The 125,574-nt window shown below is 63.2% G+C and overlaps 3 protein-coding genes across 5 annotated transcripts; 1 reads left to right on the top strand and 2 right to left on the bottom strand.

Moving 5' to 3' along the window:
- Positions 1-700: 700 nt before the first annotated feature.
- Positions 701-17,348, bottom strand: TOLLIP (toll interacting protein). Of its 2 annotated transcripts, XM_081153676.1 has the most exons (6): positions 17,145-17,348; positions 10,224-10,373; positions 8,237-8,419; positions 7,199-7,351; positions 5,792-5,882; positions 701-3,070 (listed from the first exon to the last, which is right to left on the bottom strand). In XM_081153676.1, exons 1-6 carry the CDS (start codon positions 17,175-17,177, stop codon positions 2,856-2,858), a joined length of 825 nt encoding a protein of 274 aa, XP_081009802.1. In that variant the 5' UTR covers positions 17,178-17,348; the 3' UTR covers positions 701-2,855. The 2 variants fall into 2 exon arrangements, with proteins under 2 accessions (XP_081009802.1, XP_081009803.1); XM_081153677.1 differs by lacking the exons at positions 5,792-5,882; positions 7,199-7,351; positions 8,237-8,419 and having other exon boundaries at positions 2,927-3,070; positions 17,145-17,316.
- A 16,427-nt stretch (positions 17,349-33,775) lies between these two features.
- Positions 33,776-85,238, top strand: BRSK2 (BR serine/threonine kinase 2; the record flags this gene model as incomplete). Its single annotated transcript, XM_081153674.1, has 21 exons — positions 33,776-33,869; positions 60,147-60,241; positions 61,006-61,091; positions 62,854-62,994; positions 64,558-64,674; positions 65,117-65,150; positions 65,278-65,346; positions 65,492-65,638; positions 67,079-67,110; positions 67,398-67,562; positions 67,684-67,781; positions 67,865-68,015; positions 70,687-70,752; positions 72,647-72,707; positions 73,062-73,638; positions 74,291-74,339; positions 77,834-77,957; positions 78,322-78,502; positions 79,076-79,165; positions 81,880-81,927; positions 83,154-85,238. 21 exons carry the CDS (start codon positions 33,776-33,778, stop codon positions 83,375-83,377), a joined length of 2,649 nt encoding a protein of 882 aa, XP_081009800.1. The 3' UTR covers positions 83,378-85,238.
- A 3,623-nt stretch (positions 85,239-88,861) lies between these two features.
- On the bottom strand, positions 88,862-114,583 carry MOB2 (MOB kinase activator 2). 2 transcript variants are annotated; one of them, XM_081153679.1, is made up of 5 exons: positions 114,495-114,583; positions 92,196-92,356; positions 91,456-91,549; positions 90,239-90,363; positions 88,862-89,855 (listed from the first exon to the last, which is right to left on the bottom strand). In XM_081153679.1, exons 1-5 carry the CDS (start codon positions 114,509-114,511, stop codon positions 89,548-89,550), a joined length of 705 nt encoding a protein of 234 aa, XP_081009805.1. In that variant the 5' UTR covers positions 114,512-114,583; the 3' UTR covers positions 88,862-89,547. The 2 variants fall into 2 exon arrangements, with proteins under 2 accessions (XP_081009805.1, XP_081009804.1); XM_081153678.1 differs by lacking the exon at positions 114,495-114,583 and adding an exon at positions 96,395-96,554.
- Between the last annotated feature and the right edge of the window lie 10,991 nt (positions 114,584-125,574).

Genomic DNA, 125,574 nt, shown 5'->3' with positions numbered 1-125,574 from the left:
GGCTGGGGCTGCACAGGGATGGGGGGAGCACGCTGCTCAGACCCCAAGGGAGCTGCTGCCTACGCCGTCCCCGCCCTGACCTATCCACACCTGCCTCCTGTGGCACCTTTTCTTCAGGGCACCAGTCCCACATCAACTCGTGTGTCAGTTTCCTTCTCTGGAAGCAGGGAGGGGTTCCTGTCTTTCCCTCCGGCCCCTTACCCAGAGCATGACCTGCACATGTGGGGGTGGCAGGCAGTGAAAGCACCATCAGGCCATGTGTGTGCCCAGGGTGCAGAGGGCGCCCTGGCTGTGGGCTTGACCTTGGCAGGAAGGACAAGAGATGACCTCCAAGTGGGCTGGACAGTTATGGGCGGCCACCACCTGGAGGCAAAGGCAGTGCTGGCGGGAGGGTCTTCCTGGGCCATCCCCATCTCCAACCCACCCAGACAGGACAGCAAAGGAGACTCACATTTAGAGGCAGGACTGCAAAGCAAACCTGACCCCAGGCCGTCCCCACCCAGTGCAGTGCTGGGGGCTCCTGCATAACTCATCTGAAAGCAAAAGCCCACGCTTGGAGAGAATATTTAGGGTCATGTTCTGAGCCACTGGGTCCGACCTGTCCAGAGGATCCCATAACTAGTTCACTACAGGGAGTCTGTTCAGATTCCTGCACCAGCCCGGCTGTGAGCTAAGTTAAAAAACACTCCGACACACATGGTAAACTTTCCCTGAAGGACTTTAATTCTCTATTTTTATATAGATCATTTGTTAAATTAGAAGGCTGGAAAGTAAAAATATATCTTACAGTCAAAGAAAAATTGACACTGGACCCCATGAGAAGAACCAGAAGCACAGGCTCTGAGACTCTGTGCCCACAGGGGGGAGGGGCCTTCGGGCGACGGGGGATGGCAGAGAAGGGGGAAGAACCCCACTGCCTGCTTCTCTTCCCCCAGAGCAGGGCCCCAAGGCTGCCATCTGCAGGAGGCGGGGGAACCTCCTCTGTGCAGCTGACTGAACCCTGCCGAGGGACCCACTTCCCTGTGGGGCGCAGGCCACACGAGCTCAGACCTGGGAACAGCATGAGGAGGATGGGACCTGCTGTAACTAAGGCTTGTGAAACGGGGCCTTTCATCAATTAAAAAAATAGTGCTTGTGAAAGAGGAACGCAGAGATGTGGCAAGTGCAGATCACCCTAAAAACTACCGTGCTCCACATTCTGGGGCTCCCACGTGCTGAGCCGGGAGTCTGCTCTGGGGGCTGGACCTAGGACTCCGCAGAGTCCCACGAGCGCCTCCCTGGCACCTCAGAGGATGGTGCAGGGGCCCCCTGGCACCTGTCTCGTCCTGTTCCTAGCTTGCTGTCACCCCTCAAACACCAGGGAGCTACAGCCTGCCTGACACTTCATCCGCTGAGACACTTCATCCTCACAGGCATGAGACCAGCTGCTGACATGTAACCACAGGGTCACAGAAGTCGGTGCTTATCGAGCTCCAGCAGGGGCGCCGAGCCCCTCAGCAGGGTCAGCCTGCGCTGAGAAACCCCTCACCACCAGCTGCCATACCCTCCAGGCTCAGAGAATGCAGGCCAGGAGCAGTGCACCTGACCAAACACAGCCCGAAGGTGGCAGAGAATAGCCCTCTGGTGCCAACAGCCTGCGCGTGTGGAGGAAGGAGCACGAACAAGCTGTAACGTCCTCCTGCTAACCCGCCAGACGTCCAGGCTGTCAGGACTGTCCCGACGCTGTATGGGGAATGTCTTGTGCCCAAGGCTGGGGCCACAACTCCTAAGAAAGGATGGTGACTGTGGCTTAATGCAAACTGAACCCACGACCACGAGGATGCAGAGAACTTGAATCAGCGCGTGGTATAAAGTGCGTCGCCTCTGAGAACAGCTTACATTTCACTAGGTGTCACCCAGCCTGTCCCCGTGCTGTGTCCTCGGCCAGAGCCGGGCCAGGGTGCCTAAGGTTCACGTGCACCTCCAGCCTCCCAGGGAGACTGCCACCTGTCTCCACCCTCCACGCTGAGCTGTTTCCTGGAATCAACATCAGCGGTGAGCCTCGCAGTCCCCACACCCTTTAACAAAATCCTACATCTATTACTTTTTATCTGGTGCAAGTCAGTCAAGGAGAAGAGAAGCCACCCCTCGGAATAACATCCCACAAAGCTGCATGAACAGCAGGAGAGACAAAAGGGACCCCCTGACCTAAGGACGGCCCTGCTCCAGCCACCCCAAGGACTGTGCCCGGCGCTGGATGGTGAGCTGTCCGCAGTCAGGCTGACACCTGTGGCTGAGGCCTGGCCAAGCCACATGGGCCCAGGACACCAGTGAGCAACCAGGTCCACAGAGCACATCAATGGAGGGACGTGAGTTCTCAGTTGGCAAGTTCTAAAACCACCCCAGAGCAGCTGTTGATGGAACAGGAACCTCAGTGAATAGGTCTAACCCCGTAAGCCACAGGACTACGTGCCAGTAACCAAACCAGAGGGCGCTCGGCCCTTCCCCAGCTCCTGGCCAAGGCGGCTGCTCCGACAAGAGCACTCTGGGGGCAGCGGGTGGGGGAGAAGCTCGTGGCACCTGATCACACACGTCCCCAGCCAGGGAAGGTGAGTGTGTACATGGGACACAGCGCCCGTGTCTGCTCACCTCCCTACAGAGGGAGGAGGGAAGCCCCCCTCCACCCCCCCGCTCAGAGTCCAGAACAGCTGCCGGGAACCAGCCCATAGGCATCCCAACAGGGTGGACGGGATGGCACAGACACGAGGAAGGGGGTAACGGGGCTCTTTCACAGGAATCTTGTTGGGCAGGGCCCTTGGGGAACCCTGGGCAGGCAGGTCGGAAGGGCTGGAGGCGATAGGCAGCGAGGGCGCAGTCTAGGACCCCTCACCCATCTGGAGCAGGGAGTTGACGGCCGCGTCCTTATTCCCCCTCTGGGCTTCCAGCACGGAGCGGATCACCTCCCGGTCCATGTTGGGGAACATGTCCTGGATGGCCCTCAGGTCCTCCTCGTTACAGCGGGGTGGGGCGCTCACGGCCGCCGGGGGCAGGGCCATGGGCACCATGCTGGGGCCGCACACAGCCGGCACTCCTGCAAGCACAAGACAGGTTAGGGAGGCAGGCATGTCAACAGGGCGCCAGGCTACCGCTGGCTGAAGAAAGCAACTGGGCAATCTGCTGGCTCCCTCAGGGCTGGCCCTCAGGTCTCCTAGGCACCGACCAGCAAGAGCACCCGGGCAACGTAACCCTGAACCCCCAGGACACACAGGAGAAGAGTGAAGGGGGCAGTCCTCGTGTGCAGCCCCTCCTCACCCACTCACCCTCGCACGACAGAACGCTAGGTCACTCTCCAAAACCAACCTCACATCAGCTTCTTTCACGAGGGGTGGAGGGGGGCACTCACACTTCCTGACCCCTAAGAGCTCTTAGACTTAAACCACAGGGCTCAATTTTCACTGCCCAAAGGTCACCAAACAAGTCCCTTCATCTGAGACCGCAAGAGCAAACAAAACCGTCCCGCTCGTCCACCCGGGTCTCCCACCTGAGTGATTTCCCCAGCCTGCCCCGTGTGGCACGCCGTGTACTGACAGGGCACGGCCCAGGTGCCCAGAGGGGCTGCACACTTGTGTTCGGAACTCACACCACACATGGCAATGACAGACAAATCACAGAGACCCGCGTGGTGACTCAGAGTGCAGGGCGGTGCCAGTGCTAAGCCCTGGTTCCCTCCGTGATGGCTGTGCGGACAGATAGGAAATGCAACCAAAGTGGGAGTGGGGCACTGGGCATCGAGTGGGCGACTAGGTCTCAAAAGGCTCATGCAAAACTTCTTTCCTCTCCTTTGTAGCTTTTCTGTTACTATATGATTGTTTCAAAATTTACAAAGGCTATCAAAGGAGAGTCTCCATTTATAAAGAAATCTACCCTTTCCTAGTCTTTTCTAAAATAAAGACTTTAGAACAAACTTTAAAGAGAACCAAGAATGAAAACCACAAAGACACTATAAACTTTCTGTCCTTCCTAGAAAGCTGACTGACTCCCATTAACCAAGCACACGCTGGTGTGGGAAACTGTGTGGGTGAAACTTTCCCAGACGTGTGGGGTTCTAACCTGGGTACCCATGAACTCACTGGGAAATGGGGTCTTTGCAGCTGTGACTGGGGAAGATGAACTCACCCTGGGGCAGGATGAGCTCTTACCCAACTACTGATGTCCTCACAGATCAGCAGATACAGACACTTGAAGGAGCCATATGGAAACGAAGCAGACATGGGGGATGCGGCCACCAGCCCAGCAATGCCTGGACCCCAGAAGCTGGCCGAGGCAGAAGTACCCTCCCCAAACAGTCCTACGACACCCTGACTTTGGACTCTGGCCTCCAGAATGGACAAAACTCCTGTTGTTTTAAGCCCTGGTCTGTGGGACTTTATTACAGCTGCCGCAAGACACTGACACCTTTCACGTCCCCTCCAGGCCAGCTATGCCTCCTCGGAACTCCAACTCAAGCCAGTCAAGGACAAATCTCATCAGATGCTGACCTGTGCTCTAGGGCGGGCATTGAGACCCAGCATGGAGGTCCTCGCCAACCTCTTCACAGTCAGAAACCCCCAAGGGTCCAACTCTGGCCGGCTGCCTCCTGGGGACAGCACCTCAGGGCAACCCACACAGGTCAGTGCTCCCCCAGCCCCTGTGCGTTTCAGGCCAACAACTCCTGCTTGACTCTCCAAGAGCACCCACTGCTCTTTGTCCCTAAGACATCCCCCTCCGTTTCCTGCAACATTACAGCTGTTCTCAAGGTTCTGGTTCTATGGACCGGCTTTGTCCTATGGCCACACTGTCCAGCTCCTTTGTGGGAAAGTGCTGGTCCTTGTTCCAGGGCAGTGGGATCCCAGCAGAATGCCCTGACCTGTGGGAACCTCTAGCAGCCTCCCAGCTCCATCTCCCTGCCTCTCCCTCGCCAGGGCTGGCTCAGGCTGGGTTAGGGTGAGGGTGATCCTAGCAGCCTAGCACCCATGCTGCCCCCAATCCTGAAGCAGCACCCCAAGCATGAGCAGCCTGGGGCGTTCAGCCTCACACATCTCCCTCCTCTCTAGCGCCCCCCGCCCCACAGATGCTGGCCACTGCCGTTGGCTGGACGCTGGCCTTGCCTCCTTGGAGCAGTAGGCTGGCCACGTTCTGCTTGGACCCCAGCTCCCTGCACTGTGGTAAAGACACTGGGGCTCACCCATTTCCCTTCTCTCAGGGTCCCTGTCTCGCACTACTTGCCTGGTACCTGAAAAGAGTGGCTGCCTCAACTAGTTTGCCATGTTTTATGGCTGTTTGTGGCGGAGTCTGGATGAGTCCAGGTACTGTCAGAGCCCGAAGTGAAAGCTAACCAACAGCTTTGAAAATTCAAAGACATAAAAGCTACAGTGCAACCTGACTTGGCTGTGCCGCCATGAACTGCTCCTTATAAAGATAACTTATAAAGATAAACAAATGACAAAATAGTCTCATTAGAGCACACGGTTCATTCCACCAACAGGAACATGGTCTTCTGTTGTGGAGACTCGGATACTAAAACGTTTAAAGGTTACATTTTTACATCTCCGTAAACTTCAACTTACCCTATTTGTGCCAATCCTTAGGGGAAAAGCAAATCCTATTTCCTACATATGCATAAAAAGTCCACATGTAACATCTGGCCCATTTCTGGGAGGCTCCTCATACCTCACTTGAGCAGGCTGAGCCTCTAGGCAGCGCTTCCAATCCCCATACGTCCCCCATGTTTTACCACCACCCCAGGAGCCACCCAGGGGGGAGTGGCACTCACCTGTGATGGGCACGTAGCCGACACCCTGCTGGTACACGGTGGGCATCAGGACCACAGGCTGAGGCGGCATCATCATGGTAGCTGGCAGTGACTGCAACACACCAGAGACGGTCACGGGGTCACAGAAGAACACAGCACACATGAAACTTGTCTACCTCCAGCCACTCCAAACATGTCCCGGGAGTGATGGCACAGGGCCTGGAGCCCGGTCTTGAAACCCAGGAGCACAGAGCATCCACCATCTTCCGATACCCACTCTCACCAGCACCCAACAGAGCTCCTCTGCTGAACATCAGGAGGTGAGTGATCTGTGCTAAAATTGTCACCAGACCTGCAGGACCATGGCCGACCGAGATGTCACCATGGGAGAGCACAGTTCCAGAGCAAATGTAGGTACAGACTGCTAGGTCAGCACCCATGGCCACTCACAAGGGTCTCTCTAGGATGTCTATTCTCTCAGTCAGTGTAGAGTGGTTTTGTGTTTCTGTACAGACGTCTGTTAAAGACACGTAAGGAGCCTGCCTGGTGCTCAGCAGTTGTGTGTCATCCATACACCAAAAGGTCACCAGCTCGATTCCTGGTCAGGGCACACGCCCAGGCTGTGGGCTTGATCCCTAGTGGGGGAGTGTACAGAAAGGAACCGAATGATGCTCTCCCACCACCCCAGCATGTCCTCGGGTGATGGGTAAAAAAAAAAAAAAAAAAAAGTGCAGAAGAAAACACCTGCGAGTGAGGTCACGCTGACATTGTTGCTGGCTTTAACAAAAGGGAGGGGCTGCAACAGGACTCGCACACGTGACCAATGCTGAGCCAGCTACCAGCCTACCCAGGACCTAGACCCTGCCCTCTATACTGCTCCGCATGTAGGAGAGTTTCTACGGAAAATGTTGGAATGATTATAATAAACCTCCCTGGTGACACAAAGGAGAAGGCAGGAACCCAGGGCCCTGGGCCCTCTAACCCTGCCTTGACCCATCAACTGCCTCTGTTGTCCCCAAGAATCCCAAGAGCGGCTGGGTGCTGAGGAGGAGCCGGGCCCTGAGGTGCTGGCCGGCACAGGCTCTGCTGTCCAGTCCAGAGGGCCAGGCCATCTCCCTTAGTCCCCGTGCAGCCCTGAGACACCGCACTACTGCACAGGAGGGCCCTCAAGGCCGTAAAGGAAGCCACGCCTCAGACGGGCCGTGACCCCATGACTGGGTCACCACACAACACTGCTCCCAACAGAACGCTGGGGAGGGACAGGGCAGGATGGCTCTTCCTGTGACCATGCCGGAGACGTGCAGGCTCCGGCTGAGGCTCAGCTCCTCCGGGATACAGGCTCTGCTGAACTAGAAGGTGATCTGCCAACGGCCATCTGGGGCTCGTGAGGAGCAAGCCCTGGCCCGACACCGTCGCGGGCGCGCTCACCGAGTAAGACATCACCAGGTTGATCATGCCTTCCTTGTCGTCGCCCTGCCGCCCACTCAGGCAGTACCACTTGTCCTCCACCTCGCCCTGCTTCAGGGCCTCGGAGATCGTGATGTGTGTCCAGGCGATGCGGTCATCCATGGAGAAAGCTCGCTGAGGGGACCACAGGGAAAACCAGCACTGAGAACTTGCAACCCCACCGAGTGCTATCCCCGCTCCTGCCCCTCAGACCCCCTCCTGAAGCTCCACCCCCATCGAAGAGCCCACTTCCCTGGGATCGGGCTCCTTTGCACATGGGGGTGTCCTCAGACCCCAGGCAGTATGTCAACAGATTCCAGCTGCCTGGAGATTCAAGGCCACTCCCTCAGCCTCATAGGCCCCCCAAGCTCAGGAGCCCGGGGGTCACAAATGCAGGAAAGGAAGTGCCTTCCTAGCTAACCACACTCTTCCAAAGGGAGCAGAGGGTGAGAGGGAGGTCGGGGCAGAGGGCATGGGGACTGAGGGGCCACCTCCCTGCCTTGCCACCCACCCTTACCCCTCTGAGCTCTCACCTGCTGAGGCACCCCCTAGCCCAGCCTCAGAGGGATAGGGTGCAACCAGACAGGTGACCAGAGGACCAGCCTGAGAAAGAGCCCATTGCACTCATCACTCCCCCGGGACACTCACTCAGGTGGACTACCTGCAACTCGCACCAACAAGAACCCTCGCCCCCCCAACCACAGGGATGACATTACATCCAACCTATTTGTCACAGCCAGGGCTCCAGGTGCCTGGTCCGGGAAGGGAGTACACACGAACACTCTGCTCTGTGTGTGAGTCCCTGGTGATGACGTTTCTGAATGTAGCTGTGAAAGACCCTGCACAGCACATACTTCCCACTGCTGCCTGGAACACTAGGACACTTGTCACAAAGCACTAAAATGCCCAAAGTCCCTGGAGCAGCCCCAACAGCCAGAACAACACAGGGTCCTCCTCTCCTGACTCAGCCGTGCTCGGCCTGACCCTGGTGTGGCTCCAGGAGAGAAGCTGCCCTCTCACCTCATCAAAGATCTCCAGGTAGAAGGAGTCCACACCCGGGGGCACTGTGCAGTGAATGACTTTATTCCAGCGCGGGTTCTTGGCGCCGTTGTGGGCTGTGGGTGTCTCATACACGGCATAGCCCAGGCGCAGCCGGCAGTATGGGTCCATGCGGGTCATGCCGTAATTCTTTGCCAACTTGGCCTGAAATAAAGCCAACATCAGAAAAATGAGGCAGACACTACCAGTGAGCGCTCAGGTGCACCCGAGTTGTCTGTTCCTTCAACACATCATTCCCCATGTTTTCCGGGTCTGCATCCAGCCATTTAAATCCTCGGAACATGGTTAGAAGCGTGCTCCTGGGCACCAGGGTGAGAAGAAGTCCCCACATTGAGTGCAACTATAAAACTCCTATTGTGACTTTGCTCTAGACACATAGTCCATGGAAGAAAAGACACTGCCCTGGACCTGCGACACTAAGGATGCTGCTCTCTGTAAGACTGAGGAGACTTGCCCCATGGGAGGAAGGAACTGTAGACACCACATGTCCAGTAAAAACGAATCCAGAATGGGATCCACAACTCCCAAATCTCAGCAACAAGAACACGACCCTGTGAAAAACTGGGCAAAGGTCTGCAGAGGACACCTGATGGCAGAAATGCATGTGGGGAGACGCTTCCACCATCAATCCCCAGAGAGGGCAGCAGACACCCCAGGAGAGACCCACCTGAGCAGAGCAGGTGCTGGCCAGCCTGGGTCACCTAGCAGGAAGCCCATAGAGCAGCCAAGGGAAGAACGGGAAACAAGACAGCAGTGAGACCCCCTGTGCCGCACTCTGGCCACCGAAGAGGCTGGTGGTGAGGTGGGCAGAGTACTTCAGACCTGGACCACAGAGGGTGGAGCCGTGAACCTTTAAGTGTGAGACACAGAACAGGGGAAGCCCAGGACTAGAGGTCTGAGGTCCTAGAAGGATGGTGCTGCCACTTCTGACGTGGGGAGCAGCAGGCTGTAGGGGCTAGAGGAAAGAGCTCCCCTACAGGCATGGCACATTTGAAAAGCCCACCAGACATCCAGGGAGGGCCTGGGCCAGGAGCTGCTCCCCTGGGACGTGTGAGCAGGAAGGAAAGGCGCTGGCTGGGACTGGACCCTGTGTTCCACCACCAGCCCTGGACCAGTGCATGGCCTCTGTGAGCCAGGGAAGGCGACTTATCAGAAGGAAGGAGAAAGCCATGGGGGACACTACCAAAAGGCCAAGTATTGAGCCGGAATGTTTCTGACCATAGGACCTGCCCTCAGAGGGCCTGGTGAGCTGAGGGTGAGTGGAAGGAGCAGAGAGGTTGCCATGTCCTGCAGTCCCCCTGGTGCCTGCAGGAGGCAGTGCTCTGCTCCAGCAGGGTGTGAACCTGTGCAACAGGAGGGTGCTGGGAGAGGAGGTACGGTGCTACTACAGAAGCTCATACCCGGGTGGGCGTGTGAGGTACAGCGTGGCTGCGCCCCCATCAGCACTGAGGAGTGCCGCATACCTGGTGCTGCTGGCACCTGAACTCCTTCACCCCCAAGTCTAGCAGAGACCTCCTCTGGGCCAGTCTACAAGCCGTGCAACTCGCAGTGACCCCTTCTTCATGCTTTACAGACAGTTTACCTCCTGCCTGTGAGTCTGGGTCTTACGGGCACACCTAGAGTGTCAGCGGGGGCTCCTGGCACACAGACTCCAGAGCTGCGCTCCCTGGCCCTCTGCCCCTGGTCCCTCATCTGGACAGCGCATGTCTCCACCTCCCCACTGCCCCGAGGTCAGGAGACACCTCTGCCTAAGCAGGTGCCAATGAACGCCTGTTACTGGTTCACGTATTTGGAGTAGGACTCTGGGCATCCATCGATACTTCTCACATACACCCTTTTTCATCAGGTATGTGTTCTAGGAAAAACCGGAATTACAAAAAGTTCCATTTGCTGACACAGAACCTAGGTTGCCTCCCCCCCCCCATCGCTGGGGCCCGCAGACACCCACCTGCACTACGGTGATGTTGAGGCGGTCCACCGTGCCCAGTGCCCCTCCATACTGCAGCTGCTGGGCCGTCTGCGCATCCAGCTGGACCTGTTGCTGCTGCTGCGTGGGCGCTATGCGGAGGAAGTCGTGAGGGAGCTCACCGATGTACACCTGCAGCCAGAGAAGACATGCTAGTAAGGAAGGGCCAGGCAAGACAGGACCGGACCCTGGCATTTCCAGGACCCAGACACTGCCCGAGCTGCCCTGGGCCGGTTTCTTCATCTGTACAATGAGAGGGGACCCTGACGACCACCTGTCCCTGACCACCAGGCCACCTGCCACTCTGGGGAGGGAGCCCTGTCACACAGCGGGCAATGGGACACACCAGCTCTATGAAGGTCATGTTGCTGACCCCAAAAAGAGGTGCAGGTCAAACGGGTTTGCTGGGTGGTGTCACGGGTCACTTTTGGGTATCACAAGCTCTCTGTCTACCTGTCCGGGACCCATTCTCGCTGGGCCATTCCGACTACAAGCAAGGCGTGGCAATGACAAGGCAGTGGTTCACATGGACGACGGACGACGGGATGGGATCTGAGCAGGAGAGGAGGTGACTGAGAAAACCACCTGCACTGACACACTCCCCACGCCTCATCTAACAGCTCAAACACAAAACTGCCCATGTGAGAGAGGAGGAAGTAGATTAACAAGAAGCCGCAATGATCTCGCCCTTGGCCTCTCACTGCAGCCTCTGTCCACCAGACTCCTGACTGGGGAGGAGGAAGGAGCCCGGAAGGGCCTGGCTCCCGGGCTGGGAGACACTTTCCAGGGGACATGCCATGGGGCATGAAGCCCAAGGGAGACCCAAAAGGCTCCCAGAGAAGAGTGTTCCAGAAGCAGTGGAGGAGACAAAGCAAGAGCCAGTGGAGACTCACGGCAGCCACCCTGGTGAAGGCACCAGGACAGCAGAGAGGAGCAAGGGACGGATGGCTGTGTGCCTGAGCCAGAATATCCAGAGTATAACTATTGTTTTTGTCATGTAATGTGTGTCCTCCCTACCTAAACTAGTTAAACCAGCAGCACTGGGAATTAGTCACATAATGGAAAGAACCAGCGAACCAGAGCTTTTCCATTAGTCACTAATGGAAAGAACCACGCCACTGAGGCCTCTCTTTCCACCACACAAGGCTGCCCACAGGTACCCCCCAGGGCACCCAGGCACCCACGAGGCTCGGCCCAGAACAGTTTCTCCCACAGTGAAGCCCCTCGCATTACTGTCCCTCCAAGAGGCCTCTGTAAACTATTTCTCCTCATCGCCCACCCACTGTGGAATTTTAACACTGCAGGCATGCTGTGTCTGTTCACGTCCCTCATCCACCTGCACTTTCTCCATGAAAAGAGCAAGGGGGACACTTAACTCTCTAATGCAGCGTTAGGAATAACTAATTAAAAATTTAAGTTGCAAATTAGATTAAAAACTGAAAAACTAACACTTAACTTTATTTGTTGAACAAACTTCAATGTAATTTAGTTACGTATATAGTATGGCAAATTACACACACATTAGCAATTTATATAAATAGCAGTGTAATAAAAAATTTAGAGACTCGTTCATTTCCAACAAAAGTAACATATCTGAAAAAGTTTCTTAAACATCTTTAGTGAGCTTAACTTTTAGCTTGTTTGCTATGAGAAAGTACTTTTTAACTGCTAGATGTCCTTTTCAGCAAGTGGTTAGTGATGGGCTGAATAACTCCTGTGAAATTAAAAAATAAAATGTAAATGTTTTTATTCAACTCTCCAAGTGCACACTGTACACATGGGCGTGAGGATCACACACAAGTGCGCTGGGCGGCAGCCCCAGTTGGCGGTGTCCACCTCTGACTTGTCTGCACCTGAGCTTCCATGCCTTGTCTGCACCTACCATGAACTCCATGGCAATGTGATGCCCAAGGAAACCTGCGGGAGCAAGGGCGCCCTAAGGAACAAGAGTCCAGCGGACCAGAGCTTAGGGACCACAGACCACTGTGGAACCTACATTTGCGCTGTCTCCTCCAAGAACCAATGTTCATTCTCTGGGACCAACATCACCCCCATGCTGAGAAAGCGCGTGCTCAGGGCTCTGGAGACCCCATAACCTGGTCCAAGGAGGCACCCCTGCGCCCTCACCACGTCCAAAGTTAATCACATGGCTCTAGGTCAACATGACCTTCACAGGTGGAACCACAGGAGGGAGAATTGGCCAGCTGAGGCCTAAAGGGACCGAGGGATACAACCAAACCAAACAAAAGCTCCCACAGGTAAGTAGCAGCCTGCAGGCCTCAAGGGGAAGTCAGCAGCTCCCTGGAGGGGAGGAACCCCAATACTAGCAACCACGCCTGCTGCGTCTGGAAGAAGCTGAACCCCTGGAGCCACTTTGCATCGGAGAAACCTGCCCTGTTTGAAGGCCCTATGAGGGGACACTGGCCGCTAGAATCACCCAGAACCAGAGCTCAGCATGTCCCAGAGTCTGGCCCAGAAGACGTGGCCTTGTACACCCAATGACCACACAAGGGGCTGGGAATGGACATGTAGACTCAGACTGAAAACAGTGAGTGGACCAGGACAGACATGTGAGACTTGGGGGCATTCCTCCCACCTACACCTCCTCCAACTTTTTTTAACCACTCAAGACAGGACAAGTGCTTCAAGGCCAAATGGCTTGGCTGTGCCAACTCTGCTCGAGTCCACAACACACACAAGAACCGTCAAGAGAATGGAGGCTGCAGTGTTCACATGGACAGGCAGGCGCTGAAGAGGGAGGAGAGGAGACATGAGAGTGACAATAACCACAGCTGCCCAAACAAGGATCAGCAGGTAAACATTGACAAGAACATGAGTGACTTTAAAAGGGGCCTCTGCCAGGAACCCCACAGCATGGCCTCTCATCCAAGTGCTGGGACCCTGAATGAGCCTGAGATGGAAGTCCCGCCCTCATTCGAATGAAACAAAACTGGGGACCAGAGGGCTGAGGGGTGCGCTCAGGCAGTAGGCACACAGGCTGCTAAGGCCTTTCCACCTGAGTGTGTAAAACGGTCAGAATGAAATGCTAGGGAAAATCACTGCTCTCCTGGTACCTGTACTTTAAGGAAAGAAGACAGTTGTACGCTGAGGGTCCTAAGTACTGTAGGTAAAACACAGCGAGGTGAAATGTGAGGCAAGCTGACGTTTAAAGAGGGCAGCAGAGGCAGGCCCTGGGCACAAGGTGCCACCTGAGCAAAGACCCAAGTGACGTGAGGGCATCAGTCATGCAGAACCTGGGGAAGGACAACTCAGGTACAGGAAATCCCTGTGCACAGGGCCTAACAGGAGCATGTCTGCCAGGTCGAGGGACAGCAGGGAGCTGGCTGAAACAGAGAAAGGGAGAGCAGGAGGCCAGAGGGGGAGGGTGTACAGCCACGAGTGGTGGCCCTCAAAGGCCACTGACGCTGAGACAGGTGAGCAGCCAGGGGCATGCCTGGCACCTGAGTGCAGGGTGTGACAGCAGGTGGACCAGCTATGCAAGTGTGGCACTGTGGGTGGTGCAGAGGCTGGAAGAGAATCAGAGTCCAGACTTGCTCTGGAGGCAAAGCAGCAGGACTTCCTGAGGGGTACAGAGAAGGCAAGGTCATCCCAAGGTTTTTGGCTTGAGAATGTAAAGGATGGAGCTGCCACCAAACTGGGGGGGGGCACACACACACAGTGGGGGGTCTGAGAGAAGGAGGGGCTGTTCTGCCTGAGGCACCTGGAACATTCCAGATGATGGCAGGCGCAGCAGAACACATGGAAGTGGAGTTCAGGAAGGAGCTGGGATGGGGAATGGGGGGGAGGGGGTGCTGAAGCTACGAGATCCTGAGAGTGAGGACAGAGACAAACAGCAGGAACTGTGGAAGGAAGCCAAGTGCAGACAGTGACTCAGAGCAAGGAAGCTGCTGTCCCCGTGCCCACAGGCAGTGCCTGTCTTGGCAGTGCCAAGAACTCAACCCAGGGAGTTCCTAAACACCTAAGACAAGCTGCTGCTGTGCCCCCTGCCTAGAGCACTGACCCGCCACCTCCAGTCACCTCCTCAGTCCCTCAAAGCACAGGTGGCTTCCAGGCCTCCAGAGGCCTGGTGGCCCCCAGTGGATGCAGCCCACAGTCCTGCACAGCCTACTACCCCAGCTCCCATTGTCCGGCTGGTGTGGAAACAAAAGGAAATGGTAGGAGGCATGGAGGATGGTGGACGGTGAGGCAGGATGGCCATGAAGAAAAGTCAAGTTTTCTGAGAAATAAAAAATAGTTCATAGGGACCCAGCAGCTGAGAGGCTCAGGTTCTCCCCACAGGCCGGGCCCCGGGCAAGCGCTGGTGTCTGTCGCCGAGGGAAAGGGGGACACAAGAGGACACAGGCATAGAGACGCTAAGCAACGGGTCCCCAGCCAGAGCTGACTGCCAGCAGCTAGTTCACACTGAACCCACATATGGTGTCACAGACACTAGCACAGCGGAGCAGTGGCGACGGGAAGAGGGTGTTCAGATGTGGCGGAGATGGGAGGTGGCCCAGAAGAGCAGAGTTAAGATCTTCAGGCACTGGGAGAAGACAACTGTAGACCCAGAATGCCAAACAGAAAAATGCCTTTCAGGAGCCTGTGCTGACAACTTCAAACAAAACAGAGTCTGCCTCCCAAGGAAATTCTAAAGGGTGAGCTGGAAGCAAGAGCACATGGTCCCACATGAGGACCACGTGAGGCAGGGGAGTCGGAAAGGGAGGCAGAAAGACAAGCATCCACTGGACAAGCACCCATGTAGGAGGGCTAATCACACACGACAGACCAGCAATGCCCTTGGGATGAGACCACCTGAGGCAGTGTACAGATCAGGAGGGAAACACAACAGTTACCCTAGATCCTGATACATCTGCATGTTAAATTTCTAGGGTAACCACGAAGACAACAGAAATACAATAATGTATTTTCCAAATTATACTTACTCAATTCAAAATACAACAAGGAGAGAAAAAAACCCCAAAAATAGGACAAATAAAAGTATATGTTTAAAATGTGTGTGTATATCTAACGATAGTTGACCCTGGGCCCCCCTCAGCCTGGACTGGATGGGAGGCTTGCCAGGAGCTGAAGCTGCCTTCGACTGAGCCTCGACAGCCGTCCCCTCAAGCTGACGGGCACCACTGTGGATTAAAGCAGCGTGGCCTGCACACCTCCCCCAAAGTCCTAGCAGGGAAGGCAGGGGCCTCCACAGTTTTACTCCCAGTAGGGGCTCATCGAGTGCTTTTTGACAGTTTGGGAACTAAACAGAAAAAGGGCTGTCATTACAAAAATACTAGCATTGTTAAAACTGGGGCAAGCAGCAGAGGGCTGGGGCACCCTCTGTGCTATTCAGAGGAAAAAGTCTTCAAGATACAAACAGCATGTCTCCTGAAATTTAAGGGAAAAGCCACATTAGCTCTGCTGCAGGGACAAAGCAGAACTGAAGGAGAGGTGCCAGGTTAGCTGCTCTGACACACACCCACCTCCTCCAGCCCCTCAGCACCCGAGAAACCACAAAGGAGACCCCGGACCTGCCCGCTCCCCCCTCCACACCCCCGGGACCCGCCTCACTCCTTCACTGCGGGAGCGGGAGGCAGCGGGGCTGCGCGGTGAGCCCCGAGGGAGCGTGAGTCCAGGCTCGGGGCCCGGGCCAGCTGAACCTCCTGTGGACAGGGGCGGGCCCTCGGGCACGGGGCTCACCGCGGGGCTGCTGCCCAGCCAGGACCTCGCATGAGCGCTCGCCAAGCCCCGCCTGGACCAGCCGGGCTGGGGTTGCAGCTTCTCTCTGCCGCTCGGACGGGCCAAGCACCCCGGCGACCCCTGCACCTCGCCTGCCGGCACCCGGCGCACAAGTCGCTGCCCCCTGGCTGCCGGAGGTCTCCGCGGGGCTCCGCTAACTGGCCAAGGTCCTTACGAGCACTGGTTAACCCAGAGGAGAGCGGAGCGGCTGAGAGAGGGGGAAAGGACAGGGGGGTGCCGGGAAAATGGTCAAGAAACGGACGCTGCGGTCGCCTGATAAAACTCCAGGGCCCCGTCCACTTGCCGCCCACCGGGAAGGCGCCCGCCACGCCCGCCGCTCCCCGGCAGGCTCCGGCCCCTCCCGCCCGCGGCCGGCCGCACCCCACTCGCCCAGCTGCTTCTGCTCACCCCGCGAGTGCCGGCTCCCCGGGGCGCGGCCCACCCAGCCCCCAGCCCCCAGCCCAGGGCAGGCGGCCCCTGGGCGCCCGCAGCCCGGCTCTGAGTCAGGACCCGGGACCCGCGCGACACGCCGGTGCCCGGCCTGAACACAGGGCCCGGCGGGTGTCGGCTGCGCCAGCTCGGTGGGGGGGGGACGGGACGGGGCCACCGCCGCTGCCGCAGGCACAGCCCGGGGGCCGCCGCGCGGGAGCCGAGGGTCGGGACACGGGAACCGGAAGGCGCGTCGGGGCCACGCAGCGCCCTCCGGCGGCGCCCGGGCCCTCGGGGCTCCGCTCCCGCTCGGAAACGCGCCCGCGGAAAGGGCCGCTCCCCGGTCGGGAGGGACCGGCGAGGGGTCCCCGCCGCCCAGTCGCCAGGCCCGGGGCCGCCCCCCGCGGCTGCGCACTCGGAGCCGCTCGCGCCCGCCGCCCCCGGGGCCACGCCGGCTCCCGCGGCCGCCTGCGCCCGGGCTGCGAGCCCGCTCGGCCCGGCAGGGAGGCGCCAGCCCGCTGGGGTCCTTCCCACCGGGGCCCAGACCCGGGGCCTCTCGCGTCCGGGGGGCCGACTCCGGCTTCCGGACGCCGCTCCGCCGGGGCCCCGCCGGGGCGCGGGGGCCTCCTCCAGCCGGACCACCCGGCCCCCCGGCCCCCCGCGTCCGCGGCCCGCTCGCCCGGAGCGCGCCCCGCCGCCCGCGCCTGAGGAGAGCCCGCCGCCCCCGAGCCTTACCGGCCCGCGCTGCGTGCTGACGGTGGTCGCCATGGTGTCCGCCGGCCGCGCCTCGCCCGCCGAGAACGGACACGCCGGCCGCCCGCCCTCCGGAGCCTGCGACGCCGCCAACGGTCGTCGCAGCGAGGCCGCCGCCGCCGCCGCCGCCACAGTCAGCTGACGGCCGCCCCGCCCCCGCGCCGCGCGCCGCGCACCGCGCAGGCGCCGCCCGGCCCCGCCCCTTCCGGCGCGCACGTCCGCGCGCTCCCGGCGGGCGCCTGCGCAGTCTCTCCCCGCCGCCGCCGCGCCGCCGCCCGCGGCTCCCCAGCCCGTGGCTCGCTGCTGGGGTCTCCCGGGCGGGTCCCCTGGGCGGGGGAGCCCCAGCCGCTCGGAAGGTGGGGCCCGCGGCGCCGCATCGCCCGGGCCTCCGCTGGAGCCCAGGCCGGGACGGCGTAGCCGCAGGACCGACGCGCGAGCCCTGTGCCGCTGGCAGACTGAGCTGCTCCTCCAGGAGCCTGCGCCCCGAGCCCGGCTGCGGGGCAGCGCGCAGGGCAGACCTGCTTCTTCTTTTTTAAAAATGTTTTTATTGGTCTCAGAGAGAGGAAGGGAGAGGGAGAGCGATGGCAGCCTCAGCGATGAGGGTCGTGCAGGCTGCCTCCCGCGCCCCCCGCGGGGCATCCAGCGGCGCCCCGGGTTGCGCCCCGGCCGGGTCGCACTGTCACTTCCTGGTCCTGGGTCCACGCTCAGCCGCTGAGCCAGCGGACGAGGGGCCTTTGACCTCCCGGTGCACCCAGGGCCAAAGTCCGCCCCATCCCTCCCAGCGAGCCAGAAGGCCGGACACGCGCGGGGGGAGGGGGGGCCTTGAACTCCGAAACCTCGTGGGGAGAGCGGGGTCCCCTGTCCGGGAGGGTCCACGGTAAATGGCCAAGGGCCAAGGCCCCCCTGTTAGGACGTGGCCGCCTGCCCCGAGCGCTAGATGGGGAGACGGACCTGACATCCTGTCTCCCGCCAGCCCGCTCAGCGTTAGATAAACAGCCCTTAAAAAAAAAAAAAAAAAAGCCCAAAATGCTTCTTTGCCCTTTGGGCAGCAAACCCTGTTAGGTAAGAACAGCCCTCAGACCGAGGGTGCCTCGCCCGGAAGCCCCCAGGAAGGGGGGCCCCCTGGCTGGGTCTGGGGCCAGGAACTGCCAGGCTGGGGACACTGGAGCCCCGGCCCCACCAAGGACCATTGGTCAGGGGACACGAGGCCACTAAGCTGGGCCGAGGGCAGCACCAGTGTCTGAGGAAGGAAACGCCCCACCTTGGAGCCGCCCACAGCAGAGCGAGGGTCCTGCTCCGGCCACGTCGCCCGTCAGCCTCCTGCAGGGGAGCCAGCTCCTGGAGGAGGGGGTGGCGTGGGGGGCGGGAGAACAAAACAGACAGCAGTAGGCAGATGTTTCCTCAGACCCTTGATTTGCCCCGAAATCATCTGGCAGGAGGAGCACTTACATTTAAATTTTTTAAACCGGGAGTCAAGCTAAAGGAGAGATGAGTGTGGGCTGGGGTCCAGGGGGGACGATGGGTGCTCCAGCGTAGCAGGAACAGCACCGTGCCCCGCCTCACCTCCACGGGTGACCTCCCCTAAGCCTACTGCCCCAGGCTTAGCAGCAGGAATGGAGGCATTGCCTGCCAACAGCCCCTCGTCGGGGGAAATCACCAACATGAACAGAAATTGTGGCTGCGACGTCTCCATGTCCGGATCTGCCCGTATCTGCGACGAGGCCCAAGTTGATCCTCACAGCTCTCTGCTTCCACGACTCGTCCCGAGTTCCCCTTAATCTCCGCCACGCACCTCAGCCGAGCCTGCCCCGGAGCTGCCCCGGGCGAGGGATTCCTCCCAGGTCTCCGTCAGAGGACCGGGAAAAAGCCTGCTCTCAGCCGGGCCTGCCGTTCTCCTGTTGAACGTAAGCAGTTTCACAGAACATCAAGATCGGACCAGGGCGCTCTGGCCACGGTGCCGCAGGACAGAACCACAACCACTCTGTCATCATGTGTGAACACAGGCGGAACGTGACACCATCCACGCCGAATGGCACACGTCTCCCTCCCTGGCCGGTGTGACTGCTGCTGCTTATCAATTTAATTACAGCTCGAGCCTGCCCCTAGTCTTCCCTCCTTCCAGATAAGAATTATTAAGAAGGCTAATCAGCCCTGGCCAGCAGCGACTCAGTGGTTAAAGCGTCGGCCTGTCCACTGGAGGGGCTCAGGTTGGATTCCCAGTCAAGGGTGCATTCCTGGGTTGCAGGTGTGATCCCCTCCCCAGGGCAGGGTGCAACCAATAGACGTGTCTCTCTCACACTGATGTTTCTCTCCCCTGCTCCCTTCCACACTCTCTAAAATCAATGGAAAAAAATATCCTCACTCCTCAGCTGAGGATTAAAAAAATAAAATAGAATTTATAAAGCCTAATCATAGATTTAGCCCTGCTTCTGACAACATCCAGTCCAGAGCAGGACCCCGCTTCCTTAAACCTACCCCATAATCACCGACAAAAGCCCCAATCCTATCAGGGGTCCTTTCTAACGCCCTATGACTAAATCACCCTGGGCTTCCCCACAGTGTGTCCTCAGAGCTGCAATGAGCAATAATCCCACCCTGCTGAGTTACGGGTCTGTTCCTGGCGTCTGTCGGGGAGGCCATGGACACACCCGAGGCTCGAATTGTCCTTTCCCTTCGTGTACGCTTTCCAGAGCCTTCCAAAGTAGACAACCCAGTGCATAACCTGTGTAATTGTCCTTTTGCCAAAGCAGCCGCGTGTCTCGGCCACTCAACCTTCCATCTCCCCGCCCTCCAAGTGCACCACACCCCGGGCCACCGCCGGAGATGGCACCGCATGACAGATCCGCAGGCTCGGCGTCCCCCCAGCAAGGATTTTACTCACGTGCTCATCAAGTGTAGAGCAACCCAATTCCAGACTCCCATTTGGAGAGTGTTTTCTGGGGACACTTCTGGCGGCAATTACTGTATCAGCCAGGGTCCCAGCAAGAAACAGATGGCAGGCTCAGGAAGATAACTGGGGGGATTTCAATACACAGACTATGTACAAAGGAAGGGCAGAGTTAGGTGATGGAACAAAGCACGGTGAAGCACAGGGGGAATTTTACCTTCAGGAAGCTGCTACCACTCCTTGAAAGGACAGAGAAGCAGCAGTTACCGGGGACCTGCGGCCCCTCCAGAGGCCTGAGGTTACTGCAAACACAGGCCTGTGGAGAGGGGCCTGGGGAAGTAACTAACCTTTCCCCTCCCACCCTTGACCTCCAACAGTGTCTCCACGAACCCAGCCAGGGGTGCAGTCTGTGGACGTCAGCGCCCTGGGGCACAGAGAAAGGTGGAGAGTAGAGCCAGAAGGGCAGACGGAGACTGTCCTACATGTGCGTCTAAATTTCAGCAAAAGCCCTGGCCGGCGGGGCTCGGTTGAAATCGTCCGTCCCCTACACCAAAAGGTCGCTGCTTTGATTCCCGGTCAGGGCACATCCCCAGGTTGTGGGTTCGATCCCCGGTTGGGGTGCGTACAGTAGGCAACCAATGAATGTTTCTCTCTCTCCCTCTCCCTTCCTCTCTCTCTCTCTCTCTCTAAAAATCAATAAAAACATATTGAGAGCTTGGTCTGTGCCGAGGACTGTTCTGCATGCTTTGTAGGGATCATCTCATTTTTTAAAATGTTTTTATTGATTTGAGAGAGAGAGAGAGGAAGGGAGAGGGAGAGGGAGAGAGAGAGAAACGTCAATGAGAAACATCAAAATCTACCGGCTGCCTCCTGCATGCCCCCTGGTGGGGACCGAGCGGTAACCCAGGCCTGTGCCCTGACCGGGGAATTGAACCAGCAGCCTCCTGGTACATGGGTTGACACTCAACCACTAAGCCACACCGGCTGGGCTGGATCATCTCATTGAATTCACAGCAATCTGATGGCCTGCACGCTTTTGCTGCTGCTTTAGAGATGAAGGTAACAGTAACAGGCAGGCGAAGGGAGAGATGTTTACAGTGTCTGACACCAAGTGGCTACAATGTATCAACACCTCCCGGAACTCCCAAGGAGAGGGGAAACCTGCTGGAGGAGTTAACAGATGTTGTAAACCGGGAGTCAAAGAGGGGCAGCCCAAAGCTCGGCAGGTACCTGAAGGGCACTCGAACTCGCCCGTAACAAGACAAGCAAAACGACAAGGAGACGCCGCTTTACATCAGCAGGGAGGGACCTGAGGGGGCAGGAGTTCTCTGCGGCAGGGGAGGCCCAGCCGGCTCCTGGGGAGCCCAGACGGTCCCCACCCACCCACAGGGGAGCGCACTTGGCTGCCGGCTGCCCAGTTGTTTGTGTAGCGGAGTTGGGAGCCCAATTATTCATCTGTGGAAGTGTAACTAACAAGACCCAATGGGTATACTCTGTAGGTGTTTACAGAACAGCTTGTATACAGTTTTAAACCCACTCAAAAAATGCGGACCAGCTGTTTTCACATTACCGAACATCAGGCACAAAGGCCAGCGGTCCCTGCCAGACGGGACGCGAGCGAGCCCGAGTGCTCCTCTGCCCACGCCTGGCAGTTCCCAGGCTGCGTGCAGGGAACATGACCCAGGCGGAGCGCAGAGGCCTCCAGGCTACTGAGGCAGGCGCCCCGGAGAGGACAGAGCTGGGCAGAAGAGCACTGGCTCCCCCTGGAGTCTCAGGTGAGTGCAGACCCGTGAGCACCTGGGTCTTGAAAGAACTCCAGAAACAAGTGGGCTACAGCCCCGGCAGCCAGGAGTGGTCCCCATTCCCAATGCCAGAGTGAAACCTCACATCACCGTCAGGACAGCAGGTACCCAGCATCATCTTAATACTGCCAGGGATAAAGGGGGGCATTTGAAAGTGATAAAGGGGATGGAAGGACCCTAGGAGTTTACATAGCAGGTGACCGAGGCTCAGAATACTTGGAGCAGAAGCTGATGGGGCCACAATTGTGGCTGGAGCTTCCAACTCCCTTCTCTCGACATCCGTGGGACAGACAGAAACCCCAGGGTGTAAAACGCTTGAACAGGACTCTACACAGCTCGGTCCAACTGACACTGGCAGAGAGCTCCATCCGGACAGGGGGACCTGGTGTTTGTGTGCACGCCGGACACTCACCAGGATGGACTGGATTCCAGGCTGGAAAACACGCCAGGCCTGCGTTTACTGTTTCATCGGTTGTGCAGACTTTAGAACTAGATAAATGTTAATAATGCAGATTAAACTTAAAATTGTGCCCTGACTGTGGCCATTGTTTTGAGGAAATGTCTTCATTTCCAGAAAGTTCCTTCCTCCAGTGGAGGAGAGACCCACCGAAGCGGGCAAGGTGGGGAACCAGTGTGCCACCCAGCAACACCTGGACCTCCCCACGGGCGGGCTCCAGGTAGACGGAGCGGTGGCACCACCTGCAGGCTGTGCGTGGGTGGCTCACTGGGACCTTCTGTCTTACTCTCAATAAGCGGGGGCTCCAGACCTCCGGGCCCAGGCAGGGTGGTGTTACCTGCATTATTGTTATTGTTAGGCCATCCCGAGCCGGGCTGGTGAGCACCAGCTCTCCTGCTCCGTGCTTTTGGAGGGGAAGCCAGCCTCCCAGGGCTGTGTTACCTGTCGGGCAGGTGTTGAGTTCCCTCAGCTGGGGCCCCCGCTGTGCTCTCTGCTCCTGTCATTTCAACTCTTTCCCGTTGTCAGGATGTTTCCTTTCGTCCCCAGCGACGGGACCCACTCCATTCCAATCATGTTTTTAATTCCATTTCACCCTCATTCTAGAAATGTTGTGTAAAAGAAAGGAAGGCGGGGTGGGGAGAGATTCCCAAATCCTGTCTCCCCTGCTCCTGGTCTTAACACGGGAGTCAAATTTCAAAACCTGGAAGGTGAGGAGCCCACTTGTCAGTCGGGTAAGTTTACTGGGCAGTCAGGGTTCCCCCCCCCCACCACAGCTGCCCCTCGATTGCGCTGTCCGGCTCCGGAAGGCTCCCCTCCACGGTCGCCTCCAGTGTCAGTCTCTTCTGTCTCTGCCTCTCTGTCTTTCTCTGTCCCCCAGTCTAGCTCTCTGTGTCTCTCCCCCCCCCCGGTTCTTTCTGGAGTTCGTGCCCACGTGCCTCTTCCCCCGCGTGCTGTGGTTGGTCTCCCTGTAGCTCTGTGTCCCGTGCCCGGGTCTCCCTCTCCCGAGCTTGCCCACAGCCGCAGGCTCTGCCCTGCGGCACCCGCCCTGTCCTCGCCCTGCCCTGGTTCTCCTGCCACCTCCTTTCTGTCCCTCGGCCCATGTTCACGGCGTGTCCCAGGCTGGCGGTCGTCCATGTGGCCAGAACCGGCACAGCACTGAGACTCCCTCAGTGACACTGGCCGTGCGGCCCGCTGGGCTCTGGGCCAGCAGAGGGTGACCATCTGGAAGGCGGCTGTTACCAGCTGCTCTGCCGCCGACAGGAAGCTGTTTCCTCTCCTCAGTGCGTGTGCATCTGTGGAAACTCACACGGCATTCCTGAAAAGGCGAGGCTGTGTCGCTGCGCGTTCAAAGCTGCTCCCCCGCCTTCATGCCTCGGGTGTCGTCGGGTGTCCCCAACACTCAGCGTCAGGACTCCCAAACCATCACCGAGACAGAAACAGAACAAAGAAAACGCAGGCACCACAGTGAGAGGCTGGGGGGGGGCACAGGGACCAAACGCCCTCTGGAAACAGGGAATGAAGACCCGACGCCAGGGTGGATGCAGCGACCACAACCCCAGAGAGGAGCCGGGGCCTCCAGTTCCCACCGGGCACCTTCCAGGTGGGGTGGGGAGGAGATGCGACCGACACGATCAAAACTTCCAACGTAAAGACGAGGGCAGAGCTGAAAGCAGCTAGGAGACAGGCAGAGATCTGCCCTGCTCTTAGAAATCCATGCAGATGCACATAAGGAAAATAGAATTAAGGCTGAAAGGCCTACGAGAGAGAGAGGAATATTTTACGTTGACTAAAGGATTCATCATCCTAAGAGTGTGGGTCGCACAGCTAAACCCTCTCAGTCACACCCACCCACAGCCACGCCCACCCACAGCCACACACTCAGTCACACAGCCACATACTCACAGTCACACACTCAGTCACACACACTCACAGCCACACACAGCCACACGCTCAGTCACACACACAGCCACACAGTCACACAGCCACACACTCACAGCCACCCACAGCCATACACTCACAGCCACACACACTCACAGCCACACACTCGGTGACACAGCCACATACACCCACAGTTACACCCACAGCCACACACTCACAGCCACACACTCGGTGACACAGCCACATACACCCACAGCCACACACTCGGTGACACAGCCACATACACCCACAGTTACACCCACAGCCACACACTCACAGCCACACACTCGGTGACACAGCCACATACACCCACTGTTACACACACACAGCCACACACTCACAGCCACACACTCACAGCCACACACTCACAGCCACACACTCACAGCCACACAAATAGCCACTCACACACACAGTCACACATACACTCACACACACAGTCACACATACTCACACTCACACACGCAGTCACACATACACTCACACACGCAGTCACACACACTCACACTCACACACACAGTCACACACACTCACAATCACACACACACACACACAAAGATGTCTTGTATTAAATGTAAAGACAACCACAGGACATCATCACACAGAATGGAGCTGTGAACGCCTATGCACTTGGTTTCACAGTTCACTTTAGTTACACAAACCACCTGCAACACAGGTGATGTTGAAGTGGCCCAGACTGCTGTGTCCCCTCCCCGGAGTCCCACGTGTTCCTGTTGTTAGGAATTACGTCACCTACGTACCTGTGGGAGCAGAGAGTGACATTCCTGCGTTGGCCTAAATGAAACACCAGCAAACAGACCAGGGCGAGGAGGGGTTACAACAGCCCGTGGCGGCCGGTCAGGAGCCAGGCTTATCTCAGCGTGGAGCGTGTCTCCTCACGCAGCTCGGCACGCGAGAGCCCACGGGTGCCGACGCTCCAGCTCCGTGACCCAGGAGGGCAGAGACCAGCCCTCACTCGGAGGCCGGAGACCTGCAGCCACGCTCCTGTCCACCTAACGCATTCCATTAAAATTCCTGCCCGAAGAGACGGACAGCAGGCCTGGGAGAACTGACACCCTAACCGCACAGTCTTCTGACCCACAAACTGGGTCTGTCTCTCCCGAGGCCTCTCTCCTGGGCGTGAGATGCTGAGGGGACCCGTGCGTTGCTGCACTCAGATGTGAGCGGTGACCAGGTCTGTCAGTTAGCACCGCATGTCACGAACTTCCAGGTGGGTGTCCCCAGCCCCGCCTCTCCCCAGGGCACAGCCACCCCCATCTCTAAATGGGCAGAGAAGGAGCTGGGACTTGGCTGTGAGTTTTCTGTGCCCCCCACTCCTGGTTCCAGTGAGTGACAGGGCCCAGCAGGAGGGCCACCCAATCTGAGTTAGGGATTCCTGGCTAGCGACTGGGTGGGTGATCCTTTGGAATAAAAGCCCATGTCCTCGCCACGCCGGCAGGGCCTCGTGGCACAGCTCTCAGCTCGGAGTCTCCCTGTGACGGGTGGTATGACTCGAGTGGGTCCTGGGAAAGCCACCAGAAGCATGGGCCCTGGGTGTCCCTCAAGAGCCCCTCACGTCTGTGTGCCCCTCCTGGTAGGACGGCTCTCGTCCTGCAGGGCAGCCCCTGCACCCGCCCCATCCTATTAGAATTCAAATGCACGGCCTTCAATTTGATGGATGACTTGTGACTGTCCCTGGGCCCAGGGCACAAAGGCCCCGAGTCCCTGAGGCCCCCACCTGCTCCATCTGGCCTGGCTCTGGGGAGACTGACCGGCGGCACCTCGGGGACGGGCTCAGGGCCCTGCCTGCTGCCTTTGTCCCTCCTCTGAGGCCTGGGCTGTGGATTCTTACCCCGCAGGCCTGTGGGGCAGCCGGGGCCTGGGGGTCACCATGGGAACTGACTGGGCGCTGACTGGATGGCCTCTCAGGTGGGGAATCAGCTGCCTGGAGCCCTGTGGCCTGCTGTCCAGTGGGGTTTTGGGACTGGTGCCCCTGGGAAAAGTCTCCCCGTGTCCCACTGGCCCCCCCCATCATCTCGGCCCCTCATCTTGGGTCGCCTGGCTGACACCCCTGCCTGTCCCGACACCTAGCCCCCTCCTACCCATGACCCATCCTGGGGTGCCCGACCCTGTCAGGTTTGCTCCCTCCCCTGGGGATGAGCCTGACTGAGATCCTGCCCCCACCCCCTCCTGTCTCGAGAAGGTGACCTAGAAACGGCTGCTTAGGCTCCAGAAATGTACTCAGGCCTGGGGCCTGGGGTGAGGTCAGCACCTACCCACCCCTGGCCTTGCCTTCGAGCTGCATGGGGTCCTCCCTCGCCTGCCTGTGGGACCCCCCCCCCCGCACCCGTCCATGGTAGGTCTGCATTCTTTGTCTCACTGCCCACCCAGTGACCTCCCCCTCCCTCCAGGCCAGCCTCAGGTGTCCCCAGGTAAGCCTAGCAGCCTCACCTCCATGGGTCTCTCCTCAAGCTGTGATGGGCAGCCATTCCTGCCCCCCAAGCCCTCTGCCCATGAGGGGACCAGAGTCTGCCCAGTGCCAGGCTGGGTGGCTCTGTCATGGGGGGAGCTGGGGTGCAGCCCAAGGAACCCCAGACGAGCCGTGCTGGCCTCATTCTCCACAGCTGGGTTTCCCTGCCCCTCAGGTGCGCCTGACCGCTGGGCCGTCCATGGAAACAGGCCTAGGAAGGGGGCACCGCCAGGCCCCCCATGCAATCCTGCCTGGGCCTCACTAAATACACCCTTGAGCTGTCCTAGTGACTCTACACCCAGGGACCACTGCCAGCCGCCACCCTCACTCAGGACAGGAGGTCAGGGAGGGAAGGGCTCCTGCTGGCTCCTGGCAGGAGGTGGGGTTTGAACTCAGCAGGCTGACCCCTGACCTGCCCGGATCATGCAGAAGCCTCGGCCGAGAGTACTGGGTAAAGCCAGGGAGCCCAGGGCCTGCCTGGGTGTTGGGGGCCTCCCGGGATACTCAGAGCCTCAGCCAAAGAGGAGATGACCCAGCCGGGGGCAGACCACCTGCGGCCGGGTTTCATTCTGCTGGGCTGACCGGCCCCCAGCCTCTCCTGCTGTCCGATCTGCTCAATGAGCTTGGAAGGCCAGGTCTATGGATCCCAAGTAACTTTGTGTGATTCTCACCAGGGGCTTGTTTTCTCTTTGTTACCACGCATCAGGGTGTGTGCGGCCTCATCTCGGGGTGAGCGGCTCGCGGTGGGGGTGTCGAGGCCAGGCGAGGTCCAGGCTGCGAACCCCAGCTTCCGCAGCAGGCCCTCCTGCACCCTGCAGCTCTGCCTTGAACCCTAACCCCAGATTCCAAATTATGTGCCAAGGAGGCCACGCCCCCCCCCCCCAGCTGGAAATGGTTTCCGTGCCCACGCGGAGGCTTTGCACCTGATGGGGCCTAACCCCTCTGCTGGACCCAAGGGAAGGGAGTGAGGCACCTCTGGGGCTCCGACCCCTTTCCCTGCCCACTCCACTGTCCCCCCAGGCACCAGCCCCCCGGGACACACTCTGAAGGCACTGCCACAGCCCAGGGATCTGAGGGAGGCCTGCCCGGTGTCCGTCTGCTCCGCCTGCCCCTGTCCCCACACCTGGCTCCCTGCACAGGCCTCTTAGCCTGGGGCTCCCCCACTTGCTCAGAGTTGCCAGGCAGATCGCAGGGCACCCCCTTACGTGTGAAATTCAGATAAACGATGGGTAACTTTTCGGCATTAGCACGCCCTGCACATGGCATGGGACGCACTTACACTAAAACACTGTTCCTCGTCTGTCTGAAATTTAGATTTCCCTGCGTGTCCTCTGTTTTTACGCACTGAATCCGGCCGCCCTACTTGCGACGCTAACATCAGCACAGGGAAAACTTGCCAGGTGGCCGCCTTGCTTGGCCCTGGCCTCTGAGAGTTCAGGTCGGGGTGGAACCCACGGCCCACAGTCTGCGAAATAGTCTCCGAGATGGACCTGTGACGGTCCTTTCTCACTCTCTTTTTTTTTTAAAATATGGTTTTTAAAAACGTTTTGGAGAGAGAGGAAGGGAGAGGCAGAGAGAGAGAAGCATCGATGAGAGAAACACCATCCACCGGCTGCCTCCTGCACGCCCCCCACTGGGGATCGAGCGGCAGCTGGGCATGTGCTCCTGGTTCATAGGCCGACGCTCAACCGCTGGGCCACACTGGCCGGCCACTCCTTCCTTACAGTACACCTCGGGTGCTGCCGACCGACAGGACCAAGGCACAGGGAACACAGCAGGGGGGCCACACCTTCAGGTGGCCTTGTGACAGGGGGCTGCTTGTAGCCAGTACTGTCACCGCTTTGATGTTTCCCTGGGTTGCCGAGCTACTCCGGCTGTTATGACAAAAATATTTATGGCGACACTTTAAGGAACAAAGACGGTTGTCAGCTAGAAAGCTCCGCCATGCGTGCTGGGGACAGTGAGGTTGGTCACAGATCACAGCACGAAACGGAGACAAGAAATGAAATCCGGGCCCAGAGATGGAGCTGGTCTACTCCTGGGACATGGGAGCACCCCTCGGCGCTGGAGCCCGGAGCCCTACGCTGGCGCCACCCAGCGGTGCGAGCCGGGCGGGTGGAGAGTTCAGAGGGACGCAGACCCAGGGGTTCTCACTTCTGAGCTGCTTCCAAAAGCACCTGGTGTGGTAGCTGGGGCGCCTCCTGGGCCTCAGGCAGCAGGCAGGACCCGGCCGTGTGGCTCATCCCAGAAGGGGCCGGGCACCCAGGGGTCATGGCTCTCGGGGATGGTGGCACGGGACCGAAGTGTTCCTGGTAAGCATGTGTGTAAGCCCGTGTGAGTGCATGTGAGCATGTGTGTAAGCCTGTGTGAGTGCATGTGAGCATGTGTGTGAGCGTGTGAGCCCGTGTGAACGCATGTGTGTGTGAGCATGACTGCATGTGAGTGTGTGCGAGCACGTATGCGAGCAGGTGAGGGCACGGGGGTGGAGCCAACGCAGGGCACACCAGGCAGCCGACACCACCAGGCACGGCTCACACCGCCACACGGGACTCCAGAAACCCCTCAGGTCCAGCCCAAGTGACCCGCCACGGTGTTGAAAAGGCCCTCGAAGAAACAAGAGACGAAATCCCGTATGAAACCCAGATTTCGCAGGGAAACACAAGCATTGCAAAAATGCCGATCTACCAGCTACTCGCGCGCGGAGACGCGAACAGGCAGATTCCGGGAGACGCAGGCTCAGGCGGCCGAGTTACATTCGCTTCGATTACCCACGTTCGACGTCATAATCAGACGTTTCCTCCCGCTCACGTGAGGAGGGCCCTCAGCCTGGGCTGCGAGACACGCAACCGATTCTGGGGGCGAGGGGGTGTTTGATATACTCCCCCTAATTCCAGAAAACAAACAATAATTAGAAAAACCAAATTGAAAACATAAATAAATGGTCTCATTACAGGGCGGGAGAGGGAGGGGAGGGAGGGAGGCTGAGCTGGTCCTCGTGGTCCCTGCAGCTCTTCCAGGGCCGGGCCTCTCCAGGGTCTCCAGAGCCACGTGCCGCTAGACAAGACAGTGGCACTGAGACGCGCGCCACTTGAGGCCACAGCTCCCCGGAGCACCAGCGTCGTTGCATGTCGGTGCGCCCGTGGTCATCAGGCAGGGGCAACTCCATGTGGAGGGTTCTCCGCGCAAGGTTTGGGCGCCTTTTCTTTCCACACAAATTCTACATCCCGCGGGACCGAGGGAGGCGGAAACACGCACACCGCCGGGCAGCTGAGGTCCCCCGTATGGACTGCGTTTGCCTAGTAAGTGTAATCTCCAGCTAGGCCGCTTCCCCTAGTCCCCGAGGGCGCGCGGGGCTCTGGTGAGGTTCTGGAGCCAGAGCCAGGGCTGGGGGGGGCTTGGGGATGGGCTGTCTCTAGAGAAATGGGATTGTGCTCCAAAAATACCTGGCCTGTGCGGGGAGCCCATCCGGAAACTATGACCTCCTCCCTCTCCACCCCGCCAGCCCGGCCCAGGGCACAGGCCTGGCTCCTGGCCACTGTCCTTCACAGTCACTGCAGGTCTCTGTAGACCCCCTTCAACAGGCTGAAGGACCAACCTTCTAGTCCTGTTCTAATGAGGTTCGGTTTTGTTTTTAATCATGAATGGGCATTTTGTCAAATGCTCTTTAAAAAGAATTAATTTATTTTTAATTTTAATTTTGTCTTCTCACCAGAGGATATTTTTTCCATTGGTTTCCAGAGAGTGGAAGGGGGGAGGGAGAGAGAGAGACAGACAGACAGACAGACATCGATGGGCTGCCTCCCCCATGAGCCCCGACCAGGGCCAGGGATCAAGCCTGCAACTGAGGTATGTGCAATTGGCTGGACTCGAACCCGGGACCCTGCAGTCCAAGGACCAAGGCTCTAACCACTAGGGAAAAATTAATTTATTTTATAACCCTCACCTGAGGATATGCTCATTGGTTTTAGAGGGAGAGAGAAATGTTGATACGAGAGAGAACATCCGTTGGCCGCCCACCCTACAGGCCCCAGCCGGGCGTCGAACCCATAACCCTTTGGTGTAATGGGATGAGATTCTGACCAACCGAGCCACACTGGCCAGGGATCAGACGCCTTCTTCCTTGAACCTACTGAAATGATAGTGCGGTTTTCCTGCCTCAGGTCGCTGCATATGGTGAGTTACGTGGACCGATTCTGAGTGTTTCAGCTTCGCGCCCCGGAATGAGCCCCGCTTGGCCACGGGCGCTCTGATTTGCTAATATTCCGTTAGGGACCTTTGTGTCTGGGCTCGTGAAGTTTATTGGACCTTTCCTTTCTTTTCTTGCCGTGTCTTTATCTGCACTTGGTGAGGGGTTAGGATGGGCTCGTGGAAACAATTAGGAAGTGTTCCCGCCTCCTCTGTTCTGAAACACCTGAACGTGTCCCTGTAACTTTTATTTTTAATAAGATTTTTAAAAGACGCCTGTCACATTTAAGCACTATTTATTCAATCATTTATTTGTGATTTATTTAAATCCTCAGGCAAGAAGTGAGGATATTTTTTCCCATTGATTTTAGGAAGAGCGGGAGGGAGGGGAAAGGTGGAGAAAGAGAAAGAAACATCCATGTGTCTCTGGTCACGCCGATTGGGTGCCCCCCCCACACACCCTGACAGGGGGCGGGGATCGGACCTGCAACCCAGGTACCTGCCCTTGACTGGGAATCGAACCCGAAACCCTCAGTGCTCAGGCCGACACTCTAACCACTGAGCCACGCCGGCCAGGGCCCTGGTACTTAAGTGTTCGGTGTCAACCCTCCAGCCAGGCCTCCCACCAGGATGTTCTCTGCACCACGGCCAGCACCGGACAGGGCTGACCTGGAGCCCGGCCGTGTGGGGTCGTGCCCTTGACCCCTATGAAGATGGGGAGATGAGGTGCTCGGCCGTGAAAGTGCTCAGTTTGGGAATTTATGCTACAGACACAAGGAAAAGTGCGGAAGGGAGCCGGCCCGAGGCCCTGGAGCAAGGGCGGGTGGCGGGGGGATGCAGGACTGGGCTGAGAGTGGGCGCAGTCGCATGGAGGACATCGGGAGGCAAGCAGACGGGGCTCCCACGAATCCCCGAGAAATGCCAGTGGGTTCAGGCTAAACAGACACAGAGGAGACTGAGAGGTGTCCAGAGAAAGACCCCAGGAGCCCAGGCGCGGGGTGGGAGTCCCGAAGGCCAAGACGTTTAGCCCAGGGGTGTCGGGAAGAGAATGGTCCCCAAGGCCAAATGCTGCCCAGGGCACAAGAGAGATAAGTCCTGAGGGCTGGGGAGGTCCAGGTGACCCCGGCGGGCACCCGGCCAGCAGAGGGAGACGCGGAGGCCCCGAAGTATGTCCCGGGTAGGTGCCCCTCCTGCAGGTGCCTGAGCTGCACCCTCCTCTGCCCCGACGGCCCTCCCTGGTGACTCCAGCTCTGCCTCCAGCCAGACCTCAGCCCTGGATAACTTCTCTAGTCCAAGGTCCCAACTGCTCCTTAAATCCAACCACACCCCGCCCCAGCCTGGAGCTGAGCCCCTGCCCCTGGTGGTCTCCTGAAGGCGGGGAGCTCCCGCCCTGGCGTTTCTACACCTCTGGAGGCCTCGAAGGCTAGTTCAGCCCCAGGGGACACGCAGGGGCAGAGAGGCCAGAGGGCAGGCCCGCTTCCCGAGCTGAAAAGGAAGATGCCAGGTGGGGGCCTCTTCCCGGGTGGGGGCTGTAGATTCCTGAGTCCGCACAGCCCTCCCCCCAGGACAGCTGGAGCAGGGCGGGGTCCTGCAGGGAGTGAGGGCATCGGAGAAGGTACAGGTGAGACCATCGGAGAAGGTACAGGTGAGACCTGGCCGCGCACCCCGCGCCACGGCCAGGAACCCAGTGGGCCGGGGACCCAGGGGCTGCGGGACCCCAACGTCGGAAGGGTTCTGGGCTCCCTGCCGCCGGCACCCCTCCTCCCTCCCCCCTCCCCCCCCTTTGCAGGCGCGAGGGCTTTTCTACAAGACAGGTCCGGCCGCCTCTGCAGACGCCCCTCGGGAGCCCTGGGTGCCCGCGCACCCGGGCCCACCCCCGACCAGGCGCAAGAAGGGTCCGCGCGAGGGCCTGGGACCCGCCCCCCACCCCACCCCACCCCACCCGCACCCGCACCCGCACCCGGGGGGCCCCTGTTGGGTGATCTCGGGTGAATCCTTTGACCTCGCTGCGCTGGTCACGTTGCTACACCCGAGGAAACGGAGCGCACGGGGCAGCGTCCCGGGCACGGCCTCGGGGGGCGCAGGGTCACGATTCGGCCCCGCGCCCCCGCGGAGGGGGCGAGAAAGTCCCCCCGACGCCGGCGGCCGCGGGCAGCAGGCACCGCGCGGGGAGCCGGGGCCGCGGGTCGTCCGCCCGCACCCGGCCCAGCAGCCCCGCGCGCCCCCGCCCCGCGCGCCCTGCGCGCCCCCGCCCCGCGGCCCGCAGCCCGCAGCGCCCCGGGGCGCTCTGAGAGCAGGCGCGCAGGCGGGCGGGGGCTGGACACGGCCGCACCCCGCCCCGCCGCGGACTCGCCCCGGACCCGCCCGGACCTCGCCCGGGACGCGCCTCCGGGACCCAGCTCCCCGAGCGCTCGCGGCGGCCGGGCGGCGGGGGCGGGGCGGCGGACGCGGGCGCCGCTGATTGGCCGCGCCCGCTGATTGGCCGGCGCGCGAGCCACTCGCGGGCGCCGCCGCGGCAGCCGCTCGGGCTCGGGTCTGCTCGGCTCGGCTCGGCCGGTCTCGTCGGCTCGGCCGCGGACCGACTGACGGGCGTGCGCGGGGGGCGCGGGGCGCGGGCCTCGGCGGCGGCGGCGGCAGCCTCGATCCCCGCCCGCCCGGTCCCCTCGCAGAGGCGGAGGCAGCGCCGCGGGCCGCAGCGGTGCGGGGCGCGGGGCGCGGGAAGGCGCGGGGGGCGCGGGGGGCGCGGAGCGAGCGCGGCCCACCGGGCGCCGCCAACCCGGCTCAGCGGACGCACGGACGGACAGACGCGGCCCGACGCGGCCCGACGCGGCCCCTCCCTGCCGCCGCCGCCGCCGCCCGCCCGGGGCGCCCACCTCGCCGGCGCCGGGCCCGGGAGCGATGACATCGACGGGGAAGGACGGCGGCGGGGCGCAGCACGCGCAGTATGTGGGGCCCTACCGGCTGGAGAAGACGCTGGGCAAGGGGCAGACAGGTGCGTGCGGCGGGGCCCGGCGGGCGCGGGCACCCGGGGGCGCCGGGGGGGCCTGGGGAGGCCGGGGCGCCGGGGCATCCGGAGGGACCGGGGCGCGGGGAGGCCCGGAGCGCAGGGGCGCACAGACCCGCGGCGGCCGAGGGGGCCCGGGCGGGAGGCCGCCCCGCGCGCGGCGCTGCAGGCCCGGCCCAGCTCCGGCCGGCGGCCGCGAACAATGGGCGGCCGGGCGCCGGGTCCCGCCTCGGAGTCGCGCAGGCCGCGCGGCTGCGGTGCGCCGGGCGCGGCCCAAGGACACGCGGCTCGGCCGGGGGCGCACGGGCCCGGGCAGCGCCCCTCGCCCGGCTGCAGGTGCGCGGCCCCGCGCATTGTGCGCCCGAGCGGCCGGGCCCATTGTGCGGCGGGGGAGGGGGCCGGCGGGCGCCCATCTGCCGTCTGCCGCGGCCGCGCTAATAGGCGTGCCCCCAGCAGCTGCGCCCGGCCCGCGCCCCCGGCCGCGACCCCGGCGCCGGGCGCCCGCCCCGCGCGCTCTGCGGGCCGCGGGGCCGCGCTGGCCCGGCCGGGACCCCTTCCGCGGCGGGGACGGGGAGCGCTCGGGCCTGAAGGCTGGACAGCGCCGCTCCCCGCCCCGCGCCCGCCCCGAGCGCCTGCGACACGCGCTCCCGGGGGAGGGAGGCGGCCGGCGCGGGCCGGGCCGGGCGCTCGGGGCCTGGAGCAGCCCCAGGCCTGCGGGAGGCCCCAGGGGCCCCCAGGGACCCGGTTCGGTCCCAGCCAGGCCGCCGGGCCCCTCATCTGGCTGATGTTCAGTCGCTTTGTGGGAGGCTGGGCTCAGCCATTTTCTTTCTTCTCCCAGGATGGGCCTCTCCTGGCGCCCAGGGGTCCGATGGGCAGTGATCTCCCTGCTCAGACCCAGGGCAGTGCGGGGAGCAGAGGAAGGGAGGAGGGTGCGGCAGGGCCACCACCCGTGCAGAGCCGGGCCTGGGTGGCAGCTGCTCTAGCCGGTGCCGCAGGCCTTCCCAGAGCCCCCCCGGGTGCCGTAGAGGGAGAGCCCGAGGGTGGTGTCTGGGAGGAAAGTGGGCCAGGTCCCGCTCTCTCAGCAGCGGGCAGTGGCTGTGATGTAAGCAGCGAGCCTGAGGTGCCTGGGCTGGGGGCCCAGGCTGCCCCTGTGTCCACCCTGGATGGACAGACGCCCTCACACAGCCGCTGAAGCCCCCAGGGGCCTCTGGCAGTTAGGACAGTGTCATCGGGAGTGGGGATGGCCTGGCCCGGGTCAGGAGCGGGGAGAGGCACCCGGCCGGGGCTCCACAGAGTTCAAACTACGCATGTTTCCTGGGAGGAACTGCTGTGGTCGGAGAATCCCCGGTGGGGGAAGGGCCTGGGCCGGCAGAATGCGGGAGGCAGTGGAATAACCTGATTATTGTACCGATGAAGCGCTCTAAGGAAACATCGGCGCGTAAGCGATGACAGGGACGATTGCACCCGGTGCCGCGCCGGCCTCGCCGTGGGCAGGCCTGGTCCCCGCTCTCCGCACTGAGTTAGACTGTTGCACAGTTAATTACAGGAGGTCCCCACTGTAATTAACAATGACGAACACAAAAGGGTGTGTGTCAACAGCGGGACACCGTGTGCGGTTTGGAAACGAGCTCCAGGGGCGCTCGGAGCCGGCAGCCCCTCCCCTGGAGTAAAACCTCGCTGGCCTCGTTGAGGTGCCCTCCTGGGGGGCGGGGGTCTGTTAGTCCCGTGTCCCCTCTGGCCTCGCTGACGGTTGGCCGGCCTGCTTCCCTCCGCTCGTCTCCTGGAGGGTCCCCCGGAGTTTGGTGGACCTGGGGCCTCCACGTGTGCGGGTGCCTGGCCTGGCCACTCGACTTGCAGGCTGGTCGTCGGCACCACATGCCGAGAGAGCTGCGATTTCCCAGGCCTGTCCTTTCATCCAGAGGTAAATGGCTGACTTTAGCCAGAGGCCAGGCTGGGGGCCAGGAGCCTTTAGTGGGGGCCGCGGGTGGGCACCTTCCAACCAGGCTGGCTCTCCTGTCTCGGGGTCACCTCAGGCCCCTTGCTCTCTGCCTGAGTCCTGTAAAGCAGGAGCTGCGGCCCTGAGGGGCTGTCGGGCACTGGGAGTGGCCTGGGGCAACTGGGCCTCTCTGCCATCTGTTCCAAGCCAGGGACTGTTGGAAGGTGGGCCTGGCTGCTTTGCCACAAAATGCTCCCTTTGGAGCATCGGACGAGGGGTGGGGGACGCTGCCCAGTGCGGAGTGCAGGTGTGGGCAGAGCTGCTGGCCTCTGCCCGCTGGACGGCAGGGTCCGGTCTGCCCTGCTGTGTGTTGGCTGTGGCGGGGAGTGCCGTCTGGCTTGTGCAGTGTGGGCTCAGCGAGGGGTCCTGTCACTCATGTTGGGGTTGGGCCATGGTCACAGGGTTGTCTCCCCTCTGCCCCCATCTCCTCTGCACAGCTGTCCTCGACGGCCTGAAGTGGCCTCAGCAGGCAGCCCTGAGGAGGCTCCAGCGGCCATCGTGGTTTCTGGTGGCGAGATGGGCTTCGGGGTGATGGGGCAGGCGACACTGTGCAGGGAGGAGCCCACTGCTGAGGCTCTGCCTAGCCTCTCCCTCATCGGGGAAAGGCTTCTTCAGCTGGGATGGGGGATGGGAGGCACCCCCAGAGGGCCCAGGCAGGGATGGCCAGATCCAGGAGGGTGGGTCGCATAGGCCGTGAGGCCTTCATCCCTCCAGTCCCAGGAAGCAGAGGAGGGTGCAGCCCTGCCCACACCAGAGTGCAGCAAGCCCGGTGGGCTCAGCTCCCATAGGGTGTAAGCCAGAAGGACCCCTGGGGAGGAGGTGTGGGCCCCTAGGGGGAGCGGGGGGCGGAAGGCTCTGGGAGCTGCTCTGGGAGCCGGGGTACACAGTAAGTTGGGCAGCCTGCCCTTGGAAACCCTTCTGGTGGGCAGGACATGAGAGGAGGTGGCTGAGCAGGGCTCAGGGGTCAGTGGAGCTAAAGAGAGGAGGTGGGAGTGAGGAGCCAGGTTGCTCAGCTGGCTGGGCTCTCAGGATGGTGGGTGGACCAGTGGGAAGAGCCTGGGCTCCTGGGCCAAGGGACCTGGGGTGTCCTCCTCCAGGTTCCCAGGAGACCTTTAGGAGAATTAATGTGGGGAGCTGGTGGCAGGCAGGCTGGAGAGAAGTCCTAGGGTAGGGGGAGCCCGTGAAGATGGGACAGGCAACCTGGGGGAGAGGCAGGTGAGAGAGGGAGAGAGAAAGGTGAGCTGGAGGGAGCGTCTGGCAGACCCGGGGGTGACCAGGGCTGGGAGCTGGATGGTGCTCAGCTCAGAGCAGGATGCGAGCAGAGGCAGAGCAGCAGAGGGAGGGGTCTGGCTGAGGAGCCTGCCTGGAGGTGCCGTGGGGTGCTGCATGGGCTGGTCTTGGGGTATAGGGTGAAGGTGGACAGAGCAGGGTGAGTGGGTCCGAGAATGCCGACTGCATGTGGACAATTATGGTGTCTGATGGCCACTGCCACGGCCAGGCCACGTCGGCCTCGCTTTGAGTCCGGAGGCTGCCCCTCCTGCACCTGGCCTGGCCTCGGTCTCTCTAACCTGCTTTACGAGCACGGAAACTGGCTCAGACGCAGAGCCTTGGTCAAGGACAGCAGCTCCTTGGGGCCGGGAGGAAAGCACAGTCCGCTCAGCTCACGGGCTTGGTGTGAAAGTCCCAGGAAACAGGACCTGTCCTCAAATCGTTGCAGGCAGGGCTTGAGGGGAGGGGCACGGGGGAGCCCCTGCCTGTCTCCCCCACCCCGATGCAGTGTCTCTCAGCACCCTGTTAGTGACTTTGAGTGACAGACACCACTCCAGCCCTCCTCCCGGGGTGCAGGCCCTCCCCCAGGAACCCCCTGCCTTCCGGGGGGGGCCAGCTCTGAGTGGGCGTCCCTGTGGATCCCGGGCGATGGGGCTTGTGCCTGGAAAGATGGGCAGTTTCCTGCAGGCAGGGGTGGGAGGGCCTGGTGCAGGCAGAGCCCTAGGACCCTGTTTCCAGAGTGGCCCCTGACCACTGTGGCCCACAGTGGCTCTGAGCACCTGTGAATTGTCACAGGTCCTGTCTGCCTCACCACTGGCAGTGGGGACAGGCTCTGCAGGGGCCTGTGTACCAGGAAGGGCCTGCCAGGCAGAGGGCACAGCCCGGGCGAAAGTGTAGAGGTGAGGACTGCTCTTTGCAGGACCGGGTGCTGCCGGGCGTGACTCTGGCTGTGGGTTCGTCTGAGCTGTGGGTTCCCTGAAACCCGGCGACCCCCAGGGCTCTCAGCGTAACGCAGGAAGAGCCCGGAGTTCCTTCTGATCGTGTACACCTCAGCCTCTGCCCTGCCCTGCCAGCCCCCCCACTGCCCCACGCAGAGTTGGCTCTAGAACCGCCCAGGGCGGGCTGCTCCCACCGCACACGATAGGCAGCGCCAGACCCGGCCCTCACTTTCCACACGAAGCTCGCTGCCCTGGCCCTAGCCCCGAGGTTCCCACCAAGGGCAGCCTGTTTCCAGCAAAGTCCCGGGGCTCCCGGGGTGAATGCCCTGGATGGGCAGGCGCCCGGGCTGTCCTGGGATGGAGGGCACGGGTGGGGGGCGCTTCCGAGAGGCTCCAGGTCCTTGCTGGTGGCCGATGGGCCTGGCCTGGCGTGGGGGGCATGTGTGGACTGGGGCCTCCAGGGCTGGCTCCCTGTGCGCCCCCCCACGCCCACCCCCCAGATACTCCCTGACCGGCCCCCTCCAGGACTAGTGGAGCACGTGAAGGCCGTGCTGCAGGACGCCAGGGCCCCCTGCTGCCCACACCAGCGTCTCCCCAGCACTGGCCTGAGCCAGCTCCTGGTCATGGGCGCAAGCACGTGCGCCCTCCCCACTGTGTGCACCTTCCTCTGGCTGTTTCTTCTCCTGTTTGCCACCCTCAGTGTTTGTCTGTGGGGTGACCTCTGGGCCTGAAAATGTAAGAGGAGGGGAGGAAGAAGAGGCAGGTGTGGGCCAGGTCCCCGCACCATTCACACCCTCCCTGCCTGTGCAGCAGCCCGCTTGGCACGTGGCACCCGAGGGTGCCTGGAGCAGACACACAGGCCTTTCAGGTCAGAGGCTGGATGCTGAGGTGGCTCAGGTTGGCCGTGCTGCCCGCGTCTGGGGGGACAGTTGTAGGGTCCATGGCTAGGACTGTCAGGAGCAGTTAGGGCACCTTCAGGTTACCTGGTGCTCCCGTTTGGAGAGCACCTGTGCCTTCAAGGCCACTGGGCACAGAACCTGCTTCTTTGGGGACCTGGGAAGGTCAGGCTGCTCAGAAGTCAGCACCTCAGCTGGGTGGTGATGCCGAGAGGAGGTGGCCGGCCCGTGTGCACTGCTGTGGGGCTGTGCCTGGAGTTCCCCGGGCTCCAGGGCCCTCTGCCTGCCCCAGCCTGAGGCAGACAGTGTCCCCACAGCCTGGAGCTCCTTGAATAGGGGACGCCACACGGCCTGTGGCCACACAGTGAGTGAGGGGAGTGTAGGAGCTTGTGGCCGAAGAGAGACCTTGCTTCCTGCCTATGGCTCGTGTGTGCCTCACATGGGTTTACTTCTCTAGTCACCTGGCCAAGGCCTAGGGCCAGCCCCTTGTGGCCACCTCAGAGCCTGATGGGCAGTTCTGGGTCTGGGTCCTTGAGGCCCAGCTCGAGGACTGCCCCCTGGGCTCTGCAGTCAGCAGCTGAGGCGCTTGGAGCAGAGGGCCCCACAGCAGCTTCTGCGAGGCTCTGATGGCTGGGAACGGTGTTGGGCTCATCCATTGTGCCTGGGGTCTGGCGGGAGGACAGCAGCCGGCATCTGTCAGGACCCATCTGGGTCTTGTGGGAGGGGAGGGACCCCTGGCTCCTCTGGGTGGGGATCCCTTGTGCTGCTTGGGTCTCTGCAGGAAGTCCTCTTGCATGCAGGAGATCTGCCGTCCCCAGGTTGCAGCTCCGATCACGCTCCCTGGGGCCCGGTCAGCCCCGCCGTCATCCGCGGGTGGCTGATGTGTCCTAGCACTGGGTGGCAGGCCCAGGGTGGGCCTCCGTGAGCCTGGCCCGGGTCCTGGCCAGGGATGGCCAAACTGCCTGAGGCCTTGCCCCAGGGGTGCCTGCAGGTTGGCCAGCTGCCTGGACTCTGGACAAGATGGAGGCTGGGCTGGGCAGGGGCCCGGGACAAAGCAGGGATTGTGTGGGCTGGGCCTTGAGAGGCGGCCGGGGCCCGGTCTGCAGCCTCTGAGCGGCCAGTGTTCCGAGCAGGCAGCTGGGAGCCCCCACCCCCGCTGCAGTGGCTCCAGAGAAGGGCCCTTTTCTTCCGCGGGATTTTTCCCGGGTGTTCATTTCATCCCTGGAGCCTTGGAGGACACGCTGGGCCTCAGTTTCCTCCCTGTGCTCTGGGATGACTGCCTTCGGGTGGATTCCCAGGGTTGCACAGGTCAGTGCATGTAGATCCCGGCATGCATCCTGAGGACATCCACCCCGGCTGGGATGCTGGCCTTCGAGGACAGAGCCGCTCCCCGAGAGGGCTACCAAGTCCTCCTCTGCACAGGGGCCTGGGACTGGCTGTCCCCCCACAGGACCTCCTGTGGGCCCTGCCCGCGGGCCTGGCCAAGGGTGAATGGAAGATTCCAGGCCTGTCGTTCTGGGCTGTGAGCTGGGGTAAGGGAGAGCCCCGGGAGCAGGGGCTCGTGGCCTGCATGGTGATGGGGGCTCCCAGAGCTCCAGTATCACTGTCGCCCACTCTGTGCTCAGGCTGGGCCAGAGTCCTGGGGGCAGGTCTGGCCCTCCTGGCCCCAGGGCAGAGGTGGGAGGCAGCCTAAATGGCTTGTGTGGCCTGAGTGACGTGGCTGGAGCCTGGGGACACGTCAGTCTGCTGCTCCATCTTAGTGCCGTGGGCGGTTTGCGGAGGCAGTAAGGCTGCCCAGAGGAATGAAGCATCTGTGAGGGGGGTGTTGGCCCATGTCCCCGGCTAACTCCAGATCCGCTGGGCAGCCACTGGCTTGGGCCCAGGGCTGGAATGGGAGGGGCCAAGGAGGCAGTGCCTGGGGGGCCCTGCATGCTGGGTGGGGGGGCTGTCCCGGAGCCTGACCCCCTCTCTGTCTGACCAGCTTCAGCTTAGGGCACGGGCCACGAGGCCAGAGTCGGTGACCCTGGGACGCTGCCTGGGCTGGCCTGGTTGGAGCTCGCCTGAGCCCTGGCTGGCTGTGTCCCTGGACAGGAGACCTCTCCCCTGGGCTGAGCTGAGATTGGAAAGGCACTGGCCATAGGTGGCCGCGGTCTCATTCTGTCTGAAACTGGTCCATGGGCAGGTTGAGCTCACGTGTCCAGCTTCCTTGGGCGGTGACTGCCCCAAGCTGGAGCCCAGGTGGACAGGGCCAGATGAAGCCCCTTCCTGGGTTGGGAGCCACAGGCCCTGCTGCACCCCCCCCCCCCACTTGTCTGGTGAAGAGCCTGGGGATAGCCTGGGTGGCACTTGGCGGGTGCCCGTGGGGATTCAGGGAGCGAGTGTGGCTTGGCGCCTGTGTGAGGGGCAAGCCTCTGCTCTCCAGGTGTGGGTAAGGAGCTGAGTCCCTGGGACCATTCAGCTGTGTGCAGCCCCCTGGCACCTGCACATAGTCAGGGAGCTGGGCAGGCCGTCCCATCCCAGACCCAAAGGCACGGAGCACTGTGATCCTGAGGTCCCTGAGGCAGCCCCACCCGGTGTTTGGTGAAGCCCAGGCTCTGCTGTCGGATAGTCACGTGTCTCCGTGCCTCAGTTTCCCCATTCCGGCTCAGGTGTAATGATGGGTGGGAACGTGCTTGGTTGGGGCTGAGCAGGGGAGCCTGTGTCACCTTTGGGTCTCGGGGGGGCCAAGGGGCCTGGAATGGCCCTCCTCTGGGCAGGTGGCCTTGGGGAGAAACCAGGAGCTGTGCTGTGTGTGCTCACCCCTTGGAGGTGGGATTTTGTGGAGCTTGTTTCAGGGTGTGTGGGGATTGTGGTGAAGCTGGGCCAGTCCAGCTGTGCCTGCCCAGGGGCCGCGGGGGGAGAGGGGCACAGTCCTGAGGCCTTGGACAGGTGATGTCCCCACCCCAAAGGCACCGGGTGGGTAAGGGGCTCTCCTGCCTCTTCCCTCTGCCACAGGATGTCACCGTGCCCTGGGACATGACCCTGCTCTGCCCGTGGCCCTGCTGGGCTCACCTCTCCCACTGCTGCCACCCAGCCTGTAGCTTCCTTTGTCCTGGGGGCCCCCCAGGGTGGGGACCCTGAGTTGGTTCCTGGGACCACAGTTGGGACTGTCCTGGGCACAGTGTCTCATGTTCCCTGTGTGCAGGTATTTTCAGACACAGAGAGAGGAGAGCCCACCCCAGCTCCAGGACACGCGGCCCATTCCAGTTCACCGCCCCCCCCCCCCCGCCCCCGATAACCCCAGTCACGCTTAGCTGTGAATATTTTGGTGCCTGGGTCTGAAAGAGAAACTTGAGAAGGCCAGACCCGTCATCGTTGCCCCAAAACGTGGACACGATTCCCAAACCCCCAGAAATCCCAGCAGACGGTGGGTTTTCACTCTGGCGGTTTCCTGGAGCCCGCGTCTCCGATGACCGGCCCCTCTGCTGCCACACCTGGCGGACGGCGGGGACTGGGCCCTGGGTCCTCACCTGGGTGTCCACCTTGCAGGTCAGGTGATGCTGATGCTGGCGGGACCCCACATGGAGAGAACTGTGACCTTTCCCGCTCCTCATTCCTGACCCTTGACCCCCAACCCCTAGGATACTTGGGGCCCCTGCTCTCTGCACTGGAGTGCCCCTCGTTGGTCCCACTGGCAGCCAGCTGCCTCCTGCCATCCCTCCAGTCTCCGGGGAGAGCAGTGCAGGCCCTCAGATGGTGGCCCTCATCCCTGCCGCGCCCTCCTGGGGGGCATGTGGGGCTGGGGCTGGGGCAGCTGGACTCCGATGCCTTCTGGGCTGCGGGAACGGCTCCTCGGGAAGGTGGGGAGCTGTCCAGCGCCGCTGTGCTGAAGCCTGGGGCTCCCTCTCCCGTGAGGGAGGCTGCGGTAAACAGTGGGTCCTCAAACCTCCCAGCAGCTGGCAGACACCTGTCTCCCGCATGGGCTTTGGTCCCTGCCCTGGTGACTGAGGGGCAAGAGGGAAGCTTCCCAGTGCTGAATGTGTTAGTGGCAGCCCCAGCCCCCCAGCCCCTGCCGGTGTGCTCCCACGGGAGACCCTGGCCCCACCTGAGAAGCTGGTGGCCAGTTCTCTTGGGGCTGCTGCTGACTCGCTGGGGGCGGACGTGAGTGCCAGGTTCCCGAGGTGTCACCCAATGTGGGTACCGCAGGGCACAGAGCAACCTGGGAGGCCTTGACCACTGGGCCCCACTCTGCGCTGTGGGGGCTCCCTGGGGAGGGGCAGGCACACGGTGCGGTCAGGTCCCATGGCTCACTCCTGAAATCCTTGTTATGGGGTCTTGTGGCCTGAGGTGGAAGAAATGCAGGGATTTGTGTAGGAGACTGGGACCTCCCTGGATGGCCTGGGGGTGGCCAAGGGGCCACCAGCTGTGGGCCAGGCTCTGGGGCATTGGAGGGAATTGGTCCTGGATGTAGGGAGCCAACCCCACCCATCCCTCCCACCCCAAAGCACCATCTGGGCTCAGTGCTGGGCTCGAGGCCTCCCACTGAAGGCCTGAGGCCATGGGGGTGGGGGGAAGGTTTCCTGTTGGGGAGGGTGTGAGGTGAGGGTTTAGGTGCTGGCTTATCTCTGAGGCAGAGGGTCTGGCTCAGATTGGAGGCTTGCTGACTCTAAACCCCAAATCCCAAAGGATTTATAACTCACCACGACATGGCACAGATCGGGCACCTCCGGCAGATGCCACGGGGCAGCAAGGGTGTCAATGCAGGGATGAGGGCTGTGGGCCCCAGGAGGATGGGTGCCTCGGGCTTGGCAGGGTTGCAGGGGTGCCTCTGGGGATGCCCCCAGATTCGAGGGTAGATCCATGTTTGCACCAACCCCTCCCTGTGCCTCCACCTGTGGGGTGCTCAGACCCATGTCCACTGCTGCCCTTTGGGATTAGCCAGCCCTGGGACCTCTGACCTCGGGGCCCTGCATCAAGCCCCCCCCCCCCCCCCCCCGCAGTGCACATGCTCCTCCAGGCGTCCCTGTGCTGGTGACTGTGAGAGGGGGACGTGGAGCCCAGGTGGGTCACTCGGGGGTCAGTAGTGGTTGTCCCCACACCCAGAGACCAGGAAGGTGGCCAATCCTCACCCCAACCCATGTCATCCCTAGCCCGTGGGTCACTGTGAGTGATGCTGGTGCTGTCCCCATTGGGAACCAGGCCGGGGGCAGATAACCAGCAGGGGAGTCAGACTGAAGCCACATTCTGGTGAAGACCTGGGGACCCAGCTTGGCTGTCAGCCCTGTGGGACCCAGTGATGCTCTGGGCCTGGCAGGGGCTGAGGGGCCCATGCCCCCGACCTCACAGTCTCACTCCCTGCTCCTCCATCCAGGGCCCACAGCGTCCTAAGTCACCCCAGTCAGGTGGCCTCTGGGCGACAGGCCTGCTGGGCCCAGGTGGCTCCCATAGGGTTCTGTGCTGATTCAGGCCTGGTCAGCAGCATCTCTCTCTCTCTCTCTCTCTCTCTCTCTCTCTCTCGGTGCTGCTGGGAGGGGGGGGCACCTCTGGGAAGCTGGCTGGTCTCTGCTGGAGATAGTCCTTACCTGGGCTGGGAGACTGGGGAGCAGCCAGGCCTGTCCCTGCTAGTTTAGGCTGGTCTGGGCTCTGGTTGCTGCCCACGCCCACTGCAAGAGCCCCCTCCCCAAGCCTCAGGGAGGAGAGGCGTGGGAGCCTGCTGACCGGCGGCAGGACTGCAGGGTGGCAGGTCTCTTTGCTGAGGGATGTCTGCAGAGACTGTGACTGGCCCTTCAGCAGGCTCTGCAGCAGTCCATTGGGCAGCAGGCCCCTGAGAGTGGCCAGTGGCTGTGGGCAAGTCCCTACTGTTCCCAAATCTCTGTGGTTCCTTGCTAGACCTTAGGGGTTCACCATTGGGGCTATACCTGGGGGCCTGCAGACCAGCACCTACCCTCATGGGGCACTTCTTTTCTTGGACGCCAAGTGGCCTCTACCCTAGAGGGGCCTGCAGCCCCAGAAATGGGTTGGGCACATGGGGTGTTGCTGTTAGCTCTGGGTAGGCCTGGAGCAGGTGTCGGCTGGGTGCTGGGGGGGCCAGGTGCTCTGTGCCTCTGCTTCACTCCCTGCTCAGGAGCCCAGGGCAGGTGGCAGTCAGCCCTGTCATGAGGTGAGCAGGGCCACAACCTGGGGCCCCTGTGCTTTGGGATGATGTCAGGGTCTCTGGTGTGTGTGGCCTCAGGATGGGTGGCCTCCCAGTGGCGTTTGGGCACGGGACCTCATAAACTAAGCCTGTGCCCAGCGGGCTGGCACTGGGACTGACTGCAGGTTTGCAGGGGGAGAGGAAATCTGTGCATGAACTGAGAGCTTGCTGCTGGGTCTCTGGGCAGCAGGTGCTGTGGGGTGGGGAGGAGATAAGGGGAGGGGCACCTCGGGGGTCCGGGGGTCAGGAGGTCAAGGCAGTGGACTTGGGGTGCAGAGCAAGGAGCTGCAGCCTGAGGCTGTGTGTGGCTGTGCAGTCGGCACATGGGGGGAGGGGCTGCTCCTTGTTCTGTTGGTCCCACCTCCCTGTCCCCCTGGCTGCCAGCCTGAGTGCCGGCCCCGAGAGGGGAAGAGTTGGCAGAGGCGGACGGCCCACCCTGGCTCCGTGACCATGGACAGCTCCAGGCAGGCGGCCTCCTGGGAGCAGTCCCAGGCGCTCAGGGCCTGACCGTCTGGGAGGACAGGGCCAGTGTGGACACGCAGGTGTCCGCCTTTCTCCTCTCTCTGTCCTTAGAACAAGCTGCCCACTGCCCACTAAGCAGATTCTATTATTACCCCAGGCGGGAGATTATGGCCCCAGTATATACTTTGGGGATGGGCCAGCTCTCCTAGCTCCAGACCCTGCGGGCAGGGATGGGGCTCAGGGCCCTGTTCCCACTTCCTGAGGGCATGGCAGGCGGGGCCTGTGTCTGCCTGGCTGTCTGGGGAGCACATCCCCTGAGGGACCCAAGCAGGGTCTGGATTCACCCCCAGGGAGCAGCCAGCCTGGACTGAGTCCCTTGCTGGGCTCCAGGGCCAGCCTAGGCCCAGCAAGGAATGCCCAGGATACTGCCCATCTGGCCCCAGCGCCATGGTGTCAGGCTCATGCCAGCCCTGTTGGGGTTCCCTGAGCCCTGCCACCCTGCCCTGGACCCACCTCACCCCCACTCCCAGGTCAGGTGCTCCCCATGTGCATCTCTGGAAGTTATAATCGGGGTGCCTGCACCCTGGATCAGAGGAGGAACCCAAGGGCTGGTCTCCTGGGGAGGAGCTGGGAGAGACTGTGGCTCATGTCCCCACCTCCCCTCACCCCAGGAGTGGGGAGGGGGCACAGACTCACTGGCAGGGCCAGGAGGGTGGAACCTCGGACCATCCTTGTGGTTGGGGAAACCAAGTGAGCAGAGAGTTTGTGAAATGTGGGTCGGTGTTTTTTTAAGCTAAATACAAATCTGACAGTGCAGAGTGGCCCCTCAGCCCCACACCCTGCAGAGACACCCAGTTTTTTGTGAAATCCTCATGGAAACCCCAAGTGGGGGACAGGAGGTGTCGGTGCAGACCAGAGAGGCCTGCCTGCTCCACAGCCCTGCCCCCTCCACCCCTTTCCTTGCCTACCCACTGGGCCACAGGGGCCAAGTGTCCCGGTGTCCCGGTGACGATGCTGCTCTGGGAGCCGGGCGGGTGGGCTGTGCCATTCTCTGACCACGGGCGGGCTGGCCGGCGCAGGAGCCTGTGTTCTGTATCAGGGATGGAAGGGGTCTGCTGACCTGCAGCTCCTGCTCCATGGGGCGGGGGCTGCAGCGAGTCCCGGAGGCTTCTGGGAAGCGTATCTACACCCGGCTTAGATTGTGAGCGTCTTGGCCTGGCTTCATGCCTGAGGGTCCCCGACTCCCAGCAAGAGTGTGTGGAGTCGGCTGGGGCTGCAGCTGCCTCTTGTTGGTGTGTCTGTCTGTGTCCTGACAGGCGGAGACCCACTCGGGCTTCTCAGGGTAGACGTCTGACCTTATCGCTGCGGCCGCCCCAACACCATCCACCATCCCTGGGGTCTGGTGGGGTCAGAGCTCTGCTGGGCAGGCAGGTCCTGGACCACAGGTTGCCCGCCTCTGCCAGTGACCCCTGCCCTCCCAGCCACGCCCTTGGTCACTGATGCCGAGTCGCTCCTGCTGACCACCAGGGATCTGTCCCTCTACTGCCTGCCCTACCCCACACCCCTGCTGGTCCCTGGGGGCTGGACGGCTGCTGGCCCGGGCACCGCTGCTAGTCCTGCCTCCCTGCGGTCCAGCCTCGGCCTTCCCTCCACAGCAGCCCCAAGGCCGGCCCTCTGCTGCCTGCTTCCTACACGCCTCCTGACTTCCCCTTCTCCTGGGGCCCCTTGGGCCTGCCACCCACCTTCCTGTCCCTAGCCTACAGGGCGTGGCCGGCCACCAGCATCCGCCCCCAGTCCCGAGGCTTCTAAAACTAGGGCACCAACTTAAAAATACACAATTTACCAGATTGAATCACTGAGTAGTTACTGGACTCAATAAGAATATTTCATTGGTCTAATTTTACAGTATTGAATTGAAAAGCCAGTTAATAAAGATCTGATGTGGTCATGTGCCCCGAGGGACTAGAGGTGTGGCCCCTACTCCAGGGAGGAGTGGGGGCGTCTGGGCAGGGATGGCAGGGGAGGGGCACACCGAGGAGCCGGGCTCATGGCACGGCACTTGTGTCCCAGATAAGGCGGCGGGTCCCCTTGGGCACCTGCCCGAGCCTGAGTGTGGCTGGAGAGGTTGTGGCCTGGCCGGGTGGAGGATCTGGGTGCTGGGTGCTGGTTCTCTCTCTCTGCCTCCTGCCTCCCTGTCCCCTGCAGACCCCACCCCAGTCCTGAGGTTGGTTGGTCAGCATCTGGGGCTTGTGCCCTTGGGTGTGGTGCTGAGCGCACAGTAGGCGGACGCCCCTGCGGGGTGGGTGGGTGGGTGGGTGGGCTTCCCATGCCTGAGGGAGGCTCGGGTGGGTCCTGCTGTGCAGGGGGAAGCCCCTGCCTGGAGGTGGGGACACCATGGGGACCATATCCTCCTTCCTGGCTCCAGGGTGAGTGGGGTGGGTGGGCCTGTTTGGGGGCTCCTGGTCCTGGGGGAGTTGGTGCTGGGGTGGGAGGAAGCCAGGGGGTGGGGAAGGAAGAGGAGGGGTACCCTCTTGCATCATACACCCCCTGGGTCTCCTACTTCCTCTACAGTCGTCATGGAAACCACGGAGCTGCTGAGGCTGGGCACCTACTCTGCTGAGGCGAGGGAACCCCTCCTTCCCCCCTCAGAGCCCTCCCTCGACACCTGAGGGTAGAGATCTGGGCGGCCTCTTGTCAGGGCCTTCGCCCCCCCGGCCCCCATCTGTCCACATGGCCCCCTGTGGCCCTGGGAGAAGGGGTCGATCCTGACAGCCCTGGGCCCGCTTCTTCTGCAACCTTGTGTCCCCCCCTTGTGGGATCGAGTCCAGTGTCCACACAACCCATGGGCTGGGCCCAGGACCTTTGGAAGGAACTGGGTGGTTTCGTGGGGGCTTCATGGCACAGTCTCAGGCTCGGGCCCCCGCCTCCTGGGCCCACAGGGCAGGTGGCCCTTGGACGCCAGGGCCTCCAGGCAGGAAGAGAAGCAGGCAGGCGCCCTCCTGCTCCCGTGGCCCCACATCTCTGCCTCAAGTGCACCTGCCTCCCCACTCCCAGGCCCTGCGCCTGAGCCTGGAGGGCCGGCCCTGCTGGGGACCGTCCTGAAACTCTGCAGGACCATCCTCCGTCGGCCGGTCCGAGGCCTGCCCTGTGCCGGTGGCCACTGAGCTCCTGGGGGGGGGCATTTGTGTTTCTCAGAGAAGCCAGGCTCTTCCTCGGCTCCTTTGAGGACGGTCGAGCGTGGGGGTGTAAGTCAGAGCTCCTTCCGCGCCAAGGATCCATTTCTCCGTTCACCGGCCTGTCGCTCTCGGGGAACTGGGCCACTCTGAGTCACCGCTGCGGCTGTCTGTGTGCTGGGTGGCACTGCGTCTATGTGACGGTCCAGAGAAGGCAGACTCGGTAGTGACAGTGAGCAAAGGGTGCAGAGGGGCGGCAGAGGGGCGGTAGGACCCCTGGGGCCGGAGGAGGCGACCCCGTCCTGATCATCCTGCTGGTCTCACGGGCGTGTCCCCGCGTAGAGACCGGAAACCGCCCTTTGAAATCTGTGCGGCACTCACACCTCGAGGCGTGTGGAGAAGCAGCTGGGATGGGGGCGCTGGAAAAGCGGGTGTCAGGGAGCAAACCAGAGCTCGGGACACAGAAGAAAACGAGAAGCCAGGAGCTCAGGCCTGTCTCTGGTTGTGTGCGGTCACCAGGTCTGCTGCTCAGCACTGGCCGCCTCCCGGCGAGTGGCTGCACCGCTCTGGGCCCGGGGCCTGGAGGCCGGAGGGGCACCCGTGGTTGTGAGAGCTGCACCGTGGCCGTGATGTGCTCAGCTGGGGCACTGCTGCCATGGAGGCGGGTGGTCCACCCCGGGACCTCTGGGGTGGTAGCCGACCCTGACTTTAGAGCCTGTGGTCTCTCCTCCTCTCCCGGTCTTCTCAGTCCATCGGGAGTTCACCTGGGGCAGCAGGTGCAGGTGAGGCCACCTGCTGGGCACCACCCCTTCAGTAGCCAGGACTGTACCTCCCCCCTGGATCTGGCCTCAGGGCGGGCAGGGCAGGTGGCTGGCCCTGGGGCTGCTCCTTGGTGGGTGCACAGCAGGGGAGGTGGGTTGGGGAGCGGATAGGCCACCAGCTATTCCCCAGTGCCAGACAGGACCTGCCGGGGCAGGGTTGGCACCGTGGCAGGGCCAGAGGAGGGGACTCTGGAGGCTGGAGTCGCGAGAGAGCTCAGCCTGGCCTCCTGTGCTGGACGCAGGTGTTAGCGGGGCTGTGGCCAGGCCCCTCGCTGGGCCCAGGGGGCTCCGGGGCCAGTGGGGCTGCACCAGCCCCTGCTCTGAGCCCAGGCCAGCTGAAGGAGCAGGGAAGGAGGGGGTGGGGAGAGCGCCGAGAGCCGCCTGCCTTTTCTGCTCCGTCGCCATGGCAACAGATGGCGGTTTGGCAGGAGAGAGGAGGGGGAGGGCTTTGTATGAGGCGGCTCGGGGTTTAGAGACCAGCTGGGGATCCTTCAGGGATAGGGGTGTGGGAGGCTGGCCGCCGGCTGAGCAGGCTCCTCCCCTGGGGCCCCCAGAGCAGCCCCCATTCCCTGTAGGGCGGGTTTTAGACTCAGACTGATCGGGGCTCCCACAGTGGCCCGGCTGGCCCACTCTCGCCCACCCCTCCCTCTCCTTACTCCAGGGCCAGAGGTTGGGAAAGAGGCCATCGCCCCAACCTGGACACCCCTCGAGCCTGGGTTAGCGGGCAGAGTGGGGGCTGCAGCTGGGCAGTGGGTGTTGCTCTGCCCCCCTCCCTGGAGTTGGGGAGAAGGTGTGGCTTGGGCACAGCAGCCTCACCCCTGTGCGGCCACTGACTGCAGGGGTGCCCACAACTAGCACTGCTCTGGAAGATCACGTCCCAGCCAGCCTGGGGCCAGACTTCCAACGCCCTCTGCAACCCAGGGAGGGCCCAGCAGGTGGGGAGGGGCAGGGCTCAGCCTTTCCAGGATGGTCACCTGATCACAGGAGCCTGAGCCCCCTGCACCCCTGGCTCCTGCTCCCACTGCACCACCCCCTCCTCCAGGCCAGGCTGGCTCTTCCTGCAGAGGCATTGTCCCCCCACGCTCTGCCCCAGTTATGAAGACCCACATGTGTACCAGCGTGTGAGTGTGTGCAAAGCGTGTGCACAACTGTGTGAATCTGCGTGTGTGGAGAGTGTGTGTGCAAGCAGGAGTCTTTGTGCACAAGCGTGTGTGTATGTGCAGCCGTGTGTGAGAGCCTGTGTGTGCGCAGTGTGAGCGTGAGCCTGTGCGTGTTCATGCCTATCAGGTGTGTGACTGAGTCCACGTGTGTGCAGGAGTGTGTGAGAAGTGAGGTCATGTCTGTGCATGGGTGCGAGAGCGTGTGAGACATTCTTCCCGGGGGAAGGGCCCTACGCACGCTCACCTGCGCCAGGGGAGGCCCAGCTGTGAGATTCCCAGGTGGCGGTGCTCGCACCTGAGCTCAGTCTGGGGGCCTGGCACCCGTGGGTGAGAGGCTGCTGGCCACTGCCCGGCCCCTGGGGGCAGGCTGACATCCTGGGGTGGGGTGGGCAGGGACAGGTGCTGCCTGCCCTCGCCCAAGACAGTGCCCAGAGCTTATGCTCCGGCCTCTGATCCTGCCCCGCCCACAGGCTCCGCGGGCCTTGCCGAACTTGGCTGATGTTAGAGCCACGAGGAGCCTGCCCAACCCCCACTGGAGGACCCCCTTGGAGAACGGGCGCCTCCCTGGGGGCTGGGTGCCCCCTCTCTTCCCAGACACCAGAGCGGCCCTGTCTTAACAGCCCTTCTTACGACAGAACCAGGAGACTTTGCTCCCGGCTGCCTCCCGGGCCCACCCTACTGGACTGTCTCTGGCCCTCTCTCGGTCTTGGCGTGGAGAGGGGATGCCTACCCGGGACGTCCCCCCACACCCTCAGCAAGTGCCTCACCGTGTTTGCGGCACCACCTCAGGCCTGATGGTGACACCCCACCTCTCTAGGGTCCCCTGGCCCTTGTCCTGTTCCCTATGACTTGCCCCCCTTCCTTCCAGAGGTTTCCAGAATGTCCTGAGGTCTTGTCTTTCCAACCCAGAGTGTGGGGTCGATAGGAGGCAAGCACAAGGGACCTGGGTCTTTCTGGTGGTGGCACAGGCCCCAGCCCGACTCCTCCCAGGGCCCCCACACATCTGCCCCGGCCCTGCCCTCCCCGGAACTCCACGCTCTGTCTCCTCCATGACCTGAGCAGCACAGTCCTCTGGGACCAGCCCTCCTCTCCAAACACGCACCTCATGGCCACCTGCTTGGGAAACACCTCCAGGCACCCTCCCTCCCAGCGGCAGGGGATGCCCCTGTTCCCAGCTGGTCTGTGTTGGAGCCCACACCAGCCTCTGGGGGGCGGGGAGGGTCTGCCCGTTACTGAGCCTGCAGGCCTGGTGCTTGGCGTCCCTTGGTGTCCAGCGGGTGCCCAGCATCTCGCCCCTTCTCAGCTTTGACCTTGGGAGCCTGGCCTGAGTCTCACAGGGAGGAAGGTCTGTGTTCCCAGGAGGATCAAGCCCACACCCCACACACACTGGGTCCTGGAAAGCGAGTTCTTAACCCTGGGGCTCCAGTTGGTGGTTCCTTTCAGCACCTTCCAGTTGGGTGCAGGACTGAGAAGGAGCTTTGGGGGGAGAGGGCATGGGTGATGTCTTCTGATTTTCAGGGGCCCTGGTTCCAAGGCCCTGCCGACTGCCTTTGGGCCCCCAGCTGGGTCTCTTCACCTGCAAGCCCAGCTGACTTGGGGGGGGCACTGTAGGGGCTCAGGACTGTGGATGTGTATATGGGGGCTCTCGTCCAGTCTTCACCACAGGCAGGAGAGGGCATAAGGACAGCCCTGGGGCTGGAGGGGCCACGTGAGCCCCCATTCCAGGAAGGGACGGGGAGCCAGCTTCAAAGCCTGAGCCCCGGCTGCAGCCCTGCTCCCATCACCATCCAGGGGCTCCACGGGCAGGCCTTGGGGACTAGACTAGCCCGCCTTATGTGAGGAGTGCCAGAATGTCCCCACACCCTGCCTCCCCTCAAGGGCCGCGGGGGTCCAGTCTGTCCCGAAGAGGGGACAGCAGGGCCCTCCTCTGGTCAGGGGGCTGTGGGTGGGGAGGGCAGGGAGCTCGGCAGAGGCAGCCCAGGGGCTGAAGCGTGTGTGAAATATTTCAGGGCTTAATTAATTTAATTTGAGAGGCTCCTTTTCCGAGCGTGAACAGTCATCTCCCGAGAGACGCGCCGCCATCCCCTGGCCTGCCTGGCGCGGGTGGGCGAAGGAAGCGCAGACTCTATATCGGGAGGGAGCCGCGCTGGGGGTGCCCCCCCGCCCCCCCCCCGCGCCCCTCCGTGGGGGTCTCCCTCCCGACGCCGGGGGAGCGCGTGGGTGTGGACCCCGAGCCCCGCAGGGCGCTCATGGGCCGTGGGGGTGTCACTGCAGCTGCGGTGGGAGGGCCTCCCCAAGACGGGAAATGTGGGTGCCCCGAAGAGGATTCCGTGGAGCGGGGTGCCGCGCAAAGCGGGGGGCGGGGCGCGGGAGCGGGCACTCCCTCCCCCCAACGGAAGGAGAAGGGGTTTGGGGAACAGAGGCTGAGAACTGGGGCACCGGGACTGGGGGCGCGCGCCTGGAAAGGAGGTCGGCTGGGCGGGGGCGCGGGAAGCACGCAGCCCGGACCCGCTAATGCGGGGGAACCAGCGGCGCTTTGATGTCTGCGCGCGCGCCCCCCCCCCCCCCGCCGCCGGCCGGCCGAGCCCCCGGGTCCCCGCGGCGTCCGTGGGGCCGGGGCGGGGCGGCCTCGGGCGGCGCGTTCGTCTGCGGAGGCCCGAGGCGCGCGCGCCGCGGGGGGTTTGCTGTGGGCCCGCGGGGCCCGGGCGCCCCGGGTCTGGGACGCGGGGAGCCCGGGGTGAGGGCGCTCGCTGAGCCCCAGAACCAAGCCCGCGGGCCGCGCGCTCCGGATCCCCAGGCGCCGGGCCGCCCTCTGCCGTCGAGGAGGGACTTGGAGGCCCGAGGAGCGCGCGCCGGGCCTGGACGCGGGCAGGGGGGGAGGGGTCGCAGCTGGGCTTGGGCTGGATGGGGGCGGCCCCCGGACCCTTCGTGCGGCGCCTGGGCGCCCCGCTCACTGGTCTGAGCAGCTCTGGGAGGAAGGGGCGTCCTGGGTGTGCAGGTCACCGCCCTGCTGACCCCCAGGACCAGGAAGCCCCGGAACAGCTGGGGTGTGGCCAGAGGAGGCGGCCCGGGGGCGCTGACAACCGGCCCCCCGGGGCTCCCTGGCTCTGGCGGCGCGCAGGCCGTGGGCCGGAGAAAGGCCCTCGCGGCCCCCGAGCCCGGGGCGGGGGACCCCGCGGCGCGCCGGAGGCCCTGTCCAGGGTGCTGAACGCCGCTCGGGGCCGGGCTCCCGCAGGCGCGCCCCGCCCCTCGCCGACCCTGGGAAACGACCTCAGTGGGTCCCCGGCTCCCGGTTTCGCCCCAAGCCCTTGCCCAGCGCGTCGTTGACGCCTTAATACCGTGCAGAGGGGGCGAAGGGGGGGCTCGTGCCCGCCCCCGCTGGGGAAGCGCCCGCGCCGGGCTGGGCGGGCTTCAGCCGACCCCTCGGGCGGGACCCGGCGGGACAGTGGCCTTGGTGTCTCCGAGGCTTCGCCCAGCCTCCCTCCCTTCCTGAGCCAGAGCGGGGTGTTGTGAGCTCAGCGTCCAAGCGGAGGGTACTTGGGAGCCTTAGTTCTGACCAGACGTTTCTGGAGCAGGGGGCCCCGCCCCGTCCAGGCCCAAGCGCCCTGGGTCAGCCAAGGCTCCAGGCTGGGTGGTCTGCAGCCCGCAGGGGGCCAGACAGTGGAGAGCGCCAGCTGGGCCTGCACGGTGGCTCTTGCCGAGGGGCCGAGCCCGCACCCCTCCCCTGAGTCCCACCCTGGGTGCCTGCAGGCTGACCCTGGGAGGAGAGCCCGGAGGGTGCTTCCTTGTTGGAGCCTGGGACACTCTTGCAGGGCGTGTGTGGGCACCGGGCGCAGCGCGAGTCTCAGTGAGCCACCTGAACATGGGTGCTTCAACCGCATCGTCCTCGTGGGGTGAACGGAACGTACTGGGTTTCCCGATGAAAGGAAGCTCGAGGAAAATGCCTACACCGGTTCCCTGGGCGCCACAAGCTGCCGCATTCCTGGCCGCTGACACACAGGGCCTTGCTCTTTCTGTTCCCGAGGCCGGGTTCTGTGGGCTGGCGCCTCCTGGGGCTGCAAGGGAGCAGCTGGTCCAGGCCCGTGCCCAGCTCCCGGGGTTCGCCCAGTGACTCATGTCACTGCCTCCCTGTGCAGGGTGCTCTCGTAACCCAGCTCTGCACAGGCCCTCTTTCCAAACGAGGTCACATTCATGGGGCCCAAGTGCTAGGACTGGGACACAGCTTTTTGGGGCCACACACTCCATTTGTGATGGGGGGTCCAGGCAGGTCCCACAGTATCCCCATGGGCTTAGGAGAGGCTCCGCCAGCTGCCCACACCATCACCTGGAGCATGGCCACCTGGAGGTCCCTTGCAGGACCACCTGTACCTCCAGTGACTGGCTGCCCTTCCCACCCCCACTCTCATCTGGCACAGGAGCTAGTCCTGGGAGACCGGCCGGCCCTTGCTTTCCACCAGCAGCTGACTCCCTAAAGACTCTCACCTGTGGGGAGCTGGCCGGCAGGCAGGGGATGGGGCAGACCGTGGGTAGAGGCTGTGGCCCTGCCACTCCGGCAGGGAGGCTGCCTGGGTGACCGGTCACTGTTGGGACATGGAGAGGAGCAGGACGGACTTGCCCCGTGTGGCCTCCTCCAGCTCTGTGCTGTCTGGACAGGGCTGGGCCGGGGTCAGGGGGGCAGTCTCCCCACTTACGCAAGTGAGGGAACTCGGGGTGGGCAGGGAACCTTGTCGGACCGCCTGCCTGGCCCACCCCGGCCAGTCTGCTGCCGAGGCCTTGTGTCCCCCTGGTGAGGCTGGCTGTCCCCCACGTGTGCTCAGCTCGTGCCAGCTCCAGCGCTGAGCATTTTTCTGCAGCCTGTAGTTGGAGGACTGGGCATATTCCTGGTCTTTTGTTCCATGACAAGTCACCCCAAACTCAGTGGCTTGAGGCTCAGGCGTCCCAGGGTGGTCGTGCTCAGGCGACTCACGAGGTTCAGTGTGAGGCCAGGGCTCGCTCGTGGGCATTGGCCGCTGCTGGGCATCTACACAGGGTGGCCTCAAGGCCGGCAGTGGCTCCTCAGAGCAGGGCCCAGGGCACGGGCCCCGAGAGGGAGCTGTGCTGCTGTGACCATCTGACCTTGCGAGGCCCGGCCATTCTTTCTGCCACCTTCCGCTGACCACAGGAGCAGCCGTGGTGCAGTGTGGGAGGGACCTCACTGCAGGAGACTGGCTCCCAGGGGGCGCGTCCCCAGGGTCCTCCCCAAGTGTTTTACTGCAGCCTGGAGCAGCAGGGTGACAGGGTGGCAGGAAGAGCCAGGATTAGGAGGGTGGAGGCTGCAGGGCCAGGTGCAGGGGGACACCACAGACACCCCAAGCAAGCGGGGCCTGTGCCTCCTTTCTCCTTTCTGGCCAGGGTGGTGCCCTGGAGAGCTGGCAGCGGGCTCAGCTTCTCGGGAAAGCCGGTGGTCAGCTGGTCCCAGGCACATCTGCTGCTTCGAGCTCCCATCGGGGCCTTTGCCTGGTGGGGAGTGCCATGCCCCCCTTTAGGAGGCCCCCCCTCTAGTGAGGGCCATGATGAGGGCACAGGGGGCTGGCACCTGGGTCCTGGCCTGGGCATGGGGTTGTGGTCCCTGTGGGGACAGTGTCTTCAGCAGCGGCTCCTCCAGGATGGTCAAGGGCAGGCTGTGAGCTTGGATCCAGGTCGCTCAGCAAGAGGCGGTTGGGGGTGGAGGACCGGCAGTCCTCCCCGCAGTCCCGTGGCCCGCAGTCCCGTGGCCCTCTCGTCACAGCAGCAGCACTGCGTCTGCTCCTGCCTGTCCTCGGAGGCTTCTCCCCGCTGCCCACACGCTGCCAGGACGGAGGAGGCTGTGCTGGCTCAGGGCGGCCGCTCTGCTGACTCATGTTCCTCCAAGGAGAGCCTGGGCAGGGGGGGAGTGTCTTCTGCACTTGGCCGCAGAAATTGCCCCCCAACACCCCCACAGTGAGGCCCATGAGGTGGTGGAAAGTGGGTCACTGTTAGCGGTGCCCGTGGCCCTGGGGAGATGGCCACGTGGCCCCAGAGGCACAGCGGTTAGCAGCAGGGAAGGACAGTCTGCTGTCCCAGGAGTTCGTGATGCTCGAGTGGTCCTGTGAGCATTAGTGGTGGGACCTGGGAGGTGCTGAGAGGGGTGCCCTCCCCTCGACCTGTGGACTCAGAGCGGGGACCCTGGCGCATGCTGTCCTCCACACATCTCAGGGGTGCTGCCCTCTGGCCACCCGTGCCCGAGGGCCAGCTGACACGCAGCCAGGTGCCCAGTGCACTGTACAGCGAGGGGGCCTGTGGCACTGAAGTGTACGACCCTCCCCTGGGCAGGAGGGACAGGTTGTCTGTGGCAGGAGGAGACTTGGGGTGGGGGCACAGGCCAGAAGAACTTTGGGACAGAAAATTCAGGACTCTGGAGAGCTGCCCCCACTGAAGGGGGCCCTGGTCTGTGCTGGTGGGAGGATTGGGGAAGGGCTGTGGCAGGGCCAGCCAGTGGGTGACAGGATCTCTGTCTGGGCAGTCACAGAGACCGATGTGGGGGAGACAGCAGGGTGGGGAGACAAGGGTCAGGAGGGTCAGGGGTGCAGTGCCCTGAGCATAACTGAGTCAGAAACAGGGCAGCCCCAGGTCTAGTCTGCAGGACAGGACACAGGTCAGCCTTTAGGGAGGTGACACCAGAGCCTAAGTGCCTGAGTGGAGAGGGGTCGGGTGGGACCAGGCCGGTTCCGCAGGGGGATGAAGCTCTCACTGGACAGGCTGACCTCCAAGCTTCGGGACCTCCTCCCGGACCCATTAAAGGGTGGCTGTCATGCCCTGGGAGGGCCCCAGGGTGCTGGGGACATGGGGCCATCAGCAAGGGCCTGGTCCAGGCGTGGGCTTGGAGCAACTGTGAGTGTCTTTTGGGGGCAAAAACTGTAGGAACTGCACCCCAGTCCTCTTTGGGAGAGGCTTCCTTCCCAGGGAGGCAGCCAGTACCCTCGGGCACCCCCCCAGCACACCCACTGGCGCAGACTGCCTCCCGCCTCTCGCCTCCCGCGGCGTGACATGGTGTATACTTTCTCTCCGTGTGTGCTTGTGTTTGCTGTAAAGACAATAATTAGAGATAAAACACCAATTGGGTAATAAGCCTGAGCACTTGGAGGGCTGGGTGATTAGGGCAGCTGCGGGCTTCCCCAGCAGGAGCTGCCTCCGCCCCTTGAGGCTGCAGTGGCTCCTGACGAGGACTCCCTGCTGCCTGCCCCCAGGCCTGGCAGCACCGCTCAGAACCCACACACCCCGCCCCAGAGATCCCAAGATGCGGGGACCAGCACACCCAGGGCCGAGCTGCTGCCCTGGTGGTAGGGAAGATTCACCAAGGAGGGGCACCTCCATGCTGGGCTTTGAGGGGTGTATAGGAGTCTGCAGGGCAGTGCGGCAGCAGGTGGATGAAAATGAAAGTAGGCAGGGAGCCACCAGAGTCGCAGGACACACCCCAGCCATGGGTCCTGGCCGCCTGGACCCCAGCCCACAGGCCCGTGAGCAGCTCTGAGGGTGCAGCTGGCCAGTGTCCCATAGCCTGGGGCTCCCCGGGGCACCTCGTAGGCTGTGCCCTTTCTCCTTCCCGCCTTTCTGAGTGGCCGTGCACCAGCTGGTGACGCAGCAGCGGCGTTTCCTCCTCTAAAAGGGGTGGTCACTGCGACCCGGTTCACGGCACCCCCGTGCTCGGCTCTGCTCGGCAGACAGCTGTTGTCATCGTCGCGGTGGCTGTGTCGTCTGGCTTCCCGTTTCTGGAGGGGCGGCCGGTGCCGCTCCCTGTCTCCCTGTCCATCTGAGGCCCAGCGCTTCCTCCTCTGGAAGCAGGGAACTCCCCGGCCCGTCGATGACAGCTGCCCTCTCGGCCCGCGTGGCGTGTGCGTGCGTGGGCCAGTGCGCTCGTGATTCCTGCGCAGGCCGGCGCTCACCGCCGTCCCCCCACCCTGGCCTGTGTGTTTCGCCATTTTCATGTCCCTCTGGCGGCTCTGACCGGCCGTAGCTACTTACACACTGTTCCGGGGCCTGACGTGGCTCCATGTTCTGCTAACGCAGAGCTGGCCCAGGGCTCGCCGCCCGCCTCACACCCCGGCTCTGCCCTGTGGGGTCTCGCTGGCTCACGTTCAGGTATTTGTGGAATCTCTTCCCAGGAACCCACCTCACCTGGCATCTGTCCTGGGCGCTCGGGACTTGTAGGAGCTTGTCCCTCTCCAGGCAGTGGCCTTTGCCTCCTGTCACCGCTGTTCCCTGGTTCCTCTCGGCCTTGTTTTGGGGACTTGCCAGGCAGTTCTGCCTCTTGCTCCTGCCTGTTTCCCTGCCCGGGCCAAGGATGGGGGGGCAGTGCCAGCCCTGCCGTGCTGGAGTTGGTGGAGTCCCTGGGCCGCGGGCTCTGACCGGTGGATGCATGGACGCGGGTGCTGTGCCTCCCGCCCAACCTGGACCGCAGGGCTCCCGAGCTGATCAGAGGCAGCCAGGGAGAGGCCCCAGGAGCCGGGCTCAGCGGGCACACCCTGCGGGCGTCTGCCCTCCCTGAGGCTGGAGCTTCAGGGTCAGGCATGGGGTTCACGAGGGCCTGGTCCCCGCACCGTGGGAGCCCGGTACTGTGTCTCTGGGGGACACAGCCTCATCTCTTGGCCGTGACAGGCAGAGGCTGTGCCAGCTGGAGGAGGAGGCCTCCCTGAAGGGTGCTGGGAAGGAGACGTGGGTGCCTGGTGTAGGCAGAGATACGGTTGTGACGTGATTGATTGATTAGGGGACATATCACAAAGGGCTCTTGCAAATCAGTAAGAAAGCCCCGCCTCCCAGTGTGAAAAGGGGCGGACCTGAGGTGTCAAGGTCTCTACAAGGCGGGAGGGGTACCATCGGTCCCTTTTTGAAATTGGAAAGGACAGGGTGGCGTCCTTCAGTGTTCACAGAAAGGGGGTCCTGACGTGGTTTTTGTCCCTTAAAACAGCAGAAATTATGGTCAGACTGCAGAGCCGTGGTTACCAGGTCACCCTCATGTGGCAGTGCCCAGGCCCCCCAGATCAGGAAGGGGAGCTGGGTATCTGGGGCCCGAGGCAGCTGGCAGGGGGCTGGGGGGTGTGAGAGGCTTGTGGTGGCACATCCTGGGGGAGGGCAGGGAGGGGAGGCAGGCACCCAGCTGTGCCCACATGACAAGGCAGGGGGGGCCAGGACTGTGGGTCCTTGAAGTGTGGCCAGGAGCGTGGTTATGGGAGTGTCCCCTCAGTGGGGGTTCCAGGGCCAAGGGTGTGAGGCAGGCTGGGGTGGTGCTGGCCTGGGGGTAGGATGCCACTGTGGGTCCTCGAGGCCCTGGGTGTGGCCCTGGGCATGGCCCGGGGTGGGTCTGACAGGCTGCTCTCCCCACAGGCCTTGTGAAGCTGGGGATTCACTGTGTCACATGCCAGAAGGTGGCCATCAAAATCGTCAACCGGGAAAAGCTCAGCGAGTCCGTGTTGATGAAGGTGAGTGGGGGGGCGGGGCAGTCGGGGTGGGAGCTGGCCCTGGCGGGGTAGACGGGGCAGGGGGCCCTGCGGTCAGTGCCACGGGCAGACCAGAGGCTGGGCTGCAGGGAAGCCAACCAGGTGGGCGAGGCCAGTGATGTCAGTGGGGTCCCCTCTGGCTGCTGAGGGAAGGGGGAGGATTTGGGTGGGTTCACCTGAGGACCCCAAAGGACCCAAGGTGGGTGGTTGTGAGGGGAGGTGGCCATTTCTTGGGTGGGTGGGGCAGTGCAGGTGGGGACCAGGTGGATTCTGACCCTGCCTTGGATGGCGCCTGGCTGGGCCCTGGGCTCTGGCTGGGGTGTTGAGATGTCTAAGTGGAGAGACAGGAGCCGGGGCAAGGGGGCGGGGTGTAACTGGGGCCCGTCTCCCTAAAGGCCTGGCAGGGACCCGGTGCAGTTGGGTGAGGAACCTGGAGGTGGCCCTGTCACCAGTGGGGCTGTGTGCTATGCCATGTAGGCCTGTCTGTCCCACAGGGTGGAGACTCTGCTGCTAGACTGGCCCTGCCCCAAAGCCCTGGGCTATGCCCATGAGCCCACTGAGGTGTCCCAAGGGGCTGGACTGACACCACCCTCTATGTCCCCGACAGTGAGGCTCCTGGTGGGCAGGGTGAGGTCGGGGTCTGTGCCCCTCAGTCCTACCCACATGCAGGCACGTTTCGGGTGGTGGATGGGTGGGGGGTCTCCAGGGGCCGAGCTCCATGTGATTCAATGATGTCCCCCCGGCAGGTGGAGCGAGAGATCGCCATCCTGAAGCTCATCGAACACCCTCATGTTCTCAAGCTGCACGACGTTTATGAAAACAAAAAATATTTGTAGGTATTGCTGGGCCTGGAGAGTTGGGGTGGCCAGAGTGGGGGCTGTGAGGCCTGGGGAGGGGCCGGGCAGCCCGTCGGTCAGTGGGGCCAAGCGGGGCCGTCTCAGGACAAGCCCCGGGCAGTGGTGTCACTGCACCTTGACCAGGCGCAGAGCCATCAGCTTGAACCACCGTGGGGGACAGGGCTGCCTGGAGAAGGGGGTGGGGGGCAAGGGGCAGGGGCCAGCCAGGGTCCCAACATGGCACGAATGGCCCAGCTCCCGTGTTTAACTGAGGATGGGGGGGCAGAGCTGCACCATGTGGGGGCCCTGAGCAGTGGAGACACTGTCGCCACAGGCCTGAGGGGCCAGTTGGCTGGTCATGGTGTTGGGGCCCCGGACACTGGTGAGCCGCAGGAGCTCAGCCACATCAGAACCAGGATGAGGGCACAGACGGGACACACCCACCCACAGGCTTGACGGCGGCTCGCCTTGCAGGGTCTTGGTGATGTCCCATGAGTTTGGGGTGCAGGCAGGTGCTGGGGCAGGCACAGTCCACTTCTACGTACAACATGCAGGACACCGGTCACCTCCTCGCTTCTGTCGAGATACTTTTGAGGATGGGCTCCCGAGGGCGAGGGGCAGAGCACTTGCCTGAGGAAGCCACTTTGGGGGGGGGGCAGGAGCAGGGGAGGACCCAGGACAATAGCCCGAGGAGGAGGCACAGCCCGGGCAAAGGCCCGGTGGCTAGGAGGAAGGTGGACAGGCGGCTGGTCCAGTTGTGCTGGGGACAGCCCCCTCCCAGGGGGTCCGAATCCCAAGGCAGCCCCAGGAAGGAAGCCTGGAGGCAGAGGAGCAAGCGGGGGCCACCAAGGTTAGGGCGCCTGCAGGGCACCCTTCGACCTGTGCTGTGCTCGGGCTGTCCCGCTCCTGCCTGGACGCCACCCGGTGCCCCAGCCCTGCATCTCCAGCCCCCGCCCCTCCCTTCTCTCCTCTCCTCTTCTTGATGCCCTGGGGTACCCCCCACTAACCCCATGAGTCCTCCAAGACCAGCTCTGCAGGCAGCCCGTCCCCGAGGCCCACACCCTCCCCCTCCCCAGCCCGTCCTGCGAGTCCTGCTGCCTCCTCTCGGGTCCACTTCCCCTCCCCAAGCCACTGCAGCCCACCCAGGCCCGCCACCCTCAGCGCTCACAGCACCTCCCAGGGGGTCTGCACAGCCCCACCCAAGCTCCCCTGAGGCCTCACAGGCTTCAGTGTCCAGGGGCCACCCCCCACCCGCAACCCAGAAACCAGCCCCTCAGGCTCCACAGGGGAGGCTTGGCTCCGATGCTCTGCTTCTCAGTCAACACCTTCAGAGGGGGGTAGGGTCCCCCCAGCCACCGACCCGGACGTCTTCCTGCCCCCCACCCCTGGTCTGCCAGCCCCTTGCCCGGTTTCAAAGACCACCCTGCCGGCCAGGGCTCCCCGAGGGCCGTGTCTGATTTGTACCCCGGCTTCGGGAGCCCAGCCTGGGCTGGCCAGGGTGAGGCCTGGGAGGTCCAAGCCCCAGCGCCAGGAGCGTCAGCAACCACGGAGCCCCTCTCGCCTTGGGGCCCAGGGATCCCTCAGCGGGAAGCCGAGTGTGGCCCTGCTCCCAGGCCCCAGCCCCAGGGGGCTCCCCCAGTGGCTGCCCCAGAGGCGGGCCTGCTAGGAGGGCGGTGAGCAGGGCCCCTCACACCGAGGGTGGCCCCAGGTGGGCCAGGGGCGCGTGTGCAGCCACCTGACGCCCGCCCGTCCCTGCAGATACCTGGTGCTAGAACATGTGTCTGGCGGGGAGCTCTTCGACTACCTGGTCAAGAAGGGGAGGCTGACCCCCAAGGAGGCCCGCAAGTTCTTCCGGCAGATCATCTCCGCTCTGGACTTCTGCCACAGCCACTCCATCTGGTGCGCTGACCCCCCCTGACCCCACCCCGGGGCCCCCCAGCACAGCTCCTGCCCCTCTGCGCAGGAAGCTTCCTCCCTCGGCTTTTCAGGGGTTCTGGGGACAGGGCTGTTCAGACTGAGGGCGCTGGTCGGCATCGGCCCAGAGCAGGTGTGGGGAGAGCAGGTGTGGGAGAGCAGGCGTGGGGAGAGCAGGCGTGGGAGAGCAGGCGTGGGGAGAGCAGGCGTGGGAGAGTAGGTGTGGGGGAGAGCAGGTGTGGGAGAGCAGGTGTGGGAGAGCAGGTGTGGGAGAGCAGGTGTGGGAGAGCAGGTGTGGGAGAGCAGGCGTGGGGAGAGCAGGTGTGGGAGAGCAGGCGTGGGAGAGCAGGCGTGGGGAGAGCAGGCGTGGGGGAGAGCAGGCGTGGGAGAGCAGGCGTGGGAGAGCAGGCGTGGGAGAGCAGGCGTGGGAGAGCAGGCGTGGGAGAGCAGGCGTGGGAGAGCAGGCGTGGGAGAGCAGGCGTGGGGAGAGCAGGCGTGGGGAGAGCAGGCGTGGGGAGAGCAGGCGTGGGGAGAGCAGGCGTGGGAGAGCAGGCGTGGGGAGAGCAGGCGTGGGGAGAGCAGGCGTGGGAGAGCAGGCGTGGGAGAGCAGGCGTGGGGAGAGCAGGCGTGGGAGAGCAGGCGTGGGAGAGCAGGCGTGGGGAGAGCAGGCGTGGGAGAGCAGGCGTGGGAGAGCAGGCGTGGGAGAGCAGGCGTGGGGAGAGCAGGTGTGGGAGAGCAGGTGTGGGAGAGCAGGCGTGGGGAGAGCAGGCGTGGGGAGAGCAGGTGTGGGAGAGCAGGTGTGGGAGAGCAGGCGTGGGGAGAGCAGGTGTGGGAGAGCAGGCGTGGGAGAGCAGGCGTGGGAGAGCAGGCGTGGGAGAGCAGGCGTGGGGAGAGCAGGTGTGGGAGAGCAGGTGTGGGAGAGCAGGCGTGGGGAGAGCAGGCGTGGGAGAGCAGGCGTGGGAGAGCAGGCGTGGGAGAGCAGGCGTGGGAGAGCAGGCGTGGGGAGAGCAGGCGTGGGGAGAGCAGGCGTGGGAGAGCAGGCGTGGGAGAGCAGGCGTGGGGAGAGCAGGCGTGGGAGAGCAGGCGTGGGAGAGCAGGCGTGGGAGAGCAGGCGTGGGAGAGCAGGCGTGGGGAGAGCAGGCGTGGGAGAGCAGGCGTGGGAGAGCAGGCGTGGGAGAGCAGGCGTGGGGAGAGCAGGCGTGGGGGAGAGCAGGCGTGGGGGAGAGCAGGCGTGGGAGAGCAGGCGTGGGAGAGCAGGCGTGGGAGAGCAGGCGTGGGAGAGCAGGCGTGGGGAGAGCAGGCGTGGGAGAGCAGGCGTGGGGGAAGCCGCGAGGGGGGCGCGTACATCGGGGCCCGCCCCCAGGCCGCGGGAGCACATGATGTGACCTGAAGGTCCCCACCCCTGCGTCGCAGACACGCTGCCGGCCCCTAGGCAGGCGACTTCCGATTGGCTGCCTGCGATGTCACCGGGCCGGGCTGCCATTGGCCGGGGCTGTGTGGGCGGGGCTTGGGGCGGGACCCGGGCAGCCGCCGCCGCCTTTCTTCCAGCCACAGGGACCTGAAACCAGAGAACCTCCTGCTGGACGAGAAGAACAACATCCGCATCGCGGACTTCGGCATGGCGTCGCTGCAGGTGGGGGACAGCCTGCTGGAGACCAGCTGCGGGTGAGTGGGCGCCCCCTCCCGGCCGCCGCGGGCTCCGCAACGCGCGCAGGTGGCTCAGCGCCGTGGCCCCTGGAGGCCCGAGCGAGGGGTCTGCCCCAGGTGGCCGCAAGCCCCAAGCCCCCGTCCGGCACCGCACAGCCCGGGCTGCAGGCAGGACCCCTGGTCCCACTCCTGGCGGTGGCTCCGACGTGCGGTGCAGTGAGGGGGCCGCAGGTGACCGTCTGGTCCGGTGCTCCCCTGGGCATTCTGGCCGGGCCCGGGAAGGTGGGCGGGTCCAGCCCTTTTGGGGAGCGGGCTGGTGTACCGGCGTCCTGCTCCGGGCTGGGGGGCAATGGGGAGGCACCTCTCTTCCGGCATCCACCTGCCAGGGTCCTGGGGCAGCCCCGAGGGCACAGCTGGGCGGACAGCGAGTCCTGCGCCCTGACGCTGCTTTTGCCTTCAGGTCCCCCCACTATGCCTGCCCCGAGGTGATCCGGGTAAGTAACCGCCACGCGCCCCCAGTCCCTGTCCAAGGGGCCTCCTCCCACCCGCGCCCTCGCGGGCCCCAGACCCTCCGCCGGGGCCCCGCATTGCCCGCGAAGCCAACCGCAGCGCCCTCCGCAGGGAGAGAAGTACGACGGGCGCAAGGCCGACGTGTGGAGCTGCGGGGTGATCCTCTTCGCGTTGCTGGTGGTGAGCCGCCCCCCGCGCCCCGCTCCGCCCGCGCCCCGCCCGCCGCCCCGCGGCCCGCCCCTCACCCCCGTCTCTGTCCCGCCCGCTCTGTCCCGCCCCTCCCCCCAGTCCCCCGCCCCGCGGTGACCCCCTCCCCGGCCGGCAGGGGGCGCTGCCCTTCGACGACGACAACCTGCGGCAGCTGCTGGAGAAGGTGAAGCGGGGCGTGTTCCACATGCCGCACTTCATCCCGCCCGACTGCCAGAGCCTGCTGCGCGGCATGATCGAGGTGGACGCGGCGCGGCGCCTCACGGTGCGTGCGGGCGTAGGTGCGGGTAGAGGGTCCGAGGGCGCGGCCTGCGCTTCCAGCCCAGACTCCAGGGCCCCCGGTAGGGGTTCCATCTCCATGCCACCTCCCTGGGAAGGAAGACCTGCGCCTGCGAGTGTGGTACAGGGAGCCCTGGGTGTGCGGATACACGTGCGTGAGTGTCTGCACAGCTGTGTGTGTGTGTGCACGTGCGTAAGCTGCACAGCTCAGTGGGTGCGTGCCCGGCGCTTGGGTATGTGTATGGATGCTTGGGTGTGTGCATGTGCACGTGTGCACGTATAGGTTTGTGTGTGAGTACACGTGCGTGTGTGTGCACAGGCGTGTGTGTGCATGAGAGTGCATGCAGTTGTTTGCATGTGTGCGTAGGTGTGAGTGCACGTGCATGAGTGCATTCACAGCTGTGCACATACATGTGTGCACATGCATGTGAGAACTATTAATGTGTGCGTGCCCATGCACAGGTGCAGTTGTGTATGCATGTGCGTGCATATGTAGGAGAGTGTATGCACAGGTGTACTGCACAGGTGTGTGCACAGGTGTACTGCACAGGTGTGTGCACAGGTGTGAGCATGTGCCTAGGTGTGAAAGTGTGCACAGATAGGTGGGTATGTGCATGGGGGCCTCCTGCTGGCTGTGTCCTGCAGGTGTGCCTGGGAGGCCAGTGTCCACCAACTCTAGTCCCTGCCCCCCAATTTCCGGGCCAGCCTTGTCAGTGAACAGAGCTCGTCCTGACCCGCTGACTACTGGGGTCTGGGGGTTCTGAGGGAAGTCCCACTTCTGAATGAAGGGCTTAGCTGGTACCAGGATGTTAGGTCTCCAGGGCAAGGGCAGCAGGACCTCCCTGGACTGGCCTTTCCAGGACAGGGGTGGCCCAGTGACCAAGAGGCCACCTTCTCCCAACCTCCCCAACCCAGCTGTCCCCAGGCTGGTGGAGAGGCACGTGGAGAGTGAGCCTCTGAGCCCCCTGCTCTCACCTGCACCCCAGCCCCTCCCCGCAGGTGGTCCGCCCCCGGGCTGCCTCTGCTCTCCTCCCTCAGGCCTCCTTCTCTGAGCCACCAGGGCCCCCTGCCTCCTGCCCCTTCCTGCAGCCCCCACCATCACCATCACCCTTCTCTAGACTGGCATTTCCTCTTCCACTGGGGTAGGCAGGGTCAGGGGGCTGGCCTGGGGCCTCTGGGAACGCAGCCCCTCCCCATTTTCCTCCCCCCCTCCCCATGTCCTCCCCCCTTCCCTCCATCTGCACCCTCCCCCTTCCTCCCTCCCATACCCTCTCCCCCTTTCCCGGCCCCCTCCCGCTCTCTGGCGCTCCTGTCTTCCTCCACGGTGCTCCTCCCTCCCCAGGTGCTCCCAGCTCCTGCTCCCTCTGGCCTCCTAACGCGGGCTCCCGCTCCCTCCACACTAACCTCCTGTTTCTCTCTCTTGTAGCTAGAGCACATTCAGAAACACACATGGTATATGTAAGTAGCTTCTCCTCCCACTCATCGCCTGCTTTGCCTGTCGCTCGGCCTGGAGTGCCTGCTAGGGAAGGCGGGGGGAGCACCCAGCCCAGCGCAGGCCTGCCCCCGGCCCCAGCCGGCGCTCAGGGCCTCCCGGCCGGCCTGCACTGGGCACAGCAGGACGCAGGAGGTGTACAGGGGCTGGGACAGGGAGAGAGCAGGACTCAGGGTCCCCAGGAAGGGCTGGGGGGGAGGAGCCTCAGGCTCGCTGAGGTCAGTGACCGCTGGTGGTGCCCTGTCCTCCACAGAGGCGGCAAGAACGAGCCGGAGCCGGAGCAGCCCATCCCCCGGAAGGTGCAGATCCGCTCGCTGCCCAGCCTGGAGGACATTGACCCCGACGTGCTGGACAGCATGCACTCGCTGGGCTGCTTCCGAGACCGAAACAAGCTGCTGCAGGACCTACTGTCGGAGGAGTATGTCCCACGTGGGGTCCGCAGGCGGCGGGGTGGGGAATGCCGTGGCCCCGGGAGCACCGTCCATCGGTGGACAGGCCTGTGCTTGCTGACCCTTCTCCGGGCTCCCCACCCCCCGCAGGGAGAACCAGGAGAAGATGATCTACTTCCTCCTCCTGGACCGGAAAGAAAGGTACCCCAGCCACGAGGATGAGGACCTGCCCCCCAGGAACGAAATAGGTACAGGATCCCAGGGAGGCCTGGCCCCGCCCCACCCCTGCCAGACCCGGCGGGCTGCCGGCCTGACCCCCGTCTGCACGCAGACCCTCCCCGGAAGCGTGTGGACTCCCCGATGCTGAACCGGCACGGCAAACGGCGGCCGGAACGCAAGTCCATGGAGGTGCTCAGCGTGACGGATGGTGGCTCTCCGGTGCCTGCTCGGCGCGCCATTGAGATGGCCCAGCACAGCCAGAGGTATGTGTCTTCTGGAAGGACCCAGTGCCCTACCTGCTGGTGCCTTGGCTGGTCAATGTTGGGCTGACTCCTCCTGGGCTGTGCTGGGCCTAAGTCATCGCTGCCCCCTGGCCCTGGGGCTGGGTCAGTCGCACTGGGCTGCACGCGCTGAGCTGGGCTGAGCTGGGCAGAGTTTTGCTTTGTTGGCCTGGGCTGTGTTTGGCCATCCTGGACAGGACTGGCCTGAGCTGGGCTGGACTGGGCTGAGCTGAGCTGATCTGGATTGGGCTGGACTGGCCTAAGCTGAGCTGGGCTGGACTGGGCTGAGCCAAGCTGGGCTGGACTGAGCTGAGCTGAGCTGAGCTGGGCTGAGCTGAGCTGGGCTGAGCTGAGCTGAGCTGAGCTGGGCTGAGCTGGGCTGGACTGGGCTGAGCTGAGCTGAGCTGGGCTGAGCTGGGCTGGACTAGACTGAGCTAAGCTGAGCTGGTCTGCACTGAACTGGGCTGGGCTGGGCTGAGCTGAATTGAGTTGTGTTCAACTGGACTGAGCTGGGCTGAGTTGAGCTAAGTTGAGTTGGACTGTACTGAGCTGGGCTGAGCTGAGTTCAGTTGAGTTTGACTGGACTAGATGAGGTAGGCTGGACTGGGCAGAGCTGAGCTGAGCTGAGTTGAGTTGAATTGGACTGGACTGAGCTGAGGTGGGTTGAGTTGAGTTTGACTGGACTGGACTGAGCTGGGCTGGGCTGGGCTGGGCTGAGCCGAGTTGAGTTGAATTGAGTTGGACTGAACTGGACTGAGCTGGGCTGAGCTGAGTTGAGTTGGACTGGACTGGGCTGGGCTGAGCTGAGCTGAGTTGAGTTGAATTGAGTTGGACTGAACTGGCCTGAGCTGGACTAAGCTGAGCTGAATTGAGTTGAATTGAGTTAGACTGGACAGGACTGAGTTGGACTGAGCTGAGTTGAGTTGGACCAGACTGAGCTGGACTAAGCTGGGCTGAGCTGAGCTGAGTTGAGTTGAACTGGACTGAGCTGGGCTGAGCTGAGCTGAATTGAGTTGAATTGAGTTGGACTGGACAGGACTGAGTTGGACTGAGCTGAGTTGAGTTGGACTGGACTGAGCTGGACTGAGCTGGGGTGAGCTGAGCTGAGTTGAGTTGAATTGAGTAGGACTGGAATGGACTGAGCTGGACTGAGCTGAGTTGAGTTGGGTTAGACTGGACTGGACTGAACTGGGCTGGGCTGAGCTGAACTGAGTTGTGTTGGACTGGACTGGACTGGACTGCGCTGGGCTGGGCTGAGCTGAGCTGAGTTGAGTTGGACTGGAATGGACTAAGCTGGGCTGGGCTGGGCTTACCTGAGTTGAGTTGAGTTGAGTTTTGTGTTTGACTGGACTGGATGAGCTGGGCTGGGCTAAGCTGAGCTGAGTTGAGTTGAGATGATTTGGACTGGACTGGACTGGGCTGAGCTGGGCTGGGCTGGGCTGGACTGCACTGGGCTGGGCTGGGCTGAGCTGGAACATGGTGAGCTGAGGTGGAGTAACTAGATCATGGCCTAGCTCTGTTCAGAGCTGGCAGCCTAGCAGGCCTGCCCCCATTTTACCACTGGCCCTGTGTTTGGGTCACCTATGGTTATGCCCACAATGGTCAGGGAAGTGGAATTCTGGGGGACCATGAGCAGGTCTGGGCTGTCCCAACAGCTCCACTGGAGAAAGGTGGGGTATCCTGGCCCCACAGCCACAGCTGTTTTGGGGCTGGCCGGGCGAGGCCATTGGCCAATCCTCACCTGGCGCTGAGCATGCCCTGTTGGGTTGAGGCCGAATGTTCTTGCCCAGATGGAGGCTTCAGCAGTCTGGGGTCCCAGGGCACCGTGGGTGGTCCCAGCTGACCAAGCCTCCCAAGGAATTTGCTTGCAAACAGGGGAACTGCAGGACAGCAGGGCCACCATCAAGAGTAAATTGGGGGAAGAAAAATTTTAAAAAGAGTAAACTGGGCCGGTGGCCACAGCCCCTTGGTGGTCCTGGGTCCTCTCCAGGGAACCAGGCTGGCTCAGCCTCTGGCCTGGGGTCTCAGCCCTCTGGAGCCTCTATCCAGGTCTCCAGACAGCCGTGGCCCACTGCCCGCTGGCTCTGGGTGGGGTGGGGGGAGGAACAGGGGGAAGGTCCCCTGCTGGTCGTGTTCTTGCCCCGACCCTGCCCTGCTTGTTTCGGGTGCACGGCTCCCCAGCCCAGCTCCCCACGCCTGGCCCCTGTCCTCCTGCCGACCTGACCCTCCTTGCACCAGCCACTCTGCACCTTCCCACCCCATCCACCTGGGTCTGGGGCAGGGGCCAGGCATGGGAGGCCACCCTGCCCTGGCTTCTACTCTGCTTCCCAGGCCTGGCTGCCACCGGGGTGCTGGGGTACTGGGGTGCTAAGGTGCTGGGGTGGGGTCGGTGTGACCCAGCTTGATGCTCATCAAAAAGCCCCTTCCTCCCGGCACCTCCCAGCCCTGCGGCTCCTGGGGCTGTGCCTCCTCCTCCTTTGGCCACGAGGTGCTGACAGTGGGGCTGGTGGTGAGTGCCCTGCAGGCCACCAGGGGACGCTGTGGCCCTGGTCCGTGCCCTGGGCCCAGCTCGAAGCTGTGTGGAGGTCTGGCCTCCGGGCCGCCAGACAGGCCGTGGCAGTAATTGTGTTTTCTCGCTTTGTTCCCGCTGTAGTAAAGCAATGTTCAGTAAAAGCCTGGATATCGCTGAAGCCCACCCCCAATTCAGCAAAGAAGACAGGTATACACCCTGCCCACTGCCCCTGCCCCCCAGCCCCCCAGGCGACTGGTGGCAGGGCCTGGCTTGAGGCGGGTCTGGCCCTCTCCCCTTCGGCAAGGGAACCTTCCAGAAGCCGGGGGAAGGGCTGGGTCAGGCCAGGCTGGGGCCCAGGAGGAGTGGGCTGCTGGGCGAGGCCGACGGCCAGCCTGAGAGGGGCTGGGAGACCCTCTGCGCTCTCCCTGCCCTAGATTCCTGAGGGGCTGCAGGCGTGAGGCCCCTTCTGGCCCACCCTTGCTGTGGCTGGTGGTAGCCTTGGTTAGCCTCCCCCATCCCTAACTCCTGGATCCTGGGGCCGTCCTGCTGCCCACTAGGGCCTGAGTGGAAGCGGCAGCTAGAGGCGGCTCAGCTGTCCCAAGGCCACTGCAGGATTCCAAGCTGGTGGCAGAAGTTGTGCCAGTCACAGGGGTCTCTGCAAGCCCGGCCTTCCTGAGCCACCTGTCCTGCACCTGTAGGGCCCGCTGCCTGAGGGCAGTATGGTCGGGCCTGTCCCTGTTGTCCCCCCACAGTCTCTGGGCACCTGCCCTGCCTTCCTGGCTCCTGGGGTGTGGGCATCGTTCTCTGTCTGAGCAGCCACAGTTCAGTCTCCAGGGGCCACCTGACTAGGCAGGAGGGGTGCAGACAGCTCCACCCCCCTCTCCTTGCTGCTCTCTGCTTCCTTGTGCCCAGCGACAAGCTTGTGCTGGCTCCGTGGGAGGCCCTGGGCGCTGGGCCGCACTCAAGGCTGCTGTCAGCAGGCCTGCGGTTGCTGTGGCTGGTGGTAGACTGACCACCCCCAGCTCCCTTCTCACATCGGAAAGCTCTGGGCCAGGCCTGACTCTGGGCAGGCTGTGCTGGGGGCTGGGTCAGGGTCAGAGCCCCCGGCTCTGTGCCTGTGTCAGGTGAGGGAGCTGGACAGTCATGCCCGTGGGGCCCCAGCCCACAGGTGCTGGTGGAGCGGCCCGGAGCCAGAGTCCGGCCAGCATGGGCTCTGCTCCTTCCCAAAGCCCAGGGGCCAGGCCGAGGTGTGGCAGGTGAGACCGCTCTCCAGGCCATGCCGGCCGGGGTGGGCAGGTGTCAGGGCGGTCCTCTGTTATCCTGTCCTCTCCTGGGCTGTGTCGGCACCCCAGTCCCATTTCCTTCCTCGAAGGATGGCAGGTGTGGTGAGGCCCTGCAGGCCGTGTTTGCCCCGAGGGGCGCAGCTGTGGGCCTGTTTCAGCCAGGCACATTGGGACAGCGGTCCCCTCCAGCCATGCCTAGGCCAGGCCTGCAAGCCCAGTGCGGCCAGTGGTGGAAAAGGCCCACGGTCCCTGCCAGTGCCCACCTCAGCCTCATCCTGCCCAGGTCCTCATGGTGTGCATGAGGACAGGGCCGAGGGCTGGCCTGCTGTGGGCAGCTCTGGGCCGGGCGGGTGGGCCGTGGGTGCCGAGGGGCTGGCTAGTGCCCCTGGCCTGGGCCTGCTCAGCCTTGGGGGTCAGGTTGAGCTCAGGGCAGCTGAGTGTGGAGAGCGGGCCTGGTATGGGGCTGAGTTCACTTCACAGGAAGCCGCTGCCTCCCTTGTCCTCCGTCTGCCCGAGCCCTCAGCAGACCGTGGCAGGGGCTCCTCTGCTATCCCGGGCCTCGGGCCTCGGGCCTCGGGCCTTGGGCCTCAGCTGCGGGCGGCTCCCATGTGGTGGGGAGGAGTCCTGAGGCTGCACCACTGGAGTTCTGATGGGGGCCCCAAAGGGGCTGCCGGGCCTCTCCTGGTCCTGTGGAGAGGGGGTGGGACAGCAGGACTGACCTTGGCATCCAGGACTCCCGGACGCTCTACCGGTGGGAAGAGAAGCCCAGAGCCTGGGGCCTGTCCCGGCTGAGCCCCGCTCTGCACCTGTGTCCCCAGGTCCAGATCCATCAGCGGCGCCTCCTCAGGCCTCTCCACCAGCCCACTCAGCAGCCCTCGGGTGAGTGACCCCCCTCTACCCAGACTCCCAAGCAGAAGGTGCCCGGGAGGGGGGCCGGCAGCCCTGGGAGAGGCCCCTCGCCCGCTCCCACCTGCTGTGGGGTCTCCGTGGGTGCTGCTGCTGTGCAGGCTCTGGCTGCTCTCGCTAACTGCACGTTTTTTGTTTTGTTTTGTGTGTTTTCTCGTGTGTTACTTGTTTTCTTTCGTGGCAAACGCTCCACCCCCACCTGCCTGTGCCCTGGGTCCTCCTGGTGCTGTGTGTGCATGGGGGGGTGTGCAAATGCATGCACCCTGCATGGCGACCCCCACATGGTGGCCCCCACCCTCTGCTCCCTGCTTGCTGCCTGCCCTGTAGCCTGTTAGGAAGTTTGTCCTGCCCCCCCCACCCCCTGAGCTCCCCTTTGTGGCCTGCACCCCGGCCACCTCCACGGAGCCCGAAGCTTGTCAGAGCGCCTCTCGGCCCGGACACATCCTCCCTCCACAGGCCGCCCCACGGCCCAACCCCAAGACCCAGACCTTGCCGAGCAAGGCCAAGCTGACCGACAAGCCTCTGCAGGGCACCAAGTCCAACCCACTCCCGGCTGGCACCCAGGCCCGGCATCCTGTCCCTGGCGGCCTTGGCCCCCAGCTGGCCCTGACCCCGGGGCTGGCCCCCCTGCCTGCCCCCACCCGGCTCCCACCCACAGGAACTGAACCGAACACCAAATCTGTCCCCACCATACAGGTGACCCCTCACCCCTCTCCAAGGGGCAGTCCCCTCCCCACCCCCAAGGGGACGCCCGTGCACACGCCCAAGGAGAGTCCGGCAGGCACACCCAACCCCACACCGCCGTCCAGCCCCAGCGTCGGAGGGGTGCCCTGGAGGACAAGGCTCAACTCCATCAAGAACAGCTTCCTGGGGTCACCTCGCTTCCACCGCCGGAAACTGCAAGGTGAGCTGGGTGACTGCAGGAACAGGAGGCGGGGCCCAGGGGGCACTGCTCATCTTGATGGGCAGGGCTGGGTGGGGCTGGGCCGCGCTCCCCCTACCAGAAGCGCTGGATAGTGCCCGTGTCTACTAGGCTGGCACAGGCCTGGGCAGCACCCCCAGATGTCTAGGTGTTCCCCAGCCTGCTCAACCTGTGCCCGGGGCCCACATGGCGCAGACCTGGACACCTGGTGGGCACAGCCATGGGAGCCGTCCTGGGTCCCTTGCCCCTCTCAGCCCGGTGGCCTCCTCAGGATGGGCTTCCTGAGGCCCAAGGAGGAGAGGTGTCCGCCGGGTGGGTGTGGGCACTATGGTCAGGAAGCCCACAGGGTAGTGGAGGGCAGCCTGCCCTGTGCTGGGTGTGGAGGGAGGGAGCTTGGGGGCCCAGCATCCTCTGTGGAGAGGCCGCAGGACTGGCTGGAGGCCAGAGCAGGCGGAGCCTGGTTTCAGCACCAGAGGCCAGGACAGCTCCCCGTGGCCAGGGCGGGGGTGGGGCCAACCTGTGCCCTTGTGGGTGCTCCATAGGACCCACCCGCGGTGCACCCACAGTGCAGGGGCCTGTGGGGAGGGCAGAGCGGTCACCACACCTTCTCTCCCTGTCCTTCCTGTGCGCACAGTCCCGACGCCGGAGGAGATGTCCAACCTGACCCCGGAGTCCTCCCCAGAGTAAGTGGCCCCGCCTGAGGTCAGGTGGGAGCTGGCAACCTCCACCTGGTGCTGGGGTGCTGGGAGCACAGGGGAGGCCGAAGGGGACCCTCCCACAGGGCAGGCCAGGGGCCCACGGAGGGCTTCAGGTCGAGCACCCCGGCCCTCCAGTCCTCTCTTCCCGGTGGCCCCTGCTGCCGCTGGTCCATCCCCTCGTTCTTGCCTCGGTGCCTCCTCTCCAGCTGGAGCGTCACCGAGCCTCTTGCATTTTGAACACCAGGCGGGGAGCAGGGCCTGGGGTGGTGGGGGAGCCGCTTGAGGGACAGTCCAATTCTGCTCAGAAGCCGCAGCCTGGAGAAGAGCCTGTGCTGGCTAGAGACAGGGCCACCATAGCCGCCCCTCAGAGGGACTGCTGCACACCCGCTGAGCCCTGACCTCCACATGCAGAAACCCAAGGGGCCCGGCTCCCTCACACTTCTCCATATACAGCCTGTGCCCTGGATGTGCCGGGAGTGGGGCGGCCTCCAGGACTGGCCTGTGGGGCCTGCAGCAGGGATCTCCACCGGGGAGGGTGAGCTGGGAAAAGCAGAGCCCAGAAGGTGGCCAGACATGCGGGGTCGTAGGGATGGAGGGTCTCAAGGTGCTGGCCAAGGAGGGTGGGATAGCCAGGAACAGCCCCCAGGAACAAGCATGGGGGAGGAGCTTGGCCAAGGCCAGGTGCAGAGTGAGCCCTCAAATCACTGTGATGTGAGAGGAAGATGCAGGGGCCTGGGGGGCGATGGGGAAGTAGGGCCACTCCCCACCCTGCAGAAAGTCTGGACACAGAGATGCCCCTCACTCGGGGTCTGTGGTGAAGGGCCAGGAGAGACCCGCCCCTCCGAGTGCCCACCCTCCCTGTGGCCTCAGTTCCCTAGTCCATGGGTGGTGGTGTGAACGGGAAACTCCGTGTGGATGCAGGGTAGGGCTCGGCTACGCAGGCAGCGAAGGCAGTCAGGCCAGCAGTCTAAGGGACAGAAGTTGTGGTCCTGCTGTGGGCGTGTGGGAGCATGGGCACGTGTGGGGGGGCAAGCCCTGAGCTGCTGGTTTGGGGGCTCTGCAGTCCTGCTGGCCATGTCCCTTCAGTTGTGTCTCTGCCGTTATGAAAAACTTTCCCAGACCTGCTTTCCAGGTCACTGCTAGATTTTTCAGGGAAGTTAGAAAACCACACACAGCCGTCTGCTGTGGCCTATGGCCTATAGCCCCTTCTTCCCACCGAGTCCCGGGGGGCCGTCCCTGCTGGGGCCTGTGGGACTGAGCAGGTGCAGGAGTCCCTGGAAGGAAGTGGGTCAGTTAGCCCCCCAGCGCCTCCTCCTGCACAGGACATGCTTCTGGCCCCCAGATGTCCCTCTTGTGGCCACCAGGAGCCCTGCATTGGTTGGGGTCCTGGAGACACTGGGAGGGTGCAGCTGTGGGTGTGTGTGCACATGGGTGCTGGTGATCCTGACACTGGGGTGGGCAGGCTGCAGGTCAAGGTTGGGAGATGTCACAGGCCGGCAGGCGGGACCTCAGGCAGCTGTCTGTGTTGCTGGAAGATTCCTCCTCTTGAAACCTTTGTTCTGAAGGCCATCAGCTGACTGGATGAGGCCCACCCATGGGTGATCTGCTCTATACAGACTCTCCTGACTGCCACGTCCACAAAATGAAGCAACGCCCAGCATGGACCAGATAGGCCAAGTGGACCCCTAGAGTCCACCCCCCCCCCCACTAGTCTCCCCGGCTTGCCCAGACTTCCTTCAGACATGAGACTGTTTTCACCAGATGCCAAACCTCCAATGTCCAAGCACAAAAGGCCAGTTCTCACTGCTATTCTTCTACCCTCACTGGGGAGCAGAAGGCAGAGCCCCAGCTGCGCTCCGGGACCCGTGGGGTCCTGGGTGCTGTGAGCAGCTCGGGCCAGGAGCCCACACTCGCCTGACACGACAGACAGCCAGGAGCTTGCAGAACGCAGGGAAGGAAGCTGAGGTGCTAAGTGGCAGCGTGGGATCAGGATTCCTGGGCCAGGCTGACCGGGTGGACGGGGCTTTGTTGGTGGGTGGGTTGGTCATTGTCACAGTGGCTGAAAAGCGGCTCTGGAAATGGACAGGAAATGGGAAGATGTCACACGACCAGGAAAACCGTCAGCTGTGCCTCAGGCCAACGTAGAGCACTGTGGAGCAACCTGCCAACACCACGGGCCAGAAGCTGGGCCTGGCCACTGCTTCTCATCACTGGCTTCCGGTCAGACGGGCAGAGCCCTGCTCATGTGTCTACACTGTAGCTGCAAGAGAGGCAGCAAGAAGGCGGCCAGGGAGTGTCAGTCAGCGATGGCTGCGTGACAAGCAGCTCCAACATGTAGCATGTAAAACGGCACACGCTCATTCTCTCGTCTCCGTGGTCAGGACCTATCATGCCTACTCGGCCCTTGGCTTCAGGGATGACAGAGCCGTGGCCTCTCACAGCTGCACAGGAGCAGGAGCCACTGTGGGCAGGATCCTGGCCCACGTGGGCCCCCCACGAGTCATTCTGCTTCAACAGAAGGCTAGAGACCGGCTGGCAAGGGGGAGTCACAGCCTTTCTGACGCGATCTCAGAGGTGGCCTCTGCTTCCCCATGTCATCCTGTCAGAAGCAGAACTCCAGCCCACTCCCACACCCAAAGGAGGGCCACACCAGCGTGAACCCAGGAGGCAGGATGTGGGGTCTGTCCCACACTAGTGTGCATTGTCCGGGGGGGGCGGGGGCGCAGCTCCACCTCAGGGGCAGCCTGGACGCAGGACACGGTGACAGGGCTGGCGTGATGACCAAGTAGAGCTAGGTGGCCCTGGACACAGTGGGGACAGGGGTCATGCAGGAAGGTGTTGCCAGCCTGGGGCTCTGGGCTGCAGCCCTGCCTGGCCGCTGGGCTGCTAGAGTTTAAAGTGATCTCTGAGTCCTATGAGTGACTTGGGCCAAGGCAGCAGGGCCATGAGGACAGAGACACGGAGGGTGGCCTGGGAGAGCCGAGGCTGCCCCTCCTCTGCGCCATGTCTCAGCCATCCACAGCTAGGCAGGGGGTCCCTGACTTGCCCCACCCCCACCCTGCTCCGCTCCCAGCCCTGGGTGGGGCCACTTTTTTCAAAGAGACTGTGGGATGTCCACAGAGCAAATACCCCAGGTCACAGTGATGGACCAGGTGGGCAAGCCTGGGGCCGGTGGGTTCTCCTTTCTTTCTGGTGGGGTTCCAGCGAGTGTTGCTGGGCCCAGGAAGCGGGGAGGACAGGGTGTCAGGCCCGGGCTGTGGCGTTAGTGGTAGGGTTATACAGCCAGGGCCCGGGCAGGGCCGGGTGGAGAGTCAGGGTGTGGGGCAAGACAGGAACCAGGCAGGCGGGGGGCAGGGTGGTGGGGTGAGGGTGGGGAGGGGGGTCCGAGGGGTCAGGGCCCAGAGCTGGGGGGTCAGGGCAGGCCCAGCTGCAGGGAGCAGCCTGTCCTCAGGCACAGCTGCCCCCTGCCCCACCCGCAGGCTGGCCAAGAAGTCCTGGTTCGGGAACTTCATCAGCCTGGAGAAGGAGGAGCAGATCTTCGTGGTCATCAAGGACAAGCCCCTGAGCTCCATCAAAGCCGACATCGTCCACGCCTTCCTGTCGGTGAGCCCCCCGACGGAGCGGCCGCTCCCTCACTGGACCGACGGACAGACACAGCCCGGCCCCTGGCCTGGCGGGGTCCGGCCGGAGGAGCCGGGGGTGTGGGCGGGGCAGGGGCGCGAGGGCTGGCAGGTGGGGGCGGGAGGGAATGGAAGGGGCGCTGGGGGCAGGACGGGCTCTGGGTGGGACCCGGAGGCAGTGCCGAGGCTCGGGACGGTCCCGGGGGCCGCCTCCCCGGTGCCCCGGCGGCACCAGGCTGTGGGCTGGCTGCGCCCGACTCACTGAGGCCGCTGGAGGGCTGGCCCGCGGGCCCGGGCTCGAGGGGGGCCGGTCCCCGCTCACGCGCACCTGCCGCCCTGCCCCGCAGATCCCCAGCCTCAGCCACAGCGTCATCTCCCAGACCAGCTTCCGGGCCGAGTACAAGGCGACGGGGGGCCCGGCCGTGTTCCAGAAGCCGGTCAAGTTCCAGGTGGACATCACCTACACGGAGGGCGGCGCGGCGCAGAAGGAGCACGGCATCTACTCCGTCACCTTCACGCTCCTGTCAGGTGAGCCGTGGGGCCGGCTGGGCTCCGGCCGCCGCGGCCCCGCCCCACCCGGCCGGGCTCCGCCCTGTCCTGGCCAGGCCCCGCCCCACCCGGCCAGGCCCCGCCCCACCCAGCCAGGCCCCGCCCCACCCAGCCAGGCTCCGCCCGACCCGGCCAGGCCCCGCCCCACCCAGCCAGGCCCCGCCCCACCCGGCCAGGCCCCGCCCCACCCGGCCAGGCTCCTCCCTGCCCAGGCCCCGCCCCACCCAGCCAGGCCCCGCCCCACCCAGCCAGGCTCCGCCCCACCCGGCCAGGCCCCGCCCCACCCAGCCAGGCCCCGCCCCACCCGGCCAGGCCCCTCCCGACCCGGCCAGGCCCCGCCCCACCCAGCCAGGCTCCGCCCCACCCGGACAGGCTCCGCCCTGTCCTGGCCAGGCCCCGCCCCACCCGGCCAGGCTCTGCCCCACCCGGCCAGGCTCCTCCCTGCCAAGGCTCCGCCCCACCCGGCCAGGCCCCGCCCCACCTGGCCAGGCCCCGCCCCACCCGGCCAGGCTCCGCCCTGCCCTCCCCGGGCTGAACCGCTGTCTCCCCCAGGCCCCAGCCGCAGATTCAAGAGGGTCGTGGAGACCATCCAGACGCAGCTGCTGAGCACCCACGACCAGCCTTCCGCCCAGCACTTGTCAGGTGAGGCGGGGCTCAGCTCGGCGCCCTGGGAGCCACCGAGTGGGCGTGGCCCCCCCCCCCCCCGCCGTGCCCCGCCCCGCCCCGCCCCGGCTGTGTGCCGCCCCCCAGGGAGCAGGGCCTCCCAGCTAGCGGGCCAGCAGCCCGCACACCCAGGGAGGTAGGGCCCAGCACACCACACTGAAAGGCCCCTCTTGTCCACCTAGAACCCTCCCCGCCAGCGCCAGGACTAAGCTGGGGTGCTGGGCTTAAAGGCCAGAAGGTGGCCACCAGCTACGAGAGTAGCCTCTGACGCTGGCAGGTAAGGTGTCCCGCCCCGCCACTGGGGCAGGGAGGGGGCTGCAGTCACGTCCTCTGGCGAGAGCCAGGCTGGTGCTGAGACGGGCACCCTGTGCCCACTCACACGGTCAGCGGCCAGCTCCCCGCCCTGGACAAGCTGTGCAGGCCCAGAGCCCAGGTCGAGTCGCTGGACACAGGGCAGGCTGGCCCCGGGCCACGGCTGTGGGAGAGAGGTGACTACCGTCTTGCCTGGAGCCCTGGCCCCCAGACCCCCGCAACAGCACCCTGGCACCCGTGCTGGGCCTGTGACTGTCAGGCCTTGAGCAGGACAGAGGGCACCTGAGGCCCCAGTCAGAGCAGGGGCTTCCCAGCTGGGCCTAGAGAAGCCACACAGGGAAAGGGGTTCCCAGGCCTGGAGGCGCTGGGAGCCCGGGAGACCAAGGGTACCTGGTGGGGTGTGGGCCGCACCGGTGTGGGTGTTGGTGAGCCCATGGCAGCACCCGTGGGAGTCTCCATCTGTTCTGAGGGTGTGCAGTGTGTGTCTGGATGGTGGTGAGGTGTGGGGTTGCTGTGAGGCACGTTCTGAGGCTTGGTGTCCAGGGAGCACAGCATCCAGCCCATGTCCTGCCTCTCTGAGCTCCCTACCACCAGCTGGGGCCTCAGTGGGCCCTTTCCCAGTTTGCTGGGTCACCTCTGTGCCTCTGTATGGGTCCTAAAGGCCAGGCCGGCCCAGTGTCCACCTGCCCTGCCATCCTCATTCCATCGTCTGTGTTTCACCGCCCTCCCCTCTTCCCTCACTTGTGCCTCCTCACACCCCTGGCAGACCCCCCAGCGCCCTGGCCCTAGCCCAGGTGTGGGACCCTCTCTTGGCTGCTGGGGGCAGGGAACTGGCAGGCCAGGTACCTCTGGCCCTGGAGCCTTTAAGGCAGGGGTGGGGAACCTTTTTTCTGCCAAGGGCCATTTGGATATTTATAACATCATTCGAGGGCCATACAAAATTATCAACTTAAAAATTAGCTATGAAGAAAGCTCCTAGATTTAGTGAATTTTGAGTCCCGCCTGCAGTTGCCTTGGCAGGGCCAGACCAAATAATTTCTTGGGTCAGACATTCCCCATCCCTGATTTAAGGTCTCCATCTAGAGCAGAGCAGTGCTAACAGGGAAACTGAGGCGGGGGAAGGACAGAGTGTGTCCGGGGAGAGAAGCAAAGACCACGGCCTGGCATGCTGACCAGAGGACATTTGTGCCTGCAGCCACCCAAAGCAGGGGCCTTGCTTGCCCAAACCCATGTCCCGGGAGACTCTTGGTGCCCTCTCTGGACCCTCACCTGTCTCCCTCGCCCTCCTTCAGCAAGTCCTGTACTTGGGGAACCCAACCTGGGACCCTAGCCCATCCCCTGGCCCCATCCCCCAGCCTCCTTCCCACACTGGATGCTCTTGTCCAGCTGATTCAGTCCTAGAGCTACCGTAAGAGGTGGTTGGAAGGCGGGACCTTCACCCACCAGGCCAAGACACCTGGTGGCCACCCCAACAGGGCCCCCATCCTGGCCCATAGAGGGGAGGCCAAGCACGGGCCCCAGTGAGGGCCCTGAGGGAGCCCCTACCCTGGCTCTGCTGCCTCCCACCCTGGCCTTATGCCAGTACCAACGCTGCCAGGCCTCATAGCAGGTGGGAGAGTGTCAGGGAAGTGGCACTGCAGACCCGCAGGGTGAGGACACATGGGTGGCCAGCGTGGACCATGGCCAGCATCCTGGGCCCCTCAGCTCCAGAGTGTGTGTCCCAGACCCAGGGCAGGACAGCGGGAAGGGAGGGGGCCCAGGGCCATATCCTGTCCTCAGGCTCTGGTTGCTGCAGGACCCTCTACTGGCCAGGAGATGGCCCCCACCCACTTAACGCCTGCATTGACTTAATGCCCACCCGGACCCTGCCCCTTCAGGCCCCACCCTCCTGAGCCCCACCCCTTCAGGCCCCGCCCCTTCGAGCTCCACCCCTCTGAGCCCCACCCTCCAGGCCCCGCCCCTTCGAGCTCCACCCCTCCGAGCCCCACCTCCTCCAGGCCCCGCCCCTCCAAGCTCCACCCTCCTGAGCCCCACCCCTCCAGGCCCCACCCCTCCGAGCCCCACCCCTCCAGGTCCCGCCCCTCCAAGCTCCACTCTCCTGAGCCCCACCCCTCCAGGCCCCACCCTCCTGAGCCCCACCTCTCCAGGCCCCCGCCCCTCCAAGCTCCACCCTCCTGAACTCCACCCCTCCAGTCTCCGCCCCTTTGAGCTCCACCCTCCTGAGCCCCACCCCTCCAGGCCCCGCCCCTCCATGCTCCGCCCCTCCGAGCTCCACCCCTCCAGGCTCCGCCCCCTGCCTGAGCCTGGGCTCCGCTCCCTGAGGTCCTGGTGGGAAGCTTGTTCACGCGTCTCCCCCTCTCTCCCTCCGTTCTGTGCTCCAGACACCACTAACTGTGTGGAGATGATGACGGGGAGACTTTCCAAGTGTGGTAAGAACCCCTCCCCATCGCCGGGCTCCAGCCTGTCACCCCACCTGCAACTTGCTCTGGGCTGGGTGCTGCCCCTGCCGCCCTGGGGCTGTCCTGGGGTCGCTGTGTAGCTTGGGGCCGGGACACACACACACACACACGGGACCCAGTGTAGGCCCCTGCACGCCCAAGCCTCCTGCTTCTGCCAGAAGCGCCTGGTCACCCCCCCGCCAGGGCAGCCACAGGCCAGGCCCTAGGGTCAGGGCAGGCCAGAGAGGGACCCCATGCTCAGAGCGTGCCTGAGACCAGTGAGGGTCGCACATGCAGGCTCTGACCTGGGGTCCCAGTGGACTCTCATCCAAAGCAGGCTGGCCTCAGGCCGTGTGTCCACTGGCAGGGTGCCGGCCTGTGGGCTCCCCGGCCACACGGGCATGCCCCTCCCCACTGTACCGGGCAGGGAGAGGAGGGGCCGCATCTCTGGGCACAGGCAGGGCTCAGGTTTAGGAACTAGAGCAAAGGTGCACCTGGACAGTGAGCACAGGGCCCACACCGGGGTGGTCATCCCGTCCCCGCCCCTTCCTCCTGACCTCAGGACACTCCCCACTCTAGCTGCGTGCTCCCCGCCCTCCCACACCCAAGCTCTCCATGCCTGTCCACCTATCCGTCCATCTGTCTGTCTGCTGTGTCCACACTGGGTGGCCTGGGCTGGCCAGGGGAGGAGTGGGGCAGGCTCCAGCCTCCCCACCCAGAGCAGGCCCCTGGCCTCATGCCGAGAGCCAGCGCCCCCCCAGGGTCCTGCTCAGCCCTGGGCTGCGGCAGGCCCATCTCTATGGCTCTGAATGCAGTGGGCCGGCCAGCCAGCGAGGCCACGGGCAGATGAGGGGAGGCCCCGTGACGGGTCTGAGCTCAGTGTGCGGCCGCGGGGAGGGGAGGGCCGCGCCGCAGGGCCAGGCCTGGGGAGGGAGGCAGGGTCTCCCCGCCTGCCCTGGGTTCCCGCCCTGCAGCTCGGGCCGAGAGGTCCCATCTCTGGTCCCCACCCCCCAGCCCTTCCCACCACCCGGCACAGAGGGCCCTTGGCCGCCGCCTGCCCACCCGCTTGCTGTGGCCTGTCCCCGCCCCATGCCCGTCTTGCCTTTCCTTGGGTTTCTCTCGCGAGGCCCTGGTGTTCACGCGTTTGTTCTCTCTCCTTCCCTCCCCTCCTCTCTCTCGCCCCTTCTTTTCTCTTGTCTTCTGTTCTGTGTACCCAGGCAGCCCATTGAGTAACTTCTTTGACGTAATTAAACAACTTTTTTCAGACGAGAAGACCGGGCAGGCGGCCCCGGCCCCCAGCACGCCCGCCAAGCGGAGTGCCCACAGTCCACCCGGTGACTCGGTGGCCGCTGGCCCTGGCCCTGGAGGGGACGCCGAGCACCCAACGGGCAAGGACACGGCCAAGACGGGGCCACCCGCCGCCCGCCGCGAGCAGCCTTAGACACATAGCCCCCCCCCCACAGCACGGCCCTGACAGTGGCCACCGAGGCCGCCTGCGCCACCTGCCCGCCGCCTACCCTGCGTGGACCCGGGGCCATGCCCACCTGTCCACCTAGACTGTTGCGAAGCTGGGGAGGAAAGGAAAGGGGGCACCGGGCTGGGGCCTGTGGCCGGCCTGCCCGTGCCTGCTCTCTCTTTCTCTCGCTGTTTCTCTCTCTGCCCGTCTCTGACAAAGTCACTGTTTCCGCTCTGATACCAGGAATTATCCCGAAAAGTTAACATGTCACCTCCACGAGGCCGTCCTCTGGGCTCCGCGCCGGACACCGGGCCACGGAAGGCAGCTGCGTGGACCTGCCCTCTCCTCTCCTGCTGCTGCGGCTGCCCGGCGGGAGGCCCTGCCCACCGCCCTGCCTCCGTCCACCCGCCTGCGCGGCGCTCTGCCCGGTTTCCGCTCCGCATGGCCACGGGAGGAGGACCTGGCTCCGAGGGGAAGCCGCCTCCGGCCCGCCAACCAGACTTGCAGTGACTAGAGCCCTCGGCAGGTGCAGCCTCCAGGGCGGGCCCGTGCTGGGCGAAGCGGCCCCGAGGCGGGCAGCCACCTGGGGTGCTCCGGCCTCTCCTCGGCCCCTCCCCCTGCAGCGCCCCTCCCCCGCCCACCCTCACCTCCACTCGCCCACCCTGCTGCTGGCTGGCGCCCGGTCTCCTGGCCCCGGCTGCAGGTGCTCTCAGCCTGCGTCCATCCCGGCCCCGGTGGAACTGGGCCCGGAGGCGGCAGCCGGCTGAAGAGATCAGTATTATTTATTTGCTGTTTTAACTTATTGAGTTTCTTTACTTCTCTGTTCAGGGAAGAGGCAGCAGCAGCATCTTCCTGCCGTCTGTCTGTCTGTCTGTGTCTCGGGCAGGGTGGGTCTGGGCCCAGGTGCCCTGAGGACGGAGCTGCTGGGGCGCGGGGGGCAGGCCGGTGGGTGCACTCCGGGCAAGCTACTGTAAACTTTAAAGAATTCCTGCAAGATATTTTTATAAACTTTTTTTCTTGGTTGTTTTTGGAAAAGGGTGTGGGGGAGGGGAGCCGCTGGGCAGGGCTAGGTTTTGTGTTTGGTTCTTGCTCTTGGTTCTTTCTACACACACACATATATATATTTAAAGAACGGCGCGGTCCGCTCCTGGGCAGAGGCAGCTCGTCCCGTGGGTGCCGCCGCCCAGGCCCGGGATGGGGACCCTCTCGGCTCCGTGTCTGAGAGCAGGGTAGGAGGAAGGCCCAGAGCTGGCCCCACCCCCTCACAGGACGGCAGGGGCACCGCGGGGTTTTTTTATTAAAATGACAAAAAGTGAAAAAAAAACATAGCCAAGGACAGAGCGTGAGCGGCGTCCTCTGCGGTGTTCTCTGTCCTTGGAGGTCGACGGTGCGGCCGCCTCGCTCTGCCGGTCCCCAGCTTCTGCTTGTGTTTCTCCCCGTGGGTGCGGCCCTCCAGGCGGCGGGGCCCCGAGGTGTCGAGGGTGCCGGCGCCGGCCCCGGGGCCGGAGGGCAGGTCTGATTGCATGCCTCGCTGTAACGGGTCCACGTCGCTTCCGGTGTCCCCCGCGCCTCCCGCCCGCCCTCCAGCCGAGGATAGATTTTAACGCTCCTGTTACACGGGCCCCACCACAGCTGGGGGTTCCACCCATAAGAACAATTAAACGCCTATTACAGCAAAGCCACAGGGACAGGCGGGGCCGCCCAGGCGGGACGCGAAAGCAATATCTCTGTCAGCCTTCCTCTTTTGTACCTGGACACACGCAGACGTCACGGAAACGGACAAGCCCCGCCCGTGTACCCCTGTCAGATAACTGTGAGCAACTTTAGTTCTGGAACAATAAACTCCTTCAGTAAAGACACCGACGCGTCTCGGTCCGGCGGGCGGGCGGGGCGGGACGCGGGATGCCCGGGATCGGCGGCTCTGGCCCCCGCCGTGCGCGGCTCGGGCTCTGCCGGGGTGGGTTGGGCTGCCTCCCGCCTCGACTGGAGGACAGGCCGCTGTGGGGGTCGGGCGTCCCCGTGGGCTGTCCCCAGCCTTGGCTGGAGGACCCGCTGGGCTGGGCCGGTGGGAGGGGAGGCCCAGGGACATGGGGAGGCATCGCCCGAGGGGGGTGAGCAGCCCCACCCCCTGCTTGACCACGGCCTCTGCTGCCACCTGGACACTTCAGGGTGGCACCTGGCACCTGGACTTCTTCCTGGAGGAACCTTCTTTTTAGCCCTTTTTCGGGAAGAGGCGGAAGGGGTGCTGTAGCCCAACCCTGGAAGCCAAGGGGGGCATCCCAGCCACACCCACAGCTTTGCCAGCCAGGTTGTGGGCACCTGGACCATGCCCCATCCGGCTGCCCCTCTGCTGCTGCACCACGAAGGGCAGGCCCCGCCCACGGTGAGGGCAGCGCCCACCCAGGGACCCGCTGCAGAGCCACGCGGACGGGCAGAGCAGCTGGACGAGGTGTCCGCATGGAGACCACGTCGCCCTTGGAGCTCCCAGACACGCACACTGCCCCACGCGTGAGGATCGGGCACAGCCTGGCCCTGGGGCTCGCTTGGGGACCGACTTGGCACTCGCCAGGTCCCCAGGGCTGGTCCTGCAGCTGTGGTGGGGGCGTCCTGTGCCTGGTGCCACGTCAGCACTGTCCCCATCACCTGCCCTGCATGGCAATCAAACCCGTTCCCAGACAGTGCCACAGGTCCCTGGGGCAGAATCCGACCTGAGTCCTGCCCTCACCTCCTGCACCACCTGCTGCAGGGTGGCCCCAGGGCGGGCACCTGGCTCCTCTGGCTGAGTGGGGAGCTGCTGACAGCTGGGCTGCTCCCTGCCTCTGAGGGAAGTGGGTGCCCAGGGGTGCCCTGGAGACGCAAGGGCTCCACTGCAATCACTGGACTGTGGAGCATCTGGTCAACTTCAGCTCAAAAAATAGGTTGAAGGAATTTGGCTGCTACACGCCCTCAGGGCACAGGATTACCTGGCTCCTGGGCTCCGGACGCTGGCCGAGGGGTCTCCTGACTGTGCTCTGGTTCTACTTTACTGGAGGAGCAGGGGACACATGCAGACCTCCCCTCGTCCCCCACCCAGCCGGACACACACAGACCTCCCCTCATCCATCCCCTTCCTGGCTGGACGCACCAGGGCCTCCCCTGTCCCCCACCTGGCCCTCGGGGCGTCTGCAGTCCAGGGTGCTGGCCTGCTGGGGGCACAGTTGGAGTCCCAAGAGAAACGGTCACAGGACCCCGATGGGCCGGCCCGCTCTCCGCCCACCCACACCGCCCTGCCCAGGGGGAAGGGCCCCGTCCTGCAGCCCTACGTCTGACACCAGCTCTCTGCTGGTTGTACCAGGAACCAGGCCAAACACCGTAGTACTGACGCTCACCGACACGAAATTAAACTAGAGGCAATAAAAACCAACACGGGACTCGCCAGGCGCCACTTAGGAGCGCGTCACACTGAGCGCTGAGCCGACGGGCCTCACGCACCGCGGGGCAGGAATTAACCGTAGGAAGGAGCACAGGGGGTGGTGAGGCGACCTCAGGCCCAGCTCCCCGGTGGTAACGGGACCGGCACATTCCGGATGCCTGCACGGCCGGGACTGGGAGCCGCAGGCTGGGGACCAAACTGACCGCGGTACATCCACCGAAGCCAGGCGGGGCTGGGGGCCGCGCGGGAGGGGAAGAGTGCGACGTGTGTCCCCCCAGGGGCCGAGCGCCAGCAGGTGGCACAGGCAGGGCAGGCACAGGGAGAACTGCCCGCCCAGAGCCCGCCCTCACGGTCCAGGTTCCCAGTGGGCCGTAGGCGCAGAGGGCCACACGGCTCCGGGGCTGGAGACAAGCGGTCCCTGGAACCACGAGGCCTCGGGAGGTGGAGACGGAGGGGGAGCCTCCAAGTCCCACAGGGGGAGGGCGCTGCAGAGCGATGCCCACACACACCTCCCATGCCAGGAGCCACTGCTGCAGGGGCCTGGCCCTCCCCGCCTGGTGGTTCAGTGCCCTCACCCCAGGCCCAGCGCCCGCCTTCGCTGAATTCTCCTTCACACTGCCCTTTCCTGTGCTCAGCCGGGGCAGGGGGAGGTCAGCGGGTGGAGAGGGTGGCCAGTGGTGACTGTGAGGGGGAAGGCAGCCGGGACGGGCAGGGGAGGAAGTGCTGAGCCCCCGGGGGCCCCTACAGACACAACCGTGTTCCCTGGCTGCTCTGAGTGCCTTGGGACAGCACATTTATCTTACATTCTCGAGCTCAAAACCTGGCCTCAGGGGCTAAAATCAAGGTGGTCAGGGCTGGTCCTCCGGGGCTCCGGGGGAGACACCATTTCCTGCTGTTTTCCAGCCTCCAGAGGCCCTGCCCTCCACCCTCCCAGCCAGGAGCCTCAGGCTGGGTCCTGGGCCGCGTCTCACTCTCCCTCCTGGTCCAGCTCTGAGACCTTTGGGGACACTGGGCCCAGACACTAGACCCTCAGGCTGGGTCCTGGGCGGCCTGACTCCTGTGTGTCAGGGCTGAGGGCACTGCTGAGAGGAGAGCCCCGACGCAGGGAAGGGGGGAGGCTGCCCGGCTCCCCTGGGCTTTAACCAGGTGGGGCCCTCGTGGGGAGGAGCCAGGCTGTGAAGGTGAGGCCCCCAGGGTGCACCTCGATCTTCTGGGAGCCCCAGGGCTGTCAAGGGTGGCAGTTCTCAGGGACCAGCAGGGGCAGAGAAGGTCTAGGGAGGCGGATGGGGGTGGCTCGGGTCCCCAGTCCAGCCGGGGCGGGTGGTGGTGCCAGGAGAGCAGAGAAGGGCCCCGTAAGCCACAGGCGCCTTGTGTAGCAGCCAAGCTTCAGAGCCGGGGGCCACCAGAGGGCAGGAGACCCAGGACCCCGTGGAGAGCACAGGAGCCCCATCAAACAGGGAGACAGACACCAGGGCTGGGGGCCCCCACCATTTAAGGGGTACATGGGGGTGAGCGTGACTGAAACCACCCACCAGAAAAGGCTGCCCTGCATCACCAGGTGTGACATGAGACAGGGTGGGGGACCTGCCAGAGCCCCTCCTCTCCGCCCACAGGAGCCGGACAGGCTCTAGGGTTCCGTTTAGGGCACACAGCCCTGCCCCGTTCCCCCTGCCCCGCCAGGTGTATGCACTGCCCCCTCCCGACCTCCTGTGCCCCCCGGCAGGGCTCCTGCAGTGCCGGCCCTGTCAGGCTGGAGGGAAGCCACCCGGCCTTTTCCTGCCCACGCTCTAGGGTCCTGCCACCTGCATGGAGAGGCCCAGCACAGGTTGTGGACCAGGCCGTCCGGGGATGTGACACAGGTGTGCCCGCCCTCCCGTGGCCCTGCTGCAGACCACGTGCACCGTTGGCCACAGCCTCTCAGCCCCGAGGCCACACGGAGGGACCTGGCCCCTGGGTCGTGCAGGAACACGGGTGGGTGGGGTGGGGGGACAAAGGGACGGAAACAGACCACCCTGAGCACGGGTCCCGGAGACGCTGAGGACACACACAGGCGCTGACCTGAGAGAATTCGTTTTATTCGACCAAACAGACGAGCAGAGTGTGCGAGGCTCCGCCCTCTGCCAACAGCGCATCTGCACACAGCTGCGCCCCGGCACCTCGGCCCTGAGCCTGGCTAGTTCAGGGATCCCTCCTGGGTGGCGGGGGCAGGAGAAGGACATGGGCTCAGGGGGGCCCCACAGAGTGCCACCGGCCAACCCCTCACCCCCCACATGGAGCCACCAACAGCTGAGATCCAGGCACGGTTGGGAAAGCGAAGGGGAGAGGCAGGAGGAGCCTAAACAAGCCACCCTGAAACCACGGAACCCAGTGCACCCCGAGGTCTGCAACCCAAGGCCAGGAGGGAGCCGCCTCCCTCGTGACCCCTCTCAGGGCGGCAGAGCCCGGGAAGGGGGCGGCCGCAGAGAGGACCAAGGGAGGAAGCCCCAGGAGGGAGCAGAGCAGAGTCCCGTGGGTGCTGAGCGAGGAAGGAGTCCCAGGTGCTTCTCACAAGCGCACCCGTCCACCCGACAGGGACGGCGCAGGCAGCAGGCGGCCACCAGCTCCGGGGCCCATGCCCCACGCGCCCGGCCCGGGCGGTGGCCCCCTCAGACTTTCTGCCAAGCGTGCCCGGCAGGCGCACCCACAGGGGACACACGCAGGCCCGTGCGCCCCTCAGCCACGCGCACGCCGTGGGCCGCGTGGCTCACCTCTCCTTCACGTGGTTCTGTGCGCCCACGGCCCCGCCAGCCCCGGCCCCGCTCCCGCCCGCGCCCCCGGCCCCGCTGCACAGCGCCTCCGTGAGGTCGTCCATGACGGCGGTCTCCTTGGGGTCCAGCAGGCTGAACTCGCGGGCGAAGAGGAGGAAGTGCACGTACAGCGTGTTCAAGTGTCCGTGCAGCTCGAGGGCCAGCGTCTCCTTGAAGTGGCAGGAGTAGATGTGGGCCAGCACGTGGAACAGGAGCCTGCAGATCCTCCTCACCTGGGCCTCGAAGGAGCTGGGGAACGCCCGGCCTGCCGAGAGGCGGGCGCCGTCACCCGGGCGCCCCCTGGGCAGGGGACCCGGACCTGGACCCACCCCCAGCTCCGGCCCCAGCCCACGGCCCTCACTAAGCAGCCCTCTGACCTCCCTCCACCAGTGACCCGTCCCAGCCCCGAGAGCTACGCCTGCGGGGCTACCTCTGCAACCAGGGCCCGAGACCCGCCGCATGCCACCCAAACCTGGACTGGGCCCCAGGGCCCCACGGGAGAGGCGCACGGGTCCTCCTGCACCGGTGAGGCGAGGCCCCTGGAAGCCAGGATGGGCAAGAGCCCGGCCGGGCCTCACTCCCACGGGGCAGCTCACTGGCCGCAGGTCCCAGGGGCCGGGCACCCTGATGCCAGGCCCGGCGACCTACCGTACTTCGTGGGGAACACGTCTTCGTCCGTCACCAGCTTCTGCACAGAGCTCATGACGAAGTCGACGTACTGGGGGGCCGTGCACTTCACCTTCTTCCCCCGCTCGTCGTGCCAGTAGTACTGTCTGTGGGGACGGGCGGTCAGGCACCACCCCGCCACAGCGCCGTCCGGGGCTGAGGGCCCTGCTGCAGTCGGAGGAGGCACCCAGCCTGCTCCCCAGGGCCCAGGGACAGCCGTGGGCCCCTGCAGCGGGGTCTGACGGGGCCGGCCCGGGGAGGGGCCGTCTCCACTGAGGCGTCACATCCTCGTAAAGCAGCGGCTCTCGCCTCCCTCACCTCAGGGCCCATAAACTAAACACTGAAACCCCACGGCACACAAAAACACGTTTTTGCCAATCTGACAAAAAATACAGGTGTAACTCGGACTCATTCACACAGGACGGCTATTGCTGTGCTAGCTGCTGCCACTTTCTTACTTGACAATCTCAGGGACAAGAGACCAGTGCCCCTGACTAACAGGCAGGTGTGGCGCGTTGCAGAAATTCTTGCGGCACCAGCTGAAAGTCGCTGTTTTAAAGAATCGTGTGATTTGTGTCATTTTAAGAGGCCCCGCTTTCCCGTCTCCCTCGAGGCCTGGCCCTCGCAAAAGCCCTGTCCCCTGAGAAGCCTCCGCCTCTCCACAGGCGGCTCTGTGAGAAGGTAAAGGAACCTTCTCCCCTCCCGAGGGTTGTGGGTCCCCCGCCAGGTGGACTCCGGGAAGGAGGTTGGCAGGATGGGGCCCACAGGGGCACGTGCACCTGCTCCTGTGCTCCCCACCCCTCTGCTGACGTAGGGGTGCCCCTGGCACAGGTGTCAGAGTCTCAGAAAGACAAGTGTGGCTGCAAACTGGGACAGGTGAGGCCTGAGGACAGCTCCCCCGGGACACCGGTGGCCCAGCTGTTGGAACGAGGAACACTGCTTCCCCTGTTCCTCCCCTGTGCCATTTTATTCCACGGCCCTTCTGTGGCCCGCGGTCCGGTGCAGGCCGACTTGAGCACAGGCCCCACCCAAGTGGGGTCTGAGAGATGGGAGACCTTGCATGGACACCGTGCGAGCGGGCTCTGAGACGGGGGAACACGCGTGGACGCTGTGAGGGGGTCTGAGGTGGACGCACAGCAGCAGGCCACGGCCCACGGCCCTCCCGAGTCCCCGGGCCCGGCGCACCAGGCGGCACTCACGTGTTGCACACGGCCATGGTCTGGCACGCCTCCCCCGTGCAGAACTCCGAGATGGTGCTGTACTGCAGGTTGACGTGGTGGAAAAACGTGGTGGCTGTGAGGAGAGAAGAGCGGGCGTGAGCACCACCACCTCAGACGCAGCACTGCCTGCGGTGAGTCCTCGGTGCTTGAACCTGGAGCAGCCAGCACGTCTCACAGACCAGAGACGAAGGCCCTGCACGGAGCCCCAGCCTTGGGAGTGGCCGCCAGCCACCGCCAAACAGGCAGGCACAGGCCTGGACAGCAGGCACCAGGCTGGGCAGCTGGCTGGTGCCATAGAGACTGAGCCCCCACAAAGGGTGGGGCAAACATCCCACCCCAGCGAGGGCCACGAACCCCTGCTCTCACAAACACGAGCTGGGTCGGGGTGCCGCTGGGCACTGGTTAAACAGGAGGCCCTCCAGCCCACCCTTCAGAGAAGAGCTGGTTCCCGGTAGGGTCCGACCACGTGTGCAGGCGACGCTCGTGTGGCATCCTCTGAGCCCTGAGCCCAGGCCTGCCCGGGACCCGCACCGAGGCCCTCAACACCGAGGGCAGCCACCCGTGCTCTGCTTTCAGCCGACCTGTGCAGTTAGGGGAGTGAGGCCGGGCCACCCGAACAGCACACCCTCTGCAGCACCTCAGCACTGCCTCCCTGCTGGTCCCCGGCCCATCCGCTGGCCCTGCCCACTGTCCCCACCGTCCCCACCGTCCCCACGCACTGTTGCTGGCTAGCCACTCATTGAGGTCGATCTCCCGGGGCAGCAGCACCAGCTCCCTGAGCTCACAGTCGGTGATCCGGGCCCTGGCGCACTCGGGCTCCAGGTACGCCTTCTTCCCCTCCGCCGCCGGCTTCTTCCCATTGGGCTTCGCCTTGGACTTCCTGCGGGGAGAAGGGGGCAGTCACCACACAGCGGTGCAGGCGTGGAGTCCATGACAGGCCCCGGAGACAGCAGGGCTGCCCCCATTTGGTGGGACACCGAGGTCTCCGGGAGGTGCCTTGGAGATTCCGCTCCCACCAGCACCACATGCCGCCCCAGCCACCATCTGGCCGGCAGAGCCGTCCTGCCAGTGCAGGGGAAGGGACAGAGACTCAAGCTGGTGCCTGACGCCACGGGGCCGAGCCTGGGCTCTGAGCTCCCCCCACGTATGACGATGCAGCCTTGCAGCCAGCCTGGCCCACGCCTAAGACCTGGGCTCCCAAGGCAGGACCAACACGCAGGACACAGGGCCGGGCATCACTCACCCTGACCCTTGGTCAGGGGAGGGTAGGCGTCCTGCACCCCTGACCCGACAGCCCCTTACTGAGCACCTGCTGCTTGCCAACACCTCCACCCCAGTCACCACGGCTGCAGGCCCATCTGCACACCTGTCCCGTGCCTGTGCCCCCTCCGAGGGCAGGAGCAGGTGTCCTGGGAAAGAGGGTGCCAGGCGGGTGCTACAGAACCTGTGGAAATGGCCAGTCCTCACTGAGACTGCGTCTTGTTTAGGAAGATGGTTCTCCACGAAATCGTGCTGTTGGCCAGCGGGGAGCAGGCCTGCGTGGTCCTCTCATGAGTGAGCAAGTGTTCACTCCTAAAACGCCTCGTCTCCATCTGAAGAGTGCACGTCGGCAGCTAACACCACGAGCCAGCACGCTCTGGTGCCAAGGGGCCGCACACCCTCCTCAGCGGGAGGCCGAGGCCCCAGAGCCAGCCGCCCGCCACTGCCCAGGCCAGAGCTGGGCTACGGTACCTGCAGCTGAGGCTGGCAAGGGGAGGGCACGTCTCCAAAAAGGAAAACTGCCCCAGGAGCGGCCCAGAACTGAGGCTGGAGATGCGGGCCAGGCTGGGTGTGGCACAGGTCACTGCATTGGTCGCACTGGAGCCGCCTGGGCAGAACCCTGGGGTGGCCGTGGGCCCACTGCCCCGAGGTCGCCCTCCTTGGCCCCATCCGCCCGCTCTCAGGATCCTCAGACCTGCGGAGGAGCCAGGCGCTGCCCACCTGGGGACTTGGCGGCCCTCCCGACTGCCCTGGCCAGGACCACACGGCGGGGGGCTGTGGGGGTGAGAGGTCTCTGCAGCTCCTGACCTGGCCCTTTTTCTGTTCTGTGTTGAAAGCAGCTGGTGGTTTATTTGAGGAACAGGAAGAAAAAATGCTCCCCGGATGCCAGGGAAATGTTTTCCTTCAGCTTCTCACAGCAGATCTTCGCCTTAAAAGGCGACATGAGCTGGCCTCTGGGGCAGTGCTGGAGTGGCCAGTGCCAGGCCGGCCACCATGTTCTGGGGACGGGCGGGACAAACCTGACCTGGGATCCCAACCCTACCTGGTGGGCCAGCTAGCGCACAGGCAGGGATGCTGCACACAGGCACAAATAACGTCCAGGTTTAGAAAACAGGATGAAGCTTGAAGGCACCGGTCATTCTGGGCGAGGGCTGGTGGTCCCCAGGCACACAGTGAGTGTGCTCCCCTTTTTTCCTGGGGTCCCCCTCAGCCTGCTGTGTGCGCGTGTGTGGTTGCTCACTCGATCCCTCAAGGATGCTGAGATAGCTCGGGTCATGGCCAGGCAACAGATGCAGGCAGATCTGGAAGGGGTGCCGTGGAGGCCCTGAGAGCAGGAAGGACCAGAGGTGGCTGTGTCTGGAGACAGCCTCCTGGGATGTGGGACGGAGCAGGAGGGAAGGTCTGGGGTGTGAAGCAGGGTTAGAGGAACCTGTGGGTATGTGAGCAGTGGACCAGTGCTCACAGGTGCTGGGGGGCCCACAGACACCGCTCCACGGAAAGGGGCGCTGTTGGTGGTCTAAGAAGGGGGGCCCAGGGAGAGGGTGGCTGCTGGGGACTGAGAAGACAGGGCCAGCGGGATGCCACCCTGAGCCTCTGCCACTCCTCACTCCAGGCTACCTCAACCTCAGGGCAGGGGCACAGGCTCAGAATCCCGGGTCCTGGGCTCAGGCCTGAGAAACAGCTGTCCATGTGGGCAGTGTGGGGAGAGTCGGGGGGAGAAATAAAGGGGCTCAAGGCCCCACCTGCTTCTGGTGACAGGCCAGCCAGGCTCCTACAGACCTCCTCCCCAGGACACGGCAGGGCACAGACTTGGGAGGGACTCAGCAGGCTGTGCAGCCCCCGCCCTGGCCGGAGATGTGGGGTTGGCCCTGTCGCCCCTAATGCCAGGCACAGACATGCAGGGACCGCTGGCACTGGGACTCTCCACCTCCCATAGGCATCTCATCCCGCGGGGCAGGTGATCATGGAGGCTTACCGCCATCCTGACCCGAGTTTCTAATGCAGGGCCCTGGGGTGGGGCCTGAAAACTGTCCTTCTGATGCTTGGAGGTTCCTGGCCTTGACGTTTTCTCGGGACCCAGCTGGCCTGCTGCCACCACACCCCCATGGCCCAGAGCCTGGGAAGACACCACGGGACCGCTGACCTCCAGGGGCTGCAGCTGCCCATACTGCTTCTCTTGGTTTGCTGCCCAAACAAAGCGGCTTTCACAGGCCAATGCCGCACCTGGAGGGAGACTGACCACAGGCCGCCAGAGGAAGGCAGGTCAGGAGCTGCGAGCACCGAGCACCGCTGACCCCAAACTGCAGCCACGATGCAGCCACTGTGCTCAGACCACGGGTTCCACTCTAACACCTGGCGGAGCTGGCACCTTCCCCTAGAGTCTTCCCAGGCCCTCAGTGAGAATGAGAATGGCCTCGGTCTCCCACAGAGCTCGCCAGGACCTCTGCAGTCGCACGACATCACAGCTCAGAAGATGTGTTCTGCCCTGTCCTCCACGGGGCTGGTTTCGGCGCTCAGCCCTTTCCCATCGTGAACATGGGCATGTACACACCCACAGTGCACACAGGCATGCACAGACCTGTCCAAGGCGGTCACTTTCCCGACCTGAACCAATGACCTGCTGCCATCTTGCCCACTTTTCCAAATCCCACTGGTGATATGACGCGGGCACAGCTGTGGCAGCTGGCGGCGGGTCTCTGGTTTCCCCCTGCAGCTCATCGTGAGCCTCGTGTGGGACACGGCTGACCTGCTATGGAAGGAAAGGTGGACACCAGGTGTCCTGAGATGGCTGGAAGCACAGACACTCACAGGTTCTAACTCATCGGTCCCTTCACCAGGACCACCACCCATGAGGCGTGGCCCTCACTGCGGACCCTCACCACGAGGCCTGTTAGCTTACGATTAAAAGCAGAATTGGAAAAGCAAGGACACTTTCATTGTAAAAATGAGGAGCCACTAGAATTACGCTGACGGAAACCTGCCTGAGCTCAACTGTGACACATTCTGAGTTAGGACGGCTGCTCCTGACCCGAGGACCCCACACTTCCAGCTGGGGCTGAGCTCTGGCCCCCTGACCCCCATGCACACACACACTCTCACGCTCTCCCAAATGCCCAACACGGCTTCTTCCCCTCGGACAGGAAAGGTTCTGCCCTGGGTCCCCCTGACCCGGGGGTAGATTCCCCTGACCTGTGCGGGGGGGGGGGGGGGGGGGGGGTCTCCCTGACCCATGAGGGTCAGAAGAGGTGTGAACGACCACGCTGGGCAGCCTGGCTGCTCACGGCTAAGGTCAGTTCTCGGGACATGGCCACTGGGACAGGCTCCAGTCATCCCGCCTGCAGACAACAGGCCAGACACCCCAGTGGCGAAGGGCCTGTCCAGTGGGCTCGGAGGGGACAGGACAAGGCAGAACTGCTGAGGCCAGAAAGACTAAGCAGCGGGCCCATCCTCACCTCCCAGATGCACGCTCTCCACTTGCTGAGGAAAACTCCCTTTCAGGGGCAGCAGGAAGTGCAGGCATTTAGGGGGAACCTCCCTGCAAACAAAGCTCTTGACCAAACCCTGCTGACGGGCAGCTGGCCCATCAGCCATCCTGGGGCAGGGACTCAGGACAGTCAGACGATCACCCTCAGTGGCCACCCCAACCCCCCACGTTCACCTGAGCACTCTGCCGACTGCCTGCAGCACCATTTTGCAGCTGAGTCCAGTCTTGGGGGGCTGGCTGAGCAAAGCCCGGTCTGCAGGGAGGCTGCTCTGGTCCCCCAGCATGCTGAGGTGGAGAGGGAAGTGGGAGCCCCGGCACCAACGCTGCTCCCTCCCTCCCCGGGCAGCCTGGGGCCAGGGACAGCAGCCAATGAAGACGCAGGGGAAGGAGGGCTCTGCCTGGCAGACACACAGCTGCTCCTTTCATGGCCTAGGCGGCCAGTCTGGTTAGAGGAGGGCGTGTCTCCGTGGACTTTTCAAAGTGGCGCCTTGCGGGCGGGTGCTGTGTAGGAAGGGCAGAGCCCCAGGGGAGGACCCGTCAGCGAGGTTGGGTGGCACCTCCAGGCCCTTCTGAAGCAGCTGGGAGAGCTCTTCTCAAGAGTGGGGGCAGCTCTGCCCAGGAGCTCCTGGGCTGACAGCACCCCTGGCCCGACAGCAGCCCAAGAAACCAGTGGGCGCCCAGCGGGCTACAGTCACAGGCCGCTGTCACCTGCAGAGTGGAGCCGGGCTCGGGCACACCCCCATGCGGACAGCCTTGGTAAAACAAGGCTGGCAGGCTCTGGGGCATTCTTACCAGGCACGAGCTAGCCAGGGCAGAGGCCGCCTCTGCAGCCGCCAAGGGCAGCAGGCCTGGAGGGGACATCCACAGCACCTTCCAGTGGGTGTGGAGAAGCATGGCCAGGCCTCCCCACAGGTCTGCCAAGGCCCTGTGCTCACATCCCCACCCACCTCAGCCCTGTCTTCCACCTGAGGCCACAACCCACAAAGGGCCCTCTGACCTCCTCACCTGTCCAGGTTCAACCCAGCTCTGCACTGTGGCAACTCCAAAGCCACCTCGAAGACAAATCAACAGGCTGCCTCTGTCCTGGGGACACCACCCACAGAGCACTGGCTGCCCATGAGGACCAGGGCAAACCGGCCCCCCACAGAACGGCATCCCCACAGCCACCCAGAGCGTCCGGGGACAGACACCACTGGGACGGCCACAGCCCAGGCAGCCGGAATCTGAGCACTTGAAGGTGCTTCTAGGTTCACCATGTCTCACTCCCTGCCCTGGTCCTAGAACCAGCCTCTTCTACCCTGGCTCCTTCCACCGGGGAAAAATGAACCCTGACCCCGGCACCAGTGAAACGCTGCTGCTGGCCCTCGGCTGACAGCACACTGGACACGTGTGCACATCTGTACACCTCAGCCCCGGCGACACAGACGTCTGCATGCAGATCAAGCTGCACCCCGTCCCTCCCGACGCCCCCACTCTGGCCCTTTGCCCGTGGGTCACTGCAACTTCCCCTGGGCTTGTTTGTAACGTGCCCCAGACACAGAACACGGCAGAAATAAAGTGGTGTAAAGAGAGCCTTGAACAGGGAGGCAAGAGGGCTCTGAGGATCGGGACTGAGAGCTCCTGAATATCTGGGGAGCTACAAGACACTCAATGCCAACATGTGGGGAGCACGAGGCCAAGGGACACTCATTCCCACTTTTGAGATGATGGAGAAACTGATGTGGGCCTGGATCACCATCACCACCACAACCACCTGCAAACCTGACGCGGGCCTGGACCACCATCACCTGCAAACTGGGTGAAATACAAAGCCAGTGGCTGCAGACGCTGACCACCAGCTGAGGCACAGGCCAGGCCCTGGCAGGCAGGGGAGGGCTGGGTGGTGAGCAGCTGCTGCCTACTGGAGGCTGGTATGGAGGTGAGCACACAGCTGGGGCTGCTGCAGTGTGCACGGTGGGGACCAGACAGGAAGGGCTGCCCGGGAAGGGACTCAGGGAACATGGACAGAGCAGACCAAGCCTCTGGCCAACCACTTGGCTGAGGGCGTGCAGGGCCTGGCAAACGGCTCCAAGGGCAGAAAGACAGAGTGCTCCCACACCAAGTGGAGACCAGGGCCCTGCTGAAGGGAGCAGGGCTGCAGCAGCTCAGAGGAAGGGTCTCTAGACAGGCCCTCAGAAGGCTTCCCCTGAACCAAGAGCAAGTGAGCGCCTGCTGGAACCACCACAACACTCTCCACCAAGGACCTCAGCAGCTGGGCCTCCACAGCCAACGTAACATATACATGTTAGGCCCTGGCCAGGTGCTCAGTGGTTAGAGCATCAGCCCGCAGACTGAAGGGTCCCGTGTCCGATTCCGGCCAAGGGCACGTACCTCGGTTGCAGGTTCAATCCCAGGCTGGGGAGCATGCAGGAGGCAACCAGTGTGTCTCTCTCATCGATGTGTTTCTCTCTCTCCCTTCCACTCTCTCTGAAAAGCAATGGGGGGGAAAAACATCCTCAGGTGAAGATTAAATATAAATACCCCCCCCCACACACACACACGAGATAAGCAAGGAAACAGAAAGATGCAACCCACAATCAGGAAAATAGGAACAGACACAACAAAAACATTGAAGGTGACAAAAATTTTAGAGCAACAAAAACAGATATATTCAAGGATTTAAAGAAAAAGGTGCACACAGTGAATGAAAAGATTAAGGCTTGCAAAAAGGTAGGAAACTCCAAAAAACACAAACAGGAAGTTCTGAAACTGAAGACTATGATATCTGGATTGAAATTTTATAGGAAAGACTTAACAGCTGATTAAATTATGCAAAAAAAGATTGTAACAAACATATAACATCCGTAGAAGCCCTGGCTGGGTGGCTCAGTTGGTTGGAGCGTCGCCTTGTGCACCAAAAGGCTGCAGGTTCAGTTCCCGGTCAGGCACATGCCTAGGTTGTGGGTTTGATCCTCAGTTGGGGCGTGTACAGGAGGCAGCCGATTGGTGTTTCTCTCTCACATCAATGCTCCTCTCTGTCTCCCTCCCTTCCTTTCTCTCTAAAATCTATTTAAAAAAAACAAACATATTCTCGGGTGAGGATTTAAAAAAATGTGTAGAATGCAATTAAAGCCAGGCTTGGGGGAAGTTTATAACCATAAGTGTTTGTGTTCGATGAGAAGGCTGGCCTTGGCCGGGTGGCCCAGTTGGCTGGCGTTGCCCAGTGCACTGAAAGGTAGACAGTCCAATTCCCGGTCAGGGCACGCGCCGGGGTGGCAGGCTGGGTCCGCAGTAGCGAGCATGCAGGAGGCAGCGGATCTGCATCACACCCTCACATCAGCGCTTCACTCTCTCTCTTCCTCTCCCTTCCAATCTCTCTAAAAATCAATTTAAAAACCTTAAAAAAAAAAAAAAGGGCACTTAAAGTCAACAACCTACCGTCACCTCGGGAAGCTAGAAAAAAAGTGTGCGCTAAACCCAAAAGAAGGAATAAAGATGATAAAAATCTATGACACAGAAAACGGACAAGTGAATTCATTAAACACAAAGTTACCTTTGAAACGTTTAGGACACTGATGAGTCAGCCAGCAAGACAGGTGGAAGGGGAGACGCAGCCAGGTCAGAGAGGAGACATCACCACAGACCCACAGGCATGGAGCAGGCCAAAGGGCTTCCGTGGACAGACAACTTCTCGCACAAACACAAGTTACCAAAACCGACACAAGAGAAATTAACCTTTCTATGCGGACACGTTAGGTGCAGGTGGCTTTGTGGGTGAGTTGTACCAGATCTATAAGGATATAATGCCACGTGCACACATGCTCTTTCAGAGAACAGAGGGGGAAACACTACCCAGTTGATTCAATTAGGACAAAATAAGGCAAATTACAGGGCAGCCTCCTCCCTGAACACAGTTATCACACTCCCTGCGAATGTCAGCAAACTGGATCTAGCCTGTGTGTGTGCGCATACATGGGTGAGGGGGTGCGTGTGTGCACGTGTGTAACTGCCAGGCAGCTGTGCTCCTTTCCTTCTAACCCCTTCCCTCACCTCCCAGGCCACGGTCACCCACACTGGGCTCAGCCACACCAGCCACACACCCCCGCCCGCCAAGGCCTTCCTGCTCCTGCTCTCCCCCCAGGCTCTCTCTTGTCCTTTGGGTTCTGCTCATGGCCAACACCAGCTGGTGTGCTCACTTGGCTCCTGGTGCATACACCTGGCATGCGCCCTCCCATCACCTCTACCAGGGAGCAACGTCTGGAATGCAGGGCGTCACCCAGCATGTTGAAGGCTGCATCCCAGCACCCACAGCAATCCTGGGAATGTGTGGGGCCACATCCTGCCTGATTTAAATGAACCTGCTGCACAGTGTTGTCCTCCCTGGGAACTCCTAGGGACAGTCAGACAACATTCAGTGACATGTCCTTTCTCTGAACAACTGTCTGCTACTGATGGCCTTCAGCTCAGGGGAAGGGTCGCCACGTCCATGATCACCACTGCACTGACTTCACCCTGCGGTTTGTTTGAGCTGCCACAGAAACAACAGAAGAAGGCACTTGGGCAGCACCCGCAGGGTATATGTCAAAGGAGACAGCAGGAGGGGGCCTGGGCTGTGGGGATGCTGACTTTGGAGCCACTGGTGCAGGGACTGAAAGAAGCCATCTCTGCACCTCCCCTGTGGGCCAGGTCCACTAGCCACCAGAGTGACCATGGAAACAAGGCTCAGGGTGGGCCTGGCCACAGGACCCACAGCGGAGTGGTGACCACCCTGCCCCTGGCCCAAGCGAGCCTTCGTACTGGCATCTGAGCGGGGCTCGCCCTGCTCGCCCTCAGGGTGGGGCTCGCCCTGCACACCACACACACTCACCACCGCCCTGTACAACCACGTCCAGGGAGTCAGGGAGACCTTGTGGGTGGAGGCCGAGAGAACCTGCAGGGGTCAAGCTGGAGGTGAAGCCACCAAGGTGACCATGGAAACACCAAGACACCGGAGCTCCCCGACTAGGGAGGAGGGGGTTAGCTACACACCGCATCCGCCAGGGGCCAGGGTGGTAGCACACACGGAGAAGGCAGAGAAACCCCGCACACTCCAAACACCACCCAAACCGTTCTGTTCCAAGTTCAGGTCAAGCCAAACTTCAAACAATCACAGTCGCTGTTGGAGCTGCCGAGTCATCCTGCCTGGCCCCTGGCCACTGCTGACCACAGGGGCACGGGTACCCAGGCCTCAGGGCAACCACCTCTGGCAAGTCCCCCCTCTGACCCTGCACCACATCAGTTAGACACGTGCCTGCCCAGCCTGGGGCACCGACAAGGCGACTGTCAGCCTGGGCACTGACAAGGTGGCCCAGTGGTGGCAGGCTGGCTGGGACCCCTGAGTAAACAGCAACCCTGTTTAGTGCAGCAGAACACCCCCCCTGCCATGCTGGGGAGGGGTGAAGCCCCCGCTGCCCCTGCCCACCACAGGGCGCAGGTGAGGACAGAGGCTGGTGCTCACTGCTTCTCCAGAGGTCACAGGGGCTCAGAAAAGCCAGTGGGGCAGATTACACGGTCTCTCTTTACTCCCCCCGCCGTCCCTCACCAGCTGAGCAGGCACCGAGCCCAGGCAGCCGGGGTCCAGGCTGCCTAGGGAAAGGGCAGTGTGGGTCCTGCCAAGTCACCCCGCCCTTGCAGTGGGTATAAAAACCTCGGCTGCAAGATTTAGCCCAGGCTCAGTCCACAGGAAGGCAGCTCAGAGCCACACAGGAGGGAGCAGCAACTGGCAGGCGCAGCTCCAGGCCCAGGGGAGCCTGCAGATAGGCAGGAGATCTCAGCTGCCCAGTGCCCAGGGCTGCCCCTCACTGCTACGAGACTAGCAACCTGCAGGTCCTCCAGCAGAAACACTGGGAATCTTAACCCTGCCCCCCAAACACTGAAATCCAAGTAAGAAAACAGCCTTGCACTGGAAAAATGACAAGATGGCAGTGTCCTCACTGTGGAAGGGCAATGGGAGTGTTTCTAGAGAGGGAGGGAACACGAAAGGCACAGGCTGAGGAGCCCAACAGGGCAAAGGACTCCCCACCCCATGGCCACCCTCTTCAGGCCCATGGGGAGGAGATCGGTCCCTGTTCCCTGCACCAGGGGGACCTGAGCCCAGGGCCCCAGGCTGTCCCCTCACAGCTGATACACCCCCGGGCAGGCCCATCCCGGGTCAAGGGAGAATTCAGGGAGGTACAGACTGGAGGCCCTGTGCCTGTGAGCACACGCAAAGTTCCAAGCAGCTTCCTGGTGAGCAACACACTCACAGACCCTGGTGTGCCTGGGCTGCCCCACTAGCGAGGGCATGAGGTCAAAAACCACCAAGGAGCTCTGTCCTCGAACCCTGCCGGGCCCGCCTGGCCTCATCCACTTCCCTTCCTGCTGTGGCCATTGGGCCTGGCGGGGCCTGTCCCTGGTTGTTTTGTGGAGGGAACGAGCTGGGGGCAGCTAGCGGTGCTGGGAGAAGGGACCCATGTCCGCCTCCTGGACATCCTGCTGGCCAAGAAGAAAGGGCACATTCCCGTCTAATTGGAAACGCTGTTTTCCTCTTTGGAATTAGAGGGGAGGCATAAGGCGTGGGTGTGCCAAAAAGGGAGAGGAATGCCAAGATGCCACAGCCCATACTTCAGATTCCCGAGGGTAGCCCCCAAGAAGCCTGGGAGGAGCAGCTCAGCAAAGAGCGGTGGCCAGGGACAGAGGGTTGGGCAGGAGCATGGACCAGCCCTTGGTATTTTCCAAGTAACCCTGAAACGGAAGCCGCAACCTTGGTTCTACATGGCAGGGACGATCTGTGCTGGCAGGGTGACCCAGCGCTGGGCAGGGATGTTCTTCGCCCACCCCCCAGACCCTCCCTCTCCCTCCAGCACTGGCCCCTCAGACTGGACGTGGGAAGACTGCCCTGCTCCCCTTCCGTCGAGGGCCCACTGTGCTCCCCTCCCCCTCCTAAAGGCCTCACACAGAGCTGCAAAGTGATGCCCACCCGGCTCAACCTGTGTGAGACACCTGAGCTGGGGGCTCCAGGCCTCCACAGCGTCCATCTAGCCCATGAAGGAGTCACTGGTGTGGGCAGATCTCTGCTTGTCTGGTGGCAGGACCTCCACCCAGCTCAGGGTCGCCCACGGAGGAGGGCCCAACCCTGCCAGGACTAACTGCGCTGGACTGTGGGGCTGGCTGGCGCCCTGACAGCCTCTCCCACAGGGCTCAGCCCCTGCCCACCTCCCAGCTGGCATCTCAGGATAACCCTTCCAGGTGTCCCTGAGCCCCACACCGTCAAACGCCAACCAGTCAGAGAGTCAAGGCGTTGACCCAACCCTGAGGGTCAGTGTCCAAGACCATGAGCTACACCCAGGTACCAGCCCAAGGCTTCCAAACAAACGCCACTGTCTCCACGGGGCTGTGCGCAGAGGCCAAGGACAAAGCACAGGCCTGTCACCCATGGAACCCTCAACCTGGTGGCCAGCCACACTGCTAACAGAATCTCTGCCCAGGGTGGGCACGCAGAGACAGGTGCACACAACGCCTGCTCAGAAAAGGGGGCCTCTGACCCACTGTGATGCACAAGGCACCTCACACTCATGGGGGCCCTCCCACCACTACCCATGCCCACCCCCCCACAAGATTGCAACACCACTTGGAGAAGGCTGTGTAGCTCAGGGAGATCCCTGTCTGCTGGAGTCACAGGCACGATCCCTGATCCTGGGGGACCCTGGCCCAGGCCCAGGGTGTGGCGGTAGGGCGGGCATTCACGTTGGTGGAATGTTACACATGCTCCTGCCAGGGCGGGGGGCCCCCTCTGAGGCTTCACTTCACAGTGACAAGTGTGCACGTACCTGAGGTGGGCTTGCCCACTCCAGCCTTCAGCAGGCCCTCCGTGTGTCCCCATGAGCCTAACCTTGCTATGCTCATCCTGGACTGACCCCTCCTGCCTCCAGCAGCCCATGGCAGCACCCTCGGGTGACACGGAACCTGCTCCACATCCATGTGGTCTGGTCCAGAGCCGGGGCTCCCCACCACGGTGGTCACCTGCCCCAGAACCTCTTGGGCCCCTCAGCTGTCCTGAGTGGTTGGCAGCGCCCCCTGGTGGACATGAGGGTCCACTCTACTTGCAGTGCCAGGGACCTATCCTCCCTGGTGCCAGGACAGGGAAAAGGTGACTCTTCTAAGTCCTGGAGTCTGTCTGGATAGAACTTCCCTTTCCTGCGAGCCCTGGGAAGCTCCAGGTGGCCAGCCTGGTCTGGGCCCACTTTCTGCATACCTACCCTCCTTCTCGGCCTCCAGGAACCAGGAGGTTCTGAAGGCAGAGGTGAGGTGGGGGCACTCAGACACACCCCAGAGGCCTTGGACACCCCCCCCCCCAGAGGCCTCGGAGAGTGGACTCGGAGCAGAAAGCAGGCACATCAACCGGCACCAGCCTCCAGCCTCGATTTCCCATCTGCAAATGGGGATGCTGACCTCCAGTCCAGTGTGTCCTGAGTGGGCAGAGGACCACAGCACTCGTACAGGAGCCCAGCACCAGCTCCCAGTCACCCCTGGGCCCATGGGGTCAGCTGGCCAGGAGGAGGGCACCTGGGCCACCAGGAGCAGCCACCACGGGAAAGTCGAATCTCCCTGCTGTGCAGTGGCGAGGACAGTGCACACGGATAGCACCAAGCGCTGGCTGCTCCCAGGGTCCCACTGCACTTGACTGTGTCCCTAGGGCAGTGGCTCCGCACGGAGTCAGTTGAGGAATTGAGCAAGAAAAGCCCCTTCTTAGCGATGACCATGTGATTCTAAACAGCATCCAGAGAATGCCACGAGCAGCCCACAGAGAAAACTTACAAAAGGTAATAAGGATTAAAAAAATAGGCCCAGCCCACTAGTAATGAGATACAGGTGACATAAGAGTCCTGCTGCACCTGCCAAGTGCAGGGCCATAAAACTGGCAGCCCAGCCAGCGCAGGCCCTGGGCCACCCAGCAGACACAAGCTAACAGAAAGTATGTGACAAAATGTATCAACAAGGGAAGGGCCACCTGACTCCTCTGGTAAAAAACAAGCAGCAAAGACAGATGCCCATGGCTCCTGCTACATTGTTTCCAACCACATGGCTCCTGCTACATTGTTTCCTTCCAACCACATGGCTCCTGCTACACTGTTTCCAATAACCACACATGGAAACAACCGAGCCCACCCGGTTCCAGTCCCACTCAGTTAGCTCCAACCATGACAGAGCCCTGTGCTGCCCGGGAAGAGGCCACAGCATGTCTCAGCAAGATCCAGAAGAGAGAACAAAGACAGAAACACAGGAGCCAACACTCTTCTCTAGGTCTAGGGGTCCATGTACCTCCAAGAAGGAAGTAGGCAGGGGACAGAGGAGACAGGACACTTTCATCTCACCGTCCAGCAGTAGAAGGTGACACAGGTATCACTTTACATTGTTTTCTCTGCTCCTTCCTGGGGATGTGGGTTCCCTGCTGCCCTGCCCTTCCTGGGGATGTGGGTCCCCCATATTTCCCTGCTTTGACCCCTCCATTCCAGCCTGCCTGCAACTCCCTGTCCTCCCTCCAGAGCTCACCAAAGCCTCCTGTCCGTGGCCTCAGCAGGCCCGGTGCTCCTTGCCTTTCTCTTCCTCTGCTCATGGGGACCCACAGTGATGCGGTTGTGGTGACGAGTCAGAACTGAGACTCCTTTGAGGAAATGAGGTCCCCAAGTTGTTTATGCAGGTGCGCTTCTCTATCAAGAACATGAGTTTAAACGAGTTAGCAAAGGCTTTGCAAACCGGGAAAGTCTTGTCTCACATCCCCTCCTGCTTGAGCCTTTCCCCCGGTGTTTGCGACACCTGCCTGGAGGGACGGTCCGAGGGGCTGGTACTCTGACACCCATCCTGCAGGTCAGAGCGGTCTCAGCGGCAGGCTGACGTGCAGGTGGCCACGGGGCAGGGCCTCTCTGTTTTCAGCAGTGGCAGTGGCTGTCCCGCTGCCTCCCCTGGCCCTGCTGGGAAGGGGGCTGGGGGGTGAGCACAGCCTCGGGCCTTTCCTCTGGGGGCTGTGCAGGGAGACAGAGACAGAGGCAGCAGAGGAGACGGTGGCAGGAAGGGCTGCTCATGTCCACGTGGCAGGTACGCAGGAGTCTCCTGCCACCTGTACCTGGGTATCAGTGGGCTGCCTACTGTTTGATCCCTAACTTCGTAAGTTCCCTCCACAGGCTGAGCGTGGAGTTCAGCAGGTGCTGTTTAGATTCACGGGCCATGGCTGAGAAGGGCTTTTCTTCCTCCCTCCTCAACCGGCTCGCCGGGTGGAGGCCCTGAAAACCGGAGGCTGCCTGTTCCGCTGGCTCTGCCTGTCTTCCCTTCCCGCCTTCCCTGTTTGTGCGGCTCTGAGGCAGTGACCCGGGCCCTCTGCTAAGGCACCTGTGTCGCTACGCTCAGGTCCCTCTGCATCCCGCAAAGCAGGGTTTCTGTTACCTTGCAGCTGAAAATCTCCTCTCGTTTCCACAGGAGTCCTTCTTTGTCCCCCGGTCACTCAGAAGTGTGTCTCCTAACTCACACACAGGGACTTGGCTCCCCTCTGCCGCTCCGTCTGGTTTCATTCCTCTTCGGCCGAGAACACACTCTAGGTGGCTGCGGTTTGGGGAGACCTGCTGTGGTTTCAGTCGGTAAGTGTTCTGAGGCTCAGAGGGGGCGAGCAGGCTGTGCTGTTGGGTGCCCTGCCTCTACATCAGGCCGAATGTGTGTCATGGTTTCCAGAGCGCCATGCTGTCCGGCACGTACGGTTAGGGGACAGCTGAGCTGAGCTTCTGGGACGAGCCTCCCCCTGCACGGGTGAGGTCAGGTGGGGGGTCCAGCCTCCAGCACCTTCCCGGCGTCAGGCTGGCTCCACGTCCTCCCCAAGGGCTGTCGGGGCCCCAGGGAAGTAGAGCAAGAGGAGGGAGCACCCTTTCTCCCCCGCAGCCTGTGTCCCTTTCCGACCTCTATTTCCCACCCCAGCCCCTGGCCACCACTTTTCTAACCTGTTCCTAGAGTGCGACTTTCTTTTTTTAGGTCCCACATATATGTGTGTACACACACACGCACACGCACATGTGAGATCACACAGTGTTGACTTTCTCGGTCTGGCTTACTTCGTTAGCATATGCCCTCCAGGTCCATCTGTGTTGTCACTACGACAGGATTTCCTTGTTTTAAGGCTGAATAACCTTCTGTGGTGTGTACGGACCACATTTTATCACCTGTCGACAGACACTAGGTTGTCTCCAGGCTGGGCTGTTGTAAATAAGGCTGCAGTGAACACGGGAGTGCAGACAGCTCTTCAAGGTAATGGTTTCGTCTGGATACAGACCGGGTAGTGGGACTGCTGGGTCCTTCTATCTTTAATTTTCTGAGGAGCCTGCATACTGTTTTCCATAGTGGCTGCACCAGTTACACTCCTACCACCAGCGCGAGGACTCCCTCTTCTCCACTCCTCGCCAGCACTGTCTCTTGCCTTCCTGATGACGGCCACCCTAACAGGAGCCGGCCTGCGGTCTGTGGTCGCTGAGGCAGAGCCGGTGCTCTGTATTTAGCTCAATGGTTCCGGTGTGGGCTGAGAACGTGGCCCCCGCACATGTCCCCGGTTGCCTGTTGGTGTTCTCTGCACCAGCTCCACCACCAGGGCGGCAGCTGGGCCCCCGACAGAGCCATCTCAGGAGAGCAGCCGCTGCCGCTGAACCAAGGGCCTGCTGCCTTCCTGCTGACAGTTCAGACCTCAGGGGCCAGCAAACCACAAATGCTCCCCCTAAAACCATGAGTCTGACAAGAAGGAGGTGATAAAGTAGAAGAAACAAGCACAGAGCACCCCAAGGAAGCACAGCCCTCCCCTTCTTCCCCCACGGCTGTTGCCTGCTCCTCAGTCCTGGGCAGGGAGTCAGCATGGAGCCCGGCGGGGCTGACGACCGTGTGCCATGAAGGAGCAGCGGCCTGGTCAGCCCCAGAGAATGCACATGGGAGACAAGGTCCAACAAGATGACACATTATTATCACATGAATTATAAATGCCGGAAACTCACAGAAGAACTCAGCCGGGCCCATCGTCTCCTCAGCCAGAAAGGTAGGAGGCCATCCCAGTAGGACAGAATGTAGGTCTGGGCTCCAAGGACATCTCCTCAAAGAGCCTTCCAGACCTCCTGGTTACGGTTAGGGAATGGCTGCCACCCCACTCCAGCACCACACCCACACTGTGCTTCCTGCCCCCTTCAGCAGCAGGGCCGCTGGCCCCGAGTGCTCAGAGCAGCTGGGCCCTGCTCATCAGAGGTCACAGATTCTCGGGCTCTCACTCGACATCCACGGCACTGTTCATGACAAACTGCCTCATCACACGTGTCCCCAAAGAACACACTGCAGCGCGGGGCTGTGAGGGGCGCAAGGGGGGAGACCGCAAAGCAGCTTCCCAGCAGCAGACCCGGACCCAGGGCCGCCAATAATTAGATCTGAGCTCATCTCACTCCTGAGTTCACTGCTAGGTCCACCCAGGGGTCTGGACATCTGACTCCTGCTGGGCCACCTGGCCCCCCCAGGCCTTTCCATGGTCTGACCAAAGCGGGGCTGGGCACTTCACTGGGCATGGCCCATGGAGGCCAAACCCCAAGACAATGGGGCTCTGGGGGCACTGGTCCCTGGGGAGCAGTCTGCCAGCCCAGGGCCAGCCCAATGCAGAGGCTGGAGGGGAGACGTTTCTCCACCCCACAGGGAAAGGCTGTGCCCCTCCGAGGGAGCTCCATGCCTGCACACCACACAGAGACACTCAATGAACACTGAGCAAAACCACTATCGCTACACACAGCAGCGACGTGCCAAACACAAAGGCTCGAGAGTGGCAACCACCCACATTTCGCTGGGATACATTCGCGGGCAGCTGCAGGTGAGAGCGGCACGCACACCCACCCAGCCACCACGCACATCACTCGCGCTGGCAGACAGGGAAAGCAGGTGAAACCTGAATGCGGCCACAGCCAGAAGCACCTGGTTCCACCCAGACAGCACCACGGGCCACATGTGCAATCACTTCCCCTCTCCTGTGTCCACACTCGACCCTTCCCTCTCAATCACTTCCATGTCCACATTTCCAGGACCCTGGGGAAGAGGCAGGTGGCAGGTGGCAGGCAGCAGGCGGCGACACCTGGTGGTGAGAGCCCAGGACGGAGGCTGGAAGCAGGTGGCTGGTGAGGACCAACACCAGCCCTCACCAGCCGGGCTCATCTCAAAAGCATCTGCCCCAAGAGACAGCCCGCCCACTGCTGGCCCCCTGGTCCCACCCGGCAGAGCCTTTCTGAGGCACCTGGGGTGGCTCAGGTCCTGTCTCCTGCCAGCGGCACAGCTTCAAGGACCCTGTGCAGGGTTCCCAGCAGACGCTCAAGCAGGAGAGCAGATGGCAAAATACAAACAAGGTGCTGCTCAGTGTCCAGGCACAGGGGCTGGCCTACAAGGCTCCAGGTGAGTCTGAACGCAACACCAGCCCAGGCAGCACCTCAGCAAACCCGGCCCCAAACGATCGCCTGGGAGAAGCCCTCACACAGAGGCTGTTTCGGGAAGTGTTTCCCAGAGGAATCACTGCTCCACACCGGTGCACTCCCAGGTCCTGCTCCTGGGCCACAGTCTTCCCTCCTCCACCTGGAAGATTCCTGGCATGTTCCATTCGGCTGACTGGGCTCCTGGCTCAGACCTCCCTCTGCCCGCCCCCTCCCCCCAGCTCCACCTCCTGCACTATCCACGCTCCCACGCTCGTTCAGGCCTCCGTCCCAGCCTGAGGAAGCAGACGTGGTGGGAGCCGATCCCTGGCATGGGGCCGGGACTACAAAGGTGGTTAGGACCTGGAGGTCTCCGGAGTGGAGGGCATGTGCCTCCTATCAGGAAAGGCCAGGCGCAGAAGCATCACTCGTGGTCAGCAAAGAGCAGGGGCCAAGTCAACGGAGAAGCAAACAAGCACATCTCCACGCTAAGGAGCGAGCTCGGCAGCAGAGGGTGGGTGGACAGCTGTCACAGTGCCGCCATGGACAAGCTTTACAAAGTCACACTATGTGACCCAGTCACGGAAGACCACACATTGTGGTTCCACTTATAAGAAATACCCAGAATCGGCAAATCTACAGCCAGGAAGAAAATGAGAGGTTGCTGGGGGCGGGGTAGACAGGAGTGACTGCTGATGGACAGCAGGTTTTTGAGGTGACAGCAATATCCTCAAATTAAACTGTGGTGATGGTTACACAACGCTGTAATTTCACTAAAAATTACTTAATTGTACACTTAAAACAAGTAAACTTTATGGTATGTAAATTATACCTCAATGAGGCTGTTAAAAAAAAAAGTCTGGAGACTGGGGCGAGTTCAGTCTGGGTCTCCTCACCATCAGGCTCAGTGGTCAGCCACCGGCAACACCCGCCCACGAGGCAGCATGCGAGGAAGCCACCACCACCACTCAGTCCCTGCAGATACAGGTGCTCGGGCTCCCCAGGCACAGGGCTCCTGAAGGCAGAGCTGGACAGGCCAGCTGAGCTGAGAGGACGTGTCAGCCGGCGAGAGCTCCCGGGGCCTTGCACTCTGCACTGTGTCGCCAAGCTGCAGGGTCATCGCCTTCCCCAGAGCCAGGAGGCTGACTGGCGCCTCACCTGCTGCTTGGAGGGGGGCAGGAGGTGGCTTCATCAAGGCGTCCCCCAGGAAGCCGGGAAGGGGGCTCCTGGAGTGCACTTGCTGCCCCTGGCTTCAGGTCCAAGCCCTCGGGTGCAGACTGGAGGGAGCACATGTCCCTACAAACATCACCCTGTGGGCCCCACCCAGGGCCGGTGGGAGGGCCCAGGTTAGCTCTGCCTGTGAGAAGAGGGAGGAGTCTGCTTCCTCTAACTATTCCCAGAGGCTCGGAGACTTCTGGATTGTGCTTTCTGTTGGTGAAATTTACACTGAGCTGCTCTCGTCCACTCACAAGTGCCCATGGTTGCCAGTTAGGGATAAGACAAAAAGTTCTCCTCAAACCACCAAAGGCTGCAGCAGGGCAGGGCTCCTCCTGCCGCAGACCACGTGGGATCTGACGTCACTCCGCTGCTCCCCCCTCTAGGCCTGCCACCTTGTCAGCAGCTTCCCAGGAGGAGGCAGCCAGGGACTAAAGAGGCAGACCACACAAGGAGTGGTGGCCCTCTGCAAGTCAGGAGAGAAAAAAGCACCGCACACCTCCTCCACAGCCAGCTCACGCCCAGGCGGGGAACGCAGTGACGGGCCACGCGAGCCACACCGCAAAGCTACTCTCTAGAGACAAGTCCCAACGTGCGTGCGGCGCTGGTCCTGGCTTCCGAGCAGGTTTCCTGAAGGACCTCCCTCTCCTCAGACGCTGCCAGGAGAGCTGAAGATAAGGCCTCCCCATTACTCAGCAAAGCCCTTCCAGTGACCAACACGGTCCTGGTCATGACAGCGGTCACAGACGGAGGGAGCATTACTGCTACAACAGTCGCGTCCACACTGTCACCTGAGATGGACTGATGCAAACTCTTTCTTAATAGACAAAATAGACAACATTTAAAGCACAGAGAGAGAACTGTGTTCCAAATTACCTGGTGGACACTGATGAACGGTGTGAATTAATAAGAAGAGCAAGAAAGAGTTTTTAAAAAATAACACACTTCCTGAAGTCTCCCAGGCTGAAACCCAGCTAAAGGGTTAGCGTCCAGCTCAACCCCGGTGCTAAGCACGCAGAAGGTGTCCAGTGGGTGAAGCTCCTCCACACACCGCTGCCTGGCTGTCCTCGCTGGGGTGCAGGGACCAGTTGAGTGAGAAGTGGGCCAGAGTGGAGACGTCTCGGGGCTCTGCTGCTCCCGCACTCTGTGGCTAAACCTAGGCCCCAGCATCTTCAGAGTTTCCAGGAGATGCTCAGAAACGTGTGGGAGGGATAGAGGGGCACCGTCTAGGATGCCACATTGAAAACAAGCTCTTGAGGAAGGTCAGTACTTGACATCTGAAATTATACCAACTTTTTTTTTTTTAAGGAATTATTTTTAAAGTTAAGAAATTATTAAAGAATTCAGGATTTATAACATCCAATATACAATCTACTACATTTAAAAACCAAACTCCATCTGAAGCCCTCTTTTGAATCTCTAGTGTCCTTCCGGAACCGCCCATTGTACAGCCAGGCAGAGCGAACACTCCCTCCCTTCCCAGGGGCCAGGAGGCAGCAGCTCCCAGACTTGTCCCTTTTAGATCTACCTTCCTGTAGTTCAGCACTCGGACCAGTTACACCAGGAGGGGGCCCCAGGAGATGAGAGCTCCACTGGCCTCAGCCAGACGCCTGCCTGGATGCCAAGGTCTTATAAAGGGCCTCCAGTGCCAGTCCCTAAGGAGCCTAACTGTGGTCAATTCCTGGATATTCACAAGGGGGACAGTAGAGTCCACAAAGCGCAGACCTCGGTCGGTTTAAACGACTGAGGGCCAGGTGGTCTCCAGGCACTGAAATACCTGCTCGTGATCATCACAGGGACAAAGTACCAGCCGCTGCCGCCTCAGCAACCCTAGCTGACCGGCGGGTCCTTCCCACACACAGCCCTGTGAACTCAACCCGCCGATCAACAGTGCACGTGGGCACGGGGCTGAGACAGGCCCTCTGGGAGGCCAGGTGAGTCCTTCCAAGTAAACGCAGAAAGCAAGTGTCTACAGTTCCAAACGAGGCAAACACCGCTGTCTGCCCTGGCCGGCCTCCTGCAGAACCCCTCTGGCGGGAGCAGCCGCCAGCGCACAGCAATGCCAGACACCGGGCAGGAGCTTTCCTCCGTCTCCTCGGTTCACCTTCCCCCAACGCCAGGGGGCAAGTCCTACAGCTTCCACCTTACAGAAAGGGCTTCTGAGGAGCAGGCCCGGCCCTGGCTGGTGAGGCTCAGTGGTCAGAGCCTCCGCCCCAAGATTGAAGGGTGCCCCCCCCCCCCCTGAATTCCGCCCAAGGGCATGTACCTGGGTTGCAGGCTGGATCCCTGGCCCCGCTGGGGCGTGTGCAGGAGGCAACCAACCAATCGGTGTGTCTCTCTCACATCCATGTTTCTCTCTCTCACATCCATGTTTCTCTCTCTCTCTCTCTGAAAAGCAATGGAAAAAATATCCTGGAGTGAGGTTTAAAAATAATAATAATGATAATAATAAAGAGCAGGTGGGGAGAGGCAAGCGACCCCGGAAGGTGGCACCGCTAACCAGCAGGGCTGGGGTAGCAGAGCTGCGTCTCCGCGGGTCCCAGCATCACCCACGCGCCGCCCTGCCCCCTGCGCGCCGGCTCCACGCGTGTCCCACGGCCGCACTCGCACTTCTCTCCGGCCTCACAACTCATCCCTCAAGCTGCCTGTCAGCCCCTGGCTCCCCTTTTCCTAAACTCCGGGTGACCTGTGGGACTAACCCGTCGCCCTGGGGACCCAGCAGCGCCCTCCACGCTGCCCCACGCCCCGCAAGGGGGACACCAAGGCCTTTCCCTCCTCCCTGGGGCTTCGGCGTCCAGACCCGGCCTCCCCCGGCCGGAGGCGCCGAAAGGCTCCTGGAGGGGGCGCGGGGCGCGGGGGGGGGGGGGCCTCCCTCCGGGCGCTCAGCGGGCACCGTCAGAGGCGCCGCGTTAGCCAAAGAGCTGCGAGGCGACGGGACGTTTCACCCCGTTTCTCTCATTTCCAGCGAAACACAAAAGCAACTGGAGGGAAGCCCGGCCCGCGGCGCCCGGCCCGACGCTTCCTTCCTGCTCCACCCGGCGCGTCCGCCGCCGCAGCGCTGGGCGCGCCCCGCTCCCTGTTCCCCACGCCCCGCGCCCGGCTCCCTGTTCCCCACGCCCCACGCCCCGCGCCCCGCTCCCCACTCCCCGCGCCCCGCTCCCCGCGCCCGGGCACCGCTCCCCGCGCTCGGCTCCCTGCTCCCCGCCCCCCGCGCCCCACGCCCGGCTGAGCGGGCCGCCTGGCCTCGGCCCTCGGGAGGAAGAAGCTGCCCGCCGGCGCTGAAGCCGCTCCTTCCCGAGGCGAGTCCCCGCGGGACCGGCGCCCGCAGCGCCCCGCCGACCTCCCCGGACGCCCGACGCCGGCGGCTCCGCGGGGCCGGGGACCCGGGCCGGCTCCGGGGCGGGCGGGCGGGCAGCGCGGGCGCCGGTCCCGCGCAGGCCGGGCCAGCCCCGCGCCCGGCCCGACACCCCGCCCGGCCCGCCGGTCACCGGCCCGGACCAGCGGAGTCGCCCCTCGCCGGGGCCGGATGCCGGCACCGGATGCCCTTGAGCGGCGGCGCCCGCCCTGCGCCCCCCCGCGGCCCCGGCGCCCGCCGCCCCACTCACCCCATGAGCCAGTCCATGGCTGCGCGGGGCCCGCCGCGCCCGCCGCGCCCGCCGCCCGACACGCTCGGCCCTCAGCCCGCGGCGGCGGCGGCGGCGGCCGGAAGTAAACACTCGCTCGCTCACGCCCACACGCGCGCCGCCGGCGCCGCCGGAAGTGACGCGCCGCGCCGCCTTCTGGGAGATGTAGTCCCCGCCGCCCCGCCCCGAGCATGCGCCCTGCTGTCCGCCCCAGTCCTGGGACTGACCTCGGACCTCAGACTGTCCTCCGCTTTCCAGACTGTCCCCTGCTCCCCAGACTGGCCCCCCCACGCCCCTGCTGGCCTCTCGTGTCCGAGGGAAGCAGCCCCCGGCCCTCCCCTCGCCTGCAGGCCCCCTCCTGGCATCTCAGCTTCTCTGCAGCCCCAGAAAGTCTCAGGTGTCAGGCTGGCGGGGCTCTCAGCTGCCAACCGCAGAAAGGTCTAAGGTGACAGGAATTACGGACGGATACTGGGGGCCCAGCAGGGCCAGCAGAGGTGGAGAAATGGACGGAGCCCATGCGCCCGTCGCAGCAGGAGGCCTCCTCCTGACCCTGGGCCGAGGCCTCCTGCTGTCCCCCCGGGGTGCAGGCCAGCAGGTGGACCCTGGCCATCCTCGCCTCCTGGCAGCACCGGGGGCCAGGGGCGCCTATGGAGCAGGAGTGAGCCAGAGGTCTGCTGGGGAGGCCTCCCTCCCGAGGCCCAGGGAGAGGCTCCGGGCCTCCGGACACAGGGGCCTCCAGCCAGCCTCTGGCCGCCTTCCCCCCGAGTTCTAGATGTGTGAGGGACAGAGACCCTTGTGCCAGTCTCAGCCGAGCCCTTCCTGCCATCTGAGAGCCGCAGAACTGGGGTGATGGAGACGGTCACTGCTGCCACGGCTGGTGCCAGAAACCAACGCCCCTGGGCGCAAGGCTGGGCATGGCCCCGGAGCAGAGCTGCCCTGCGGCTGCCCAGCTGCTGGAGGGGACTCCGGGCAGCCGGCTGACCGGGGAGACCTAGGTCGGCTGCCTGCCCCCGGCTGCACCAGAGGCTGGCAGCTTCCAGAGTGAGAGCTGCAGGGGGGACTCCTAGGAAGGAAGTCAGTCCGCCCGAGTTGGCTACTTGGCTCTAACGAACACCGTTCTTCCTCCGTCTGCACGTCCAAAGAGGGAAAAAACAACCGCCCCATGCTGCCCACCTAATTGCAACTGCCCTTTATATGCCTGAAACGCTGCTCACCCTTCCCTAAAGGCCAGCCCGAGTGTCACCCACGGCTGCCAGGATGCTGGGAGACATCCCTTCTCCCTTCATTCCTTCCTGACTGTGACGTTCATGGCGGAAACTGCCAAGGCTGCCACCAGCAACCGCGTGAGATAAAACAGTGAGGAGAGACCAGGGAAAGGAGGGAACCCATTCCCTGCGGGGTGGCTCAGAAAGGAAGAGCCTGCAGACACGTGCTGGGGTCTCCCTCCCCCATCCATGCTCACTCTGCTGTCGGCCAGCCCCCCCGCCCCCCCCCGGCAGGTTGGGTCTCTGCCTGGCACAGTGACCCAAACCACCGTTCCCGAGGAGCAGGGGCCTTGGTGACCCTGCCGGCACCTGGCTCCTAATCTTCCATTAGCTAGTCCTAGGAAGTGCTTCAGGCAACCCCCTGGGTCCCATCCATCTTCCTTCCTGTCCCCACTGCGTACCAGCAACCCTATGTCCCCTCCGTAGTCTGGGGTTCAGATCCCAGCTCTTCCACTTACTGGCTGGTGGCTCAGACAACGTGTTTAACATCCCTGTGACTCAGTCTCTTTATTAGTATAATGAGAAAAGTGTTGCCAGGTGTGTCATAGGAAACTTCCTGAGGCCACAGGTGTAGGGTGGCGGGGGGGAAGCGGGGGGGTGGGGAGAGGCATGGCTGGGCGCCTCTGGAGTGTGACCCACCTGTTCACGGAGCCTCCCTGGGCTCAAGGCCGATCCCTGGCCCCTTGATGAGGGTGCTGCTGGGCACACCCCACTTTATGGCATCACGTCACCCCATCTGCAGTGGGCTGTTCGGATCACACCGGCACCTGGTATCCCGTGGTCTGTGCACAGTGTGAGGTGGAGCCCAGTGGCAAGCCAAAGCCTGCATCTCAAAGAATCACGGTTTAGTTCCTGAGACGATATGGCTGTGCTCCAGTAGCCCGGGGCCCTCCTGCCCCGTTCTCTGTTGGCACTTGCCGAGGTCTCCATGCACCTGGTGACTCGTAAGTGCCAAGTGGCAGAGCTGCCTGGTCTGCAGCCTCGGCTACCCCTTCTCAGTGTGGGCACGTTCAATGCGCGTCCGCGCAGGGGGCCCTTGCTCGTTAGATGGGAACAGCGCCAGCAGGGAGCACTGGCCAGAGGTAGTAAGTTACCTGCCCTCCGCCTACATCTACTTCCTCCTCCTGCCCCCCCCCCCGCCCTGGAGAGAAGTCACACCAGTGGTAGGGACCAGGAAGGCTGGGTGTCAGGGGTCAAATTGTGCCCCCTCCCCTGACGAAATGGTTGAGCATGGACCCATGAACCAAGAGGTCGCGGTTCGATTCCCAGTCAGGGCACAGGCCCGGGCTGCAGGCTCCTGGATCCCCAGTAGGGGGCGTGCAGGAGGCAGCTGATCCATGACTCATCATTGATGTTTCTCTCTCTCTCTCCCTCTCCCTTCCTCGCTCTGAAATAATAAACAAATATAAGTAAAAAATAATATAATTAACTTAAAAAAATAGTTTTTTTTAAAAAGATACACTGACATCCTAACCCCTACTGCCTCAGAATGTGACCTTATTTGGAAATAGGGTAATTGCAGATTAAGTTAGTTAAGATGAGTTCCTGCTGGGGAAGGGTGGGCCCCTAATCCAGGGTACTGACTGGTACCCTACGACGAGGGGAACAGGCGGCCCAGAGAGGGGTGAGCACAGAGGGCTGCGGTTGTGAGGAACCACAGGGAGAAGCTGGCGGCTGCAGCTGAGGGGAGCCTGGGCCAGGTCCTCTCCGGGCTCAGATCGCCACCAGCTGCTGACACCACACATGGTGGGCTCCGGCCTCCAGAACTGAGATAGGACCTTTCTACTGCTCTAAGCCTCTCGGTTTGTGGGATCTTGTTACCGCAGCCCGAGGAGACCAACCTGGGCTCCAGCCTTCAGCCTTGCTTGTCCTGCAGGCACCTGCCTCTGCCCAGGTTGCCAGGGGCTCCTGGAGCTGCCGAGCCAGGGAAATGGGGGGCTTGGCTTTCCCAATGATGCTCTGCTTTGGACTGGGGACCCCGTGAAGGCAGGACCTGCAGGTATCTCCCCAAGGAAGCTGTGCTCCACTGTGGGGTGGACCCTGAGGCTTCCAGGAAAAGGGTGGCTGCATGGCCGAGTCTTAGGGGCAAAGGTGACTCTCCAATCAATGCCTGACCCAGGACGCAGGCTGAGCCCTGTCCAGTCCTCCCTTCTCTTCCCGGGCCTCTGGCCTGACCCTGTCTGTCCCACAACCCCACTGACCCCCCCACCCCCATCCACAGGCCCCCTCATCGCCGTATGGTGGTGGGGGGCAGAGGGCCCGCCTCCGGCTGCCTTCCCTTCCTCCCACAGCCAATGGGGGACGTGGCCAGTCAGTCAGTGCAGAGTATCCCTCCCCTGCCAGCTGCCCGCCAGGAGGCCTTGGCATGGGGCACGCCTCGTGACACACATCCTCTCTCACTCCGGAGGCCTGAGAACAATGGGTCACTCTCGCCTCCTGAGCTGGTTCCTGTGCTGGGGACAGTCCCACGTGGGGCTGAGGCTGAGGGTGAGCGTCAGCAGCGCCGGGCAGCACAGAGGGCCAGCCCAGGGGAGGCAGCCCCTTTGCTTGGTCTCAGAGAAGCCTGGGCTCTGCTCTGGGGAAGGCCCTTGGGAAAGCCAGTCCCCGGGTGGCCCACGCGTGCCCCTGACTTCTTCCTCCCAGGGCATCTGCCCTTTGGAGCCTTCTGCAAACTCCGCAGATGTGATCACGCAGCCGCACTGGGCCACTGCTCTGCACAGGCTCCTAACGTAGCCTCACGCTGTTGGGGACAGTGATAATCAGGCTCCTACCATGCAGGGACTTGTCGCAGGCCCTGCCGCCAGCAGGTAGGGAGCTGGGGTTCCAGAGCCACCTGCTCCCAAGCCTCCACCTTCCCAACCTGCCCTGCCTCCCATAGGGGCTGCCCTCCCGGGGCCTGGAGAGGACAGTGGAGGTGGTCACCCCGGGAGCAGCCTGCAGAGTGGCCTCCTTTCCACAGCGGCAGAAGGGCTGAGCTGCCTGGAGAGATGGCAGGCTTCAGCGCCTTGCCCCCGGAGAGGAGAAAAGCCCCTTTTATGGGCATTTGGCTTAGGCTCTTGCGGAGGGGCGGGGAGTGGGGGGGACTGGTGCCCGTGGGGCAACCAGGGCTCAGGGCTAAAGTTTCAGTAGGGACACTAATAATCGATATCACCTCATGCGCAGGACGCAGGGCCTCCTCGTGGCACCCTTCGGGGGGGCCTGGGTGTCCCTGTCTGCAGGTGTGCCTGAGCCACCTGGCCCAGGTCGCACCTGGAAGGAATTTCAGCCGAGTGCTTCTGGGTTCATCACCACCAGGCACCGCCACCCTGACTGCTTCACTCCTGGCGCTCCATGTCCTTCCTCCTTCCCTTCTGCAGCTGGGTGGGGTGGGGTACCCGGTAACACCTGAGGGGGAGGAACAGGGTGGGCAAGGTGAGGGGGGCTACACAGGTGTCACTGCCTTTCACCCACCCTTCCAGGGGCTTTCACAGGACCCCTCCCCAGCCCAGCCAGTGGAAATGTCATGACTGGGCTTCAACAGAGCCTAGAGGTGCCTAGGGTCAGAGGTTAAGGGCCACTGCCTTCTCAGGGCTCCCCCCAACCCCCGCTGTTTCACACACCCCTCTCAAGCCCCAGTCTCCAGGTTGGCTGGGGCACGTCAGGCTTAGGGTCCCTAGGCCACGGCCCCTGGCAGGTGGCAGTGGAAGGAGGGGGCCTGGGAGGAGCCAGGAGACTCAGCTCTCCTTTGGACCCTCCATGGCCGGCTCCCGCTCCCTCCCATCCCCTCTATCCAGTGGGCAGGGTCACTAGATCTCCCATCAATAGGTTGGAAATACAGATTCCTGGGCCCTGTTCCTCTTAGAGCCTCACTCTGTAAGGTCTGGGTGGAGCCCAGGGACCTGCACTTGAAGATGCTCTCAGGAGATCCTGCGGGGCAGCCAGGTGAGAAGATGGCGTTTCCTAATCAACCTGGTGCAAAGACCCCAGACGGGTGGGCCAGCCGGGCCGGAGGCTGGCTCTGCAGACCCGCAGCACAAGCCTGTTCCCCGGCGGGTTGCTGAGGGGCTTCCCAGGGTCCTGGGGAGAGCGTGCCTCCCTCCCTCCCTCCCTCCCTCCCTGCCTCCCTCCCTCCCTCCCTGCCTCCCTCCCTCCCTCCCTGCCTCCCTCCCTGCCTCCCTGCCTCCCTGCCTCCCTCCCTCCCTCCCTCCCTGCCTCCCTCCCTGCCTCCCTCCCTGCGCTGACACCTGGAGGGGCAGGGAGGGAGTTGCAGGTGCTGCGATACCAGCTGGACTGTAGGCAGCACCCAGCAGCTTGGCAACCCCGGGTCTGAAGTTCAAGGATGAAGTCTGGCGGAATGGACGGCTGGGGCAGTGACTGCACCTGCGTGTCTCAGGAGCCACCGGCGGGGCTGACCTGGGGGTGGGCAGGCTCAGAGCAGGTGCAGGCTGCGGGCAGCTAAGGCTGCGGACAAGCCAAGTGGAGGGTCTCAGAAGCAGGGCGGTGGGGGGCGCGGGGCTGACGACCTGGAGCCGCGGGTCCTCCTGGCCTGCAGGGCCCCCCAGGCGGGGTACAGAGCCCGGGCGGGGCTCCTCCGGCCCGCGGCGTCCGTCCTCCCCGGCGCGGGCAGCAGGTGGCGCTGCCGCGCTGCCCGGCCCTCGGGGCTCCGGCGCGCGGGGCGGGCGGGCGGCGCGCGAGTCCGAGCGGAGCGCAAACGAGGGGCCGGCTCGGGAGGGGCGCTCGCCCCGCCCCACCCGGCAGGTGTTTGCCCACCCGGGGCCACGACGTGCGGGCGGGGGACGCGGCCCCGGAGAGCTCGGGCTCCGGCGCCCAGCAGGTGCCCGCCGCGCCCCGCGCCCCGGGCCGGGCCCTGCGAGGGCGCGCGCGGGGCGGGAGCCGGGGGCGGCGGCGCGGCCGCGGAGGATGAAGGGCGCCGGCTGCCGCGGGCGCGGCCGGGAGAGGGCGCGGCCTTCCCGGCGTGAGCTCATCGCCAGCCGCGCGGCGCGCCCACCGCGCCCAGGCTCCTCCCGGGAAGCCGGGGCCTGGCCCCGCGCGCGGCTGGGCGGGGTCTGGTCTCCCGGGAGCCGGGCAGGGCCCCGGGGTGTGATGGGAGCTCTTCCCGGGGGGTCCAGAGACCCGCCGCGCCCGCTGCAGCGACACCTGGGCGCCCCTACACCTGGGCGCCCCTACACCTGGGCGGCCCCGGCGGGACCGCGCCCCCTCCCCCGGCTGGAGGCGCAGCAGCCGGTTCCCCGCGGGGACCTCGGCCTCGGGAACGGGAGGGGCTGTCGGCCACCTGAGCGCCCCGAGCTTGCCCTCCGCACCCCGCCCTGCTGCCCAAATCCTGCCCCGCCTGCAGTTTCCTGCCCGCGATGACTCCAGGGGAAGGGCCTTATCAGCGGCCCGCGCCTTCCCCACGCTCTCTATCCGCCCGAAACACCGCCCCGGGCTCCCCACCAGCGGAAATGGGGGGCAAAGAGGGGCGGGCGCCCGGGTGGGGGAACCTCAGAGAGGGTGAGGGCTGGGAGCCGGGGCTGGCGCCACCGGGGCTGGCGGGGGCTCAGGGAGGCCCCTGGGACTCTCTCCTTGACCTCTGGGTGGGCAGCCTGTGGAAACCTGCCCACTGTGGGCTCAGGCCTGCAGGCCTGCCGTTGCCCAGTCTTGGCCTAGGTCCGCAAGCCCCCAGATGACTGGGCAGGGGGAGAAAAGGGGACTGAGCAGAAAGACCTCGGGCGCCAGCAGCCAGGGTCCCAGGGTCCCAGGGTCCCAGGCTCCAGGTCCCCAGGGTCTCCCCCATCAGCCTGGGCGGCGGGTGTCCTTGGGCAGGTAGGCAATGCCTCTGAGTCTCCTCCCAGTCAGGGAGGCTCCCACTGGATGGTGCGGTCAAGGTGCACCAAGGGAGCCCTCTTCCTGCCACAGGGCCGGCCAGTGTTCATTGACACCCACCCCCCCCGGGGTGCCTGTGAGGGCTGGAGGGTCTCCAGCACCGGGGGCTTGACTGGGGTGGGGGTGGAGGAAGGAGCGGCAGGAATCTCAGGTCAACTCTTCCTGGGAGACAGAGGAGCAGGGGCCACTCTGCTCGAAGGCCACCTGGGACAGAAGGCCCCAGGTCCCCATCCCTACCTGTCCCTCACACCTTCCTCCACTCCCAGTCACCGCCTCGGCCGGCCGGCAGAGTTCTTGACTTCACCTCCCTTCCCCAGATATTTCCCCGTGGGAACACCCCATGGGCCAGGGGCGGGGTGCTGGAGAATGGGGCTCCTAGGTGGCAGGTGCTGGGCCATTTCTCCTCCAGACTGGGCTCCAGGGCTCCAGCCCCTCCCGGCCCTCTCTTCCCCCCACCTCTATTTCAAGGTCTCCTTGGCTATTTATAGCTACATCCGTCTGCCAATTGCATCAGGCGAGTCTGGCTTCTGCTGGCCCTGATGCCCATGGTGCCACCCCCCCGCACCTCAGTCCTGGCACCACCTGCCCTGCCGGGTCCTTGGCGCCAGGTGTGTGTGCTGGAAGGAGCGCCCCGGAGCTGGGGCTGGGGTACCAGGGAGGAGCTGAAGGACCGCACCTGCTGAGGGTGGGGATGGGAGAACCAGCGCCCACCTCATTCGTGGCAGGGAAGGGGTAAAGGGCAGCTTTTCCTTCTGTGCCCCGAAACCCCTGCTGGGCCACCCTGAGGAAAGGCCTCTGCTGCTCTCTCAAGTTTGGGTCTGGAGACAGCCGTCTGCGGGGCTGCACAGTGGCTCCCTCCGCCCCGCCCTCCCCCACCTTCTGGAATGGAATTCCCTCACCAAAGAACCCCTTCCCGCTGGGTGGAGCCCTTCCCCTGCCACCCCTCCCCTCGCCCTCCCAGCCCCTCCCCAGAAGTTCCTCAGGACAAGACAGGTGAGGGGAGCTCCCTGCCTGGCGCTGCCCAAGGCCTGCCCCGCCCTGTGGCCTGTGGGGAGGGGGGCACACTGGCCTTTCCCCCAGCCCCACCAGGATTCACTCTGGGCTCTGGGAACCGGCCCCCTATCTCGGCCTTGTTTTCTCCCCCTGCCCTCCCCTCTGACCCCTACTTCCTTCATAAAGCCTCCCCCCCATCCTCAGGCCTGGCCGCTCCTTCATAAAAGACCCTTCGTCTGGAGACCCCCCCCAAGCCCAGAGCTGGGAGCAGGCCCAGGGACTGCCTTAGCAGCCTAGACCTCGAGCCCCCCCTTTCGCCAAAATGGGTGAGATGCCTCTGGGGGGTGGGCGCATGAGCCCCGCCAGCTGGGAGGGATACATGCGCCTCCCCAGGTGCTCTGCCAGCTGCAGGAGGCCCCCTGCAGAAGCCCTACCAGGAATCGGGTCACTCACATGCCTGTCTGTCCAGTGCCCAGCACTCTGCACCCCCGCCTCTCCAAATACAGCCTGGCCTCCAGGCGCCCCGTGCTGCCCGAGCCTCCCAGAGACCCGGCCCTCCTCTCTCTTCCCTACTTGGAGTCCCTCGGGTCTGAGGGCAGAGGACCTGGACAAGTCCATCCGCAGAAGCACGGTCTGTCTGAGTGGCAAGGGGCCTGAGCGGCCACTGAGGCAGCCCCTTCCAGGACACTTGCAGGGACTGCTCAGCCAGGCAGAGCCCAGCCTGCAGGTTAGGGAACTGAGTCTACCCCCAACTCTCTGAGGGACCTTGGAGAAGTCAGTTCCCCTCCCTGGGCCCCGGGGAGGGTTGGACTGGGCTTCTCGGGTGGTGTCCAGCTCGGAGCCTCACAGTTTTCGGTTCATTGGTTATGCCCTGGGCACCTCCTGTCAGCAGGGAGTGCCTTTCTCTGGTCCAGTGGGAGCCTGCGGGTAAGAACGCTCTTCTTTAAATCCTCTCTGAAGGGTATTTTTCCATTGCTTTTTTCAGTGAGAGTGCACGGGGGGGAGGGGGGGGACACTTCGATGTGAGGGAGACACATCTATTGGTTGCTTCTAGCACGTGGCCAGGATGGAGCCTGCAGCCGAGGTACGTGCCCTTGGCCGGAATCAAACCTGGGACCCTTTAGTCCACGGGCTGGCACTCTAACCACTGAGCAAGCCGGCCAGGGCAGAGCGCAGCTTTAACATAAGGCCGACGAGCAGAGGGACAGAATGTAGTAAAATGCTGCTGTTCATCCACTCTCCCGCCCTCCCTACTTTCCCCCATTTACCCAGCCATCACTTCCTATCCACTCACCCACCCCATCCTGCTACCCACCCATCCATCCACCCACCCACTTCCTATTTGCCCATCCACCCATCACCCATCACCCATCCACCCATCACCCATCACCCATCCACCCATCACCCATCCACCCATCATCCATCCACCCATCACCCATCCACCCATCACCCATCCACCCATCATCCATCCACCCATCACCCATCACCCATCCACCCATCATCCATCCACCCATCATCCACCCACCCATCACCCATCACCCATCCACCCATCACCCATCCACCCATCACCCATCCACCACCTCACCCATCACCCAGCCACCCAACCACCCATCCACCCATCACCCATCCACCCATCACCCATCCACCTCCTCACCCATCACCCATCACCCATCCACCCAACCACCCATCCACCCATCACCCATCCACCCATCACCCATCCACCTCCTCACCCATCACCCATCCACCCAACCACCCATCCACCCATCACCCATCCACCCAACCACCCATCCACACATTCAACTACAGTGGTGCCTCGGTGTCCGAATGTCTCCGTGGACGAACATTTCGGTTTCCAAACGCCGTAAACCCAGAAGTCAACGCCTCGGAAGCTGAACACACCACACGGCTCCCGCTGAGGGCAAGATCCCGAGGCCCAGCTGCCGGTTGTTGAGCTCTTGGTTTTTGAACGTTTCAGAACTCGAACGGTCTTCCGGAACGGATTGCATTCGAAAACCGAGGGACCACTGTACCTACCCACCCCATCCTTCCATCTGCCCACCCACTCATCCGCACCCCCCCACTCACCCCTCCAGTCCTTAATCAGCCACCCACCCAACACTTACCCGCCCGTCCATCCGTCTACCCACCCTCCTTCCCATCCACCCACCCGCTCACTCTGCCATCTACCCACCCACACGTTTAGTGTAAGTGCCTGACATGAAGCTTCTGGTTGCTGAGGCCCCATCTCAAAGGCATCCATCACCCGTAAACACATGGCCGGCTCCACCGGCCACCCCATCCCTGAAGCCCTGAGTAACCCTGCTTTTCCCTCCTGAACCTTAATTCCTGCTCTTGTGTTTTAACTTTGCCAATAAGGAGTGAACCTGCGAAACCCTAGGCACCCACCCTTGACCCCAATAAAGGCAGAGCCCCGGCCATGCTGCCCCGTCCGCCTCACTGTGTGGCCCTGGGCTCCAGGTGGACCCTCCGGACCTAATAAACCTGTGTTTTCAAACTTCCCCAACAGCTGCTGCTGAGGTTTGTCTTGTAGTCATAGTAAGAACCGCGGGGCCGGCAGCCGCAGCACTGGCTCTGGTTGGGGCAATGGCTGTGGGGGAACCCAGGAGAGTGACCCGGGCCTCCTAAACAGTAGCATCACCATCAACAGGCCGGGTCCCACACAACACAGCCCTGTACCCACCCTCTACCCACCCCCCCCCCCGAACCCTAAAGCACCTACGGCTCCTGGCCTGCAGTGGGGCAGACACAGAGGTGGAAGCAGGGGTGCCCAGTGTTCCGGAGACCCCGTGTCACGCTAGGACAGTGTGGGGGCCGGAACAGGTGGAGGCCAGCCCACCGGGTTCCAGTGGGCTGCCTGCCTACCTGCTCGGTGTAGGCCTTGGACCAACCGACCTCCAGGCGCCTGGTGGACTCGGTCAGTG

This window comes from Miniopterus schreibersii (genome assembly GCF_964146895.1).
Source record: "Miniopterus schreibersii genome assembly, chromosome: 12".
Lineage (NCBI taxonomy): Eukaryota > Metazoa > Chordata > Mammalia > Chiroptera > Miniopteridae > Miniopterus > Miniopterus schreibersii.
Note: the sequence above shows the minus strand (reverse complement) of the source record. Positions and strands in the feature narration are given on the sequence as shown.

What these genes read in the sequence shown, in the direction of transcription:
- TOLLIP (XM_081153676.1), bottom strand. Translation starts at nt 17,177, where the DNA reads ATGGCGACCACCGTCAGCACGCAGCGCGGGCCG. An exon ending in ACCTGGAGATCTTTGATGAG is followed by an intron (nt 7,352 to 8,236) that starts GTGAGAGGGCAG and finishes TGGTCCCCTCAG; the next exon opens with CGAGCTTTCTCCATGGATGA. An exon ending in CGGCTACGTGCCCATCACAG is followed by an intron (nt 3,071 to 5,791) that starts GTGAGTGCCACT and finishes TTGTGCTTGCAG; the next exon opens with GAGTGCCGGCTGTGTGCGGC.
- MOB2 (XM_081153678.1), bottom strand. Translation starts at nt 96,504, where the DNA reads ATGCTGGGGGACCAGAGCAGCCTCCCTGCAGACCGGGCTTTGCTCAGC. An exon ending in GCAGTCGGCAGAGTGCTCAG is followed by an intron (nt 92,357 to 96,394) that starts GTGAACGTGGGG and finishes TTCTCCCCGCAG; the next exon opens with GAAGTCCAAGGCGAAGCCCA. An exon ending in CGTGTTCCCCACGAAGTACG is followed by an intron (nt 89,856 to 90,238) that starts GTAGGTCGCCGG and finishes GCCTCTCGGCAG; the next exon opens with GCCGGGCGTTCCCCAGCTCC.